At 43.3% G+C, this 143,651-nt stretch overlaps 6 protein-coding genes and 2 long non-coding RNA genes across 17 annotated transcripts in view; 7 read left to right on the top strand and 1 right to left on the bottom strand.

The window, feature by feature from the left end:
- Positions 1-9,024, top strand: part of LOC309364771 (uncharacterized protein) — a 43,313-nt gene extending 34,289 nt beyond the window's left edge. For 2 of the 4 annotated variants that reach the window (XM_081902662.1, XM_081902661.1), the window contains exons 3-4: positions 5,381-5,563; positions 7,162-9,024. In XM_081902662.1, coding sequence (XP_081758788.1) covers positions 5,381-5,563; positions 7,162-8,492 — 1,514 coding nt within the window. In that variant the 3' untranslated portion in view covers positions 8,493-9,024. Of the gene's footprint in view, positions 1-5,376; positions 5,564-7,161 lie in introns of all 4 variants that reach the window. The other 2 variants (XM_081902664.1, XM_081902663.1) reach the window with 2 other exon arrangements.
- The window catches only part of LOC309365326, a 49,455-nt gene extending 11,360 nt beyond the window's left edge, over positions 1-38,095 (top strand). The window contains exon 2 of the long non-coding RNA XR_014166010.1: positions 35,207-38,095. This is a non-coding gene — a long non-coding RNA (uncharacterized lncRNA). The remainder of the gene's footprint in view (positions 1-35,206) is intronic.
- LOC309364633 (uncharacterized protein) lies at positions 18,456-38,095 on the top strand. Of its 2 annotated transcripts, XM_081902315.1 has the most exons (4): positions 18,456-18,597; positions 23,218-23,404; positions 31,566-31,773; positions 32,334-38,095. In XM_081902315.1, exon 4 carries the CDS (start codon positions 32,516-32,518, stop codon positions 34,328-34,330), a length of 1,815 nt encoding a protein of 604 aa, XP_081758441.1. In that variant the 5' UTR covers positions 18,456-18,597; positions 23,218-23,404; positions 31,566-31,773; positions 32,334-32,515; the 3' UTR covers positions 34,331-38,095. The 2 variants fall into 2 exon arrangements, with proteins under 2 accessions (XP_081758441.1, XP_081758442.1); XM_081902316.1 differs by lacking the exon at positions 31,566-31,773.
- A 4,364-nt stretch (positions 38,096-42,459) lies between these two features.
- LOC309365449 lies at positions 42,460-47,484 on the bottom strand. The gene is made up of 2 exons (XR_014166158.1): positions 44,220-47,484; positions 42,460-43,753 (listed from the first exon to the last, which is right to left on the bottom strand). It is a non-coding gene; the product is annotated as an uncharacterized lncRNA (long non-coding RNA).
- A 7,492-nt stretch (positions 47,485-54,976) lies between these two features.
- On the top strand, positions 54,977-61,948 carry LOC309363222 (uncharacterized protein; the record flags this gene model as incomplete). Its single annotated transcript, XM_081899328.1, has 4 exons — positions 54,977-55,386; positions 56,293-56,479; positions 58,079-59,345; positions 61,930-61,948. The coding sequence occupies exons 2-4, from the start codon at positions 56,380-56,382 to the stop codon at positions 61,946-61,948; spliced, it is 1,386 nt and encodes a 461-aa protein (XP_081755454.1). The 5' UTR covers positions 54,977-55,386; positions 56,293-56,379.
- A 6,872-nt stretch (positions 61,949-68,820) lies between these two features.
- Positions 68,821-110,954, top strand: LOC309364741 (uncharacterized protein). 5 transcript variants are annotated; one of them, XR_014165874.1, is made up of 4 exons: positions 68,821-69,222; positions 73,754-73,940; positions 82,846-90,233; positions 110,643-110,954. XR_014165874.1 is itself a non-coding variant. In XM_081902566.1 (4 exons), exon 4 carries the CDS (start codon positions 83,232-83,234, stop codon positions 84,840-84,842), a length of 1,611 nt encoding a protein of 536 aa, XP_081758692.1. In that variant the 5' UTR covers positions 68,821-69,222; positions 73,754-73,940; positions 82,078-82,285; positions 82,846-83,231; the 3' UTR covers positions 84,843-88,608. The 5 variants fall into 5 exon arrangements, 3 of the variants coding, with proteins under 3 accessions (XP_081758692.1, XP_081758693.1, XP_081758694.1); XR_014165875.1 differs by lacking the exon at positions 110,643-110,954 and having other exon boundaries at positions 82,846-86,330; positions 86,366-88,608; XM_081902566.1 differs by lacking the exon at positions 110,643-110,954 and adding an exon at positions 82,078-82,285 and having other exon boundaries at positions 82,846-88,608.
- Positions 73,168-104,090, top strand: LOC309364711 (uncharacterized protein). 2 transcript variants are annotated; one of them, XM_081902505.1, is made up of 3 exons: positions 73,168-73,646; positions 100,517-100,839; positions 102,446-104,090. In XM_081902505.1, exons 2-3 carry the CDS (start codon positions 100,527-100,529, stop codon positions 103,606-103,608), a joined length of 1,476 nt encoding a protein of 491 aa, XP_081758631.1. In that variant the 5' UTR covers positions 73,168-73,646; positions 100,517-100,526; the 3' UTR covers positions 103,609-104,090. The 2 variants fall into 2 exon arrangements, with proteins under 2 accessions (XP_081758631.1, XP_081758630.1); XM_081902504.1 differs by lacking the exon at positions 73,168-73,646 and having other exon boundaries at positions 99,284-100,839.
- Positions 110,955-114,326: 3,372 nt separating the features above from the next.
- LOC309364645 (uncharacterized protein) lies at positions 114,327-130,588 on the top strand. The gene is made up of 3 exons (XM_081902347.1): positions 114,327-115,095; positions 119,864-120,050; positions 127,310-130,588. The coding sequence occupies exons 2-3, from the start codon at positions 119,951-119,953 to the stop codon at positions 128,992-128,994; spliced, it is 1,785 nt and encodes a 594-aa protein (XP_081758473.1). The 5' UTR covers positions 114,327-115,095; positions 119,864-119,950; the 3' UTR covers positions 128,995-130,588.
- Positions 130,589-143,651: the final 13,063 nt, after the last annotated feature.

Raw genomic sequence — 143,651 nt, 5'->3', positions numbered from 1 at the left:
TACTCCCTCCTAAACCTTGCTATCGGCTGAGGTTTCCTCGGGAACCTTTGGTGGAACGTTTCTGTTAAAACCTCGTCATTGACTTCCTCTGCACTTACCCAGCTGTTTTCTGACTCCGGTTCCCCTTCCCACGCCACCAAATACTCCACCTGATTTCCCTTCCACCTGGAATCGAGGATTTCCGCTACATGGTTGCGGCGTTCCCTCTCTTCCAAGGCTGGTCCCCTGACGTACTCCCCTTCACGTCCCCCCCTGTATGGTGACAGTAACGACCTGTGGAACACTGGGTGCAATTTCATGTGGTTGGGTAATCGGAGTTTGAAAGCTACCGGGTTGACCTGCTGAATGACCTCAAAGGGTCCCAATCTTCTGGGCCTCAATTTCTTACAACCCCCTTTGAACGGCAACCCTTGGGTTGACAACCACACTTGATCCCCCACCCTTATGGTTTCACCTTCCCTTCTGTTCTTGTCTGCCTGCTTCTTATATTGTGCCTTAGCCCTTTCTAAGTTGAGCTAGAGCTGATGATGGATCGCTTCCATCTCTTCTACAAAATGTTCAGCCGCTGGGACGCTCCATCTCTCCCCTCCTTCCCCTGGAAATGCCCTGGGGTGACACCCGTAATTAGCCAAAAAGGGACTCATCCCTGTGGACACATTCTCCGCATTATTGTAGGCAAATTCTGCCAACGCCAACTTTTCGACCCAATCGTTCTCTCTGTCATTGACATAACACCTCAGATATTGTTGAAGAATGCCATTTGCTCTTTCCGCCTGCCCGTTGGTTTCAGGGTGCCGGGCAGTTGAAAAATTGACTTCCACGTGCAGCAAGCTCATGAGCTTCCTCCAGAACCTGGAAGTAAATTGTTTGCCGCGATCTGAGATCACCCTCAAGGGAGCCCCGTGCAACCTAAAGATGTGTTCTACAAACAACTTCGCTGTTTCTTCCGCTGTGACTGCATGTGAGCATGCTACAAAGTGGCACATCTTAGTTAACAGGTCTACTACTACCATGATGGCTGTTTTCCCCTTGGACTTTGGCAGATCCGTCATAAAATCTATTGATACCGCTTCCCAAGGCCGTTCTGGTGTGGGTAATGGTTCTAATAACCCTGCCGGCGCCCTTCTTTCCCCTTTGGCTCGCTGACATTGGTCACACCCTCTTACATACTCCCTTACATCTTCCCTCACCTTAGGCCACCAAAATTCCCTGGTAACCAACCACATGGTCTTGTGTTGTCCAAAATGTCCCGCCGTGGGGCTATCATGCAACTGCTTGAGTACTCTCCCCCTCAATTCACCTTCGGGTATATACAGTGCCCCTTTGTAATACAATGCCCCATTTCTTTCCTCAAAACCTCCGGGGCTCTCGCCCTCCCCCCTGAGACCTCTGAGCTTATCCTGGGCATATTCATCACTTTCCGTTTCCTCTACCAGTTCTCGTTGCCCCACCAGCGCCGCCCCACACACCCAGCGGTCCTCAGGGATGACATGTCTCTCTTCGATCACCCCCTCCCCTTCCCAATACTCTGGTTTGCGTGAGAGCGCGTCCGCCCTGACGTTTTCTGGGCCTGGCACATAACAAATTTCAAAGTTGAATTTGGAGAATTCCTGTGCCCATCTCACTTGTCGTTGGTTGAGCACTCGAGCTGTTCTCCAATACTCTAAATTCTTGTGGTCGGTGCACACTTGCACCTTGTGTTGTGCCCCAATTAATAAATGTCTCCACCTCCGGAATGCTTCGTGAATGGCAAGTAGTTCCCTGTCATACACCGTGTAATTCCTCTCGGATTTATTCAGCTTCCGCGAGAAGAAGGCACACGGTCTCCACTCCGACGCACTCCTCCCCGGTTGAAGAAGTACCGCCCCTACCGCCCGGTCGGATGCATCGGTTTCCACTCTCATGGGTTTTCGTAAATCCACATGCAGAAGTTGTTCTTCCGAGGCGAAAGCCCTTTTCAGTTCTTCAAAGGCTCGATCCGCCTCTACCGTCCAAACAAATTTCTTCTTGCTGCTGAGGCAGTCGGTGATGGGCGCCGTCAAGTGGGCAAAGTTCTTGATGAACTTCCGATAAAAGTTCCCAAACCCCAAGAATCTTTGCACGTCTTTCTTGGTCTTCGGTGTCTTCCATTCCAGTACCGCTTGGACCTTACCTGGATCCATGGCCAATCCCTTGTCTGACAAGCGGTACCCCAGGAATTCCACCTCCTTGGTATGAAACTGGCACTTCTCCAGTTTCACCCACAGCTGGTTGGCTTGCAGCCTGCCCAACACTTCTCGAACGTCCCTCACATGCTGTTCCTCATCTTCCGAATACACCAACACGTCGTCTAAAAAGGCCACACAATTCTTGTAGAGCAAAGGTCCCAGAACGTGGTTTATAAAAGCTTGAAAACACGCGGAGCCCCCTTGTAGACCGAAGGGCATAACGAGGTATTCAAAGGCTCCCAAAGGGGTAAACATGGTGGTCTTCCATTCATCTCCCTTCCTTATGCGTATCAGATTGTACGCCCCCCGCAGGTCCAGCTTTGTAAAAATCTTTCCCTTCCTTACTCTGGTCAAAATGTCATCAATTCGGGGCATAGGGAAAGCCAGGGGTTCCGACACTGCATTGAGGGCCCTAAAGTCACACACAAGTCTCGGTTTATCTGTGTTCTTTTTGTCCACAAAAAACACTGGGCTGCCCCCCACCGCTCGGGACTCTCTGATGAAACCTCGCTTCAGGTTTTTGTCAATGAACTCCCTCAGCTCCTGCATCTCCCTGTCTGACATGGCGTACAGCTTGCCTACTGGGAATTGGGCCCCAGGGAGTAGGTTGATTTGACAGTCAAAGGGTCTATGCGGTGGCAGTTTGTCTGCTTCCCTTTCGCTGAATACGTTGCTCAGATCTGCGTATTGCGGGGGCACCTTCCCTTTGTCCATTACTTCCATCCCGGCTAGGGTGACTCTGTCTCCTCCCGAAACCTTCCCCTCCTTGCAGTGTTCTAGGCAATGCGCTGACCCAAAGGAGACCACCCTCTGATGCCAGCCCACTAGCGGATCGTGTAGCGCCAGCCAGCTCATCCCCAAAATGATGGGCGCTCCTCCCAGGATGGCCACATTAAACGCTATCTGTTCGGTGTGCCTTGCCACCCTCATTATCATCGGGACAGTCTGTTGGCTAACTTCTCCCCCCAACAGCTCTCTGCCGTCAATCGTAGTCACCTGCAAGGGGTTACTTAAAGGGATGGTCTGTATCTGGTGCTCAGCTGCAAACTCCTTACTCATGAAATTACAGGAGCTGCCTGAATCCAAAAGCGCCTTGATCTTTAGTGGGTGTCCGTTTGGCAGTTCTAGTAACACCTCTATCACTAAAGCGGGTCTGGGAGGTTCCGGCGTGGGCACTTTCACTGCTCTTTGGCCTGGCTGCTGTGCCCCGACGGTGGCAGCCAGGCGTTGGCTTTTACTTGCTCCTTGCCTTCCTCTTCCTTTCCCCCAACAGCTCCTGCCATCCCTTGCCATTCCTTTCTTTGTGGGCAGACTCTGGCAAAGTGCCCTGGCTGTTGGCAGAGATAACATCTCTTGGCGCTCTTTCCCTCCTTCTTCCGCCCTTCACTGGGATTTGAAACTGCGCGCGCCCGCGCTGTTCCAACTTCCATCGGCTCTGCCGGCGGGAAAGGTGGCTCTGGAATGTCTGGAATGCGGAACTCCCTCCAACGGTCTCCTTTCCCTTCCCGCTTTTCCAAAGCCCTCGCCTCCTGGCGCGCTCCTATGGACAGCGCAGATTTGGTTAGCTGATCCATAGACTCCGCCCTGGGCCCCCGGGAAAGCTCATCTTTGACGGTTGAAGAAAGCCCCTCTTCGAAAAGCATTTGGATGGGCTCCGCCGATAGGTCCCACCCCAATTTATGAATCAGCATAGTAAACTCAGTCCAGTACTCACGGACAGATCTGCTTCCTTGCTGGCAAGCCATTAACTGCCTTCGCACCACCCCCTGCTCAATATCGCTGGAAAACATCAGGTCCATGGCACGAAAAAACTTCCTCGTGTCCTTTAGGATCTCATTATTCGCTGCCATCAGGGGTCTAACCCAATCCTTCGCCCCGGATTCGAGATGGCCAATCACAAAAGCCACTCGCGATTCCTCGTCGGGGAAGTCATCAAACTGCAAGTTTAGAGCGTATTGCATCTCTGTTCTAAAGGCATGATAGTTCCTGGGATCCCCCCCGAATTTCTGCACCAATCCTGGCACCTTTCTGGCGAGCGGGGTGGTTTTCTCCTTTCCCTTTTCTGCATCCTGAGCCCTCCTCTCCTCAAGCCTCGCCGTTTGCAGCGCCAACTGGATCTCCAACGCCCTGTACCTTTCTTCCAGGCTTGGACCCCCTCCAGCTGCTCCTGCTCCTCCGGTTCCGGCTGGGTTGCTCATGATGCTTCTCCCTGCACAAGCTGGCTTTCGGTGACTTTCGGATTGCTGTGATGGGACGATGAGCTGCTTGTGCGTAAAATGCAAGTCCCTCAGAGTTTGATCAGGTTTTCAAACCTCTGCCTGTGACGGAGCCCCTCCAGCATGGCTGCGTCAATCACTAGTAGAATCCGAAAGTGGCTGCTTTCGGAATCGTTTCCAACAAAAAGCTCTTTAACGGAAACATGTCGTCTGGCCTCTCGGCGTGACAGTTTCCGGCGAGGTGTGGGTGTCCCTATAGGAGGTCCTGAGACCTCCCCACTGTTTTCGCTGGAAGCGTCTCTGAGCCATCCCTCCGACTCACTTTCCCTTGGAGTTCTTGCTCGCCCTCTACTGGTTCCCTCTTCCGCTGCTACTCCTCTCTCAACCTCAGTGAGCCTTTGCGCCCCCGGCGCTTTAGATGGCAGTTCCCTGACATATCTGAAGTGAACCACGTGCTGCAGCTCCTTCCCCTCTCACTGGGCTGCTGCAAGAAAAGGCAGCAGAGGAGGAAAGGGATGGGTTTGAAGGCTCTTCCTGCCTCTCTCCCCTGAGGAACAAGAGCAAAGGGTGTTTGCAGGGCAGGAGGGCAGAGGAGGGGGCAGCGAGGGCAGAGGGAGCAGATCCTCTGCCTCTCCCGGGGGGTCCAGATGCAAGCAAGGGGCTTCCTTCTCCATGCAAGGGCCACCCATGTATTCAGAGCAGTCCTTTGCAGATTAACTCTTAAGTTCCATGGGATCTACTTTCAGGCCACAAATGTGCATACCATGCCAGCCTTAGGAAGGGAGGCAGGACAGGCAGGTGAAAGGAATTGCCAAAGGTGTTTGAAAATGGGTGGGGGCTCTTGGGAAGGGGGTGCCCAGTTGGTGCTTCTCCAGGGGCAGCAGAATGTCTTGGGCAGGAGAATCCCTGCAGGGGCTCTCAGACTCCCTTGGCTTCTTCTTCTTCCCTCCCAGGAAGCTGCAACTTGCTCTGGATTCTGCGCTCCTCAGGAAGCTGAACCTGCAAACCTAGCTGAGACTGAACCTGCAAGCCTGGCCAGGATGGAAGGAGGAAGATGGATGGGTGACCTGGTCAGGCTGTCTCCCGCATCCCTCCCCACAACCTCTGAGCATTCCCTCCCAGGACCCTTGGAGAAATCTGGTGAGTTCCAGGGGAGAGGAGATGGGGACAGGGATAGATGGTGGAGGGAGAAAGAGGAAAAGATGGAGAGGAGACAAATGGAAGGAAGTTCGTGATATTAAGGCAGAGGGGGGTGAGGCCTTCTCCAAAGCAGCTCCTTGTTTCTTGAATCCCTTTCATAAAGTATAGTGGTACCTCGGGTTACATACGCTTCAGGTTACACACTCCGCTAACCCAGAAATAGTACCTCAGGTTAAGAACTTTGCTTCAGGATGAGAACAAAAATCGTGCTCCTGCGGTGCAGCAGCAGCAGGAGACCCTATTAGCTAAAGTGATGCTTCAGGTTAAGAACAGTTTCAGGTTAAGAACGGATCTCCGGAACAAATTAAGTACGTAACCAGAGGTATCACTGTAGTGGGGGCAGATTTTCTTCCTCCAGGATTTTAAATCTTAGGAGTTACAGTGGTACCTTGGTTCTCAAACATAATCGGTTCCGGAAGTTTTCCAAAACCAATGCATTCCAAAACCAAGGCGTGCTTTCCCATAGAAAGTAATGCAAAATGGATGAATCCGTTCCAGACTTTTAAAAACAACCCCTAAAACAGCAATTTAACATGAATTTTACTATCTAACAAGACCATTTATCCATAAAATGAAAATAGTAATCAATGTTCTGTACCATAAAATAAATAAGACAGCATTGTAGATGATAAAAATTAAAATTAAAACAAAAAACACGCCACAGTCAAAAATGAAAAGGCCACACAAACAAAAATGAAATAATGGGAAAAAACTAAAGCACCAAATGTCACCTCAGAACACTGCTACTAGTAACGGCTTTAATATTGATAAGGTGGGGGGCTTAAATTTGCTGCTCAAGGATGCAAGTGGGATGAAAAAAACCTTAATTACGATGGGGGGGGACTTAAATTTGCTGTGCAGCAATCGGAAAGGATAAAATTTAAGCAATCAGCAGCAAAAAAACTCTTATACACAAATCCTGCTTGCTGGATTCCCACAGGCATCTAGCTGGCCACTGTGAGAAGAGGATGCTGGACTAGATGGGCCTTTGCCCAATTGAGCAAGCTCTTCTTATCTTCTAATACAGGCATCCCCAAGCTTGGCCCTCCAGATGTTTTGGGACTGCAACTCCCAACGTCCGTAGCTAACAGGATCAGTGATCAGGGATGATGGGAATTGTAGTCCCAAAACATCTGGAGGGCCAAGTTTGGAGATGCCTGTTCTAATATACTGCAATATTTTTACAGTTACATGTGGCCTAGTAACACTAAAGTTTTACTTCTTAGTCATAGGAGAGACTGCTACTCAAGCCTGTGATCATTTCCTACCTGGGAAAAGAGAAATACCGAGATGTGTCTAAGAAGCCAATTCCACCGCAGATTATAAAATAATGCAGTTTATTAAGTATGAATGGAGTGATCATGTGTTTTTCTTGCCATTATCTCACCTGCATTCCTAAAAGTTTGGAACATAGAGAGGACAGTGGAGAAAGGAGACAGTGGAGAAAGGATACTGGGACTGACATGTGTTCAGTTCCTTTCTTGTTTTCCCTGAAATTCTTAACAAGATTCTCTTCCCCCTCCCCCACTCCCAAACAGGTGAGGAAGATGATGGCCAGAATTCTATGGAGCCATCTTTGAATTCATTGAAAAGAACAAAGAAACAGTTTAAATGCATGGAATGTGGGATGTTCTTTAGTCACAGTGGAAGACTGAGGACACATCAACAAATTCACATAGAGGAGAAACCATTTAAATGTAAGGACTATCAAAAGAGCTTCAGTCGAAATGGGCAACTTAGAAAACATCAACGAACTCACACGGGGGAGAAACCATTTGAATGTATTGAATGTGGAAAAAGCTTCAGTAAAAGTGGAACACTTAAAATACACCAACCAACTCACACGGGGGAGAAACCATTTAAATGTATTGAATGTGGAAGGAGCTTCAGTGAAAGTGGAACACTTAGAAGACACCAACCAACTCACACGGGGGAGAAACCATTTAAATGTATTGAATGTGGAAAGTGCTTCAGTCGATATGGAACACTTAAAATACACCAACGAACTCACACGGGGGAGAAACCATTTAAATGTATTGAATGTGGAAAGGGCTTCAGTGAAAGTGGACACCTTAGAATACACCAACGAACTCACACGGGGGAGAAACCGTTTAAATGTAGTGAATGTGAAAAGAGCTTCAGTCGATATGGAAAACTTAGAAGACACCAACGAACTCACACGGGGGAGAAACCATTTAAATGTATTGAATGTGGAAGGAGCTTCAGTGAAAGTGGAACACTTAGAATACACCAACGAATTCACACGGGGGAAAAACCGTTTGAATGTATTGAATGTGGAAATAGCTTCAGTCAAAACGGAACACTTAAAATACACCAACGAACTCACACGGGGGAGAAACCATTTAAATGTATTGAATGTGGAATGAGCTTCAGTGTAAGTGGATACCTTAGAATACATCAACGAACTCACACGGGGGAGAAACCATTTAAATGTATTGAATGTGGAAATAGCTTCAGTAGAAGTGAACACCTTAGAATACACCAACGAACTCACACGGGGGAGAAACCATTTAAATGTATTGAATGTGGAAGGAGCTTCAGTAAAAGTGGAACACTTAAAATACACCAACGAACTCACACGGGGGAGAAACCATTTAAATGTATTGAATGTGGAAAGTGCTACAGTGATAGTGGAGCACTTAGAAGACACCAACGAACTCACACGGGGGAGAAACCATTTAAATGTATTGAATATGGAAGGTGCTTCAGTGATAGTGGAGCTCTTAGAAAACATCAACGAACTCACACAGGGGAGAAACCATTTGAATGTATTAAATGTGGAAAGAGCTTCATTCAACATGAACACCTCAGAAGACACCAACAAACTCACACGGGAGAAACCATTTAAATGTACTGAATTTGGAAAAAGCTTCGGTCGATATAGACACCTTATAAGACACCAACGAACACACGGGGAAGAAACCATTTTAATGTATGGCATGTGGAAGGAGCTTCAGCAAAAGTAGAGCACTTAGAATACACCAACAAACTCATACGGGGGAGAAACTTTTGGAGCGTATTGAATGTGGGAAGAGCTTCAACAGGGAGGATAAACTTACATTACATTGGCGAAGTCCCACAGGGGAAAAGCTTAAGTCAATATGGAACCTTAGGAAACATCCGCTAACTCACATGGGAAAAACCAGATTTATGAAATGTGGAAAAAGCTTCAGAGGGAGTGGAGACCTTAATATTCAGAAGATAATTCACACAGGCGGGAAACCATATAAATGTATGAAAAATTGGCAGTGTTTTCAATAATAATAATTTTTATTTGTACCACGCCCATCTGGCTGGATTTCCCCAGCCACTCTAGGTGGCTTCCAACAAAATATTGAAATACAATAGTCCTTCAGATATTAAAAGCTTCCCCAAACAGGGCAGCCTTCAGATGCATTTTAAAGTCTGGTGGCTGTTTTTTCCTTTGACATCTGGGGGGGGGAGGTATTCCACAGGGAGGGCACCACTTCCGAGAAGGCCCTCTGCCTGGTTCCCTGTAACTTCACTTCTCACAGTGAGGGACCTGCCAGAAGGCTCTTGGTGCTGGACCTCCGTGTCCAGGCAGAACGTTGGGGGTGGAGACTCTCCTTCAGGTATACTGGATTGAGGCCGTTTAGCGCTTTAAAGGTCAGCACCAACGCTTTGATTTGTGCTCAGAAATGCAATGGGAGCCTATGTTGGTCTTTCAATACCAGTGTTATGTGGTCCCGGCGGCCACTCCCAGTCTAGCTGCCGCATTCTGGATTAATTGCAGTTTCTGGATCACCTTCAAAGGTAGCCCCACGTAGAGCGTATTGTAGTAGTCCAAGTGGCAGATAACTGGAGCCTGCACTACTCTGGCAAGACAGTCTGGACAGATAGGGTCTCAGCCTGCGTACCAGATGAAGCTGGTAAACAGAATTGACCTGCGCTTCCATTGACAGCTGCAAGTCCCAAATGACTCCCAGTCTGCATACCTGGTCCTTTAGGGGCACAGTTACCCCATACAGGACCAGGGAGTCCTCCACACCTGCCTGCCTCCTGTCTCCCAAAAACAGCACATCTGCCTTGTCGGGATTCAACTTTAATATGTTAGACGCCATCCATCCTCCAACCGCCTCCAGGAACTCACACAGGACCTTCACCATCTTCACTGGTTCTGATTTGAAAGAGAGGTAGAGCTGGGTATCCGCATACTGATGAACATCCAGCCCAAACCCCCTGATCTCTCCCAGCGGCTTCATGTAGATGTTGAAAAGCATGGGGAGAGGACGGAACCCTGAGGCACTCCCCAAGTGAGAGCTCAGGGGTCTGAACACTCATTCCCCAACACCACTTTCTGAACACAGCCCAGGAGGAAGGAGCGGAACCACTGTATAACAGTTCCTCCAGCTCCCAGCCCCTCTATATGGTCCAGTAGGTTGTTATGGCCGATGGTGTCAAAAGCCTCTGAATGATCCAGCAGAACTAGGAAACAGCTCTTACCTTTGTCCCTAGCCCGCCGGAAATCATCGTGTCCAGGTCAGTTTCAGTGCCATGATGAGGCCTGAATCCCAACTGGAAGGGATCCAAATGCTCCACATCTTCCAGGCGTCCCTGGAGTTGTTCAGCAACCACCCACTCAATCACCTTGCCAAAGAATGGAAGATTTGAGACTGGGCGATAGTTGGCCGTATTGGTTGGGTCTAAAGCAATTTTTTTTAACCCAGAAATATTACCTCGGGTTAAGAACTTTGCTTCAGGATGAGAACAGAAATCGTACAGCGGCAGCAGGAGGCCCAATTAGCTAAAACAGTGCTTCAGGTTACGAACAGATCTCCAGAACGAATTAAGTTCTTAACCAGAGGTACCACTGTAGCTGCCTCTTTCAGTGTGTCTGGGAAGGCTCCCTCACAGAGAGAAGCATTCACCACCCCACGGAGCCCATCGCCCAGCCCTTCCCGGCTAGCTTTTATGAGCCAGGATGGGCAAGGATCAAGGAGACAGGTGGTTGGTTTCGCTCGTCCAAGCATCCTCGGACGTAACAGATTGGAATTGATCCCATGCATCTTTACTAGACAGGACTCTAGCACTCGCCAGCCCCCGCCCTGCTCCCACGGGGGAGTCTACCTCTCTGAATCTGAGTGACTTTATCTGCAAAAAAACTGCAAAATCATTGCAGGAGATCATGTGGCCCGTACCAGGCTCCATTGGAGAGATGGTTCCATTAAATTGCTAACCACCTGAAAGAGTCTCCTGCTGCTGTTTTCTGCAGATGCAATATAGGGGGTGAAGAAGGTTTTCTTCACCTTCGCTATCGCTATTTGGTAGGCTTGATGTTGAGCTCTAACCCGTGTCCGGTCAGATTTAGAATGAGGTTTCTGCCACTGGCGCTCTAGCCGTCTTGTTGCCCTCAGATCCATGGAAAACCATGGGGCTGTCCGGGCTCCATGCAATCGGAGTGGGCTCTTCATTGCCAGAAAGTCAATAAAGGTAAAGGTAAAGGTACCCCTGCCCGTACGGGCCAGTCTTGACAGACTCTGGGGTTGTGCGCCCATCTCACTTAAGAGGCCAGGGGCCAGCGCTGTCCGCAGACACTTCCGGGTCACGTGGCCAGCGTGACATCGCTGCTCTGGCGAGCCAGAGCCGCACACGGAAACGCCGTTTACCTTCCCGCTGGTAAGCGGTCCCTATTTATCTACTTGCACCCGGAGGTGCTTTCGAACTGCTAGGTTGGCAGGCGCTGGGACCGAGCAGCGGGAGCGCACCCCACCGCAGGGATTCGAACCGCCGACCTTTCGATCGGCAAGTCCTAGGCGCTGAGGCTTTAACCCACAGCGCCACCTGTGTCCCCTGGTTAACTCCACATTCCAACGGGCCACCAGGGAATCAGCTGAAAGGCCATCAGCATGGGATAAAACATCCCCTGCCACTCTCTGGAAACCATTTGGATCCATTAAGTTGCAGGGGCTTTCCACCCAAATCGGTCCCACGTCCCTGCAGAGGGGAAGGGTTGTGGAGAAGTCCAGTTGCATCAGGAAGTGATCTGACCATGACACCACTTTAGATTCGCTTTTACTTAGTGTCAGATCACCAACATCCATAGAGGTGAACACCAGGTCTAAGGCATGTCCGCGGCTATGAGTTGGGCCAAACTTACTCAGGGACAGCCCCATGGAGGCCATGCTTTCCACAAAGTCCCAATCGGCCCCTTGTAAGGTTGTGTCGGCGTGAATGTTATAATTCCCCAGGACAATCAAACTAGGTGTCTCCTGGAGAACATCTGCCACAACCTGAAGCAGTTCAGGCAGGGAATTCTTGGTGCAGGGGGAGATCGGTACACCAAAAGGAATCCTGTACTGCCCCTATTGTCCAACTTCAAGAACATGCACTCAGAGAACTGGGTCTTCCCAATAGGACACCTGGTGCAAATTAATGACTTCCTACAAATCACTGCAAACCACCACCCCCTCCCTGCCCACATGACTTGAGTTGCTGTGCGTAAGAGAAACCTGGTGGACAAGCAGCGGCAAGGACAGGTCCATTACTGCATACAAAAATATTCTTTTGTTTCTTTTGGGATGTCTGTCGTTAATAGGCCCCCCAAAAAATTCTCGTTTTTTGGGGAAAGTATGTCGTAACATTTTATTTAATTCTTCATTAATGGTACCCCAAATTTATTTAAGGGCACGTCCACCACATATGGGAGAAATTCCCTTCTTTAAGTTTGCACCTCCAACACTTTCCACTGGTGTTTTGGTACATTTTAGCCAATTTCGAGGGTTTAAGATACCATCTGTACATCATTTTATTGTATAACATGCTGTAAATCTTATGTCTCTTTTCCATAAGTTTTCCCATTATTCTAAATCAATTGCATGACCGAAATCTTGTGCCCATTTGACCATGACATCTTTAACCCCTTTGTCTTTTAAGTGCCAATTTAATAATAGTTTATACATTTTGGATAAATACAATTTGGATAAATTTTTATCATCATTTATAATCAATTCTTTGTCTATTTCAAATAATTTTGTATCAAATCCATTTACTTTTTTGTCTTCCTCTAAAATTGCATTTAATTTATTGTATTGAAACCAGCCTATTCCTGTATGTCTTATTGTTTCATTTTTTTTCCATCTGTAATCTATTACACTGGTCAACAACAAATTTGTTGTCTGTATTTTTTCAGTTGATTTAGGACGAATCTGATGCGCTGAATCAAAAAATCACATTGGTTTTGCTGAACCAGGTCAAGTTTTTGAGCTATGGCCACATGTCATTTTTTTACGTTTTTGTTCACATGTACGCTTGTGTGGAGCATTTTAGAAGAAGTTGGTGGGGGTAAAATGCCATGTCGAATAATTGTTTTGATTGGAAATGATTATTTTAATGACAAGAAGTATTCAGGTCTGATAGTTCTGGGTGATTATGTCGAAAAGGGATCAGTTTGAAGTCATAAAACCTTGAAATCTTGGTGCAGCAAAGCATAAAGTTGGGGGATCAAAACTAAGGTAATCCTGATCTTCAATCAGCACGTTGTCCTGTAGCTCATTGTCATGAAATTCCAGTGCCTATCTTCGGAGAACTTCCTGACATTAGTGACAAAGATGCCTCCAGTGTTGAAGGACATGAAGAAGAAGTGGTTCTTGAAGATGATGCTCCACATCCATTTTCCCAAAAGGAGTTGAATGATCTAGTTCGTGACCTCAGCTTGTCAAAGGACTCTGCCGAACTGTTGGCATCCAGATTGAAGGAAAAAAACCTCCTCTCTGACAGTGCTCGCATCAGCTTCTTCCGCAACAGGCATCAAGAGTACCTCCGTTTTTTTCTCGGAAGAGAAGGACTTGGTGTACTGTGCAGATATTGCACAGCTTCTGCTCAAGCTTGGAGTGCCACAGTACAAACCCAAAGATTGGAGACTGTTCATTGACAGCAGCAAGTGATCACTGAAATTTGTTCTGCTACACAACAGCAACCAGTTTGCCTCTATACCCCTGGCTCACTCGAGTACACTGAAGGAGAACTATGAAGCGGTGAAGTATGTGCTGGAGAAAATTGGTTATGATCAGCATAAGTGGTTTATTTGTGTTTACCTGAAGATGGTTAACTTTTTGTTGGGACAACAGTCTGGCTTCACCAAGTACCCATGTTTTCTGTGCATGTGGGATAGTAGGGACCGTGCTCAGCATTACACGAAGAAGGACTGGCCTGTGCGGGAGGAATTGGTGCCTTGCAAAGAAAGGAATGTCATCAACGACCCTCTGGTGGACAGAGACAGAATACACTTCCCACTGCTGCACATCAAGCTCGGCTTAATCAAGCAGTTCACCAAGGCTCTGGACAAGGATGGTGACTGCTTCACTTACTTGTGCCAGGCTTTTCCAGGATTGACCATGGAGAAGTTGAAAGTTGGCATCTTTGACGGTACTCAGATCCGTCAGCTCATCAGAGATTCAGAGTTCGGAAACTCAATGAACGAAGTGGAACTGGAAGCGTGGAAGGCATTTGTTCTGGCAGTGAAGAACTTTCTTGGCAACAATAAGGCCAGAAACTATGCAGAACTTGTCAACAACATGCTGACTGCTTTCAGGAACCTGGGCTGCAACATGAGCATCAAGATGCACTACCTATTTTCACATATGGACCGGTTTCCTGAGAACCTGGGTTCAATGAGTGACGAGCAGGGGGAGAGATTCCATCAGGACATGAAAGAGATGGAAACCAGGTATCAGGGTTGCTGTGACGCAGTCATGATGGCTGAATACTTTGCTCTGTTAGTAATTTTAAGTCCTGTTTCTATTTCTAACTTTACTTTTTCTTGTATATCTAATTATTTTACCAGGTGTTTTGTTTTTTCTTTATTAATTTTGAATCGTGATAATTGTCCAAACGCCTTTCTTTTTCCTTTCCTTCCCATTTATTATAATTATTTTTATTGATTTTCTTTCTCACAACAAATATCCATCACCATCACTAAATCTTCCTATATCTCATCATAGTCTTTCAATTTTAACTTTCCTTCTTGTTCTGTTAGTAATTCTCTGTATGTTGGCCGTATTCCTTTCATTGTTGACATGTTAAGTGATAGTGCTTCAATGGGTGATAGCCACCATGAAGTTTGGGGTTCCAATAATTCTTTGTATTTCCCCCATACCTTTATTAAAAACTTATTATAGTATTGTTGAGTCCTTTGTGTACTTTTTCCCCCCCATACCACAAATATGCATGCCAACCAAATATGCTGTCATGTCCTTCCAGTTCTATTGCCTCTTCTTTCTCCAATTTAATCCAATCCCAAATCCGAGTATGACAAGCTGCTTCATAGTAAATTTTGAGATCTGGAAGGGAAAAGCCTCCCCTTTCTTTTAAGTCTGAGTTTTGTATTTTATTCTTGGCCTTGTTTTTTCCAATCTTACTACAATCCTACTAGCAGCCTTTTTCAACCTGTGGGCCCCCAGATGTTGCTGAACTACAACTAACTTCACCCCTAGCTAGCAAGGCCAGAGCTCAAGGATGATGGGAGTTGTAGTCCAACAACATCTGGGGACTCACAGGTTGAGAACCGCTGCTCTAGAGGGTTTTCTGTTGTAAATATTAGATTGTCTGAAAAGGCTCTGACCTTATAGGCCCTTTGTCCAACTTTAATTCCTTCTATTTTAGGGTCTTTTCTGGTTGCTTTCAGAATCACTTCCGGAAGTGTGATAAAGAGGAGATGAGAAAGAGGGCAGCCCTGTCTTGTTCCCTTAGAGATATTAAAAGCTTCTGATGTTTCACCATTTATAATTAGTCTGACCTTTTGGGAATTATAAATCGCTTTTATACCACTACATATTTTCTCACCCAAACTCATCATTTCCAAAGTTTTTTGCATGAATGCCCCTGAAGCATTATCCAATGCTTTCTCCGCATCCACCAAGATCAGGGCTGCCTTTTTATCTGGTCTCATTTCTAGGTATTCTATTGTATCTACTACCAACCTTACGTTGCTGTAAATTTGTCTTCTGCGTAGGAAGCCTGACTGATCTTTCTTTATTAATCTTGCCAGGATCTTTTTCAATTTATTAGCTAATTTTTTTGCAAATAATTTATAATCTGAATTTAGAAATGAGATTGGTCTATAATTTTTAATTTACTCTAAATTGGATCCATATTTCAGTATCAATGTAATTAGGGCCTCTTGCCATGATTCTGGCACTTGTCCTCCTTCTAAAATTTTGTTCATTATTTTTTCTAACATCGGTAATATGGTCTCTTCCAATTTTTTGTAATTCTTTATAGAAATACCATCTGGACCAGGGACTTTACCATTCTTAGAAGTCACAATTCCTTCTTTTATTTCATTTATATTAATAGGGGCATTTAAGCATTTCTATACTTTCTCTTATTTTTGCCAGTCTATTGTTTATTTTAAACAATCCTATTTTTTCGTCAAGTTCTTCCAGGCCACTTCCATTTCTGTTGTTGTTTTGCAGCAGATTTAGTTAATGTGAAAGCACAAAACAACCACAAAGAATCTTGAGGCAGGTTACACATTTATTCCAGTTCAGTCTTTGGTTATTGACATTTCTATCCCACAACCCTATCCACCTAGCAGACTGCCTCTGTCCCCTGGCCCTACAAGCCCATCAGTAACATTTTCTGCAGAGACACTGGGGGTTGTTCCATGACAGTTGTCACTTGCTGACAATGCAGAAGGAGGCCACCTTGGTGCACCCAGAAGATTCCAGATGTTGGTTGTAGTTACATCTATACAAAGTGCCTTTGCCCCTCCATAAAGAAAGAAATGGGGGGGGGAGACAAGAGCTGGAATAGCTGACCAGAAGGAAAGGTAACCTGGGAACTTGATGTTGATCGACCACCCCAGCTCCCTGACCCCAAGAAAAGACCAGTCCAGGGAGGCAGGTGAGCATTACAGCTACACCCCCCATTATGCTCTCCAGTAGCTATTCCTTCAGACAGGCCTATTTTCATTCAGTCTCCAGTGTGTCCATGGGTGTGTGTGTTTTACGTTTCATTTCCCCCCTTCCTTGCAGTCCTGACAAAAATCAAACCTCCATGCCAGTGCTTTCAGCCCCAGAAGAGGAGGTCCTCTTGGTGTCAAGGGAGGAGGGGGTCCAAGGGAGCATCTGGAGCCCTGCCATTCCTTCTATCCCTGGCCCCTTCCCCTCCTCTCTCTGCCATCCCAGGGCCACTCTTGACTCCTCAGCAGGAGACTGGATCTGTCTGTGATGGTGAGATGTCCTGGCTGGTAGAAGGACCACTTCCTGTTTCCTGGAGCTCGATTCTTCTTTCTCATGCAAGGTGGAGTCATGGAGCAGGTGAAGACTGAGCACACCTAAGGGCGACATGGGGGGGGTTTCTGCTTAACCTTTCCGCGTCTGCTCCTTTTCTAGATCAAACTCGCCAGCTCCTGCTGTCTAGCTCCTGCTGCTGCTGCTGCTGCATGTCACTGTTCCTGTGTCTTTGCAGTGTTTCTTTGAGAATACAGGACACTGCAAAAGACATTGTGTGTAATGAGTGTGCAATAAGGTAGACAGAGGCTGAGCCCTCCCTGTAATGCAAACAGGGAGACTTCTGTCCAGGAGATTTCTGTATAAAAAATTCTTTGCTGAGGTGAAAGTAGGGACTAAGTGTTAAGTATTGAAGTTCTCACCCTGGCCACCAGGGGGATTGTGTCTATAGTTTTCACTCAGGTCCACATCAGTCAATGTAGGCGGGAAACCCTGGGTTGTTGTTGTTAGTGTTGACAGCCGGCTGCATATAAAAGCAGGCTGGCTGAGCTGTTTGCTGTTCAGTTCAGTTCCAGCTTACTATAAAGAACCACTTGGACAAATCTCTGTGGCGTCTGCTATGTCCACCCACAATTTAATACTAAGTGAGATTGGAGTAGAACCATGTTTGCATGAACATGAGAAGGCAAAATATGCTCTCCGTTTAAATATTTATTAAAATAACTTATTCAGTTACCCAGAAGAGTTATAAGGCTTTTTTGCTATAAGCTACTTCATACATTGTAAGAAGTGGGTCCTGAGACCCATCCGCCGGCCCACATGACTTGGGTTGAGAAGAGAACCTGGTGCACAAGCAGCGGCAGGGACAGGTCCATCTGCTTCATCCTACCAAGTCTCTGTTACACATGCCAAGTCAAGTTCTCCATCCACGATGAAGGCAGGGAATTTAAAAGGTCTATATAAGGGCAGGCACACCTTTGTTCTGGGTCCTCCTCCGTTCTCCTGCGTGTGAGTGGAGCAACCTGTTGCAACAGTTCAATAAAGTTCAGGCTTACTAGCTGTTTGCTTCTCAATATTCTCTGTTTGGCCTCTGTTATTTTCTCCAACTGATGGAGAACCTGCAAAGGACTCTATAAAGGCTCTTGTGTCCCCCATAAGGGAATAAGGGCAGATTTTGTTTACAACAGGTACCTATTTATCTTCTTGCACTTTGTGCTTTCGAACTGCTAGGTTGGCAGGAGCAGAAACAGAGCAACGGGAGCTCACCCCATTGCAGGGATTCGAACTGCTAATTGAACTTGCTAATTGGCAAGCCCTAGGCTCTGTGGTTTAATCCACAGCGCCACCTGCGTCCCTTATTGAGGACAATACGTTTTTGCAAAGTGGGGCTCCAAAGCAGGCACAGTCCAGCTGGGGCAAAGAATGAGTTTATATTCCCTATGCACACGTTCCCTCCCTCGTCTCCCCATTGGTTGGGTGCTACAAGGTTTTCCTTCCCCCAATTATCAAGTAACAGACAAGAGGCTGAACGTGGGGAGAAACTTCTCCCTCCTCAGAGTTGCCTCCACTTCCGGCTTCACCAGCAGAGATAAAATTGGGGCTTGCAAAGGAGGGAGGGAGGGGAGGACGCGAGAAGCGGGGCTGCATCCTGCGGAGGCGGAGGAGGGGCTTCTTCCTAATCAAGCCTCCTAATTAAGCGCCCTCACTCCCTGCCTCCCCCGCGGGGGCTCCCATTCCCGCCCCCGCTGCCCAGGATTTCGGGTGAGTGCAAAGCCAATGGCGGGGAAGGAGGGAAGGGGCTTTGCGAGGGGGTCCAGGATGAGAAGCCCCGGGACGGGGAGAAGAGAAGGGAGGGAAGGGAGCTGTTTTCTTGAAGGGGGCCTTGAAGGGGAGGGGGGGGAGAAGCTTCCTCCTGCAGGGATCTGGTGCAAAGGGAGTTGCAGGGAAGGAGGCGGGAGAGGGGTGGGCATTGCTGGCCAGGATCGCCTTAATAGTATAAATTAAATTTAGTATCTATACCCCAGCAGAAGTCCCCTCGGAGGAGGACCTTATCTTTAGGCAACAGGGGAAAGCATTGCTCTTCTCCCAGGGGTTTGGCTCATTAAAGAATCTATGGACTGCACACCAGCATGGGGGGGGGGGCGGGAGGGTTGTCGTTTTTATTTCTTACTCTGCTATGCATCTCTGTGTTTTTCTCTTGTAAGCCGCCCTGTGATCTTTGGAAGAAGGGCAGTATAGAAATGTAAAGAATAGCTGTAAAAATAGGAAGCCCTCTTGCGGTCAAGGGGGGGGTGGGACAAAGTCATTGATCAGCATGCATAACAGGATGGGCTTAGGAGGGAATAATACTAATAAGAATAAGAATAAATAATTCATTACTTGCACCCTGCCCATCTGACTGTGTTGCCTCAGCCACTCTGGGCGGCTTCCAACAAAAACACACCAAAATTTAAAACATCGAAAACTTTCCTACATAGGGCTGCCAGCAGAAGACTTCCATTTTGTAGAAATGGCCTTTAAAGAAATGCCCTCTTTCAGGAGTCCTGTGGTGTAAACGTGTATGTTGTCCTCTAGGTCCAAACACATAGTAGGAGCAAGCAGTGCTCCAAAGTGCTTCTCTTGTGAACTTGCCATCTAAGTTGTTTACTCCTGACCAAAGCTCCTGTTTCCCAAAAGGACCGGAAGGGGGGGGGGTCTCCTCACCACTTTTAACCCCCCCACTCCCACCGCATGGAAGGCAGAGGACGTGTTCTGAAGTGAACCAGGCGCTGCAGCTCCTTCCCCTCTCACTGGGCTGCTGCAAGAAAAGGCAGCAGAGGAGGAAATGGATGGGTTTTAAGGCTCTTCCTGCCTCTCTCCCCTGAGCAACAAGAGCAAAGGGTGTTTGTAGGGCAGAACGACAGAGGAGGAGTCAGGGAGGACAGAGGGAGCAATGGGCGGATCCCCCGCCTCTCCCAGGGGGTCCAGATGCAAGCAAGGGGCTTCCTTCTTCTCCATGCAAGGGCCACCCATGTATTCAGAGCAGTCCTTTGCAGGTTAACACTTATGTTCTATGGGATCTACTCTCAGGCCACTAATGTGCATACCATGCCAGCCTTAGGAAGGGAGGTGGGACAGGCAGGTGAAAGAAATTGCCAAAGGTGTTTGAAAATGAGTGGGGGCTCCTGGGAATTGGTCTTTTTGTATGCAACAACTGCAGTAAGGATGCTGATTGGCAAGGGATAGAAAGGAGATAAAATTCCATCAGAAGAGGAGTGGCAAGTAAAAATCCTTCAATATATAGAAGTAGCATAGATGACGGAAAAGATAAGAAATCGATTGACCCAAAAGTTTAAAAGGGAATGAGAAAGCTATAGATAATATTTAAAACAACAGTGTCCTCTTATAAAAACTTTAGAATGTTTCAAATAACTCATAATTGAATAAGGTACAAAGAATTCAGACAATATTTAAGAAAGATAAAGTTTATTGAAAAATAGAGGCAAGTAATTAAGAAAATTGCCAACCTAGCAGTTTTTTTGTTTAAATGATATTTATTCAAAGTTTCAAAAATATATAAATACAATAAAGAACAGAAAAGTACAACAGAAAAAAGAAAAGAAAAAACTAAAAAATTAAAATAAAAAAGGAAGAATACACATCCCATATTACATCTTTTCATTTGCTTGTTTCTTGGACCTCCTCACACCTCCCTTTTTGTATTCTAACTTAATTCGTTGTTTCAGCAAATTCTTCCCATATTTCTCAATTTTTATTTAAATAATTTGTCTTAACAATCTATCTTATTAATTAATTCAACATATCCTTTCCATCTTTTACCATATTCTGTTATTCAATTTACCTTAATTTATTTAACCTTATCTTACCTTAAAAACCTTAAAATTCAAAGTTTAAACCATATTTATACATAACTCCTTAAATCCTTTCTACTAAAGCCAATTAGTTCCTTTCCAGCATTTCCCCTGATATTTCATTAATATTACACTAATTCCAAAAATAAAAAGAAGAAATTTTCCCCTAGTTATTGTCCAACGTCCCTTTTTCCTGGTTTCGGGTTATGTCAGTCCTTTCTATACATTCCATCCAGTCCATCAATCTGGTGTTCTTATATCCGAGGCCCTTAAGTCTCTTCTATGCCCCTTCTGCAGATTTTCTTGTTCTTGTTTGTAGTTGCACTCTTCCTTGTCTTTTGTTGGTTTCTTTCTTAATTTCTTCCCTTTCTCCTTGGGGAGTGGGTCTCCGGGGGATTCCAACCAGTAATAATCTCCATTTTCCTTCATCAAGCCAGCCCATTTCCCACAGTCCCACTCCCTGTCATCATCGTTGTATTCCAAAAAGTGATTGTCCAAAAAGTAATTGTCAACATGTTTCATAGTCCCACCAGAATTAAGAGCTTCTTTAACTCCAAACACTTCCAAGTACACTCCAAGTTCAATCTTCCAATGCAACAACTTTTGCTCCTGCAGGACTTTGGATCTCTCCATTTGTGTTGCTTGGGGTGCGATCACAACCTCTTCCATCTTCCTCTGCCCTTGCACTTGCCCAATCAAACCAGTTTCCTGAATTAGTCGCTGTATAATTTCTTTATCCTTGTTTCCTGTTAATTCATATTCACTGGCTACGGCAGTCATCAAGTCCAACTTCTCATTCATCAAATTCATCCTCTCATGCAACTGCTCCAGCAAAGCATTTGTCTTGTCAAGGGCAGACACCAAAACTTCCAACACATTTCTATTCAAGGTGAAACGACTGGTCCCACGATCTCAATCTCGCAGCTGTAACGTCTCCAAGTAAACTGCAGCAACAAACTGACAAGCTCCCTCTAGGGCAGTGTTTCCCAACCTTGGGCCTCCAGCTGTTTTTGGACTACAACTCCCATCATCCCTAGCTAGCAAGACCAGTGGTCAGGGATGATGGGAATTGTAGTTCAAAAACAGCTGGAGGCCCAAGGTTGGGAAACACTGCTCTAGGGGACACAATTTCTATTTGTATCCATCTTTAAAACGTATCCAACAAAAGAAAATTACTTTCAATTTTCAAATACTTGTTTCTTTAAAATGCAGAAATCAGCATTGAAGTTAATTTGTTTCTCTTTTTTTGACTATCTGCCAAAGTGCTCCACTTTCAATAAATGGACGTCTCCAACAGTTTCTGTCCTGACACTCCGTTCCCAGGTTTGAGACGATGGAAACTTATACTCCTTTACTCTCTCTCCTGCAGGCTTAAACAGTCAAATCCCCCCCCTTTTCTCCTGCTTTCCAAGGGGGTTTTATTGGTTGTAGATGCAGGAAAATTCAATCTTTAAAACAACTTTTCCAGGCTCTTAGATTGTAAGGTTTTTGCTTCAGTCTATTTACAAAAAGTGGAAGGCGGACTTCCTGTTTAAACCTTCCCGCTTCAGTGCCTAATTCAAGAATTTCTTGATCCAATTTTCCGTTTTTACTCACGGGTACTTGTTTAGAGTCCGAATGACAACAGGAAAAAGTCAGCGCTCTCCGGCGATGGCTATGCGGCTTCCCTCCATGAAAGTAGCAGTCGGTTCGCTGCACCGCGCTGCTCACCCCACTTCGCTCCGGAGCCCCAAAAAGGGGTTTCCCTGCGAGTAGGGGAGGCGCTCTTGGTGCTCTGCCGAACCCCACATTCCCAGGCTCCTCCACCTGGGATTTCTAGCGGGTCCCCACCTTCGCCGCGGCAGGAAGACCCAGTTTCCACAGAGCCCATTCCTCTGATCGGAGGAACTCTGCCATTCGCCGATGGCGCTAACCCGGATGTCCGCCAACCTAGCAGTTTGAAAGAATGTCAAAGTGCAAGTAGATAAATAGGTACCGCTCCGGCAGGAAGGTAAACGGCGTTTCCATTCGCTGTTTTAGTTCGCCAGAAGCGGCTTAGTCATGCTGGCCACATGACCCGGAAGCTGAGTGCGGATAAATGCCGGCTCCCTCAGCCAGTAAAGCGAAATGAGCGCTGCAACCCCAGAGTCATCTGTGACTGGACCTAACGGTCAGGGGTACCTTTACCTAATTAAGAAAATAAATAACCTATATCAAGGAAGTCGGAAGTAGATGGCTGGAATAATTTTGTGCATTCGTGATGTATGGTTCTCTTTCTTTTTGTAAGAAATGTATTGTGCTTTTTTGTTTTGTTTCTTTTCCTTTTTATAAGCCTTTGGTGTGTGTGTGTGTGTGTGTGTGTGTTGATTTTAAACCAATAAAGATTGAATAAACAAAATAAAATAAATAAAAAAGGAAGGGAGGTGATGAAAGGAATTGCCAAAGGTGATCGAAAATGGGTGGAGGCTCTTGGGAAGGGGGTGCCCAATTGGGGCTTCTCCAGGGGCAGCAGAATGACTCCCTTGGCTTCTTCTTCTTCCCTCCCTCCCAGGAAGCTGCAACTTGCTCTGGATTCTGTGCTCCTCAGGAAGCTGAACCTGCAAACCTAGCTGAGACTGAACCTGCAAGCCTGGCCAGGATGGAAGGAGGAAGATGGACGGTTGACCTGGTCAGGCTGTCTCCCGCATCCCTCCCCACAACCTCTGAGCATTCCCTCCCAGGACCCTTGCAGAAATCTGGTGAGTTCCAGGGGAGAGGAGATGGGGACAGGGATAGATGGATGGTGGAGGGAGAAAGAGGAAAAGATGGAGAGGAGACAAATGGAAGGAAGTTCCTGACAGGAAGAAGGAAGGGGTGAGGCCTTCTCCAAAGCAGCTCTTTGTTTCTTGAATCCCTTTCATAAAGTAGTGGGGGCAGATTTTCTTCCTCCAGGATTTTAAATCTTAGGAGTTACAGTGGTACCTTGGTTATCAAACATAATCGGTTCCAGCAGTCTTCCAAAACCAAAGTGTTCCAAAACCAAGGTGCGCTTTCCCATAGAAAGTAATGCAAAATGGATTAACCCGTTCCAGACTTTTAAAAACAACAGCAATTTAACATGAATTTTACTATCTAACAGGACCATTGGTCCATAAAATGAAAGCAATAATCAATGTTCTGTACCATAATATAAGACAGTATTGTAGATGATAAAAATTAAAATTAAAACAAAAAACAAGTCACAGTCAAAAATGAAAAAGCCACACAAACAAAAATGGAAAAAATAGTAAAACACTAAAGCACCAAATGTCACCTCAGAACACTCCAACCAGAAACAGCTTTAATATTCATGGGGGGAACCTTAAATTAGCTGTGCAAGGGTACAAATGGGATGAAAAAAGCCTTAATTATAATGGAGGGGACCTAAATTTGCTGCGCAACAGTAAAAATGGCAGCTCAGGAGCACGTTCGGTTTCCAAGGCAAAGTTCAAAAACAGGAACACCTACTTCTGGGTTTGCAAATGATGAATCAACAGAAGCATAGTTAATGTCCTAAGTCCCTTTCCCATTTCGTCATAACTAATTTGGCCTGTTCATCCTTTGTATACCATTCTAGGGTCAAGTTATACGTTTCAGACAGATTTTTTATGTTACTTCCTAAGAGTTCTTTTTGAAATTGTGATGTCTCATAACTAAAACCTTTCTTTTCGTCTATCTTTTTTAAAAAAAAATTAAATGAATTTTAATTCTCTCCCCGATGCTTTTTAACATCTTTATGCGCATCTTAATTCTCTCCCCGATGCTTTTTAACATCTTTATGCGCCCCCTCGCCCAGCTTGTCCGGAGTTTTGGGCTGGGCTGCCATCAGTATGCTGATGACACCCAACTCTATCTGTTGATGGATGGCCATCCTGACTCGGCCCCAGACACACTGATCAGATGCTTGGAAGCTGTGGCTGGATGGTTACGTGGGAGCCGGTTGAAGTTAAATCCTTCGAAGACAGAGGTCCTCTGGCTGGGACGGGATGATATGGGAATGAGGGGGCAACTCCCATCTCTTGCGGGGGTGCAATTAGTGCCAGCACCGTCCGTTAAGAGTTTGGGTGTAATCTTCGATACCTCCCTCTCCATGGAGGCGCAGATTGCAGCTATTACAAAGGCGGCATTTTTTCATCTCCGCCAAGCTAAGCAGTTGGCTCCTTACCTCTCTCGCCCTGACCTAGCTACTGTGATCCACGCGACGGTCACCTCCAGACTGGATTATTGTAACTCGCTCTACGTGGGGCTGCCCTTGAGACTGACCCAAAAACTCCAGCGGGTGCAGAATGCCGCAGCGAGACTCCTTACGGGGTCTTCGCTTAGAGATCACATTCATCCGGTGCTATACCAGTTGCACTGGCTCCCGGTGGAGTACAGGATCAGGTTTAAGGTGCTGGTTTTAACCTTCAAAGCCCTATACGGCCTAGGGCCCTCGTACCTACGGGACCGCCTCTCCTGGTATGCCCCACAGAGGAACTTACGGTCTTCAAACAAAAACACCTTGAAGGTCCCAGGCCACAGAGAGGTTAGGCTGGCCTCAACTAGAGCCAGGGCCTTTTCGGCTGCGGCTCCAACCTGGTGGAATGCTCTGTCACAAGAGACAAGGGCCCTGCAGGACTTGACATCTTTCCGTAGGGCCTGCAAGACAGAGTTGTTCCGCCAGGCATTTGGTTAGGGCGCAGCCTGACTCCCTCCTTTGGCAACCTTTACAAAACTTTATGGCTGCCATCAATCTTGATTTTAATTAATTTTTATAATGTTTTTATAATGTCGCACTATTTGGTGTTGTTAGCCGCCCTGAGCCCGGCTTCGGCTGGGGAGGGCGGGATATAAATAAAATTTATTTTTATTAGTATTTTATTAGTATTTTCCACACAACAACAACAACACAAAAGCTATCAAAACTAAAAATACACAACACACAGAAATCAACATTTGAAAACTAAAAAAACAAAAAAGCAAAACAAAACAAAACAACAAATCCATTTCTTACAAGTTAATATTATAAACACTAAAACAACAAGACATTGACTTCCACCAATCCCACAGCACCTCCTTTATCTCTCATTGTGTCTTCCTGTTTTCCTGTTTTCTTTATCCACTCTATCCTAACATCTAGATATAAATCCTTCTTTCATATCCTTTCACTTCACAAGGTTATTCCAGACTCAGCCAGATTTCTGCCCTTGAACCTTGACTTTTGAGGCACTCCCATTTAGGCACTCCCATTCTTTTTTTACTTCACTTTTGGGTTTTTGTCTTATTATATCTGTCAATTTGGCTAATTCTAAGTATTCTGAGAGCTTACATAGCCACTCTCCCCTAGTGGGTAACTGATTCCCTTTCCAGTACTTAGCCACCAGGATTCTTGCTGCAGACGTTGCGTATAATAATAATAATAAGAAAATAATAAGAAATAATAAGAAATAATTAGTTTTGTCTTTTGGGATATTGTCATTTAAAATTCCTAAAAGGAATGCCTCTGGTCTTTTACTATATGATATTCTTAATATTTTCTTTATTTCTTTGTGGATCATGCTCCAAAATTTCCCAATTTCGGGGCATGTCCACCACATATGGTAGAAGGTTTCTTTTTGTATCTTGCATCTCCAGCACTTATTATTGTATGTTTTATTCAGTTTTGCAAGCCTTTCTTGTGCCAGGTACCACCTGTGATACATTTTCATATAGTTCTCTCTTATTAAGTAACATGCTGTAAAATTTATATTTTTTGTCCATAGTCTTTCCCATTCATTATATTCAATTGGGTGGCCCTGATCTTGTTCCCATTTTTTAATAGCGTCTCCTTTTTTCTCCTTTTCTACATTCCCATTTTGTAACAGTTTATATATTTTTGAGAGAGTCTGTTGGTTATTATATAAAATTTCTTTTTCCCATACCAATATTTTTTTTTATCAAACCCATTAAGCTTATTATCCTTCTCAAATATTGTTTTTAATTGGAAATATTCTAACCAATTCACCCCCTCTCTTTTAATTCTTAAAATTTCTTTACTGTTGGGCAATCTTTTATCTCTTCTACGAGTTCCCTATATGTTAGCCAGCTATCTTTCATGTTGCTTCTATGCAAGGCTGAGGACTCTATAGGTGATAGCCACCAGGGAGTTTTGGCTGTTACTATTGTTTTATTTCTTTCCCAGACTTCGAATAGGGCCTTTCTCACCAAATGATTAGTGAATCCTCTATGTGCTTTTATTTTATCGTGACCCAGGTAGCCATGCCACCCGAAAACTTTGTCCCAGCCCTCCAGGTCTAAGATTTCAGTATCTGTCAGTAACATCCAATCTTTCAGCCATGTCATGCATGCAGCCTCAAAATACAGCTTGAGGTTTGGGACTGCGAACCCGCCCCTTTCTCTAGGCTCCATCAGTACTTTAAACCTTACTCTTGGCTTCTTACCTTGCCAGATAAAATTAGAAAGATCCCTTTGCCAGCCTTTAAAACATTTTGTCCCGATAATTATTGGGATCGTCTGGAAACGGAAGAGCATTTTTGGTAGAATTGACATTTTTATCAAGGATATCCTTCCCCATAAGGACAAGTTCAATTTATTCCATTTATTTAGATGTCCTTTTATTTCCTTCCACTTCTTCACATAGTTATCCTTGTACAAATTGGTATTTTTTAATTTGTGATCCAGATCCCTAAATACTTAACTTTCGTGGTAATTTAAAGGCCTGTTACTCTTTCCAATTCTTCCTGTTCGTTTACCCCCATATTTTTCGTTAATAATTTAGATTTTTCTTTATTTAACTTAAAGCCTGATACTCTTCCATATTCAGACAATTTCTTTAGTGCTTCTGGTATACTTTCTTCTGGGTTTTCTGTTTACATTACATCGTCCACAAATGCTTTAACTTTATATTGTCTATTACCTAGACTAATCCCCTTGATTTTGGGGTCCTTTCTTATCGCTATTAGGAGTGTTTCCAGCGTCATAATAAACAAAAGTGGGGATAGAGGGCATCCTTCTCTGGTGCCTCTTTCAATTTGGAATTCTTCAGTTATTTCATTGTTAATTATTAACTTAGCTTTAACTTAAAGCCTGATACTCCTCCATATTCAGACAATTTCTTTAGTGCTTCTGGTATATATTATTAACTTAGCTTTCTAGTTTTCATATATCACTTTAATACCATTCAAAATTTTGTTCCCAAGTTTCAAACTTTCCACAGTGCGGACCAGAAAATTCCAGGCCACACTGTCGAAGGCTTTCTCCGCATCTACCAATAACATTGCCACCTTCTTGCTAGGTTTCATATCAATATATTCTAGAAGATCAATCACTATTCTTGTATTATTTTTTATCTGTCTCCCCGGTAAGAAGCCATTCTGGTCCCTGCCTATTACTCTGTTCAAACATTATTTCAATCTATTTGCTAACACACCTGCAAAAATTTTGCAATCAATATTCAGTAGGGAAATTGGCCTGTAGTTCTTTATAATATTTGGGTCCATTCCTTGTTTTGGTAATAAGGTTATCCACACTTCGCGCCAAGAGTCAGGAATTTTCCCTTCTTTCATTATCTCATTCATGATCTTTTTAAGTCTAGGGATTATTACATCTTCTAGTTTCTTATAATATGTAATTGGTATTCCGTCTGGGCCTGGTGATTTCCCAGTTTCCATTTTCCTTATCACCTCTCTTATTTCTTCTGAGCTTATGCACGAATTTAAATTACTTAATTCCTTGCCATCTATTTCAGGGATTTTGTTTTCTCTTACATACTCTTTAATTTTATTCTCATCTTTGTCTTCCAACTCGTATAATTTTTTATAAAAATTCCTAAGCATCATTTTTATTTGGTCCAGGTCTGTAATTTCTTTTCCTTGTTCAATAATCTTATTTATAACCCTATCCACTTGTTTCTCCTTTGTTAGCCAGGACAACATTTTACCGGGTTTATTTGCCGATTCAAAATACCTTTGTTTTGTCCATTTAATCTTATTTTCTACCTCTTTGTTTATTAAATTGTTTAATTGGGATTGTAAAATTTTAATATTCTGGATTATGCTCTCTTGTTTTGGATTTTTCAACAGTTCTTTTTCCTTCTCCCTTATCTGTTTATTTATTTCCATAGTATCCTTTGCTTTATCCTTCCTTATTCTTGCCATTTGTTGTATTCCAATTCCTCTCATATAGGCTTTACTGGTATCCCAGATGATTTCCCTGTCTGTCCCATGTCTCTCATTAATTTTGAAAAATTCCTTCAACAATTCCCTCATTTTAATCACCTTCTGCTCATCTCTCCAAATCTCATCATTCATCCTCCACCTCCCTCTCGTATGTTTTTTAAATCTTATGTGTATAGTAACGGGATTATGGTCTGAGAGAGATTTATTCAGAATCTTTGCTTTTACCAAGCTCAATGTCAATTTTTTCGAGCCCCAAATTGTGTCTATTCTCCCTCCCGATTTTTTATTTTCGGGAAAATAGGTAATATCCTTTTCAGTGGGGTGCTTCAATCTCCAGGTATCAAATAAATTAAGATTATCAGTCAACTGGAAGAGCGATAATGGTAGTCTGCCTGAGTTTGATTCCCCCCCCCTCTCGGTTCTATCCATTTCAATAGATATAACTCCATTCATATCTCCCATCATAATTATCTTTCCATTCTCATATTCCCAAAGCTTCTCTTCCAATTTTCTGTAAAATTTGGATTTATTATTATTTGGAGCATACACTCCTACCACTATGTTCTTTTCTTGATTTATTTGTATTTCTACACCTACTATTCTACCTTCCTCGTCTTGAAATATTAGTAGTGGACTTAACGCTGGTTTTACATAAATGACCACCCCTCTTTTCTTTTCCGCCGCTGCGGCTATAAACTCCAGGCCCAAGTTCTTGTTTTTTAGTACCCGAATATGATCTTTAGATACATGGGTCTCTTGTAGACATATTATATCCCATTTTCCTTTCTTTAAGGTACATTTTACTTTGTTCCTTTTCAGTTTACTGTTCAAACCATTAATATTCCAGGAAATACACTAAAAGGCCATACAGTTTTTGTCTATCTTAAAGATAGTGTTTAGTTGATGGTACTGTAACCAGTCAGTTACAGCTTCCCTTATCTCTTCAAAATCTTTTAATTTCAGTTGGTTTTCAGCTTTAGTTAACAGCTAAGTTGGCCAATTACTTCTCATATTCAATTTTTTTCAGAGATATTGCTTCCAAGGGGGAAAGCCACCACGGTGTTTTTTACTCAAGCAAATTTTTATACTTCTCCCATACCCTAAAAATTGATTTTCTTCCTATATGATTCTGAAAAGCTCTATGCACCTTATCCTTTTCCTACCATAAATATGCATGCTATCCATAATTCGTGTACTTTCAGATCTAAAGTACAGTTTCTGTGTTTTCCAATGTAATCCATTCCAGGTTCTAGCAGATACAAGATGCTTCATAATGAAGTTTCAAACCCGGCAGGGCGAAATCTCCTCCCTCTCTTACATCTGTTAATAATTTATTTTTAATCCTTGGTTTCTTCCCTTTGCAGAAAAACCTAGATATATCTTCTTGCCATTTTTCAAAGCATCCTGCGTTGCCTATTGCCTGGACTGATTGGAATAAAAATAACATTTTTGGCAAAACATTCATTTTTATTACTGCTATTCTTCCCCAAAACGATAAATTCATTCTTCCCTATATCTCTAAAGCTCTTTTTATTTCTTTCCACACATTCTCGTAATTGTCTTTAAAAATATTAATATTCTTAGCTGTCAAAAAGGAACCCCAGCGGGTGATCCCGCTGTGCTCCGGAGGCTTTGGATTCCTTTTGCTGAAGGGTAAGTGCCCCTTCAGCTAAGGCACAGCGCCCCTTTAGCTAGGAGGGAGGAGAAATGGAAGGGGCTCCGTTTCTCCTGCCGCTTCGCTGAAGGGGCGCTGCGCAGAGTGGGGGAGAGCCAGTGTGGTGTAGTGGTTAAGAGCGGTAGTCTCGTAATCTGGGGAACCGGGTTCGCGTCTCCACTCCTCCACATACAGCTGCTGGGTGACCTTGGGCCAGTCACACTTCTTTGAAGTCTCTCAGCCCCACTCACCTCACAGAGTGTTTGTTGTGGGGGAGGAAGGGAAAGGAGAATGTTAGCCACTTTGAGACTCCTTAAAGGGAGTGAAAGGCGGGATATCAAATCCAAACTCTTCTTCTTCTTCTTCTCTTGTTCTCCCCCTCTAAAACAAGGTGCGTCCTATAGAGCAAATACGGTAATCTTATTCTTGTTTAGTTTAAAGCCTACGGCCTGCCCGAAGTCCTGTATCTTTTCTAACACCTTTGCTGGAGTATTTCTGGGATCCTTCACTGTAATTACAAGGTCACTTGTAAAAGCTTTTAATTTATATGCTTTATAACCTACTGTTATACCTCTAATAAATTTCTCCACTCTTTCTCTCTCGCCAAGGCCTCTAATACCAAAATAAATAATAATGGTGATAGGAGATATCCTTCTCTTGTCCCCTTTTACACTTTACACTTTTCTGTTATAACCTTATTAACAATCAGCATGGCCTGTTGGTCAGAATGAATTGCATCAATTCCTCTCCGAAATGCTTCCCCACAATTCATTTTTTCCTTTTATCTTTTTCATAAAGCCCATGAAACATTATCAAAAGCCGTTTCCACATCTATAAACATTAAGGCCGCTTTTTTCTCATTTCTTAGTTCCAAATATTCAATAATATCAATTATATTCCTTATATTCTCCTTCATCTGACGTCCTGGTAGAACCCAGGCCTGCTTGTGATGAATTTTTTCTGCTAAAACACCTTTCATTCTACTGCCCAAAATATGAGCAATACTCTGTGGTCCGAAAGCGTTCTTGGTTGTATTTCTGCTTTTTTAATCTATGGACCTCCATCCTACAGGAGACAGTGATGGCCAACAACTTGGATAGCTTGAAAAAGAGGATTGGACTGATGTCTGTGCTCTGCCCTCGTGGTCCTAGGCAATAATGCTTCTTAATACTAGTTCCTGGAAAGCACAGGAAGGCAGAGGGCTCTTGTACTCAAATCCTGCTTGCTGGTTTCCCACAGGCATCTAGCTGGCCACTGTGAGAGCAGGATGCTGGACTAGGTGGGCCTTTGCCCAAATGAGCAGGCTCTTCTTATGTTCTAATACAGGTATCCCCCAACTTGGCCCTCCAGATGTTTTGGGACTACAACTCCCAACGTCCCTAGCTAACAGGATCAGTGGACAGGGATGATGGGAATTGTAGTCCCAAAACATCTGGAGGGCAAAGTTTGGGGGTGCCTGTTCTAATCTAGTGCAATAATTTTACAGTTACATGTGGCATAGTAACACTAAAGTTTTACTTCTTAGACATAGGAGAGATTGCTACTCGATCCAGTGATCATTTCCTCCCTGGGAAAGGAGAAATACAGAGATATGTCTAAGACGCTAATTCCACCATAGATTATAAAATAATGCAGTTTATTAAGTGTGAATGGAGTGATCATGTGTTGTTCTTGCCATTATCTCATCTGCATTCCTAAAAGTTTGGAACATAGAGAGGACAGTGGAGAAAAGAGACAGTATTAAAATAAGAGAAGGTGCATAATGGGATTGACATGTGTTCAGTTCCTTTCTTGTCTTTCCTGAAAGTCTTAACAGGATTCTTGCCCACTTCCAAACAGGTGAGGAAGATGATGGCCAGAATTCTATGGAGCCATCTTTGAATTCATTGGGAAGAACAAAGAAACAGTTTAAATGCCTGGAATGTGGGATGTGTTTTAGTCACAGTGGAAGACTGAGGACACATCAACGAATTCACATAGAGGAGAAACCATTTAAATGTACTGACTATTGAAAGAGCTTCATGGAAAATGGAACTCTTAGAAAACATCAACGAACTCACATGGGGGAGAAACCATTTAAATGTATTGAATGTGGAAAGAGCTTCAGTCAAAGAGGTGTCCTTAAAAGACATCAGCGAAGTCACACGGAGAAACCATTTAAATGTATTGATTGTGGAAAGTGCTTCAGTAGAAGTGAACACTTTAGAATACACCAACGAACTCACATGGGGGAGAAACCATTTAAATGTATTGAATGTGGAAAGAGCTTCAGTCAAAGAGGTGTCCTTAAAAGACATCAGCGAAGTCACACGGAGAAACCATTTAAATGTATTGATTGTGGAAAGTGCTTCAGTAGAAGTGAACACTTTAGAATACACCAACGAACTCACACGGGGGAGAAACCATTTAAATGTATTGAATGTGGAAAGAGCTTCAGTGAAAGTGGAGCACTAAGAAAACACCAACAAACCCACACAGTGGAGAAACCATTTAAATGTATTGAATGTGGAAAGAGCTTCAGTGAAAGTGGGAAACTTAGAATACATCAACGAACTCACACGGGGGAGAAACCATTTAAATGTATAGAATGTGGAAAGAGCTTCAGTCAAAGAGGAGACCTTAAAAGACACCAACAAACTCACACGGGGGAGAAACCATTTGAATGTATTGAATGTGGAAAGAGTTTCAGTAGAAGTGGAGATCTTAGAAGACATCAACGAACTCACACAGGGGAGAAACCATTTGAATGTATGGAATGTGGAAAGAGCTTCAGTGGAAGGGGAGACCTTAGAAAACATCAACGAACTCACACAGGGGAGAAACCATTTAAATGTATTGAATGTGGAAAGAGCTTCTGTGGAAGGGGAGACCTTAGAAAACATCAACGAACACACACAGGGGAGAAACCATTTAAATGTATTGAATGTGGCAAGTGCTTCAGTGGAAGTGGAGCTCTTAGAATACACCAACGAACTCACACAGGGGAGAAACCATTTGAATGTATGGAATGTGGAAAGAGCTTCAGTGGAAGGGGAGACCTTAGAAAACATCAACGAACACACACAGGGGAGAAACCATTTGAATGTATTGAATGTGGAAAGAGCTTCCTTCAACATGAACACCTTAGAATACACCAACGAACTCACACAGGGGAGAAACCATTTAAATGTATTGAATGTGGAAAGAGCTTCAGTCAAAATGGAACACTTAGAATACACCATCGAACTCACACAGGGGAGAAACCATTTGAATGTATTGAATGTGGAAAGAGCTTCATTCAACATGAACACCTTAGAATACACCAACGAACTCATACAGGGGAGAAACCATTTAAATGTATTGAATGTGGAAAGAGCTTCAGTCGAAATGGAACACTTAGAATACACCAACGAACTCACACAGGGGAGAAACCATTTGAATGTATTGAATGTGGAAAGAGCTTCATTCAACATGAACACCTTAGAATACACCAACGAACTCACACAGGGGAAAAACCATTTAAATGTATTGAATGTGGAAAGAGTTTCAGTGGAAGTGGAGATCTTAGAAGGCATCAACAATCTCACACAGGGGAGAAACCATTTGAATGTATGGAATGTGGAAAGAGCTTCAGTCGAAATGGAACACTTAGAAGACACCAACGAACTCACACGGGTGAGAAACCATTTGAATGTATTGAATGTGGAAAATGCTTCAGTCGAAATGGAACACTTCGAATACACCAACGAACTCACACGGGGAAGAAACCATTTAAATGTATTGAATGTGGAAAGAGCTTCAGTCAAAATGGACACCTTATGAAACATCAACGAACTCATATGGGAGAAACCATTTAAATGTACTGAATGTGGAAAGAGCTTCAGTCCATATAGACACCTTATAAGACACCAGCTAACACACGGGGAAGAAGCCATTTTAATGTATGGCATGTGGAAGGAGCTTCAGCAAAAGTAGAGCACTTAGAATACACCATCTAACTCATACAGGGGAGAAACCATTGGAACATATTCAGTGTGGGAAGAGCTTCAACTGGGAGGATAAACTTACATTACACTGGCAAACTCCGAAAGGGAGAAGCTTAAGTCAATATGGAACCTTAGGAAACACCCGCTAACTCACATGGGGAAAACCAGATTTATGAAACGTGGAAAAGCTTCAGAGGGAGTGGAGACCTTAATATTCATAAGATAATTCACACAGGTCGGAAACCATATAAATGTATGAAAAATTGGCAGTGTTTTCAATAATAATAATATTTTTTATTTGTACCACGCCCATCTGGCTGGATTTCCCCAGCCACTCTGGGTGGCTTCCAACAAAATATTGAAATACAATAGTCCTCCAGATATTAAAAGCTTCCCTAAACAGTGCAGCCCTCAGATGTCTTTTATAGTCTAGTGGCTGTTTTTTTCCTTTGACATCTGGTGGGAAGGTATTCCACAGGGAGGGCACCACTACTGAGAAGGCCCTCTGCTTGGTTCCCTGTAACTTGGCTTCTCACAGTGAGGGAACCACCAGAAGGCTCTTGGTGCTGGACCTCCATGTCCCGGCAGAACGATGGGGGTGGAGACTCAACTTCAGGTATACTGGATCGAGGCCGTTTAGCGCTTTAAAGGTCAGCACCAACGCTTTGATTTGTGCTCAGAAATGCAATGGGAGCCTATGTTGGTCTTTCAATACCAGTGTTATGTGGTCCCGGCGGCCACTCCCAGTCACCAGTCTAGCTGCCGCATTCTGGATTAATTGCAGTTTCCGGATCACCTTCAAAGGTAGCCCCACGTAGAGCGCATTGCACTAGTCCAAGCGGAAGATAACTGGAGCATGCACTACTTTGGCAAGACAGTCTGTGGACAGATAGGGTCTCAGCTTGCGTACCAGATGGAGCTGGTAAACAGAATTGACCTGCGCTTCCATTGACAGCTGCAAGTCCCAAATGACTCCCAGTCTGCGCACCTGGTCCTTTAGGGGTACAGTTACCCCATTCAGGACCAGGGAGTCCTCCACACCTGCCTGCCTCCTGTCTCACAAAAATAGGACATCTGCCTTGTCGGGATTCAACTTTAATATGTTAGCCGCCATCCATCCTCCAACCGCCTCCAGGAACTCACACAGGACCTTCACCATCTTCACTGGTTCTGATATGAAAGAGAGGTAGAGCTGGGTATCCGCATACTGATGAACACCCAGCGCAAACCCCGTGATCTCTCCCCGCGGCTTCATGTAGATGTTGAAAAGCATGGGGAGAGGACGGAACCCTGAGGCACCCCACAAGTGAGAACTCAGGGGTCTGAACACTCATCCCCCAACACCACTTTCTGAACACGGCCCAGGAGGAAGGAGTGGAACCACTGTATAACAGTTCCTCCAGCTCCCAGCCCCTCTAGACGGTCCAAAAGGTTGTTATGGCCGATGGTGTCAAAAGCCTCTGAATGATCCAGCAGAACTAGGAAACAGCTCTCACTTTTGTCCCTAGCCCGCCGGAAATCATCGTATCCAGGTCAGTTTCAGTCCCATGATGAGGCCTGAATTCCAACTGGAAGGGATCCAAATGGTCCACATCTTCCAGGCGTCCCTGGAGTTGTTCAGCAACCACCCAGTCAATCACCTTGCCAAAGAATGGAAGATTTGAGACTGGGCAATAGTTGGCCGTATTGGCTGGGTCTAAAGATTTTTTTTTTAAGAAGCACTTTAATACAGTGGTGCCTCGGGTTACATATGCTTCAGGTTACAGACTCCGCTAACTCAGAAATAGTACCTCGGGTTAAGAACTTTGCTTCAGGATGAGAACAGAAATCATACAGTGGCAGCAGGAGGCCCAATTAGCTAAAGTGGTGCTTCAGGTTAAGAACAGACCTCCAGAACGAATTACGTTCTTAACCAGAGGTACCACTGTAACTGCCTCTTTGAGTGTGTCTGGGAAGGCTCCCTCACAGAGAGAAGCATTCACCACCCCACGGAGCCCATCGCCCAGCCCTTCCCGGCTAGATTTTATGAGTCAGGATGGGCAAGGATCAAGGAGACAGGTGGTTGGTTTCACTAGTCCAAACACCCTGTCCACATCCTCAGAGGTAACAGATTGGAATTGATCCCACGCAACTTGACTAGACAGGACTCACCAGCCCCCGCCCTGCTCCCACGGGGGAGTCTACCTCTCCGAATCTGAGCGACTTTATTTGCAAAAAACATGGCAAAATCATTGCAGGAGATCATGTGCCCGTACCAGGCCCCATTGGATCAGATGGTTCCATTAAATTGCAAACTACCTGAGAGAGTCCCCTGCTGCTGTTTTCTGCAGATGCAGTAGAGGTGGTGAAGAAGGTTTTCTTCACCTTCGCTATCGCCATTTGGTAGGCTCAACGTTGAGCTCTAACCCGTGTCCGGTCAGATTCAGAATGAGGTTTCTGCCACTGGCGCTCTAGCCGTCTCGTTGCCCTCAGATCCATGGAAAACCATGAGGCTGTCCGGGCTTCATGCAATCGGAGTGGGCTCTTCAGAGCCAGACAGTCAATAGCCCTGGTTAACTCCACATTCCAACGGGCCACCAGGGAATCAGCTGAAAGGCCATCAACATGGGATAAAACATCCTCTACCACTCTCTGGAAACCATTTGGATCCATTATGTGGCGGGGGGACTATCCAAATCGGTCCCACGTTCCTGCAAAGGGGAAGGGTTGTGGAGAAGTCCAGTTGCACCAGGAAGTGATCAGACCATGGCACTTCTTTAGTTTCACTTTTACTTAGTGTCAGATCACCAACATCCATAGAGGTGAACACCAAGTCTAAGGCATGTCCGCGACACTGAGTTGGGCCAAACTTATTCAGGGGCAGCCCATGGAGGCCATGCTTTCCACAAAGTCCCAATCAGCCCCTTGTAAGGTTGTGTCGGCGTGAATGTTAAAATCCCCCAGCATAACCAAACTAGATGTTTCCAGGAGAACATCTGCCACAACCTGAAGCAGTTCGGGCAGGGAATCCTTGGTGCAGCAGGGAGATCGGTACACCAAAAGGAATCCTGTACTGCCCCTATTGTCCAACTTCAAGAATATGCACTCAGAGAACTGGGTCTTCCCAATAGGACGCCTGGTGTAAATTACTGACTTCCTACAAATCATTGCAAACCACCCACCCCCTTGCCCACATGACTTGGGTTGCTGTGCGTAAGAGAAACCTGGTGGACAAGCAGTGGCAAGGACAGGTCCACCTGCTTCATCCCACCAAGTCTCTGTTACACATGCCAGGTCAAGTTCTGCATCCACAATCAAGTCATGGATGGCAGTGGTCTTATGAATCATTGACCTGGCATTGCATAGCAGCACCTTCGGGTCATGTGGGTCTCCCTTGCTGATTCCAGTATCCATCCAAATGACACCAGACCCGGAGGCAGGGATAGTCCTCAAACTAAAATGGGGGGCCATGCTATTTGGTGACCCTCTTTTTTTCTTTTTTAATTTATACTTCTACATCACACAAACAAGCATTGAATAAATCGAACAAACAATAGAAAACAGAAGAAAATGCAAAAACTAAATTACAAGGATCTAAACATAATATGCAATCAAAAATACAAAACATTATATTCTCTCCAAAAAAGGAAAAAGAACGGGGAAAAAACACCAAAAAAGAAGAAGAAAGGGGGGAATGACTTCTAACTAACTCCATGTGGCTCTTTATTCTTCATGTCACTAGTTGACTGTAATGATTAATTTTTTGGAGAATTATTCTAATTACCTGTGAGATTTTTATTCTAAACTAAGCCAAGTATGAATCTGGAAATCGGTTCTCTTTGTATAATTTATGAAGACTTCCCACTCTCTCCTTATTTTCTCATTAGAATAACTTCTTATTAAACCTGTAAGTCTGGCCAATTCAAGATATCCTGACAATTTAAGAACTCTTTCTTCTTTTGTTTGTGTTATGTTACTTCTCCAATTTTTAGCCATTACTATCCTGGCCGCCGTTACTGCATACAAAAATATTCTTTTGGTTTCTTTTGGGATGTCTGTTGTTAATAGGCCCCAAAAACATTTCTGGTTTTTTGGGAAAAGTATGTCTTAACATTTTATTTAATTCTTCATTAATGGTATCTCAAAATTATTTAATTTTAGGGCACGTCCACCACATATGGAAGAAATTCTCTTCTTTAAGTTTGCACCTCCAACACTTTCCACTGGTGTTTTGGTACATTTTAGCCAATTTCGAGGGTTTAAGATACCATCTGTACATCATTTTTTTAAAAATAATTATTTTATTGTATAACATGCTGTAAATCTTATGTCTCTTTTCCATAAGTTTCCCCAGTTTTCTAAATCAATTGAATGACCGATATCTTGTGCCCATTTGACCATGACATCTTTAAACTCTTTGTCTCTTAAGTGCCAGTTTAATAATAGTTTATACATTTGGATAAATTTTTATCATCATTTATAATCAATTTTTTGTCTATTTCAGATAATTTTGTATCAAATCCATTTACATTCTTGTCTTCCTCAAAAATTGCATTTAATTGATGGTATTGAAACCAGCCTATTTCTGCATGCCTTATTTTTTCATATTTTTTTCATTTGCAATCTATTATTTACTTCCTCTAAAAGATCTTTATATGTCAACCAATTTGAATCCATATTTTTTTTCTTTTTACTGCCTCCATTGGTGACAACCACCATAGGGTTTTTGGTTCTAACAATCCACCCTTGTGGATTTTTGCTTTATTATAACCCGGGTAGCCGTGCCACCCCACTATATTATCCCAGCCCTCAATATCCAATAATTTAGTATTCTTCAAGATCATCCATTCCTTGAGCTAGACCAGGCAGGCAACTTCATAGTAGATCCTAAAATCTGGCATTCCAAACCCTCCTTTGTTTTTGGTTTCTGTTAATAGTTTAAATTTAATTCTGGTTTTTTCCCCCGGCCAAATGTATTTCGCCAAATACCTGTGCCATTTTTAAAAACAATTTAAGCCATTAAGAACCGGAATTGATTGAAAAAGGAACTGCATTTTTGGTATAACTACCATATTGATTGTAGAAATTCCTCCCCACAACGTGAGTTTTAATTTACTCCAGATTTCTAAGTCTTTCCTAATTTCGTGCCATACCGTAATATAATTGTCTTTCTATAAATTAATGTTTTTCATGGTTATCCAAATTCCTAAATACTTTGCTCTGTAATTTTAAGTCTATTTCTAACTTTACTTTTTCTTGTATATCTAATTTTTTTTACCAGGAGTTTTGTTCTTTCTTTAATAATTTTGAATCATGATAATTGTCCAAACGCCTTTCTTTTTCCTTTCCTTTCCTTTTATTATAATAATTTTTATTGATTTTCTTTCTTACAACAAATATCCATCACCATCACTAAATCTTCCTATATCTCATCATAGTCTTTCAATTTTAACTTTCCTTCTTGTTCTATTAGTAATTCTCTGTATGTTGGCCGTATTCCTTTCATTGTTGACATGTTAAGTGATAGTGCTTCAATGGGTGATAGCCACCATGGAGTTTGGGGTTCCAATAATTCTTTGTATTTCCCCCATACCTTTATTAAAAATTTATTATAGTATTGTCGAGTCCTTTGTGTACTTCCCCCCCATACCACAATTCCAATAATTCTTTGTATTTTCCCCATACCTTTATTAAAAACCTATTATAGTATTGTCGAGTCCTTTGTGTACTTTTGTTTTCCCATACCACAAATATGCATGCCAACCAAATCTGCTGTCATGTCCTTCCAGTTCTATTGCCTCTTCTTTCTCCAATTTAATCCAATCCCGAATCTGAGTAAGACAAGCTGCTTCATAGTATATTTTGAGATCTGGAAGGGAAAAGCCTCCCCTTTCTTTTAAGTCTGAGTTTTGTATTTTATTCTTGGCCTTGTTTTTTCCAATATTACTACGATACTCTAGAGCAGCCTTTTTCAACCTGTGGGCCCCCAGGTGTTGCTGAACTACAACTCCCATCACCCCTAGCTAGCAAGGCCAGAGCTCAGGGATGATGGGAGTTGTAGTCCAACAACATCTGGGGACCCACAGGTTGAGAACCGCTGCTCTAGAGGGTTTTCTGTTGTAAATATTAGATTGTCTGAAAAGGCTCTGACCTTATAGGCCCTTTGTCCAACTTTAATTCCTTCTATTCTAAGGTCTTCTCTTACTGCTTTCAAATATACTTCCAGAAGCTTGATAAAGAGAACAGGAGAAAGAGGGCAGCCCTGTCTTGTTCCCTTAGAGATATTAAAAGCTTCTGATGTTTCACCATGTATAATTAGTCTGACCTTTTGGGAATTATAAATCGCTTTTATACCACTACATATTTTCTCACCCAAACTCATAATTTCCAAAGTTTTTTGCATGAATACCCTTGAAGCATTATCCAATGCTTTCTCCGCATCCACCAAGATCAGGGCTGCCTTTTTATCTGGTCTCATTTCTAGGTATTCTATTGTATCTACTACCAATCTTACGTTGCTGTAAATTTGTCTTTCAGGTAGGAAGCCTGACTGATCTTTCTTTATTAATTTTGCCAGGATCTTTTTCAATTTATTGGCTAATTTTTTTTGCAAATAATTTATAATCTGAATTTAGAAATGAGATTGGTCTATAATTTTTAATTTACTCTAAATTGGATCCATATTTCAGTATCAATGTAATTAGGGCCTCTTGCCATGATTCTGGCACTTGTCCTCCTTCTAAAATTTTGTTCATTATTTTTTCTAACACCGGTAATATGGTCTCTTCCAATTTTTTGTAATTCATTAAAGATATACCATCTGGACCAGGGACTTTACCATTCTTAGAAGTCACAATTCCTTCTTTTATTTCATTTATATTAATAGGGGCACTTAAGTATTTCTATTCTTTCTCTTATTTTTACCAGTCTATTGTTTATAAAAAAAATTCCTATTTTTTCGTCAAGTTCTTCCAGCTCATTTCCATTTCTGTTGTTGTTTTGCAGCAGATTTAGTTATTGTAAAATCACAAAACAACCACAAAGAATCTTGAGGGAGGTTACACATTTATTCCAGTTCAGTCTTTGATTATTGACATTTCTATCCCACAACCCTATCCACCTAGCAGACTGCCTCTCTCCCCTGCCCCTACAAGCCCATCAGTAAAATTTTCTGTAGATACAATGGGGATTGTTCCATGACAGTTCTCACTTGCTGACAATGCAGAAGGAGGCCACCTTGGTGCACCCAAAAGATACCAGATATTGGTTGTAGTTGTTGTTTAGTCGTTTCCGACTCTTCGTGAACCCATGTACCAGAGCACGCCAGGCACTCCTGTCTTCCACATCCTCCCGCAGTTTGGTCAAACTCATGTTTGTAGCTTCGTGAACACTATCCAACCATCTCGTCCTCTATCATCCCCTTCTCCTTGTGCCCTCCATCTTTCCCAACATCAGGGTCTTTTCCAGGGAGTCTTCTCATGAGGTGGCCAAAGTATTGGAGCCTCAGTGTGATGGCCTGGGAATCTGATTCAGAGGCTGAACCGGAGGAATCCCAGCCTGCACTGGAGTCCCCGCCTCCAGGGCCGGCTGAGCTGGGGCAGGGCCTTGAATCTGAAGCACCTGCACCTGTGCCGGATCCTCAGGAGCAGACACCAGATGAATCCACTCTGGCTCCGGAGGTGATTGAGGACACATTACCTACAGGTGCGCCTCTCCCAGCCCTGTCAGGGGAAGGTGAGCCTCCCCCTGGGTCCAGTAACCCTCCAGCCTCTCCTAAGCTGCAGAGGCTCAGGACAGAGAGGCGGAGGGAACTGGTTTCTCTCAGGAGGAGTGCTTGCCTTAAGGCCAGGAGAGGCGGGTCACCTGTGGGCTGGGACCGCCCCTGGCCTCAGAGGAGATAAATCATGGAACTTTGGAGTGTCAGGCATAGCCCTATTGGCTTTAGCCCAAACGTAGCAGAGTTTTCCTGCACAGCAAAGAAGCTAGTTGCGGCAGTAATGACTAGTCAGCTAGACTCAGAATAACTATTTACAGGATTTATTAAAAGGAGAAAATAAAACCAGCAGAGTTTCTGCATACAAATAAAGCAAAATAAATCCTCTCTTTCTCTCTCTCTCAAAACCATACACAGCACTTCTACTCCTAACACACCTCACATCACAGTGTGCTAGCAGTCCCTAGATAACAGTTGAGTGCTGGTCGTTAACCAATCAGAGTAAGCAGTTTCTAGGTCAAGCAGACCTGGGCTTTCTGCCAAGAGTAAATTGACACTGCCTTGAGTTAATTGTCTGAAGCCAGAATCTGCAAGTTTCCCATGAGAATCAATTAACAGAAACTGAACACCCCCTCACAGATTCTGCTGAACAATTAACATCAAATACACCTATGTAGGAGATCATTTTTCCAGCAAACCTAAACCTTTGCACATTCGCTTGTTCTTTACCTTTGCCAATGGTTTAGTTAATACATCTGCTACATTTTCTTCACTTGATACATAAGTACATGTGATTACATTGTCTTGCACACAGCAACGCACATTTTGGTATTTTACAGAGATATGTTTGGAACGCGATTTGAAACCCTCTGTTTTACTTAAGGTTATACAAGCTTGATTATCAATGTAAACTTGTACTGGTTCTCCACAATTTACATTTAAATCTGCTAACAAATGCTTGAAATAAATCACCTCGTTGCACAATTCACTCAATGTGGCGTACTTGGATTCCGTTGATGACACACTTACAACGTCTTGCTTGCGTGACCGCCAGCTGATTAAAGCTCCACCGACCATTATGACTAGTCCTGTGACAGATTTTCTATCCGGCAAATTTCCCCAGTCACTATCACAGAAGCAACTCAACATTTCATCCTCTGAAAAATTTAATTGTAACATATAGCCAATTGTCTGTTTGAGGTACCTCAGAACTTGTTTTACCCCTTTCCAGGCATTTAGTGTGGGTTTTGAGACCAATCTACTTAATATGCCTACTGCATAACTAATATCAGGTCTGGACCACTGTGCTAGATACAATAAACTTCCAATTACAGAGTGATATACATCAGGATGTTCAAATTCAGGACTCTCATCTACATGAAGTGTTTTTATGAAACCTGGATCCATAGGCACCACTGCCCCTTTGCAATCCTGCATCCTGTATGTAGTCAGTAGTTGTTTAACTTTGTTCTGCTGACTAATTAGGCAGCTGCCATCTTGGGCCCAGCACACTTCCAACCCTAGATATGTCCTAACCGGGCCTAAGTCTTTCACTTTGAACTTACTGGACAATTGTTTGGCAAACCTCTTAGTTTGTTTATCTGTTTTGCAGGCATACAATACATCATCTACATAAATCAGACAAAACTCTTGATCACTGCCTGTACCACGTACATAAACACAATTGTCAGCTGTACTCTGCTTGAAACCAAATGACACTAAGGCCTCATGGAAACATTTGTTTCAAGATCTTGCAGCCTGTTTGAGACCATATAGAGCTTTGTTTAATTTTAACACTCTATTGGAACCTGTCTCATAACCAGGCGGTTCGGCTAGATACAGGTCTTCTGATATTGATGCATGTAAATACGCAGTCTGAATGTCAAAATGGTTTAACAGGAGTTTTCTCTTTGCTCCAAGCGTTAAAATCAGCCTTACACTGTCTCCCTTAGCAGTAGGGGGAAAAGTCTCGTCATAATCTTTTCCAGGCCTCTGAGAATATCCTTGAGCCACTAAACGAGCTTTGTATTTGTACTCTCCTGTCACCAGAGGTTTAAGTTTGTACACCCACCTGCAGCCTACAATCTTTGCCCCCTCAGGCGCTGCTACTGGTGTAAAGACCTTGTGCTCATTCAGAGAGGACATCTCTTCCTCCATTGCCTGTTTCCAGAGCTCTGCCTCCTCTTTTGGTAACTTTAACACCTCCTGAAAACTCTTGGGCTCTGCAATTACACTAAACACATTTGCAGTATCTGGAGAAAAACGCACCGGAGGCACTCCTTTGTTTTGTCTTTTAGATCTTCTGGGAGAAAATTTTTCTTCTGACCCACTTTCCTCCTCAGGACTACGACCTCTCTTTTGTTGCTTAGCAACTGGTCTTTGGCTAACTTCACTTTCCTGAGAGCTCTTATCTGAACTTTCCTCCCTCTCAGACTCTGACTCCCTGTGTCTACCTTCAGAGTCATGAAGTTCCTGGGAAGGTTCAAACCAAACCTCAGTATTGGCATGTAGTCTCTCCCAGCCACTATGGTCACAAAAACTGGCATTCCTGGAGATCACAATGCCATTTGTCCCTTCAGCAAAGCGGAAACCTTTTCCAAGCTCCTGGTAACCCACAAACACTAACTGTTTGGTCTTAGGATCTCCCTTTTTCCTCATTTGTTTCGGAATTAATACCCAGGCCTTTGATCCAAACACATGCAAATGGTCAATTTTGGGTTTTTTCTGAAACAATTTAAAGTACGGGGTTGTACCTATTGTTTGATGAAAGAGCCTGTTTTGGAGATAACACGCGGTGAGCATGCTCTCCCCCCAATAAGACATGGGCAAATCAGCATCGTCAAGCATGGCAAACATCATATCTTGTAAAGATCTGTTTTTTCGTTCTGCCACGCCATTCTCCTCTGGGGGAAAAACGTTCGTTTTTCTATGCCCAATGCCACGCTTTTGTAACCAATCTCTAAAAGCATTTGACATAAATTCGCCACCTCTGTCCGTTTGAATCCTTCTGAGTTTAATGGACAGAAATCTTTCCACAGATGCCGCCCAGCCTTTAAACTTAGTGAACACGTCACCCTTATTCTTCATGGGAAAAACCCAAGAGTAACACGTGGCGTCATCCACAATTGTTAGTTAAAAACGCGATCCACCCCTGCTTACAGCAAATGGACCAATTACGTCCATGTGAACCAGCTGTAGCGGTGACTCACTAACTCTGTCACTTCTGGGGTAAGAGACTCTGTGGGTTTTAACCTTTTTACAAACATTACAATCGAGGTACTTGTTACAACTCTTTAAATTACCCCCATCAGCCAATTCAGACATTTTTAGTACACTTTTCCAGCAAGCATGCCCCATTTTCCTATGCAATAAGTGCACACAGTTGTCATGTATAGCTTTGTTATTCACTGCAGGCTGAGATTTACTGACTACAGCTGCAACTTGAGATCCTGCTTTAAGCCAAAACAAGCCTCCCTCTGACTTAGCAGTGCCTAAAATCTCACCAGCCTTCTTAATAATGCAACTGTCTCCTTCAAAATACACTTTAAACCCAGCTTTTAGCAAACAATCTACAGACATCAGATTGCTCCTTAATGAAGGCACACAAAGTACATTTTGCAGGCATTCACGAAGACAAGGAACAAAAACCGCACCCCCCGAAATCACTTCAGAAGTACTTCCGTTTGGTAGAGCCACCTGGCTGCGCTGTGCTGAGTTCTTGGAAACAAACAGTTCATCTGAGTTCACGATGTGGCGAGATGCTCCTGAATCGACCACCCAGACCGCTTGTTTCTCATCAGCAATCTTGAGCTCGCCGGTCACCAGCTGAGCCGACTGTTTTCGTTTGAAGAATTTCTTTTTCCGCTGCTGCTGCTGCTGATCTCGTCTCTGCTCCAGCACCGGCAACTGAGACTTGACCAACTCCGGACATTGTCGTTTTAGATGCGCTGAAGACCCACATCGGAAACAACGCCTAACAGCAAACGCTGACTCCTCACCGGTACGCTGCTTTTGCTTCACCTCTGGCACGGCATGAGAACTCCTTCCAAACCGCCCGCCTGTAGAAGCCTCTGCAGCCAACGATCTTTCTTGCCTCTTCTGCCATTCTTCAATCAAACGCCCAGTAACGTAACTGACGGATAAATCATGCTCCTGCATGCCTTCTAGAGACAAAACTAAATTATCCCAGCTTTCCGGGAGAGAACTCAAAATAATAGCCACCTTCTCCTGCTGGTCTAACGCACAGTCTCTTTCCTGTAGCGCTGCAAACTTTAACTGTAAACTGTGTAGGTGTTCCTGCATTGTAACCCCAGGCTGTAACATTGCCTTGTACAATGCCTTGCGAATGAACAGCTTGGAAACCGCTGTCTCACGCACATGGAGTTCTTTAAGTGCTTGCCACACACCTCTAGCTGTCTTGATTCCCCTCACATACGGCAACTGGGAATCTTCCAGCCCCAAGACAATTGTGGCCCTTGCTCTTTGGTCTTTATCGAGGTCTTCATCATCAGGCTTCGCAGGAAACTTACTCACCACTTGCCAGAGACGATCCCTCTGCAGCACTGCCTGCATGCGTTCCGACCACAGCAAGTAATTGGAGTCATTCAGACGCTCAAAAGCCATCTGAACTGGTTGTGAGGCCATCTTGAGAGCGATGTCCCTGGAACCCGGAACCAGCTACTCACGACCACTGAGAGAGAAAACAGGAACCACAGCACCCAGCACTCACACGCTGCAGCTGTTGTCCTTCTGTCCGCTGCGTCACCAGCTCACCACGGTCAGGAACCAGCCAGGAACAACAACCTCTGGAACTACTGGAACCAACGCCGTTGATGCTGACACCACCGCAACTCAGGCTGGCAGCACAATGCCCATAACCTCATGGAACTTTGGAGTGTCAGGCATAGCCCTATTGGCTTTAGCCCAAACGTAGCAGAGTTTTCCTGCACAGCAAAGAAGCTAGTTGCGGCAGTAATGACTAGTCAGCTAGACTCAGAATAACTATTTACAGGATTTATTAAAAGGAGAAAATAAAACCAGCAGAGTTTCTGCATACAAATAAAGCAAAATAAATCCTCTCTTTCTCTCTCTCTCAAAACCATACACAGCACTTCTACTCCTAACACACCTCACATCACAGTGTGCTAGCAGTCCCTAGATAACAGTTGAGTGCTGGTCGTTAACCAATCAGAGTAAGCAGTTTCTAGGTCAAGCAGACCTGGGCTTTCTGCCAAGAGTAAATTGACACTGCCTTGAGTTAATTGTCTGAAGCCAGAATCTGCAAGTTTCCCATGAGAATCAATTAACAGAAACTGAACAATAAAGGCCAGTCAGCCTGGTCGCAGGATACGGGAGCAACGACGTTGGAAACCTGTTTCTGCCAGCACCCAGACCTGTCTTTCCGGAGTTCCCGACCACGCCCAGCTTTTTGCTTTGAACCCAGCTTCCCCCTTGGTGGACAATCTCCAGACCCTCGGCCCTGGACCGGACTTTGACCATGGCTCACGGTAACTCCCCCCCCCCCGGGACCAGCACACTCAGCTTTACGATCTATCCTTCCAGTGAGCACTCAGGGCTGATTTCCTTCAGAATGGATAGGTTTGATCTTCTTGCAGTCCATGGGAGTCTCAAGAGTCTCCTCCAGCACCATAATTCAAAAGCATCAATTCTTTGGTGATCAGCTTTCTTTATGGTCCAGCTTTCACTTCCATACATCACTACTGGGAAAACCAAAGCTTTTACTATATGGACCTTTTTTGGCAAGGTCTCTGCTTTCTCTGCTTTTTAAGATGCTGTCTAGGCCTGTCATTGCCCTTCTCCCAAGAAGCAGGCGTCTTTTAATTTCGTTGCTGCTGTCACCATCTGCAGTGATCATGGAGCCCAAGAAAGTAAAATCTCTCACTGCCTCCATTTCTTCCCCTTCTATTTGCCAGGAGGTGATGGGACCAGTGGCCATGATCTTCGTTTTTTGATGTTGAGCTTCAGACCATATTTTGCCCTCTCCTCTTTCACCCTCAATAAAAGGTTCTTTAATTCCTCCTCACTTTCTGCCATCAAGGTTGTGTCATCTGCATATCTGAGGTTGTTGATATTTCTTCCGGCAATCTTAATTCCGGCTTGGGATTCATCCAGTCCAGCCTTTCGCCTGATGAATTCTGCATATAAGTTAAATAAGCAGGGAGACAATATACAGCCTTGCCGTACTCCTTTCCCAATTTTGAACCAATCAGTTGTTCCATATCCAGTTCTAACTGTAGCTTCTTGTCCCACATAGAGATTTCTCAGGAGACAGATGAGGTGATCAGGCACTCCCATTTCTTTAAGAACTTGCCATAGTTTTCTGTGGTCGACACAGTCATAGTGTTTGCATAGTCAATGAAGCAGAAGTAGATGTCTTTCTGGAACTCTCTAGCTTTCTCCATAATCCAGCGCATGTTTGCAATTTGGTCTCTGGTTCCTCTGTCTCTTCTAAATCCAGCTTGCACTTCTGGGAGTTCTCGGTCCACATACTGCTTGAGCCTACCTTGTAGAATTTTAAGCATAACCTTGTTAGCGTGTGAAATGAGTGCGATTGTGCGGTAGTTGGAGCAATCCTCTGGCCACTGCTGAGTTTTCCAAACTTGCTGGCATATTGAGTGTAGCACCTTAACAGCATCATCTTTTAAAATTTTAAATAGTTCAGCTGGAATACCATCACTTCCACTGGCCTTGTTATTTACAGTGCTTTCTAAGGCCCATTTGACTTCACTCTCCAGGATGTCTGGCTCAAGGTCAGCAACCACACTACCTGGGGTTTGTGAGCCATCCATATATTTCTGGTATAATTCCTCTGTGTATTCGTGCCACCTCTTCTCAATGTCTTCTGCTTCTGTTAGGTCCTTTCCACTTTTGTCCTTTATTATGGTAATCTTTAAACAAAATGTTCCTTTCATATTTCCGATTTTCTTGAACAGATCTCTGGTTCTTCCCATTCTGTTGTTTTCCTCTATTTCTTTGCATTGCTCGTTTAAGAAGGCTTTCTTGTCTCGCCTTGCTATTTTTTGGAAATCTGCATTCAATTTCCTGTATCTTTCACTATCTCCCTCGCATTTTGCTTGCCTTCTCTCCCCCACTATTTGCAAGGCTTCGTTGGACAGCCACTTTGCTTTCTTGCATTTCTTTTTCATTGGGATGGTTTTCGTTGCTGCCTCCTGTATAATGTTGCGAGCCTCCACCCATAGTTCTTCAGGCACTCTGTCCAGCAAATCTAAATCCTTAAACCTGTTCCTCACTTCCACTGTGTATTCATAAGTGATTTGAAGCTGATGATCTGAGCCACAGTCAGCTCCAGGTCTTGTTTTTGTATAGAGCTTCTCCATCTTTGGCTGCAGATAATATAATCAATCTGATTTCGATGCTTCCACCCAGTACGGCTTTCGCTACTCTTTTGTTGACTATGAGGGCCACTCCATTTCTTTTACAGGATTCTTGCCCACAGTAGTAGATATGATAGTCATCCGAACTAAATTCGCCCATTCCCGTCCATTTTAGTTCACTGATGCCCAGGATGTCAATATTTATTCTTGCCATCTCATTTTTGACCACATCCAACTTACCCAGGTTCATGGTTCTTACATTCCAGGTTCCTATGCAATATTTTTCTTTACAGCATTAAACTTTCCTTTCGCTTCCAGGCATATCCGCAACTGAGCGTCCTTTCGGCTTTGGCTCAGCCGCTTCATCAGCTCTGGATCTACTTGTACTTTTCCTCTGCTCTTCCCCAGTAGCATGTTGGACACCTTCCGACCTGAGGGGCTCATCTTCCAGTGTCATAACTTTTATATGCCTGTTGTCTTTGTCCATGGAATTTTCTTGGCAGGGATACTGGAGTGGCTTGCCGGTTTCTCCTCCAGGTGGAACACATTTGGTCAAAACTCTCCAATATGACCTGTCTATCTTGGGTGCCCTGCTCGGCATAGTTCATAGCTTCTCTGAGTTATTCAAGCCCCTTTGCCACGGCAAGGCAGTGATCCATGAAGGGGTTGTAGTTACATCTATACAAAGTGCATAGCCTTTGACCCTCCATAGAGAAATGGGGAGGAATGAGGAGCCTGAATAGCTGACTAGAAGGAAAGGTACCCTGGTAAGCTTCTGTCGATTCTTGAGGGGGCTTTGTATCATTTAACTTCAAAATGTGGAAAATGTTTGTGGGGCCTCCCCCTCCCCCTGTTGCTTCTGATGAGTGGGGCCCTGGATATCTGCCCCAAACGTTTGCCTTGATGGTAGCAGGATGGGAGAAGTCAAGTGCCCAGAATCAAAAAGGAAAAGTATTTTCTGCATCTTTTCTTGAACGAAATGGGATGTCTGAAACCTCAGACTAAGTTCATGTTGACAGTATCAAAACTGTTATTCATAACCCAGTTAATATATTTATTACTGCTGATATAAAGAGTCTATCCTTCAGAGAAATAAGGTGACTTTGCATACAATATAATGCTGTCCCAAACAAACACTTTAACCAGAAAAACTTGCCTTCTGGGAGGTGGGGCAAGATGCTGAAGGAATCTATTCTATCTGGGGGGGGGGGGAGCTCAGTGTGAAGCAGGTTCTGGAGGAATTTTACCCTTATGCTTTTCATATAACCAGTTATCCAGTTAATCAGTTATCAATATATTCACATATAACCAGAGATTTTTACAGTGATTTTATAAACCATATTTGAATCATGAAAGCTTCTGCTTAGCTTAACAGCAAATTGCCTAAATCTGCAAAGTTTAGATGAACTCTGTCCCAGTGCTTTCTTGCTCTCTACGAGAGGGGAAGCGAGAGGGGCCACTCCCCTCCTCTCTCTGCCATCCCAGGGCCACTCTTGACTCCCCAGCAGGAGACTGGATCTGTCTGTGATGGTGAGATGTCCTGGCTGGTTGAAGGATAACCTCCTGTTTCCTGGAGCTCCATTCTTCTTTCTCATGCAAGGTGGAGTCATGGAGCAGGTGAAGACTGAGCACACCTAAGGGCGACACGGGGGGGGGTCTGCATAACCTTTCCCCGTCTGCTCCTTTTCTGGATCAAAATCCCCAGCTAATCTGTCTAGCTGCTGCTGCTGCTGCTGCTGCTGCTGCTGCTGCTGCTGCTGCTGCTGCTGCTGCATGTCAGTGTTCCTGTGTCTCTGAAGTGTTTCTCTGAGGAGAATACAGGACACTGCAAAAGACCCTGTAATGCAAACAGGGAGACTTCTGTCCAGGAGATTTCTGTATAAAAAATTCTTTGCTGAGCTGGAAGTGGGGACTACCGTATTTTTCGCTCTATAAGACGCACCAGACCACAAGACGCACCTAGTTTTTGGAGGAGGAAAACAAGGAAAAAAATATTCTGAATCTCAGAAGCCAGAACAGCAAGAGGGATCGCTGCGTAGTGAAAGCAGCAATCCCTCTTGCTGTTCTGGCTTCTGGGATAGCTGCGCAGCCTGCATTCGCTCCATAAGACGCACAAACATTTCCCCTTACTTTTTAGGAGGGAAAAAGTGAGTCTTATAGAGCAAAAAATACGGTAAGTGTTATGTATTGAAGTTCTCACCCTGGCCACCAGAGGTATTGTGTATATAGTTTTCACTCAGGTCCACGTCAGTTAATTTAGGCGGGAAACTCTAGGTGGTGGTTGTTACAATGTTGGCAGCCAGCTGCCTATAAAAGCAGGCCGGCTGAGCTCTTTGCTGTTCAGTTCAGTTCCAGCTTACTATAAAGAACCACTTGGAGAAATCTCTGTGTCGTCTGCTATGTCCACCCAGATTAAAATTACTTACCAATTCCTAAGTATCTGGGTAAGGTAAAGGTGAAGAGACCCCTGACCATTATATCCAGTCGCGGACGACTGTGGTTGCGGCGCTCATCTCGCTTTATTGGCCGAGGGGGCCTGCGTACAGCTTCCGGGTCATGTGGCCAGCATGACTAAGCCGTCTCTGGCGAACCAGAGCAGTGCACGGAAACGCCATTTACCTGCCCGCTGGAGTGGTATGTAATAAAAACATTTAAAGTCATATATATATATATATATATATATATTTGCTTTCGTAGATTTTCACGGGTACAGGAATGCAGGTTTTGGTGTCCTCGGGTGTCTTCCCGTGTAAAAGTTGGGGTGTCTAGGCGACGTTTCGACGAGGTCTCACTCGTCATCTTCAGGCTGGTGCTTTCGGCTTCTTGTTACTGGAACAGAGCAGGATCTCAGTGTTTGAGTTCCTATAAATACTGTTGAGGGGGTGTGGTGTATAGCCTCCAATGTTCTGGGCAGAGAGGAAGTTCCCAGGCTAGTGTGCCTTTTCTTCTTTTGTTCCTTAATTACTTGAGGGATATCTTGAGTGATTTCTTGAGTGATATCCTGAGTACCACTTAGGTACAGAACATTGGAGGCTATACACCACACCCCCTCAACAGTATTTATAGGAACTCAAACACTGAGATCCTGCTCTGTTCCAGTAACAAGAAGCCGAAAGCACCAGCCTGAAGATGACGAGTGAGACCTCGTCGAAACGTCGCCTAGACACCCCAACTTTTACACGGGAAGACACCCGAGGACACCAAAACCTCCATATATATATATATATATATATATATATATATATATATATATATATATAATGAATGTTCATAAGTGTACAAACCAATCATGTACATAGATATGTGGACCACATGTCTGGAGCAGCACAGGAAGACCACCCTGAAACCATTTTGACTCCAAAACTGACCAAATGTTTTCTCTGCAAGGAGGGAGGGGGTGAGGGAACCTTCCCATTGTCTCAGGAATTGAGTAATCACCGTCTCAAAGGAATGGCCAGACTACCAGGAAAGGCAATCAGATAAGGCATTATCACATAACCTGGCAGCATGAAAAACAACAAAATTCAAATTTCTGTTGTAGACCGCCTTTTCTGTGATGTAGGTATGATGTTTGTGGAGGGTGGTCTTGGGTTACACCCCTTCTGTGATGTAGGTATGATGTATGGAGGGGTGGTCTTGAGCTCTAGGGCAGGGAATTTAAAAGGTCTATATAAGGGCAGGCACACCTTTGTTCAGGGTCCTCCTCCATCCTCCTGCATGTAAGGAGAGCAACCAGTTCAATAAAGATCAGTCTTATTAGCTGCTTTGCTTCTCAATATTCTCTGGTTGGCCTCTTGTTATTTTCTCCAACTGATGGAAAACCTGCAAAGGACTCTACAACGGCTCTTGTGTCCCCCATAAGGGAATAAGGGCAGATTTTGTCTACAACAGGTACCTCTTTATCTACTTGCAGTTTGATGTGCTTTCGAACTGCTAGGTTGGCAGGAGCAGAGACAGAACAACTGGACTCATCCCTTCACGGGGATTCGAACAGCCAACCTTCTGATTGGCAAGCCCTAGGCTCTGTGGTTTAACCCACAGCGCCACCAGCGTCCCTTATTGAGGACAATATGGGGCTCCAAAACAGGCACAGTCCAGCTGGGGCACAGAATGAGTTTATATTCCCCATGCACACGTTCCCTCCCTCGTCTCCCCATTGGTTGGGTGCTGCAAGGTTTTCCTTCCCCCAATTATCAAATAAAGAGGCTGAGCGTGGAGAGAAACTTCTCCTTCCACCTCCGAGTTGCCTCCACTTCCGGCTTCACCAGCAGAGATAATCTCCGGGCTTGCAAAGGAGGGAGGGGAGGAGGCGGGAAGCGGGGCTGCATCGTGCGGAGGCGGAGGAGGGGGCTGCTTCCTAATCAAGGCTCCTAATTAAGCGCCCTCACTCCCTGCCTCCCGCGCGGGGGCTCCCATTCCCGCCCCCGCTGCCCAGGATGTCGGGTGAGTGCAAAGCCAATGGCGGGGAAGGAGGGAAGGGGCTTTGCGAGGGGGTCCAGGATGAGAAGCCCCCAACGGGGAGAGGCGGCCCTGCACAAGATCCGGGCGGGAAGAAGAGAAGGGAGGAAAGGGAGCCGTTTTCTTAATGGGGGCCTTGAAGGGGAGGGGGGGAGAAGCTTCCTCCTGCAGGGATCTGGTGCAAAGGGAGGAGGCCGGCGAGGGGTGAGGGGCGGGCATTGCTGGCCAGGATCGTCTTAATACTATTAAATTTAGTATCTATACCCCATCAGAAGACCCCTCGGAGGAGGACCTTATCTTTAGGCAACAGGCGATAGCATTCCTCTTCTCCCAGGCATTTGGCATATTAAAAACAATCTATGGACTTCACACCTGCATTGGGGGGGGGGGCGGGAGGGTGTTGTTTTTATTTCTTACTCTGCTATGCATCTCTGTGTTTTTCTCTTGTATGCTCCCCTGTGATCCTTGGAGGAAGGGCAGTATAGAAATGTGAAGAATAGCTGTAAAAATAGGAAGCCCTCTTGCGTTCAAGGGGGGGGGGATTCAGACAAAGTCTCTGATCAGCATGCATAACAGGATGGTCTTAGGAGGGAATAATAATAATAATAATAATAATAATAATAATAATAATAATAATAATTCATCACTTGCACCCTTCCCATCTGACTCTGTTGCCTCAGCCACTCTGGGCGGCTTCCAACAAAAACACACAAAAAATTAAAACATTAAAAACTTCCCTGTACAGGGATGCCATCAGAATACTTCCATTTTGTAGAAATGGCCTTCAAATAGAAAGAAATGCCCTCTTTAAGGAATCCCGTGGTGTAAACGTGTATGTTGTCCTCTAGGTCCAAACACATAGTAGGAGCAAGCAGTGCTCCAAAGTGCTTCTCTTGTGAACTTGCTATCTAAGTTGTTTACTCCTGACCAAAGCTCCTGTTTCCCAAAAGGACTGGAGGGGGGAGGTCTCCTCATCACTTTTTTTTTTTATAAATATTTTTTATTAAGGTTTCAACAAATTTAACAAAACACACACACACAAGAAACACAACACAAAACATAATAAAACATAAAACATATATAAGTTCAATTCTTAATTTCTTGTAGCTTACTTTCCCGACTTCCTCTTACCTCCCCTTTCTGTATTCCAATTTCAAATTTATTTTCAGCAAATCCTTCCCGTATTTTTTAACTTACTTTTAATATTGCTTACTCTCCTTAATTTAACCATTATCGCTATTAACTCCTTCATTTCTAATCCAACATCATTTTAACAGTCATTGATTTTGCTATATTTCTTTAAATAGTCCTTAAATTTTCTCCAATCTTCTTCCACTGTTTCTCTTCCCTGGTCTCGGATTCTGCTCGTCATCTCAGCCAAACCCATATAGTCAATCACCTTCATCTGCCATTCTTCCACGGTGGGTAAATCTTGTGTCTTCCAGTATTTTGCGATGAGTATTCTTGCTGCTGTTGTAGCATACATAAAAAATGTTCTATCCTTCTTAGACACCAATTGGCCGACCATGCCCAGGAGAAAAGCCTCTGGTTTTTTAGTAAGCGTGTACTTAAGTACCTTTTTAATTTCATTATAGATCTTTTCCCAGAAAGCCTTAATCCTTGGGCACGTCCACCAAAGGTGATAAAAAGTTCCTTCAATTTCTTTACATTTCCAACATTTATTGTCAGGAAAATGATAGATTTTTGCAAGCTTGACCTCATCACTTTTAAGCCACCCCACTCCCACCGCATGGAAGGCAGAGGACGTGTTCATTCACAAACCCAGTAAACCATGTGTGTATCTGAAGTGAACCAGGCGCTGCAGCTCCTTCCCCTCTCACTGGGCTGCTGCAAGAAAAGGCAGCAGAGGAGGAAATGGATGGGTTTTAAGGCTCTTCCTGCCTCTCTCCCCTGAGCAACAAGAGCAAAGGGTGTTTGTAGGGCAGAACGACAGAGGAGGAGTCAGGGAGGACAGAGGGAGCAATGGGCGGATCCCCCGCCTCTCCCAGGGGGTCCTGATGCAAGCAAGGGGCTTCCTTCTTCTCCATGCAAGGGCCACCCATGTATTCAGAGCAGTCCTTTGCAGATTAACACTTAAATTCCAAGGGACCTACTCTCAGGCCACTAATGTGCATACCATGACAGACTTAGGAAGGGAGAAGGGACAAGCAGGTGAAAGGAATTGCCAAAGGTGTTTGAAAATGGGTGGGGGCTCTTGGGAAGGGGGTGCCCAATTGGGGCTTCTCCAGGGGCAGCAGAATGTCTCGGGCAGGAGAATCCCTGCAGGGGCTCTCAGACTCCCTTGGCTTCTTCTTCTTCCCTCCCAGGAAGCTGCAACTTGCTCTGGATTCTGCGCTCCTCAGGAAGCTGAACCTGCAAACCTAGCTGAGACTGAACCTGCAACCCTGGCCAGGATGGAAGGAGGAAGATGGACGGTTGACCTGGTCAGGCTGTCTCCCGCATCCCTCCCCACAACCTCTGAGCATTTCCTCCCAGGACCCTTGGAGAAATCTGGTGAGTTCCAAGGGAGAGGAGATGGGGACAGGGATAGATGGTGGAGGGAGAAAGAGGAAAAGATGGAGAGGAGACAAATGGAAGGAAGTTCGTGATATTAAGGAGGAGGGGGGTGAGGCCTTCTCCAAAGCAGCTCTTTGTTTCTTGAATCCCTTTCATAAAGTATAGTGGTACCTCGGGTTACATACGCTTCAGGTTACAGACTCCGCTAACCCAGAAATAGTACCTCAGGTTAAGAACTTTGCTTCAGGATGAGAACAAAAATCGTGCTCCTGCGGTGCAGCAGCAGCAGGAGACCCTATTAGCTAAAGTGATGCTTCAGGTTAAGAACAGTTTCAGGTTAAGAACGGATCTCCGGAACAAATTAAGTACGTAACCAAAGGTATCACTGTAGTGGGGGCAGATTTTCTTCCTCCAGGATTTTAAATCTTAGGAGTTACAGTGGTACCTTGGTTCTCAAACATAATCGGTTCCGGAAGTTTTCCAAAACCAATGCATTCCAAAACCAAGGCGTGCTTTCCCATAGAAAGTAATGCAAAATGGATGAATCCGTTCCAGACTTTTAAAAACAACCCCTAAAACAGCAATTTAACATGAATTTTACTATCTAACAAGACCATTTATCCATAAAATGAAAACAGTAATCAATGTTCTGTACCATAAAATAAATAAGACAGCATTGTAGATGATAAAAATTAAAATTAAAACAAAAAACACGCCACAGTCAAAAATGAAAAGGCCACACAAACAAAAATGAAATAATGGGGAAAAACTAAAGCACCAAATGTCACCTCAGAACACTGCTACTAGTAACGGCTTTAATATTGATAAGGTGGGGGGCTTAAATTTGCTGCTCAAGGATGCAAGTGGGATGAAAAAAACCTTAATTACGATGGGGGGGGGACTTAAATTTGCTGTGCAGCAATCGGAAAGGATAAAATTTAAGCAATCAGCAGCAAAAAAACTCTTATACACAAATCCTGCTTGCTGGATTCCCACAGGCATCTAGCTGGCCACTGTGAGAAGAGGATGCTGGACTAGATGGGCCTTTGCCCAATCGAGCAGACTCTTCTTATCTTCTAATACAGGCATCCCCAAGCTTGGCCCTCCAGATGTTTTGGGACTGCAACTCCCAACGTCCGTAGCTAACAGGATCAGTGATCAGGGATGATGGGAATTGTTGTCCCAAAACATCTGGAGGGCCAAGTTTGGAGATGCCTGTTCTCATATACTGCAATATTTTTACAGTTACATGTGGCCTAGTAACACTAAAGTTTTACTTCTTAGTCATAGGAGAGACTGCTACTCAAGCCTGTGATCATTTCCTACCTGGGAAAAGAGAAATACCGAGATGTGTCTAAGAAGCCAATTCCACCGCAGATTATAAAATAATGCAGTTTATTAAGTATGAATGGAGTGATCATGTGTTTTTCTTGCCATTATCTCACCTGCATTCCTAAAAGTTTGGAACATAGAGAGGACAGTGGAGAAAGGAGACAGTGGAGAAAGGATACTGGGACTGACATGTGTTCAGTTCCTTTCTTGTTTTCCCTGAAATTCTTAACAAGATTCTCTTCCCCCTCCCCCACTCCCAAACAGGTGAGGAAGATGATGGCCAGAATTCTATGGAGCCATCTTTGAATTCATTGAAAAGAACAAAGAAACAGTTTAAATGCATGGAATGTGGGATGTTCTTTAGTCACAGTGGAAGACTGAGGACACATCAACAAATTCACATAGAGGAGAAACCATTTAAATGTAAGGACTATCAAAAGAGCTTCAGTCGAAATGGGCAACTTAGAAAACATCAACGAACTCACACGGGGGAGAAACCATTTGAATGTATTGAATGTGGAAAAAGCTTCAGTGGAAGTGGAGACCTTAGAAAACATCAACGAACTCACACGGGGGAGAAACCATTTAAATGTATTGAATGTGGAAGGAGCTTCAGTGAAAGTGGAAACCTTAGAAAACATCAACGAACTCACACGGCGGAGAAACCATTTGAATGTATTGAATGTGGAAAAAGCTTCAGTAAAAGTGGAACACTTAAAATACACCAACGAACTCACACGGGGGAGAAACCATTTAAATGTATTGAATTTGGAAGGAGCTTCAGTGAAAGTGGAACACTTAGAAGACACCAACCAACTCACACGGGGGAGAAACCATTTAAATGTATTGAATGTGGAAAGTGCTTCAGTCGATATGGAACACTTAAAATACACCAACGAACTCACACGGGGGAGAAACCATTTAAATGTATTGAATGTGAAAAGAGCTTCAGTCGATATGGAAAACTTAGAAGACACCAACGAACTCACACGGGGGAGAAACCATTTAAATGTATTGAATGTGGAAGGAGCTTCAGTGAAAGTGGAACACTTAGAATACACCAACGAATTCACACGGGGGAAAAACCGTTTGAATGTATTGAATGTGGAAATAGCTTCAGTCAAAACGGAACACTTAAAATACACCAACGAACTCACACGGGGGAGAAACCATTTAAATGTATTGAATGTGGAATGAGCTTCAGTGTAAGTGGATACCTTAGAATACATCAACGAACTCACACGGGGGAGAAACCATTTAAATGTATTGAATGTGGAAATAGCTTCAGTAGAAGTGAACACCTTAGAATACACCAACGAACTCACACGGGGGAGAAACCATTTAAATGTATTGAATGTGGAAGGAGCTTCAGTAAAAGTGGAACACTTAAAATACACCAACGAACTCACACGGGGGAGAAACCATTTAAATGTATTGAATGTGGAAAGTGCTACAGTGATAGTGGAGCACTTAGAAGACACCAACGAACTCACACGGGGGAGAAACCATTTAAATGTATTGAATATGGAAGGTGCTTCAGTGATAGTGGAGCTCTTAGAAAACATCAACGAACTCAGGGGAGAAACCATTTGAATGTATTAAATGTGGAAAGAGCTTCATTCAACATGAACACCTCAGAAGACACCAACAAACTCACACGGGAGAAACCATTTAAATGTACTGAATTTGGAAAAAGCTTCGGTCGATATAGACACCTTATAAGACACCAACGAACACACGGGGAAGAAACCATTTTAATGTATGGCATGTGGAAGGAGCTTCAGCAAAAGTAGAGCACTTAGAATACACCAACAAACTCATACGGGGGAGAAACTTTTGGAGCGTATTGAATGTGGGAAGAGCTTCAACAGGGAGGATAAACTTACATTACATTGGCGAAGTCCCACAGGGGAAAAGCTTAAGTCAATATGGAACCTTAGGAAACATCCGCTAACTCACATGGGAAAAACCAGATTTATGAAATGTGGAAAAAGCTTCAGAGGGAGTGGAGACCTTAATATTCAGAAGATAATTCACACAGGCGGGAAACCATATAAATGTATGAAAAATTGGCAGTGTTTTCAATAATAATAATTTTTATTTGTACCACGCCCATCTGGCTGGATTTCCCTAGCCACTCTAGGTGGCTTCCAACAAAATATTGAAATACAATAGTCCTTCAGATATTAAAAGCTTCCCCAAACAGGGCAGCCTTCAGATGCATTTTAAAGTCTGGTGGCTGTTTTTTCCTTTGACATCTGGGGGGGGAGGTATTCCACAGGGAGGGCACCACTTCCGAGAAGGCCCTCTGCCTGGTTCCCTGTAACTTCACTTCTCACAGTGAGGGACCTGCCAGAAGGCTCTTGGTGCTGGACCTCCGTGTCCAGGCAGAACGTTGGGGGTGGAGACTCTCCTTCAGGTATACTGGATTGAGGCCGTTTAGCGCTTTAAAGGTCAGCACCAACGCTTTGATTTGTGCTCAGAAATGCAATGGGAGCCTATGTTGGTCTTTTAATACCAGTGTTATGTGGTCTCGGCGGCCACTCCCAGTCTAGCTGCCGCATTCTGGATTAATTGCAGTTTCTGGATCACCTTCAAAGGTAGCCCCACGTAGAGCGTATTGTAGTAGTCCAAGTGGCAGATAACTGGAGCCTGCACTACTCTGGCAAGACAGTCTGGACAGATAGGGTCTCAGCCTGCGTACCAGATGAAGCTGGTAAACAGAATTGACCTGCGCTTCCATTGACAGCTGCAAGTCCCAAATGACTCCCAGTCTGCATACCTGGTCCTTTAGGGGCACAGTTACCCCATTCAGGACCAGGGAGTCCTCCACACCTGCCTGCCTCCTGTCTCCCAAAAACAGCACATCTGCCTTGTTGGGATTCAACTTTAATATGTTAGACGCCATCCATCCTCCAACCGCCTCCAGGAACTCACACAGGACCTTCACCATCTTCACTGGTTCTGATTTGAAAGAGAGGTAGAGCTGGGTATCCGCATACTGATGAACATCCAGCCCAAACCCCCTGATCTCTCCCAGCGGCTTCATGTAGATGTTGAAAAGCATGGGGAGAGGACGGAACCCTGAGGCACTCCCCAAGTGAGAGCTCAGGGCTCTGAACACTCATTCCCCAACACCACTTTCTGAACACAGCCCAGGAGGAAGGAGCGGAACCACTGTATAACAGTTCCTCCAGCTCCCAGCCCCTCTAGATGGTCCAGTAGGTTGTTATGGCCGATGGTGTCAAAAGCCTCTGAATGATCCAGCACAACTAGGAAACAGCTCTTACCTTTGTCCCTAGCCCGCCGGAAATCATCGTGTCCAGGTCAGTTTCAGTGCCATGATGAGGCCTGAATCCCAACTGGAAGGGATCCAAATGCTCCACATCTTCCAGGCGTCCCTGGAGTTGTTCAGCAACCACCCACTCAATCACCTTGCCAAAGAATGGAAGATTTGAGACTGGGCGATAGTTGGCCGTATTGGTTGGGTCTAAAGAAATTTTTTTTAACCCAGAAATATTACCTCGGGTTAAGAACTTTGCTTCAGGATGAGAACAGAAATCGTACAGCGGCAGCAGGAGGCCCAATTAGCTAAAACAGTGCTTCAGGTTACGAACAGATCTCCAGAACGAATTAAGTTCTTAACCAGAGGTACCACTGTAGCTGCCTCTTTCAGTGTGTCTGGGAAGGCTCCCTCACAGAGAGAAGCATTCACCACCCCACGGAGCCCATCGCCCAGCCCTTCCCGGCTAGCTTTTATGAGCCAGGATGGGCAAGGATCAAGGAGACAGGTGGTTGGTTTCGCTCGTCCAAGCATCCTCGGACGTAACAGATTGGAATTGATCCCATGCATCTTTACTAGACAGGACTCTAGCACTCGCCAGCCCCCGCCCTGCTCCCACGGGGGAGTCTACCTCTCTGAATCTGAGTGACTTTATCTGCAAAAAAACTGCAAAATCATTGCAGGAGATCATGTGGCCCGTACCAGGCTCCATTGGAGAGATGGTTCCATTAAATTGCTAACCACCTGAAAGAGTCTCCTGCTGCTGTTTTCTGCAGATGCAATATAGGGGGTGAAGAAGGTTTTCTTCACCTTCGCTATCGCTATTTGGTAGGCTTGATGTTGAGCTCTAACCCGTGTCCGGTCAGATTTAGAATGAGGTTTCTGCCACTGGCGCTCTAGCCGTCTTGTTGCCCTCAGATCCATGGAAAACCATGGGGCTGTCAGGGCTCCATGCAATCGGAGTGGGCTCTTCATTGCCAGACAGTCAATAGCCCTGGTTAACTCCACATTCCAACGGGCCACCAGGGAATCAGCTGAAAGGCCATCAGCATGGGATAAAACATCCCCTGCCACTCTCTGGAAACCATTTGGATCCATTAAGTTGCAGGGGCTTTCCACCCAAATCGGTCCCACGTCCCTGCAGAGGGGAAGGGTTGTGGAGAAGTCCAGTTGCATCAGGAAGTGATCTGACCATGACACTTCTTTAGATTCGCTTTTACTTAGTGTCAGATCACCAACATCCATAGAGGTGAACACCAGGTCTAAGGCATGTCCGCGGCTATGAGTTGGGCCAAACTTACTCAGGGACAGCCCCATGGAGGCCATGCTTTCCACAAAGTCCCAATCGGCCCCTTGTAAGGTTGTGTCGGCGTGAATGTTATAATTCCCCAGGACAATCAAACTAGGTGTCTCCTGGAGAACATCTGCCACAACCTGAAGCAGTTCAGGCAGGGAATTCTTGGTGCAGGGGGAGATCGGTACACCAAAAGGAATCCTGTACTGCCCCTATTGTCCAACTTCAAGAACATGCACTCAGAGAACTGGGTCTTCCCAATAGGACACCTGGTGCAAATTAATGACTTCCTACAAATCACTGCAAACCACCACCCCCTCCCTGCCCACATGACTTGAGTTGCTGTTCGTAAGAGAAACCTGGTGGACAAGCAGCGGCAAGGACAGGTCCATTACTGCATACAAAAATATTCTTTTGTTTCTTTTGGGATGTCTGTCGTTAATAGGCCCCCCCAAAAAATTTCGTTTTTTGGGGAAAGTATGTCGTAACATTTTATTTAATTCTTCATTAATGGCACCTCAAATTTATTTAAGGGCACGTCCACCACATATGGGAGAAATTCTCTTCTTTAAGTTTGCACCTCCAACACTTTCCACTGGTGTTTTGGTACATTTTAGCCAATTTCGAGGGTTTAAGATACCATCTGTACATCATTTTATTGTATAACATGCTGTAAATCTTATGTCTCTTTTCCATAAGTTTTCCCATTATTCTAAATCAATTGCATGACCGAAATCTTGTGCCCATTTGACCATGACATCTTTAACCCCTTTGTCTTTTAAGTGCCAATTTAATAATAGTTTATACATTTTGGATAAATACAATTTGGATAAATTCTTATCATCATTTATAATCAATTATTTGTCTATTTCAAATAATTTTGTATCAAATCCATTTACTTTTTTTGTCTTCCTCTAAAATTGCATTTAATTGATTGTATTGAAACCAGCCTATTCCTGTATGTCTTATTGTTTCATTTTTTTTCCATCTGTAATCTATTACACTGGTCAACAACAAATTTGTTGTCTGTATTTTTTCAGTTGATTTAGGACGAATCTGATGCGCTGAATCACATTGGTTTTGCTGAACCAGGTCAAGTTTTTGAGCTATGGCCACATGTCATTTTTTTACGTTTTTGTTCACATGTACGCTTGTGTGGAGCATTTTAGAAGAAGTTGGTGGTAAAATGCCATGTTGAATAATTGTTTTGATTGGAAATGATTATTTTAATGACAAGAAGTATTCAGGTCCGATAGTTCTGGGTGATTATGTCGAAAAGGGATCAGTTTGAAGTCATAAAACCTTGAAATCTTGGTGCGGCAAAGCATAAAGTTGGGGGATCAAAACTAAGTTAATCCTGGTCTTCAATCAGCACGTCGTCCTGTAGCTCATTGTCATGAAATTCCAGTGCCTATCTTTGGAGAACTTCCTGACATTAGTGACAAAGATGCCTCCAGTGTTGAAGGACATGAAGAAGAAGTGGTTCTTGAAGATGATGCTCCACATCCATTTTCCCAAAAGGAGTTGAATGATCTAGTTCGTGACCTCAGCTTGTCAAAGGACTCTGCCGAACTGTTGGCATCCAGATTGAAGGAAAAAAACCTTCTCTCTGACAGTGCTCGCATCAGCTTCTTCCGCAACAGGCATCAAGAGTACCTCCGTTTTTTTCTCGGAAGAGAAGGACTTGGTGTACTGTGCAGATATTGCACAGCTTCTGCTCAAGCTTGGAGTGCCACAGTACAAACCCAAAGATTGGAGACTGTTCATTGACAGCAGCAAGTGATCACTGAAATTTGTTCTGCTACACAACAGCAACCAGTTTGCCTCTATACCCCTGGCTCACTCGAGTACACTGAAGGAGAACTATGAAGCGGTGAAGTATGTGCTGTAGAAAATTGGTTATGATCAGCATAAGTGGTTTATTTGTGTTGACCTGTAGATGGTTAACTTTTTGTTGGGACAACAGTCTGGCTTCACCAAGTACCCATGTTTTCTGTGCATGTGGGATAGTAGGGACCGTGCTCAGCATTATACGAAGAAGGACTGGCCTGTGCGGGAGGAATTGGTGCCTTGCAAAGAAAGGAATGTCATCAACGACCCTCTGGTGGACAGAGACAGAATACACTTCCCACTGCTGCACATCAAGCTCGGCTTAATCAAGCAGTTCACCAATGCTCTGGACAAGGATGGTGACTGCTTCACTTACTTGTGCCAGGCTTTTCCAGGATTGACCATGGAGAAGTTGAAAGTTGGCATCTTTGACGGTACTCAGATCCGTCAGCTCATCAGAGATTCAGAGTTCGGAAACTCAATGAACGAAGTGGAACTGGAAGCGTGGAAGGCATTTGTTCTGGCAGTGAAGAACTTTCTTGGCAACAATAAGGCCAGAAACTATGCAGAACTTGTCAACAACATGCTGACTGCTTTCAGGAACCTGGGCTGCAACATGAGCATCAAGATGCACTACCTATTTTCACATATGGACCGGTTTCCTGAGAACCTGGGTTCAATGAGTGACGAGCAGGGGGAGAGATTCCATCAGGACATGAAAGAGATGGAAACCAGGTATCAGGGTTGCTGTGACGCAGTCATGATGGCTGAATACTTTGCTCTGTTAGTAATTTTAAGTCCTGTTTCTATTTCTAACTTTACTTTTTCTTGTATATCTAATTATTTTACCAGGTGTTTTGTTTTTTCTTTATTAATTTTGAATCGTGATAATTGTCCAAACGCCTTTCTTTTTCCTTTCCTTCCCATTTATTATAATTATTTTTATTGATTTTCTTTCTCACAACAAATATCCATCACCATCACTAAATCTTCCTATATCTCATCATAGTCTTTCAATTTTAACTTTCCTTCTTGTTCTGTTAGTAATTCTCTGTATGTTGGCCGTATTCCTTTCATTGTTGACATGTTAAGTGATAGTGCTTCAATGGGTGATAGCCACCATGGAGTTTGGGGTTCCAATAATTCTTTGTATTTCCCCCATACCTTTATTAAAAACTTATTATAGTATTGTTGAGTCCTTTGTGTACTTTTTCCCCCCCATACCACAAATATGCATGCCAACCAAATATGCTGTCATGTCCTTCCAGTTCTATTGCCTCTTCTTTCTCCAATTTAATCCAATCCCAAATCCGAGTATGACAAGCTGCTTCATAGTAAATTTTGAGATCTGGAAGGGAAAAGCCTCCCCTTTCTTTTAAGTCTGAGTTTTGTATTTTATTCTTGGCCTTGTTTTTTCCAATCTTACTACAATCCTACTAGCAGCCTTTTTCAACCTGTGGGCCCCCAGGTGTTGCTGAACTACAACTAACTTCACCCCTAGCTAGCAAGGCCAGAGCTCAAGGATGATGGGAGTTGTAGTCCAACAACATCTGGGGACTCACAGGTTGAGAACCGCTGCTCTAGAGGGTTTTCTGTTGTAAATATTAGATTGTCTGAAAAGGCTCTGACCTTATAGGCCCTTTGTCCAACTTTAATTCCTTCTATTTTAGGGTCTTTTCTGGTTGCTTTCAGAATCACTTCCGGAAGTGTGATAAAGAGGAGAGGAGAAAGAGGGCAGCCCTGTCTTGTTCCCTTAGAGATATTAAAAGCTTCTGATGTTTCACCATTTATAATTAGTCTGACCTTTTGGGAATTATAAATCGCTTTTATACCACTACATATTTTCTCACCCAAACTCATCATTTCCAAAGTTTTTTGCATGAATGCCCCTGAAGCATTATCCAATGCTTTCTCCGCATCCACCAAGATCAGGGCTGCCTTTTTATCTGGTCTCATTTCTAGGTATTCTATTGTATCTACTACCAACCTTACGTTGCTGTAAATTTGTCTTCTGCGTAGGAAGCCTGACTGATCTTTCTTTATTAATCTTGCCAGGATCTTTTTCAATTTATTAGCTAATTTTTTTGCAAATAATTTATAATCTGAATTTAGAAATGAGATTGGTCTATAATTTTTAATTTACTCTAAATTGGATCCATATTTCAGTATCAATGTAATTAGGGCCTCTTGCCATGATTCTGGCACTTGTCCTCCTTCTAAAATTTTGTTCATTATTTTTTCTAACATCGGTAATATGGTCTCTTCCAATTTTTTGTAATTCTTTATAGAAATACCATCTGGACCAGGGACTTTACCATTCTTAGAAGTCACAATTCCTTCTTTTATTTCATTTATATTAATAGGGGCATTTAAGCATTTCTATACTTTCTCTTATTTTTGCCAGTCTATTGTTTATTTTAAACAATCCTATTTTTTCGTCAAGTTCTTCCAGGCCACTTCCATTTCTGTTGTTGTTTTGCAGCAGATTTAGTTAATGTGAAAGCACAAAACAACCACAAAGAATCTTGAGGCAGGTTACACATTTATTCCAGTTCAGTCTTTGGTTATTGACATTTCTATCCCACAACCCTATCCACCTAGCAGACTGCCTCTGTCCCCTGGCCCTACAAGCCCATCAGTAACATTTTCTGCAGAGACACTGGGGGTTGTTCCATGACAGTTGTCACTTGCTGACAATGCAGAAGGAGGCCACCTTGGTGCACCCAGAAGATTCCAGATGTTGGTTGTAGTTACATCTATACAAAGTGCCTTTGCCCCTCCATAAAGAAAGAAATGGGGGGGGGGAGACAAGAGCTGGAATAGCTGACCAGAAGGAAAGGTAACCTGGGAACTTCATGTTGATCGACCACCCCAGCTCCCTGACCCCAAGAAAAGACCAGTCCAGGGAGGCAGGTGAGCATGACAACTACACCCCACATTATGCTCTCCATTAGCTATTCCTTCAGACAGGCCTATTTTCATTCAGTCTCCAGTGTGTCCATGGGTGTGTGTGTTTTACGTTTCATTTCCCCCCTTCCTTGCAGTCCTGACAAAAATCAAACCTCCACGCCAATGCTTTCAGCCCCAGAAGAAGGGGTCCTCTTGGTGTCAAGGTAGGGGGGGTCCAAGGGAGCATCTGGAGCCCTGGCATTCCTTCTATCCCTGGCCCCTTCCCCTCCTCTCTCTGCCATCCCAGGGCCACTCTTGACTCCTCAGCAGGAGACTGGATCTGTCTGTGATGGTGAGATGTCCTGGCTGGTAGAAGGACCACTTCCTGTTTCCTGGAGCTCGATTCTTCTTTCTCATGCAAGGTGGAGTCATGGAGCAGGTGAAGACTGAGCACACCTAAGGGCGACATGGGGGGGGGGTCTGCTTAACCTTTCCCCGTCTGCTCCTTTTCTAGATCAAACTCGCCAGCTCCTGCTGTCTAGCTCCTGCTGCTGCTGCTGCATGTCACTGTTCCTGTGTCTTTGCAGTGTTTCTTTGAGAATACAGGACACTGCAAAAGACATTGTGTGTAATGAGTGTGCAATAAGGTAGACAGAGGCTGAGCCCTCCCTGTAATGCAAACAGGGAGACTTCTGTCCAGGAGATTTCTGTATAAAAAATTCTTTGCTGAGGTGAAAGTAGGGACTAAGTGTTAAGTATTGAAGTTCTCACCCTGGCCACCAGGGGGATTGTGTCTATAGTTTTCACTCGGGTCCACATCAGTCAATGTAGGCGGGAAACCCTGGGTTGTTGTTGTTAGTGTTGACAGCCGGCTGCATATAAAAGCAGGCCGGCTGAGCTGTTTGCTGTTCAGTTCAGTTCCAGCTTACTATAAAGAACCACTTGGACAAATCTCTGTGGCGTCTGCTATGTCCACCCACAATTTAATACTAAGTGAGATTGGAGTAGAACCATGTTTGCATGAACATGAGAAGGCAAAATATGCTCTCCGTTTAAATATTTATTAAAATAACTTATTCAGTTACCCAGAAGAGTTATAAGGCTTTTTTGCTATAAGCTACTTCATACATTGTAAGAAGTGGGTCCTGAGACCCATCCGCCGGCCCACATGACTTGGGTTGAGAAGAGAACCTGGTGCACAAGCAGCGGCAGGGACAGGTCCATCTGCTTCATCCTACCAAGTCTCTGTTACACATGCCAAGTCAAGTTCTCCATCCACGATGAAGGCAGGGAATTTAAAAGGTCTATATAAGGGCAGGCACACCTTTGTTCTGGGTCCTCCTCCGTTCTCCTGCGTGTGAGTGGAGCAACCTGTTGCAACAGTTCAATAAAGTTCAGGCTTACTAGCTGTTTGCTTCTCAATATTCTCTGTTTGGCCTCTGTTATTTTCTCCAACTGATGGAGAACCTGCAAAGGACTCTATAAAGGCTCTTGTGTCCCCCATAAGGGAATAAGGGCAGATTTTGTTTACAACAGGTACTTATTTATCTTCTTGCACTTTGTGCTTTCGAACTGCTAGGTTGGCAGGAGCAGAAACAGAGCAACGGGAGCTCACCCCATTGCAGGGATTCGAACTGCTAATTGAACTTGCTAATTGGCAAGCCCTAGGCTCTGTGGTTTAATCCACAGCGCCACCTGCGTCCCTTATTGAGGACAATACGTTTTTGCAAAGTGGGGCTCCAAAGCAGGCACAGTCCAGCTGGGGCAAAGAATGAGTTTATATTCCCTATGCACACGTTCCCTCCCTCGTCTCCCCATTGGTTGGGTGCTGCAAGGTTTTCCTTCCCCCCAATTATCAAGTAACAGACAAGAGGCTGAACGTGGAGAGAAACTTCTCCCTCCTCTGAGTTGCCTCCACTTCCGGCTTCACCAGCAGAGATAAAATTGGGGCTTGCAAAGGAGGGAGGGAGGGGAGGACGCGAGAAGCGGGGCTGCATCGTGCGGAGGCGGAGGAGGGGGCTTCTTCCTAATCAAGCCTCCTAATTAAGCACCCTCACTCCCTGCCTCCCACGCGGGGGCTCCCATTCCCGCCCCCGCTGCCCAGGATTTCGGGTGAGTGCAAAGCCAATGGCGGGGAAGGAGGGAAGGGGCTTTGCGAGGGGGTCCAGGATGAGAAGCCCCGGGACGGGGAGAGGCGGCCCTGCACAAGATCCGGGCGGGGAGAAGAGAAGGGAGGGAAGGGAGCTGTTTTCTTGAAGGGGGCCTTGAAGGGGAGGGGGGGAGAAGCTTCCTCCTGCAGGGATCTGGTGCAAAGGGAGTTGCAGGGAAGGAGGCGGGAGAGGGGTGGGCATTGCTGGCCAGGATCGCCTTAATAGTATAAATTAAATTTAGTATCTATACCCCAGCAGAAGTCCCCTCGGAGGAGGACCTTATCTTTAGGCAACAGGGGAAAGCATTGCTCTTCTCCCAGGGGTTTGGCTCATTAAAGAATCTATGGACTGCACACCAGCATGGGGGGGGGGGCGGGAGGGTTGTCGTTTTTATTTCTTACTCTGCTATGCATCTCTGTGTTTTTCTCTTGTAAGCCGCCCTGTGATCTTTGGAAGAAGGGCAGTATAGAAATGTAAAGAATAGCTGTAAAAATAGGAAGCCCTCTTGCGGTCAAGGGGGGGGGTGGGACAAAGTCATTGATCAGCATGCACAACAGGATGGGCTTAGGAGGGAATAATACTAATAAGAATAAGAATAAATAATTCATTACTTGCACCCTGCCCATCTGACTGTGTTGCCTCAGCCACTCTGGGCGGCTTCCAACAAAAACACCCCAAAATTTAAAACATCGAAAACTTTCCTACATAGGGCTGCCAGCAGAAGACTTCCATTTTGTAGAAATGGCCTTTAAAGAAATGCCCTCTTTCAGGAGTCCTGTGGTGTAAACGTGTATGTTGTCCTCTAGGTCCAAACACATAGTAAGAGCAAGCAGTGCTCCAAAGTGCTTCTCTTGTGAACTTGCCATCTAAGTTGTTTACTCCTGACCAAAGCTCCTGTTTCCCAAAAGGACCGGAAGGGGGGGGGTCTCCTCACCACTTTTAACCCCCCCACTCCCACCGCATGGAAGGCGGAGGACGTGTTCATTCACAATCCCAGTAAACCATGTGTGTATCTGAAGTGAACCAGGCGCTGCAGCTCCTTCCCCTCTCACTGGGCTGCTGCAAGAAAAGGCAGCAGAGGAGGAAAGGGATGGGTTTTAAGGCTCTTCCTGCCTCTCTCCCCTGAGCAACAAGAGCAAAGGGTGTTTGTAGGGCAGAACGACAGAGGAGGAGTCAGGGAGGGCAGAGGGAGCAGTGGGCGGATCCCCCGCCTCTCCCAGGGGGTCCAGATGCAAGCAAGGGGCTTCCTTCTTCTCCATGCAAGGGCCACCCATGTATTCAGAGCAGTCCTTTGCAGGTTAACACTTATGTTCTATGGGATCTACTCTCAGGCCACTAATGTGCATACCATGCCAGCCTTAGGAAGGGAGGTGGGACAGGCAGGTGAAAGAAATTGCCAAAGGTGCTTGAAAATGGGTGGGGGCTCCTGGGAAGGGGTCTTTTTGTATGCAACAACTGCAGTGGGGATGCTGATTGCCAAGGGATAGAAAGGAGATAAAATTCCATCAGAAGAGGAGTGGCAAGTAAAAATCCTTCAATATATAGAAGTAGCATAGATGACGGAAAAGATAAGAAATCGATCGACCCAAAAGTTTAAAAGGGAATGAGAAAGCTATAGATAATATTTAAAACAACAGTGTCCTCTTATAAAAACTTTAGAATGTTTCAAATAACTCATAATTGAATAAGGTACAAAGAATTCAGACAATATTTAAGAAAGATAAAGTTTATTGAAAAATAGAGGCAAGTAATTAAGAAAATTGCCAACCTAGCAGTTTTTTTGTTTAAATGATATTTATTCAAAGTTTCAAAAATATATAAATACAATAAAGAACAGAAAAGTACAACAGAAAAAAGAAAAGAAAAAACTAAAAAAAAAAATAAAAAAGGAAGAATACACATCCCATATTACATCTTTTCATTTGCTTGTTTCTTGGACCTCCTCACACCTCCCTTTTTGTATTCTAACTTAATTCGTTGTTTCAGCAAATTCTTCCCATATTTCTCAATTTTTATTTAAATAATTTGTCTTAACAATCTATCTTATTAATTAATTCAACATATCCTTTCCATCTTTTAACATATTCTGTTATTCAATTTACCTTAATTTATTTAACCTTATCTTACCTTAAAAACCTTAAAATTCAAAGTTTAAACCATATTTATACATAACTCCTTAAATCCTTTCTACTAAAGCCAATTAGTTCCTTTCCAGCATTTTCCCTGATATTTCATTAATATTACACTAATTCCAAAAATTTTCCCCTAGTTATTGTCCAACGTCCCTTTTTCCTGGTTTCGGGTTATGTCAGTCCTTTCTATACATTCCATCCAGTCCATCAATCTGGTGTTCTTATATCCGAGGCCCTTAAGTCTCTTCTATGCCCCTTCTGCAGATTTTCTTGTTCTTGTTTGTAGTTGCACTCTTCCTTGTCTTTTGTTGGTTTCTTTCTTAATTTCTTCCCTTTCTCCTTGGGGAGTGGGTCTCCGGGGGATTCCAACCAGTAATAATCTCCATTTTCCTTCATCAAGCCAGCCCATTTCCCACAGTCCCACTCCCTGTCATCATCGTTGTATTCCAAAAAGTGATTGTCCAAAAAGTAATTGTCAACATGTTTCATAGTCCCACCAGAATTAAGAGCTTCTTTAACTCCAAACACTTCCAAGTACACTCCAAGTTCAATCTTCCAATGCAACAACTTTTGCTCCTGCAGGACTTTGGATCTCTCCATTTGTGTTGCTTGGGGTGCGATCACAACCTCTTCCATCTTCCTCTGCCCTTGCACTTGCCCAATCAAACCAGTTTCCTGAATTAGTCGCTGTATAATTTCTTTATCCTTGTTTCCTGTTAATTCATATTCACTGGCTACGGCAGTCATCAAGTCCAACTTCTCATTCATCAAATTCATCCTCTCATGCAACTGCTCCAGCAAAGCATTTGTCTTGTCAAGGGCAGACACCAAAACTTCCAACACATTTCTATTCAAGGTGAAACGACTGGTCCCACGATCTCAATCTCGCAGCTGTAACGTCTCCAAGTAAACTGCAGCAACAAACTGACAAGCTCCCTCTAGGGGACACAATTTCTATTTGTATCCATCTTTAAAACGTATCCAACAAAAGAAAATTACTTTCAATTTTCAAATACTTGTTTCTTTAAAATGCAGAAATCAGCATTGAAGTTAATTTGTTTCTCTTTTTTTGACTATCTGCCAAAGTGCTCCACTTTCAATAAATGGACGTCTCCAACAGTTTCTGTCCTGACACTCCGTTCCCAGGTTTGAGACGATGGAAACTTATACTCCTTTACTCTCTCTCCTGCAGGCTTAAACAGTCAAATCCCCCCCCCCTTTCCTCCTGCTTTCCAAGGGGGTTTTATTGGTTGTAGATGCAGGAAAATTCAATCTTTAAAACAACTTTTCCAGGCTCTTAGATTGTAAGGTTTTTGCTTCAGTCTATTTACAAAAAGTGGAAGGCGGACTTCCTGTTTAAACCTTCCCGCTTCAGTACCTAATTCAAGAATTTCTTGATCCAATTTTCCGTTTTTACTCACGGGTACTTGTTTAGAGTCCGAATGACAACAGGAAAAAGTCAGCGCTCTCCGGCGATGGCTATGCGGCTTCCCTCCATGAAAGTAGCAGTCGGTTCGCTGCACCGCGCTGCTCACCCCACTTCGCTCCGGAGCCCCAAAAAGGGGTTTCCCTGCGAGTAGGGGAGGCGCTCTTGGTGCTCTGCCGAACCCCACATTCCCAGGCTCCTCCACCTGGGATTTCTAGCGGGTCCCCACCTTCGCCGCGGCGGGAAGACCCAGTTTCCACAGAGCCCATTCCTCTGATTGGAGGAACTCTGCCATTCGCCGATGGCGCTAACCCGGAAGTCCGCCAACCTAGCAGTTTGAAAGAATGTCAAAGTGCAAGTAGATAAATAGGTACCGCTCCGGCAGGAAGGTAAACGGCGTTTCCATTCGCTGTTTTAGTTCGCCAGAAGCGGCTTAGTCATGCTGGCCACATGACCCGGAAGCTGAGTGCGGATAAATGCCGGCTCCCTCAGCCAGTAAAGCGAAATGAGCGCTGCAACCCCAGAGTCATCTGTGACTGGACCTAACGGTCAGGGGTACCTTTACCTAATTAAGAAAATAAATAACCTATATCAAGGAAGTCGGAAGTAGATGGCTGGAATAATTTTGTGCATTCGTGATGTATGGTTCTCTTTCTTTTTGTAAGAAATGTATTGTGCTTTTTTGTTTTGTTTCTTTTCCTTTTTATAAGCCTTTGTGTGTGTGTGTGTGTGTGTGTGTGTGTGTGTTGATTTTAAACCAATAAAGATTGAATAAACAAAATAAAATAAATAAAAAAGGAAGGGAGGTGATGAAAGGAATTGCCAAAGGTGATCGAAAATGGGTGGAGGCTCTTGGGAAGGGGGTGCCCAATTGGGGCTTCTCCAGGGGCACCAGAATGACTCCCTTGGCTGCTTCTTCCCTCCCTCCCTCCCAGGAAGCTGCAACTTGCTCTGGATTCTGCGCTCCTCAGGAAGCTGAACCTGCAAACCTAGCTGAGACTGAACCTGCAACCCTGGCCAGGATGGAAGGAGGAAGATGGACGGTTGACCTGGTCAGGCTGTCTCCCGCATCCCTCCCCACAACCTCTGAGCATTCCTTCCCAGGACCCTTGGAGAAATCTGGTGAGTTCCAGGGGAGAGGAGATCGGGACAGGGATAGATGGTGGAGGGAGAAAGAGGAAAAGATGGAGAGGAGACAAATGGAAGGAAGTTCCTGACAGGAAGAAGGAAGGGGTGAGGCCTTCTCCAAAGCAGCTCTTTGTTTCTTGAATCCCTTTCATAAAGTAGTGGGGGCAGATTTTCTTCCTCCAGGATTTTAAATCTTAGGAGTTACAGTGGTACCTTGGTTATCAAACATAATCGGTTCCAGCAGTCTTCCAAAACCAAAGTGTTCCAAAACCAAGGTGCGCTTTCCCATAGAAAGTAATGCAAAATGGATTAATCCGTTCCAGACTTTTAAAAACAACAGCAATTTAACATGAATTTTACTATCTAACAGGACCATTGGTCCATAAAATGAAAGCAATAATCAATGTTCTGTACCATAATATAAGACAGTATTGTAGATGATAAAAATTAAAATTAAAACAAAAAACAAGTCACAGTCAAAAATGAAAAAGCCACACAAACAAAAATGGAAAAAATAGTAAAACACTAAAGCACCAAATGTCACCTCAGAACACTCCAACCAGAAACAGCTTTAATATTCATGGGGGGAACCTTAAATTAGCTGTGCAAGGGTACAAATGGGATGAAAAAAGCCTTAATTATAATGGAGGGGACCTAAATTTGCTGCGCAACAGTAAAAATGGCAGCTCAGGAGCACGTTCGGTTTCCAAGGCAAAGTTCAAAAACAGGAACACCTACTTCTGGGTTTGCAAATGATGAATCAACAGAAGCATAGTTAATGTCCTAAGTCCCTTTCCCATTTCGTCATAACTAATTTGGCCTGTTCATCCTTTGTATACCATTCTAGGGTCAAGTTATACGTTTCAGACAGATTTTTTATGTTACTTCCTAAGAGTTCTTTTTGAAATTGTGATGTCTCATAACTAAAACCTTTCTTTTCGTCTATCTTTTTTAAAAAAAAATTAAATGAATTTTAATTCTCTCCCCGATGCTTTTTAACATCTTTATGCGCATCTTAATTCTCTCCCCGATGCTTTTTAACATCTTTATGCGCCCCCTCGCCCAGCTTGTCCGGAGTTTTGGGCTGGGCTGCCATCAGTATGCTGATGACACCCAACTCTATCTGTTGATGGATGGCCATCCTGACTCGGCCCCAGACACACTGATCAGATGCTTGGAAGCTGTGGCTGGATGGTTACGTGGGAGCCGGTTGAAGTTAAATCCTTCGAAGACAGAGGTCCTCTGGCTGGGACGGGATGATATGGGAATGAGGGGGCAACTCCCATCTCTTGCGGGGGTGCAATTAGTGCCAGCACCGTCCGTTAAGAGTTTGGGTGTAATCTTCGATACCTCCCTCTCCATGGAGGCGCAGATTGCAGCTATTACAAAGGCGGCATTTTTTCATCTCCGCCAAGCTAAGCAGTTGGCTCCTTACCTCTCTCGCCCTGACCTAGCTACTGTGATCCACGCGACGGTCACCTCCAGACTGGATTATTGTAACTCGCTCTACGTGGGGCTGCCCTTGAGACTGACCCAAAAACTCCAGCGGGTGCAGAATGCCGCAGCGAGACTCCTTACGGGGTCTTCGCTTAGAGATCACATTCATCCGGTGCTATACCAGTTGCACTGGCTCCCGGTGGAGTACAGGATCAGGTTTAAGGTGCTGGTTTTAACCTTCAAAGCCCTATACGGCCTAGGGCCCTCGTACCTACGGGACCGCCTCTCCTGGTATGCCGCACAGAGGAACTTACGGTCTTCAAACAAAAACACCTTGAAGGTCCCAGGCCACAGAGAGGTTAGGCTGGCCTCAACTAGAGCCAGGGCCTTTTCGGCTGCGGCTCCAATCTGGTGCAACGCTCTGTCACAAGAGACAAGGGCCCTGCAGGACTTGACATCTTTCCGTAGGGCCTGCAAGACAGAGTTGTTCCGCCAGGCATTTGGTTAGGGCGCAGCCTGACTCCCTCCTTTGGCAACCTTTACAAAACTTTATGGCTGCCATCAATCTTAATTTTAATTAATTTTTATAATGTTTTTATAATGTCGCACTATTTGGTGTTGTTAGCCGCCCTGAGCCCGGCTTCGGCTGGGGAGGGCGGGATATAAATAAAATTTATTATTATTATTATTTTATTAGTATTTTCCACACAACAACAACAACACAAAAGCTATCAAAACTAAAAATACACAACACACAGAAATCAACATTTGAAAACTAAAAAAACAAAAAAGCAAAACAAAACAACAAATCCATTTCTTACAAGTTAATATTATAAACACTAAAACAACAAGACATTGACTTCCACCAATCCCACAGCACCTCCTTTATCTCTCATTGTGTCTTCCTGTTTTCCTGTTTTCTTTATCCACTCTATCCTAACATCTAGATATAAATCCTTCTTTCATATCCTTTCACTTCACAAGGTTATTCCAGACTCAGCCAGATTTCTGCCCTTGAACCTTGACTTTTGAGGCACTCCCATTTAGGCACTCCCATTCTTTTTTTACTTCACTTTTGGGTTTTTGTCTTATTATATCTGTCAATTTGGCTAATTCTAAGTATTCTGAGAGCTTACATAGCCACTCTCCCCTAGTGGGTAACTGATTCCCTTTCCAGTACTTAGCCACCAGGATTCTTGCTGCAGACGTTGCGTATAATAATAATAATAAGAAAATAATAAGAAATAATTAGTTTTGTCTTTTGGGATATTGTCATTTAAAATTCCTAAAAGGAATGCCTCTGGTCTTTTACTATATGATATTCTTAATATTTTCTTTATTTCTTCGTGGATCATGCTCCAAAATTTCCCAATTTCGGGGCATGTCCACCACATATGGTAGAAGGTTTCTTTTTGTATCTTGCATCTCCAGCACTTATTATTGTATGTTTATGTTTTGCAAGCCTTTCTTGTGCCAGGTACCACCTGTGATACATTTTCATATAGTTCTCTCTTATTAAGTAACATGCTGTAAAATTTATATTTTTTGTCCATAGTCTTTCCCATTCATTATATTCAATTGGGTGGCCCTGATCTTGTTCCCATTTTTTAATAGCGTCTCCTTTTTTCTCCTTTTCTACATTCCCATTTTGTAACAGTTTATATATTTTTGAGAGAGTCTGTTGGTTATTATATAAAATTTCTTTTTCCCATACCAATATTTTTTTTTATCAAACCCATTAAGCTTACTATCCTTCTCAAATATTGTTTTTAATTGGAAATATTCTAACCAATTCACCCCCTCTCTTTTAATTCTTAAAATTTCTTTACTGTTGGGCAATCTTTTATCTCTTCTACGAGTTCCCTATATGTTAGCCAGCTATCTTTCATGTTGCTTCTATGCAAGGCTGAGGACTCTATAGGTGATAGCCACCAGGGAGTTTTGGCTGTTACTATTGTTTTATTTCTTTCCCAGACTTCGAATAGGGCCTTTCTCACCAAATGATTAGTGAATCCTCTATGTGCTTTTATTTTATCGTGACCCAGGTAGCCATGCCACCCGAAAACTTTGTCCCAGCCCTCCAGGTCTAAGATTTCAGTATCTGTCAGTAACATCCAATCTTTCAGCCATGTCATGCATGCAGCCTCAAAATACAGCTTGAGGTTTGGGACTGCGAACCCGCCCCTTTCTCTAGGCTCCATCAGTACTTTAAACCTTACTCTTGGCTTCTTACCTTGCCAGATAAAATTAGAAAGATCCCTTTGCCAGCCTTTAAAACATTTTGTCCCGATAATTATTGGGATCGTCTGGAAACGGAAGAGCATTTTTGGTAGAATTGACATTTTTATCAAGGATATCCTTCCCCATAAGGACAAGTTCAATTTATTCCATTTATTTAGATGTCCTTTTATTTCCTTCCACTTCTTCACATAGTTATCCTTGTACAAATTGGTATTTTTTAATTTGTGATCCAGATCCCTAAATACTTAACTTTCGTGGTAATTTAAAGGCCTGTTACTCTTTCCAATTCTTCCTGTTCGTTTACCCCCATATTTTTCGTTAATAATTTAGATTTTTCTTTATTTAACTTAAAGCCTGATACTCTTCCATATTCAGACAATTTCTTTAGTGCTTCTGGTATACTTTCTTCTGGGTTTTCTGTTTACATTACATCGTCCACAAATGCTTTAACTTTATATTGTCTATTACCTAGACTAATCCCCTTGATTTTGGGGTCCTTTCTTATCGCTATTAGGAGTGTTTCCAGCGTCATAATAAACAAAAGTGGGGATAGAGGGCATCCTTCTCTGGTGCCTCTTTCAATTTGGAATTCTTCAGTTATTTCATTGTTAATTATTAACTTAGCTTTAACTTAAAGCCTGATACTCCTCCATATTCAGACAATTTCTTTAGTGCTTCTGGTATATATTATTAACTTAGCTTTCTAGTTTTCATATATCACTTTAATACCATTCAAAATTTTGTTCCCAAGTTTCAAACTTTCCACAGTGCGGACCAGAAAATTCCAGGCCACACTGTCGAAGGCTTTCTCCGCATCTACCAATAACATTGCCACCTTCTTGCTAGGTTTCATATCAATATATTCTAGAAGATCAATCACTATTCTTGTATTATTTTTTATCTGTCTCCCCGGTAAGAAGCCATTCTGGTCCCTGCCTATTACTCTGTTCAAACATTATTTCAATCTATTTGCTAACACACCTGCAAAAATTTTGTAATCAATATTCAGTAGGGAAATTGGCCTGTAGTTCTTTATAATATTTGGGTCCATTCCTTGTTTTGGTAATAAGGTTATCCACACTTCGCGCCAAGAGTCAGGAATTTTCCCTTCTTCCATTATCTCATTCATGATCTTTTTAAGTCTAGGGATTATTACATCTTCTAGTTTCTTATAATATGTAATTGGTATTCCGTCTGGGCCTGGTGATTTCCCAGTTTCCATTTTCCTTATCACCTCTCTTATTTCTTCTGAGCTTATGCACGAATTTAAATTACTTAATTCCTTGCCATCTATTTCAGGGGTTTTGTTTTCTCTTACATACTCTTTAATTTTATTCTCATCTTTGTCTTCCAACTCGTATAATTTTTTATAAAAATTCCTAAGCATCATTTTTATTTGGTCCAGGTCTGTAATTTCTTTTCCTTGTTCAATAATCTTATTTATAACCCTATCCACTTGTTTCTCCTTTGTTAGCCAGGACAACATTTTACCGGGTTTATTTGCCGATTCAAAATACCTTTGTTTTGTCCATTTAATCTTATTTTCTACCTCTTTGTTTATTAAATTGTTTAATTGGGATTGTAAAATTTTAATATTCTGGATTATGCTCTCTTGTTTTGGATTTTTCAACAGTTCTTTTTCCTTCTCCCTTATCTGTTTATTTATTTCCATAGTATCCTTTGCTTTATCCTTCCTTATTCTTGCCATTTGTTGTATTCCAATTCCTCTCATATAGGCTTTACTGGTATCCCAGATGATTTCCCTGTCTGTCCCATGTCTCTCATTAATTTTGAAAAATTCCTTCAACAATTCCCTCATTTTAATCACCTTCTGCTCATCTCTCCAAATCTCATCATTCATCCTCCACCTCCCTCTCGTATGTTTTTTAAATCTTATGTGTATAGTAACGGGATTATGGTCTGAGAGAGATTTATTCAGAATCTTTGCTTTTACCAAGCTCAATGTCAATTTTTTCGAGCCCCAAATTGTGTCTATTCTCCCTCCCGATTTTTTATTTTCAGGAAAATAGGTAATATCCTTTTCAGTGGGGTGCTTCAATCTCCAGGTATCAAATAAATTAAGATTATCAGTCAACTGGAAGAGCGATAATGGTAGTCTGCCTGAGTTTGATTCCCCCCCCTCTCGGTTCTATCCATTTCAATAGATATAACTCCATTCATATCTCCCATCATAATTATCTTTCCATTCTCATATTCCCAAAGCTTCTCTTCCAATTTTCTGTAAAATTTGGATTTATTATTATTTGGAGCATACACTCCTACCACTATGATCTTTTCTTGATTTATTTGTATTTCTACACCTACTATTCTACCTTCCTCGTCTTGAAATATTAGTAGTGGACTTAACGCTGGTTTTACATAAATGACCACCCCTCTTTTCTTTTCCGCCGCTGCGGCTATAAACTCCAGGCCCAAGTTCTTGTTTTTTAGTACCCGAATATGATCTTTAGATACATGGGTCTCTTGTAGACATATTATATCCCATTTTCCTTTCTTTAAGGTACATTCTACTTTGTTCCTTTTCAGTTTACTGTTCAAACCATTAATATTCCAGGAAATACACTAAAAGGCCATACAGTTTTTGTCTATCTTAAAGATAGTGTTTAGTTGATGGTACTGTAACCAGTCAGTTACAGCTTCCCTTATCTCTTCAAAATCTTTTAATTTCAGTTGGTTTTCAGCTTTAGTTAACAGCTAAGTTGGCCAATTACTTCTCATATTCAATTTTTTTCAGAGATATTGCTTCCAAGGGGGAAAGCCACCAGGGTGTTTTTTACTCAAGCAAATTTTTATACTTCTCCCATACCCTAAAAATTGATTTTCTTCCTATATGATTCTGAAAAGCTCTATGCACCTTATCCTTTTCCTACCATAAATATGCATGCTATCCATAATTCGTGTACTTTCAGATCTAAAGTACAGTTTCTGTGTTTTCCAATGTAATCCATTCCAGGTTCTAGCAGATACAAGATGCTTCATAATGAAGTTTCAAACCCGGCAGGGCGAAATCTCCTCCCTCTCTTACATCTGTTAATAATTTATTTTTAATCCTTGGTTTCTTCCCTTTGCAGAAAAACCTAGATATATCTTCTTGCCATTTTTCAAAGCATCCTGCGTTGCCTATTGCCTGGACTGATTGGAATAAAAATAACATTTTTGGCAAAACATTCATTTTTATTACTGCTATTCTTCCCCAAAACGATAAATTCATTCTTCCCTATATCTCTAAAGCTCTTTTTATTTCTTTCCACACATTCTCGTAATTGTCTTTAAAAATATTAATATTCTTAGCTGTCAAAAAGGAACCCCAGCGGGTGATCCCGCTGTGCTCCGGAGGCTTTGGATTCCTTTTGCTGAAGGGTAAGTGCCCCTTCAGCTAAGGCACAGCGCCCCTTTAGCTAAGAGGGAGGAGAAATGGAAGGGGCTCCGTTTCTCCTGCCGCTTCGCTGAAGGGGCGCTGCGCAGAGTGGGGGAGAGCCAGTGTGGTGTAGTGGTTAAGAGCGGTAGTCTCGTAATCTGGGGAACCGGGTTCGCGTCTCCACTCCTCCACATGCAGCTGCTGGGTGACCTTGGGCCAGTCACACTTCTTTGAAGTCTCTCAGCCCCACTCACCTCACAGAGTGTTTGTTGTGGGGGAGGAAGGGAAAGGAGAATGTTAGCCACTTTGAGACTCCTTAAAGGGAGTGAAAGGCGGGATATCAAATCCAAACTCTTCTTCTTCTTCTTCTCTTGTTCTCCCCCTCTAAAACAAGGTGCGTCCTATAGAGCAAATACGGTAATCTTATTCTTGTTTAGTTTAAAGCCTACGGCCTGCCCGAAGTCCTGTATCTTTTCTAACACCTTTGCTGGAGTATTTCTGGGATCCTTCACTGTAATTACAAGGTCACTTGTAAAAGCTTTTAATTTATATGCTTTATAACCTACTGTTATACCTCTAATAAATTTCTCCACTCTTTCTCTCTCGCCAAGGCCTCTAATACCAAAATAAATAATAATGGTGATAGGAGATATCCTTCTCTTGTCCCCTTTTACACTTTACACTTTTCTGTTATAACCTTATTAACAATCAGCATGGCCTGTTGGTCAGAATGAATTGCATCAATTCCTCTCCGAAATGCTTCCCCACAATTCATTTTTTCCTTTTATCTTTTTCATAAAGCCCATGAAACATTATCAAAAGCTGTTTCCACATCTATAAACATTAAGGCCGCTTTTTTCTCATTTCTTAGTTCCAAATATTCAATAATATCAATTATATTCCTTATATTCTCCTTCATCTGACGTCCTGGTAGAACGCAGGCCTGCTTGTGATGAATTTTTTCTGCTAAAACACCTTTCATTCTACTGCCCAAAATATGAGCAATACTCTGTGGTCCGAAAGCGTTCTTGGTTGTATTTCTGCTTTTTTAATCTATGGACCTCCATCCTACAGGAGACAGTGATGGCCAACAACTTGGATAGCTTGAAAAAGAGGATTGGACTGATGTCTGTGCTCTGCCCTCGTGGTCCTAGGCAATAATGCTTCTTAATACTAGTTCCTGGAAAGCACAGGAAGGCAGAGGGCTCTTGTACTCAAATCCTGCTTGCTGGTTTCCCACAGGCATCTAGCTGGCCACTGTGAGAGCAGGATGCTGGACTAGGTGGGCCTTTGCCCAAATGAGCAGGCTCTTCTTATGTTCTAATACAGGTATCCCCCAACTTGGCCCTCCAGATGTTTTGGGACTACAACTCCCAACGTCCCTAGCTAACAGGATCAGTGGACAGGGATGATGGGAATTGTAGTCCCAAAACATCTGGAGGGCAAAGTTTGGGGGTGCCTGTTCTAATCTAGTGCAATAATTTTACAGTTACATGTGGCATAGTAACACTAAAGTTTTACTTCTTAGACATAGGAGAGATTGCTACTCGATCCAGTGATCATTTCCTCCCTGGGAAAGGAGAAATACAGAGATATGTCTAAGACGCTAATTCCACCATAGATTATAAAATAATGCAGTTTATTAAGTGTGAATGGAGTGATCATGTGTTGTTCTTGCCATTATCTCATCTGCATTCCTAAAAGTTTGGAACATAGAGAGGACAGTGGAGAAAAGAGACAGTATTAAAATAAGAGAAGGTGCATAATGGGATTGACATGTGTTCAGTTCCTTTCTTGTCTTTCCTGAAAGTCTTAACAGGATTCTTGCCCACTTCCAAACAGGTGAGGAAGATGATGGCCAGAATTCTATGGAGCCATCTTTGAATTCATTGGGAAGAACAAAGAAACAGTTTAAATGCCTGGAATGTGGGATGTGTTTTAGTCACAGTGGAAGACTGAGGACACATCAACGAATTCACATAGAGGAGAAACCATTTAAATGTACTGACTATCGAAAGAGCTTCATGGAAAATGGAACTCTTAGAAAACATCAACGAACTCACATGGGGGAGAAACCATTTAAATGTATTGAATGTGGAAAGAGCTTCAGTCAAAGAGGTGTCCTTAAAAGACATCAGCGAAGTCACACGGAGAAACCATTTAAATGTATTGATTGTGGAAAGTGCTTCAGTAGAAGTGAACACTTTAGAATACACCAATGAACTCACATGGGGGAGAAACCATTTAAATGTATTGAATGTGGAAAGAGCTTCAGTCAAAGAGGTGTCCTTAAAAGACATCAGCGAAGTCACACGGAGAAACCATTTAAATGTATTGATTGTGGAAAGTGCTTCAGTAGAAGTGAACACTTTAGAATACACCAACGAACTCACACGGGGGAGAAACCATTTAAATGTATTGAATGTGGAAAGAGCTTCAGTGAAAGTGGAGCACTAAGAAAACACCAACAAACTCACACAGGGGAGAAACCATTTAAATGTATTGAATGTGGAAAGAGCTTCAGTGAAAGTGGGAAACTTAGAATACATCAACGAACTCACACGGGGGAGAAACCATTTAAATGTATAGAATGTGGAAAGAGCTTCAGTCAAAGAGGAGACCTTAAAAGACACCAACAAACTCACACGGGGGAGAAACCATTTGAATGTATTGAATGTGGAAAGAGTTTCAGTAGAAGTGGAGATCTTAGAAGACATCAACGAACTCACACAGGGGAGAAACCATTTGAATGTATGGAATGTGGAAAGAGCTTCAGTGGAAGGGGAGACCTTAGAAAACATCAACGAACTCACACAGGGGAGAAACCATTTAAATGTATTGAATGTGGAAAGAGCTTCTGTGGAAGGGGAGACCTTAGAAAACATCAACGAACACACACAGGGGAGAAACCATTTAAATGTATTGAATGTGGCAAGTGCTTCAGTGGAAGTGGAGCTCTTAGAATACACCAACGAACTCACACAGGGGAGAAACCATTTGAATGTATGGAATGTGGAAAGAGCTTCAGTGGAAGGGGAGACCTTAGAAAACATCAACGAACACACACAGGGGAGAAACCATTTGAATGTATTGAATGTGGAAAGAGCTTCCTTCAACATGAACACCTTAGAATACACCAACGAACTCACACAGGGGAGAAACCATTTAAATGTATTGAATGTGGAAAGAGCTTCAGTCAAAATGGAACACTTAGAATACACCATCGAACTCACACAGGGGAGAAACCATTTGAATGTATTGAATGTGGAAAGAGCTTCATTCAACATGAACACCTTAGAATACACCAACGAACTCATACAGGGGAGAAACCATTTAAATGTATTGAATGTGGAAAGAGCTTCAGTCGAAATGGAACACTTAGAATACACCAACGAACTCACACAGGGGAGAAACCATTTGAATGTATTGAATGTGGAAAGAGCTTCATTCAACATGAACACCTTAGAATACACCAACGAACTCACACAGGGGAAAAACCATTTAAATGTATTGAATGTGGAAAGAGTTTCAGTGGAAGTGGAGATCTTAGAAGGCATCAACAATCTCACACAGGGGAGAAACCATTTGAATGTATGGAGTGTGGAAAGAGCTTCAGTCGAAATGGAACACTTAGAAGACACCAACGAACTCACACGGGTGAGAAACCATTTGAATGTATTGAATGTGGAAAATGCTTCAGTCGAAATGGAACACTTCGAATACACCAACGAACTCACACGGGGAAGAAACCATTTAAATGTATTGAATGTGGAAAGAGCTTCAGTCAAAATGGACACCTTATGAAACATCAACGAACTCATATGGGAGAAACCATTTAAATGTACTGAATGTGGAAAGAGCTTCAGTCCATATAGACACCTTATAAGACACCAGCTAACACACGGGGAAGAAACCATTTTAATGTATGGCATGTGGAAGGAGCTTCAGCAAAAGTAGAGCACTTAGAATACACCATCTAACTCATACAGGGGAGAAACCATTGGAACATATTCAGTGTGGGAAGAGCTTCAACTGGGAGGATAAACTTACATTACACTGGCAAACTCCGAAAGGGAGAAGCTTAAGTCAATATGGAACCTTAGGAAACACCCGCTAACTCACATGGGGAAAACCAGATTTATGAAACGTGGAAAAGCTTCAGAGGGAGTGGAGACCTTAATATTCATAAGATAATTCACACAGGTCGGAAACCATATAAATGTATGAAAAATTGGCAGTGTTTTCAATAATAATAATATTTTTTATTTGTACCACGCCCATCTGGCTGGATTTCCCCAGCCACTCTGGGTGGCTTCCAACAAAATATTGAAATACAATAGTCCTCCAGATATTAAAAGCTTCCCTAAACAGGGCAGCCCTCAGATGTCTTTTATAGTCTAGTGGCTGTTTTTTTCCTTTGACATCTGGTGGGAAGGTATTCCACAGGGAGGGCACCACTACTGAGAAGGCCCTCTGCTTGGTTCCCTGTAACTTGGCTTCTCACAGTGAGGGAACCACCAGAAGGCTCTTGGTGCTGGACCTCCATGTCCCGGCAGAACGATGGGGGTGGAGACTCAACTTCAGGTATACTGGATCGAGGCCGTTTAGCGCTTTAAAGGTCAGCACCAACGCTTTGATTTGTGCTCAGAAATGCAATGGGAGCCTATGTTGGTCTTTCAATACCAGTGTTATGTGGTCCCGGCGGCCACTCCCAGTCACCAGTCTAGCTGCCGCATTCTGGATTAATTGCAGTTTCCGGATCACCTTCAAAGGTAGCCCCACGTAGAGCGCATTGCACTAGTCCAAGTGGAAGATAACTGGAGCATGCACTACTTTGGCAAGACAGTCTGTGGACAGATAGGGTCTCAGCTTGCGTACCAGATGGAGCTGGTAAACAGAATTGACCTGCGCTTCCATTGACAGCTGCAAGTCCCAAATGACTCCCAGTCTGCGCACCTGGTCCTTTAGGGGTACAGTTACCCCATTCAGGACCAGGGAGTCCTCCACACCTGCCTGCCTCCTGTCTCACAAAAATAGGACATCTGCCTTGTCGGGATTCAACTTTAATATGTTAGACGCCATCCATCCTCCAACCGCCTCCAGGAACTCACACAGGACCTTCACCATCTTCACTGGTTCTGATATGAAAGAGAGGTAGAGCTGGGTATCCGCATACTGATGAACACCCAGCACAAACCCCGTGATCTCTCCCCGCGGCTTCATGTAGATGTTGAAAAGCATGGGGAGAGGACGGAACCCTGAGGCACCCCACAAGTGAGAACTCAGGGGTCTGAACACTCATCCCCCAACACCACTTTCTGAACACGGCCCAGGAGGAAGGAGTGGAACCACTGTATAACAGTTCCTCCAGCTCCCAGCCCCTCTAGACGGTCCAAAAGGTTGTTATGGCCGATGGTGTCAAAAGCCTCTGAATGATCCAGCAGAACTAGGAAACAGCTCTCACTTTTGTCCCTAGCCCGCCGGAAATCATCGTATCCAGGTCAGTTTCAGTCCCATGATGAGGCCTGAATTCCAACTGGAAGGGATCCAAATGGTCCACATCTTCCAGGCGTCCCTGGAGTTGTTCAGCAACCACCCAGTCAATCACCTTGCCAAAGAATGGAAGATTTGAGACTGGGCAATAGTTGGCCGTATTGGCTGGGTCTAAAGATTTTTTTTTTAAGAAGCACTTTAATACAGTGGTGCCTCGGGTTACATATGCTTCAGGTTACAGACTCCGCTAACTCAGAAATAGTACCTCGGGTTAAGAACTTTGCTTCAGGATGAGAACAGAAATCATACAGTGGCAGCAGGAGGCCCAATTAGCTAAAGTGGTGCTTCAGGTTAAGAACAGACCTCCAGAACGAATTACGTTCTTAACCAGAGGTACCACTGTAACTGCCTCTTTGAGTGTGTCTGGGAAGGCTCCCTCACAGAGAGAAGCATTCACCACCCCACGGAGCCCATCGCCCAGCCCTTCCCGGCTAGATTTTATGAGTCAGGATGGGCAAGGATCAAGGAGACAGGTGGTTGGTTTCACTCATCCAAACACCCTGTCCACATCCTCAGAGGTAACAGATTGGAATTGATCCCATGCAACTTGACTAGACAGGACTCACCAGCCCCCGCCCTGCTCCCACGGGGGAGTCTACCTCTCCGAATCTGAGCGACTTTATTTGCAAAAAACATGGCAAAATCATTGCAGGAGATCATGTGCCCGTACCAGGCCCCATTGGATCAGATGGTTCCATTAAATTGCAAACCACCTGAAAGAGTCCCCTGCTGCTGTTTTCTGCAGATGCAGTAGAGGTGGTGAAGAAGGTTTTCTTCACCTTCGCTATCGCCATTTGGTAGGCTCAACGTTGAGCTCTAACCCGTGTCCGGTCAGATTCAGAATGAGGTTTCTGCCACTGGCGCTCTAGCCGTCTCGTTGCCCTCAGATCCATGGAAAACCATGAGGCTGTCCGGGCTTCATGCAATCGGAGTGGGCTCTTCAGAGCCAGACAGTCAATAGCCCTGGTTAACTCCACATTCCAACGGGCCACCAGGGAATCAGCTGAAAGGCCATCAACATGGGATAAAACATCCTCTACCACTCTCTGGAAACCATTTGGATCCATTATGTGGCGGGGGGACTATCCAAATCGGTCCCACGTTCCTGCAAAGGGGAAGGGTTGTGGAGAAGTCCAGTTGCACCAGGAAGTGATCAGACCATGGCACTTCTTTAGTTTCACTTTTACTTAGTGTCAGATCACCAACATCCATAGAGGTGAACACCAAGTCTAAGGCATGTCCGCGACACTGAGTTGGGCCAAACTTATTCAGGGGCAGCCCATGGAGGCCATGCTTTCCACAAAGTCCCAATCAGCCCCTTGTAAGGTTGTGTCGGGGTGAATGTTAAAATCCCCCAGCATAACCAAACTAGATGTTTCCAGGAGAACATCTGCCACAACCTGAAGCAGTTCGGGCAGGGAATCCTTGGTGCAGCAGGGAGATCGGTACACCAAAAGGAATCCTGTACTGCCCCTATTGTCCAACTTCAAGAATATGCACTCAGAGAACTGGGTCTTCCCAATAGGACGCCTGGTGTAAATTACTGACTTCCTACAAATCATTGCAAACCACCCACCCCCTTGCCCACATGACTTGGGTTGCTGTGCGTAAGAGAAACCTGGTGGACAAGCAGTGGCAAGGACAGGTCCACCTGCTTCATCCCACCAAGTCTCTGTTACACATGCCAGGTCAAGTTCTGCATCCACAATCAAGTCATGGATGGCAGTGGTCTTATGAATCATTGACCTGGCATTGCATAGCAGCTCCTTCGGGTCATGTGGGTCTCCCTTGCTGATTCCAGTATCCATCCAAATGACACCAGACCCGGAGGCAGGGATAGTCCTCAAACTAAAATGGGGGGCCATGCTATTTGGTGACCCTCTTTTTTTCTTTTTTAATTTATACTTCTACATCACACAAACAAGCATTGAATAAATCGAACAAACAATAGAAAACAGAAGAAAATGCAAAAACTAAATTACAAGGATCTAAACATAATATGCAATCAAAAATACAAAACATTATTTTCTCTCCAAAAAAGGAAAAAGAACGGGGAAAAAACACCAAAAAAGAAGAAGAAAGGGGGGAATGACTTCTAACTAACTCCATGTGGCTCTTTATTCTTCATGTCACTAGTTGACTGTAATGATTAATTTTTTGGAGAATTATTCTAATTACCTGTGAGATTTTTATTCTAAACTAAGCCAAGTATGAATCTGGAAATCGGTTCTCTTTGTATAATTTATGAAGACTTCCCACTCTCTCCTTATTTTCTCATTAGAATAACTTCTTATTAAACCTGTAAGTCTGGCCAATTCAAGATATCCTGACAATTTAAGAACTCTTTCTTCTTTTGTTTGTGTTATGTTACTTCTCCAATTTTTAGCCATTACTATCCTGGCCGCCGTTACTGCATACAAAAATATTCTTTTGGTTTCTTTTGGGATGTCTGTTGTTAATAGGCCCCAAAAACATTTCTGGTTTTTTGGGAAAAGTATGTCTTAACATTTTATTTAATTCTTCATTAATGGTATCTCAAAATTATTTAATTTTAGGGCACGTCCACCACATATGGAAGAAATTCTCTTCTTTAAGTTTGCACCTCCAACACTTTCCACTGGTGTTTTGGTACATTTTAGCCAATTTCGAGGGTTTAAGATACCATCTGTACATCATTTTTTAAAAAATAATTATTTTATTGTATAACATGCTGTAAATCTTATGTCTCTTTTCCATAAGTTTCCCCAGTTTTCTAAATCAATTGAATGACCGATATCTTGTGCCCATTTGACCATGACATCTTTAAACTCTTTGTCTCTTAAGTGCCAGTTTAATAATAGTTTATACATTTGGATAAATTTTTATCATCATTTATAATCAATTTTTTGTCTATTTCAGATAATTTTGTATCAAATCCATTTACATTCTTGTCTTCCTCAAAAATTGCATTTAATTGATGGTATTGAAACCAGCCTATTTCTGTATGCCTTATTTTTTCATATTTTTTTCATTTGCAATCTATTATTTACTTCCTCTAAAAGATCTTTATATGTCAACCAATTTGAATCCATATTTTTTTTCTTTTTACTGCCTCCATTGGTGACAACCACCATAGGGTTTTTGGTTCTAACAATCCACCCTTGTGGATTTTTGCTTTATTATAACCCGGGTAGCCGTGCCACCCCACTATATTATCCCAGCCCTCAATATCCAATAATTTAGTATTCTTCAAGATCATCCATTCCTTGAGCTAGACCAGGCAGGCAACTTCATAGTAGATCCTAAAATCTGGCATTCCAAACCCTCCTTTGTTTTTGGTTTCTGTTAATAGTTTAAATTTAATTCTGGTTTTTTCCCCCGGCCAAATGTATTTCGCCAAATACCTGTGCCATTTTTAAAAACAATTTAAGCCATTAAGAACCGGAATTGATTGAAAAAGGAACTGCATTTTTGGTATAACTACCATATTGATTGTAGAAATTCCTCCCCACAACGTGAGTTTTAATTTACTCCAGATTTCTAAGTCTTTCCTAATTTCGTGCCATACCGTAATATAATTGTCTTTCTATAAATTAATGTTTTTCATGGTTATCCAAATTCCTAAATACTTTGCTCTGTAATTTTAAGTCTATTTCTAACTTTACTTTTTCTTGTATATCTAATTTTTTTTACCAGGAGTTTTGTTCTTTCTTTAATAATTTTGAATCATGATAATTGTCCAAACGCCTCTCTTTTTCCTTTCCTTTCCTTTTATTATAATAATTTTTATTGATTTTCTTTCTCACAACAAATATCCATCACCATCACTAAATCTTCCTATATCTCATCATAGTCTTTCAATTTTAACTTTCCTTCTTGTTCTGTTAGTAATTCTCTGTATGTTGGCCGTATTCCTTTCATTGTTGACATGTTAAGTGATAGTGCTTCAATGGGTGATAGCCACCATGGAGTTTGGGGTTCCAATAATTCTTTGTATTTCCCCCATACCTTTATTAAAAATTTATTATAGTATTGTCGAGTCCTTTGTGTACTTCCCCCCCATACCACAATTCCAATAATTCTTTGTATTTTCCCCATACCTTTATTAAAAACCTATTATAGTATTGTCGAGTCCTTTGTGTACTTTTGTTTTCCCATACCACAAATATGCATGCCAACCAAATCTGCTGTCATGTCCTTCCAGTTCTATTGCCTCTTCTTTCTCCAATTTAATCCAATCCCGAATCTGAGTAAGACAAGCTGCTTCATAGTATATTTTGAGATCTGGAAGGGAAAAGCCTCCCCTTTCTTTTAAGTCTGAGTTTTGTATTTTATTCTTGGCCTTGTTTTTTCCAATATTACTACGATACTCTAGAGCAGCCTTTTTCAACCTGTGGGCCCCCAGGTGTTGCTGAACTACAACTCCCATCACCCCTAGCTAGCAAGGCCAGAGCTCAGGGATGATGGGAGTTGTAGTCCAACAACATCTGGGGACCCACAGGTTGAGAACCGCTGCTCTAGAGGGTTTTCTGTTGTAAATATTAGATTGTCTGAAAAGGCTCTGACCTTATAGGCCCTTTGTCCAACTTTAATTCCTTCTATTCTAAGGTCTTCTCTTACTGCTTTCAAATATACTTCCAGAAGCTTGATAAAGAGAAGAGGAGAAAGAGGGCAGCCCTGTCTTGTTCCCTTAGAGATATTAAAAGCTTCTGATGTTTCACCATGTATAATTAGTCTGACCTTTTGGGAATTATAAATCGCTTTTATACCACTACATATTTTCTCACCCAAACTCATAATTTCCAAAGTTTTTTGCATGAATACCCTTGAAGCATTATCCAATGCTTTCTCCGCATCCACCAAGATCAGGGCTGCCTTTTTATCTGGTCTCATTTCTAGGTATTCTATTGTATCTACTACCAATCTTACGTTGCTGTAAATTTGTCTTTCAGGTAGGAAGCCTGACTGATCTTTCTTTATTAATTTTGCCAGGATCTTTTTCAATTTATTGGCTAATTTTTTTTGCAAATAATTTATAATCTGAATTTAGAAATGAGATTGGTCTATAATTTTTAATTTACTCTAAATTGGATCCATATTTCAGTATCAATGTAATTAGGGCCTCTTGCCATGATTCTGGCACTTTTCCTCCTTCTAAAATTTTGTTCATTATTTTTTCTAACACCGGTAATATGGTCTCTTCCAATTTTTTGTAATTCATTAAAGATATACCATCTGGACCAGGGACTTTACCATTCTTAGAAGTCACAATTCCTTCTTTTATTTCATTAATATTAATAGGGGCACTCAAGTATTTCTATTCTTTCTCTTATTTTTACCAGTCTATTGTTTATAAAAAAAATTCCTATTTTTTCGTCAAGTTCTTCCAGCTCATTTCCATTTCTGTTGTCGTTTTGCAGCAGATTTAGTTATTGTAAAATCACAAAACAACCACAAAGAATCTTGAGGGAGGTTACACATTTATTCCAGTTCAGTCTTTGATTATTGACATTTCTATCCCACAACCCTATCCACCTAGCAGACTGCCTCTCTCCCCTGCCCCTACAAGCCCATCAGTAAAATTTTCTGTAGATACAATGGGGATTGTTCCATGACAGTTCTCACTTGCTGACAATGCAGAAGGAGGCCACCTTGGTGCACCCAAAAGATAGCTTGTAGCTTCGTGAACACTATCCAACCATCTCGTCCTCTATCATCCCCTTCTCCTTGTGCCCTCCATCTTTCCCAACATCAGGGTCTTTTCCAGGGAGTCTTCTCATGAGGTGGCCAAAGTATTGGAGCCTCAGTGTGATGGCCTGGGAATCTGATTCAGAGGCTGAACCGGAGGAATCCCAGCCTGCACAGGAGTCCCCGCCTCCAGGGCCGGCTGAGCTGGGGCAGGGCCTTGAATCTGAAGCACCTGCACCTGTGCCGGATCCTCAGGAGCAGACACCAGATGAATCCACTCTGGCTCCGGAGGTGATTGAGGACCCATTACCTACAGGTGCGCCTCTCCCAGCCCTGTCAGGGGAAGGTGAGCCTCCCCCTGGGTCCAGTAACCCTCCAGCCTCTCCTAAGCTGCAGAGGCTCAGGACAGAGAGGCGGAGGGAACTGGTTTCTCTCAGGAGGAGTGCTTGCCTTAAGGCCAGGAGAGGCGGGTCACCTGTGGGCTGGGACCGCCCCTGGCCTCAGAGGAGATAAATCATGGAACTTTGGAGTGTCAGGCATAGCCCTATTGGCTTTAGCCCAAACGTAGCAGAGTTTTCCTGCACAGCAAAGAAGCTAGTTGCGGCAGTAATGACTAGTCAGCTAGACTCAGAATAACTATTTACAGGATTTATTAAAAGGAGAAAATAAAACCAGCAGAGTTTCTGCATACAAATAAAGCAAAATAAATCCTCTCTCTCTCTCTCAAAACCATACACAGCACTTCTACTCCTAACACACCTCACATCACAGTGTGCTAGCAGTCCCTAGATAACAGTTGAGTGCTGGTCGTTAACCAATCAGAGTAAGCAGTTTCTAGGTCAAGCAGACCTGGGCTTTCTGCCAAGAGTAAATTGACACTGCCTTGAGTTAATTGTCTGAAGCCAGAATCTGCAAGTTTCCCATGAGAATCAATTAACAGAAACTGAACAATAAAGGCCAGTCAGCCTGGTCCCAGGATACGGGAGCAACGACGTTGGAAACCTGTTTCTGCCAGCACCCAGACCTGTCTTTCCGGAGTTCCCGACCACGCCCAGCTTTTTGCTTTGAACCCAGCTTCCCCCTTGGTGGACAATCTCCAGACCCTCGGCCCTGGACCGGACTTTGACCATGGCTCACGGTAACTCCCCCCCCCCCCGGGACCAGCACACTCAGCTTTACGATCTATCCTTCCAGTGAGCACTCAGGGCTGATTTCCTTCAGAATGGATAGGTTTGATCTTCTTGCAGTCCATGGGAGTCTCAAGAGTCTCCTCCAGCACCATAATTCAAAAGCATCAATTCTTTGGTGATCAGCTTTCTTTATGGTCCAGCTTTCACTTCCATACATCACTACTGGGAAAACCAAAGCTTTTACTATATGGACCTTTTTTGGCAAGGTCTCTGCTTTCTCTGCTTTTTAAGATGCTGTCTAGGCCTGTCATTGCCCTTCTCCCAAGAAGCAGGCGTCTTTTAATTTCGTTGCTGCTGTCACCATCTGCAGTGATCATGGAGCCCAAGAAAGTAAAATCTCTCACTGCCTCCATTTCTTCCCCTTCTATTTGCCAGGAGGTGATGGGACCAGTGGCCATTATCTTCGTTTTTTGATGTTGAGCTTCAGACCATATTTTGCCCTCCTCTTTCACCCTCAATAAAAGGTTCTTTAATTCCTCCTCACTTTCTGCCATCAAGGTTGTGTCATCTGCATATCTGAGGTTGTTGATATTTCTTCCGGCAATCTTAATTCCGGCTTGGGATTCATCCAGTCCAGCCTTTCGCCTGATGAATTCTGCATATAAGTTAAATAAGCAGGGAGACAATATACAGCCTTGCCGTACTCCTTTCCCAATTTTGAACCAATCAGTTGTTCCATATCCAGTTCTAACTGTAGCTTCTTGTCCCACATAGAGATTTCTCAGGAGACAGATGAGGTGATCAGGCACTCCCATTTCTTTAAGAACTTGCCATAGTTTTCTGTGGTCGACACAGTCAAAGTGTTTGCATAGTCAATGAAGCAGAAGTAGATGTCTTTCTGGAACTCTCTAGCTTTCTCCATAATCCAGCGCATGTTTGCAATTTGGTCTCTGGTTCCTCTGTCTCTTCTAAATCCAGCTTGCACTTCTGGGAGTTCTCGGTCCACATACTGCTTGAGCCTACCTTGTAGAATTTTAAGCATAACCTTGTTAGCGTGTGAAATGAGTGCGATTGTGCGGTAGTTGGAGCAATCCTCTGGCCACTGCTGAGTTTTCCAAACTTGCTGGCATATTGAGTGTAGCACCTTAACAGCATCATCTTTTAAAATTTTAAATAGTTCAGCTGGAATACCATCACTTCCACTGGCCTTGTTATTTACAGTGCTTTCTAAGGCCCATTTGACTTCACTCTCCAGGATGTCTGGCTCAAGGTCAGCAACCACACTACCTGGGGTTTGTGAGCCATCCATATATTTCTGGTATAATTCCTCTGTGTATTCTTGCCACCTCTTCTCAATGTCTTCTGCTTCTGTTAGGTCCTTTCCACTTTTGTCCTTTATTATGGTAATCTTTAAACAAAATGTTCCTTTCATATTTCCGATTTTCTTGAACAGATCTCTGGTTCTTCCCATTCTGTTGTTTTCCTCTATTTCTTTGCATTGCTCGTTTAAGAAGGCTTTCTTGTCTCGCCTTGCTATTTTTTGGAAATCTGCATTCAATTTCCTGTATCTTTCACTATCTCCCTCGCATTTTGCTTGCCTTCTCTCCCCCACTATTTGTAAGGCTTCGTTGGACAGCCACTTTGCTTTCTTGCATTTCTTTTTCATTGGGATGGTTTTCGTTGCTGCCTCCTGTATAATGTTGCGAGCCTCCACCCATAGTTCTTCAGGCACTCTGTCCAGCAAATCTAAATCCTTGAACCTGTTCCTCACTTCCACTGTGTATTCATAAGTGATTTGAAGCTGATGATCTGAGCCACAGTCAGCTCCAGGTCTTGTTTTTGTATAGAGCTTCTCCATCTTTGGCTGCAGATAATATAATCAATCTGATTTCGATGCTTCCACCCAGTACGGCTTTCGCTACTCTTTTGTTGACTATGAGGGCCACTCCATTTCTTTTACAGGATTCTTGCCCACAGTAGTAGATATGATAGTCATCCGAACTAAATTCGCCCATTCCCGTCCATTTTAGTTCACTGATGCCCAGGATGTCAATATTTATTCTTGCCATCTCATTTTTGACCACATCCAACTTACCCAGGTTCATGGTTCTTACATTCCAGGTTCCTATGCAATATTTTTCTTTACAGCATTAAACTTTCCTTTCGCTTCCAGGCATATCCGCAACTGAGCGTCCTTTCGGCTTTGGCTCAGCCGCTTCATCAGCTCTGGATCTACTTGTACTTTTCCTCTGCTCTTCCCCAGTAGCGTGTTGGACACCTTCCGACCTGAGGGGCTCATCTTCCAGTGTCATAACTTTTATATGCCTGTTGTCTTTGTCCATGGAGTTTTCTTGGCAGGGATACTGGAGTGGCTTGCCGGTTTCTCCTCCAGGTGGATCACGTTTGGTCAAAACTCTCCACTATGACCTGTCTATCTTGGGTGCCCTGCTCGGCATAGTTCATAGCTTCTCTGAGTTATTCAAGCCCCTTTACCATGGCAAGGCAGTGATCCATGAAGGGGTTGTAGTTACATCTATACAAAGTGCATAGCCTTTGACCCTCCATAGAGAAATGGGGAGGAATGAGGAGCCTGAATAGCTGACTAGAAGGAAAGGTACCCTGGTAAGCTTCTGTCGATTCTTGAGGGGGCTTTGTATCATTTAACTTCAAAATGTGGGAAATGTTTGTGGGGGCCTCCCCCTCCCCCTGTTGCTTCTGATGAGTGGGGCCCTGGATATCTGCCCCAAACATTTGCCTTGATGGTAGCAGGATGGGAGAAGTCAAGTGCCCAGAATAAAAAAGGAAAAGTATTTTCTGCATCTTTTCTTGAACGAAATGGGATGTCTGAAACCTCAGACTAAGTTCATGTTGACAGTATCAAAACTGTTATTCATAACCCAGTTAATATATTTATTACTGCTGATATAAAGAGTCTATCCTTCAGAGAAATAAGGTGACTTTGCATACAATATAATGCTGTCCCAAACAAACACTTTAACCAGAAAAACTTGCCTTCTGGGAGGTGGGGCAAGATGCTGAAGGAATCTATTCTATCTGGGGGGGGGGAGCTCAGTGTGAAGCAGGTTCTGGAGGAATTTTACCCTTATGCTTTTCATATAACCAGTTATCCAGTTAATCAGTTATCAATATATTCACATATAACCAGAGATTTTTACAGTGATTTTATAAACCATGTTTGAATCATGAAAGCTTCTGCTTAGCTTAACAGCAAATTGCCTAAATCTGCAAAGTTTAGATGAACTCTGTCCCAGTGCTTTCTTGCTCTCTACGAGAGGGGAAGCGATAAATCAGGAGATGCTGGTACATCTCTCCCCCCCCCCCGTCCAGACTAAGTCTGTACACGAAACAGGAAGGTGCTAACCGCAAATGTCCTTAAATGAACAGATGGTCGTTGGGGAGTAGCAGTCAGAGTTCCTCCTTGCCTTAAGTTTCTATTCTGCACCGATAAAATCTGGGGGAAAGGTCGGCAGACGTACAGACTGAGAAAAGCAGAAGTTGGGAGAAGAACTCTTTGTACGGTCAGGAGCAAGGCTGGGATGCATGCATTAGCTTAATTTTCGCTGTTGTCTGTAATGTATCTGATTATGTCATGATTTGTGATGTATTCACTCAGGTATATAACCCCAGAGCGACAGAGCTCGGGGCCCAGTCTTTTGGAAAGGATTCCAACTGGGTCAATTATTGCTCAGCAATAAACCTCACCTTCTTTTTCTCCAATTGCTGCGTCTGTCAATTCTTGAACTTTCTTAATTGATCACTGGTACCCTTTGCACGTTGCAACAAGTGCACCCAGAAGATACCAGATATTGGTTGTAGAAAGAAATGGGGAGGAGACAAGAGCTGGAATAGCTGACCCGAAGGAAAGGTAACCTGGGAACTTCATGTTGATCGACCACCCCAGCTCCCTGACCCCAAGAAAAGACCAGTCCAGGCAGGCAGGTGAGCATTACAGCTACACCCCACATTATGCTCTGCAGCAGCTATTCCTTCAGACAGGCCTATTTTCATTCAGTTCTTAGTGTGTCCATGGGTGTGTGCGTTTTACGTTTCCTTTCCCCCCTTCCTTGCAATCCTGACAAAAATCAAACCTCCACGCCAATGCTTTCAGCCCCAGAAGAGGAGCTCCCCTTGGTGTCAAGGGAGGGGGGGTACAAGGGAGCATCTGGAGCCCTGCCATTCCTTCTGTCCCTGGCCACTCCCCTCCTCTCTCTGCCATCCCAGGGCCACTCTTGACTCCCCAGCAGGAGACTGGATCTATATGTGATGGTGAGATGTCCCGGCTGGTTGAAGGACCTCTTTCTGTTTCCTGGAGCTCCATCCTGCCTTCTCATGCAAGGTGGAGTCATGAAGCAGGTGAAGACTGAGCACACCTAAGGGCGACACGGGGGGGGGGGGTTCTGCTTAACCTTTCCCCGTCTGCTCCTTTTCTGGATCAAAATCCCCAGCTCATCTGTCTAGCTGCTGCTGCTGCTGCTGCTACTGCTGCTGCATGTCAGTGTTCCTGTGTCTCTGAAGTGTTTCTCTGAGGAGAATACAGGACACTGCAAAATACCCTGTAATGCAAACAGGGAGACTTCTGTCCAGGAGATTTCTGTATAAAAAATTCTTTGCTGAGCTGGAAGTGGGGACTACCGTATTTTTCGCTCTATAAGACGCACCAGACCACAAGACGCACCTAGTTTTTGGAGGAGGAAAACAAGAAAAAAAATATTCTGAATCTCAGAAGCCAGAACAGCAAGAGGGATCGCTGCGTAGTGAAAGCAGCAATCCCTCTTGCTGTTCTGGCTTCTGGGATAGCTGCGCAGCCTGCATTCGCTCCATAAGACGCACAAACATTTCCCCTTACTTTTTAGGAGGGAAAAAGTGAGTCTTATAGAGCAAAAAATACGGTAAGTGTTATGTATTGAAGTTCTCACCCTTGCCACCAGAGGTATTGTGTATATAGTTTTCACTCAGGTCCACGTCAGTTAATTTAGGCGGGAAACTCTAGGTGGTTGTTGTTACAATGTTGGCAGCCAGCTGCCTATAAAAGCAGGCCGGCTGAGCTCTTTGCTGTTCAGTTCAGTTCCAGCTTACTATAAAGAACCACTTGGAGAAATCTCTGTGTTGTCTGCTAGGTCCACCCAGATTAAAATTATTTACCAATTCCTAAGTATCTGGGTAAGGTAAAGGTGAAGAGACCCCTGACCATTATATCCAGTCGCGGACGACTGTGGTTGCGGCGCTCATCTCGCTTTATTGGCCAAGGGGGCCTGCGTACAGCTTCCGGGTCATGTGGCCAGCATGACTAAGCCGTCTCTGGCGAACCAGAGCAGTGCACAGAAACGCCATTTACCTGCCCGCTGGAGTGGTATGTAATAAAAAAATTTAAAGTCATATATATATATATATATATATATATATATATATATATATATATATATAATGAATGTTCATAAGTGTACAAACCAATCATGTACATAGATATGTGGACCACGTGTCTGGATCAGCACAGGAAGACCGCCCTGAAACCATTTTGACTCCAAAACTGACCAAATGTTTTCTCTGCAAGGAGGGAGCGGTGAGGGAACCTTCCCATTGTCTCAGGAATTGAGGAATCACCGTCTCAAAGGAATGGCCAGACTACCAGGAAAGGCAATCAGATAAGGCATTATCACATAACCTGGCAGCATGAAAAACAACAAAATTCAAATTTCTGTTGTAGACCGCCTTTTCTGTGATGTAGGTATGATGTTTGTGGAGGGTGGTCTTGGGTTACACCCCTTCTGTGATGTAGGTATGATGCATGGAGGGGTGGTCTTGAGCTCTAGGGCAGGGAATTTAAAAGGTCTATATAAGGGCAGGCACACCTTTGTTTGGGGTTTGTTTGGGTTGTTTACTCCTGACCAAAGCTCCTGTTTCCCAAAAGGACTGGAGGGGGGAGGTCTCCTCATCACTTTTTTTTTTTATAAATATTTTTTATTAAGGTTTCAACAAATTTAACAAAACACACACACACAAGAAACACAACACAAAACATAATAAAACATAAAACATATATAAGTTCAATTCTTAATTTCTTGTAGCTTACTTTCCCGACTTCCTCTTACCTCCCCTTTCTGTATTCCAATTTCAAATTTATTTTCAGCAAATCCTTCCCGTATTTTTTAACTTACTTTTAATATTGCTTACTCTCCTTAATTTAACCATTATCGCTATTAACTCCTTCATTTCTAATCCAACATCATTTTAACAGTCATTGATTTTGCTATATTTCTTTAAATAGTCCTTAAATTTTCTCCAATCTTCTTCCACTGTTTCTCTTCCCTGGTCTCGGATTCTGCTCGTCATCTCAGCCAAACCCATATAGTCAATCACCTTCATCTGCCATTCTTCCACGGTGGGTAAATCTTGTGTCTTCCAGTATTTTGCGATGAGTATTCTTGCTGCTGTTGTAGCATACATAAAAAATGTTCTATCCTTCTTAGACACCAATTGGCCGACCATGCCCAGGAGAAAAGCCTCTGGTTTTTTAGTAAGCGTGTACTTAAGTACCTTTTTAATTTCATTATAGATCTTTTCCCAGAAAGCCTTAATCCTTGGGCACGTCCACCAAAGGTGATAAAAAGTTCCTTCAATTTCTTTACATTTCCAACATTTATTGTCAGGCAAATGATAGATTTTTGCAAGCTTGACCTCATCACTTTTAAGCCACCCCACTCCCACCGCATGGAAGGCAGAGGACGTGTTCATTCACAATCCCAGTAAACCATGTGTGTATCTGAAGTGAACTGCAGCTCCTTCCCCTCTCACTGGGCTGCTGCAAGAAAAGGCAGCAGAGGAGGAAAGGGATGGGTTTGAAGGCTCTTCCTGCCTCTCTCCCCTGAGCAACAAGAGCAAAGGGTGTTTGTAGGGCAGAACGACAGAGGAGGAGTCAGGGAGGACAGAGGGAGCAATGGGCGGATCCCCCGCCTCTCCCAGGGGGTCCTGATGCAAGCAAGGGGCTTCCTTCTTCTCCATGCAAGGGCCACCCATGTATTCAGAGCAGTCCTTTGCAGATTAACACTTAAATTCCAAGGGACCTACTCTCAGGCCACTAATGTGCATACCATGACAGACTTAGGAAGGGAGAAGGGACAAGCAGGTGAAAGGAATTGCCAAAGGTGTTTGAAAATGGGTGGGGGCTCTTGGGAAGGGGGTGCCCAGTTGGGGCTTCTCCAGGGGCAGCAGAATGTCTTGGGCAGGAGAATCCCTGCAGGGGCTCTCAGACTCCCTTGGCTTCTTCTTCTTCCCTCCCAGGAAGCTGCAACTTGCTCTGGATTCTGCGCTCCTCAGGAAGCTGAACCTGCAAACCTAGCTGAGACTGAACCTGCAACCCTGGCCAGGATGGAAGGAGGAAGATGGACGGGTGACCTGGTCAGGCTGTCTCCCGCATCCCTCCCCACAACCTCTGAGCATTTCCTCCCAGGACCCTTGGAGAAATCTGGTGAGTTCCAAGGGAGAGGAGATGGGGACAGGGATAGATGGTGGAGGGAGAAAGAGGAAAAGATGGAGAGGAGACAAATGGAAGGAAGTTCGTGATATTAAGGAGGAGGGGGGTGAGGCCTTCTCCAAAGCAGCTCTTTGTTTCTTGAATCCCTTTCATAAAGTATAGTGGTACCTCGGGTTACATACGCTTCAGGTTACAGACTCCGCTAACCCAGAAATAGTACCTCAGGTTAAGAACTTTGCTTCAGGATGAGAACAAAAATCGTGCTCCTGCGGTGCAGCAGCAGCAGGAGACCCTATTAGCTAAAGTGATGCTTCAGGTTAAGAACAGTTTCAGGTTAAGAACGGATCTCCGGAACAAATTAAGTACGTAACCAAAGGTATCACTGTAGTGGGGGCAGATTTTCTTCCTCCAGGATTTTAAATCTTAGGAGTTACAGTGGTACCTTGGTTCTCAAACATAATCGGTTCCGGACGTTTTCCAAAACCAATGCATTCCAAAACCAAGGCGTGCTTTCCCATAGAAAGTAATGCAAAATGGATGAATCCGTTCCAGACTTTTAAAAACAACCCCTAAAACAGCAATTTAACATGAATTTTACTATCTAACAAGACCATTTATCCATAAAATGAAAACAGTAATCAATGTTCTGTACCATAAAATAAATAAGACAGCATTGTAGATGATAAAAATTAAAATTAAAACAAAAAACACGCCACAGTCAAAAATGAAAAGGCCACACAAACAAAAATGAAATAATGGGAAAAAACTAAAGCACCAAATGTCACCTCAGAACACTGCTACTAGTAACGGCTTTAATATTGATAAGGTGGGGGGCTTAAATTTGCTGCTCAAGGATGCAAGTGGGATGAAAAAAACCTTAATTACGATGGGGGGGGGACTTAAATTTGCTGTGCAGCAATCGGAAAGGATAAAATTTAAGCAATCAGCAGCAAAAAAACTCTTATACACAAATCCTGCTTGCTGGATTCCCACAGGCATCTAGCTGGCCACTGTGAGAAGAGGATGCTGGACTAGGTGGGCCTTTGCCCAATCGAACAGGCTTTTCTTATGCTCTAATACAGACATCCCCAAACTTGGCCCTCCAGATGTTTTTGGACTGCAACTCCCAACGTCCCTAGCTAACAGGACCAGTGGTCAGGGATGATGGGAATTGTAGTCCCAAAACATCTGGAGGGCCAAATTTGGAGATGCCTGTTCTAATATACTGTAATATTTTTAGTTACATGTGGCATAGTAACACTAAAGTTTTACTTCTTAGTCATAGGAGAGACTGCTACTCAAGCCTGTGATCATTTCCTACCTGGGAAAAGAGAAATACCGAGATGTGTCTAAGAAGCCAATTCCACCACAGATTATAAAATAATGCAGTTTAGTAAGTGTGAATGGAGTGATCATGTGTTTTTCTTGCCATTATCTCACCTGCATTCCTAAAAGTTTGGAACATAGAGAGGACAGTAGAGAAAGTAGATAGTGTTAAAATAAGAGAAGGTGCATACTGGGACTGACATGTGTTCAGTTCCTTTCTTGTTTTTCCGGAAAGTCTTAACAGGATTCTTCCCTCCACCCCACACCCAAACAGGTGAGGAAGACGATGGCCAGAATTCTATGGAGCCATCTGTGAATTCATTAGGAAGAACAAAGAAACAGTTTAAATGCATGGAATGTGGGGTGTTCTTTAGTCACAGTGGAAGACTGAGGACACATCAACGAATTCACACAGGGGAGAAACCATTTAAATGTACAGACTATCGAAAGAGCTTCAGGGACAATGGAACACTTAGAAAACATCAGCGAACTCACACAGGGGATAAACCATTTGAATGTATTGAATGTGGAAAGTGCTTCAGTCGAAATGGAAAACTTAGAAGACATCAACGAACTCACACAGGGGAGAAACCATTTGAATGTATTGAATGTGGAAAGAGCTTCAATGATAGTGGAAACCTTAGACAACATCAACAAACTCACACGGGGGAGAAACCATTTAAATGTATTGAATGTGGAAAGTGCTTCAGTCAAAATGGAAAACTTAGAAGACATCAACGAACTCACACGGGGGAGAAACCATTTAAATGTATTGAATGTGGAAAGAGCTTCAGTGAAAATGGAACACTTAGAATACACCAACGAACTCACATAGGGGGGACACCATTTGAATGTACTGAATGTGGAAAGAGCTTCAGGGACAATGGAACACTTAGAAGACATCAACGAACTCACACAGGGGAGAAACCATTTGAATGTATTGAATGTGGAAAGAGCTTCAATGATAGTGGAAACCTTAGACAACATCAACAAACTCACACGGGGGAGAAACCATTTAAATGTATTGAATGTGGAAAGTGCTTCAGTCGATATGGACACCTTAGAAGACACCAACGAACTCACATGGGGGTGAAACCATTTGAATGTATTGAATGTGGAAAGAGCTTCAGTGAAAATGGAACACTTAGAACACATCAACGAACTCACACGGGGGAGAAACCATTTAAATGTATTGAATGTGGAAAGTGCTTCAGTGATAGTAGAGCACTTAGAAGACACCAACGAACTCACACGGGGGAGAAACCATTTAAATGTATTGAATGTGGAAAGAGCTTCAGCCAATATGGACACCTTAGAAGACACCAACGAACTCACACGGGGGAGAAACCATTTAAATGTATTGAATGTGGAAAGTGCTTCAGTGATAGTGGAACTCTTAGAAAACATCAAAGAACTCACACGGGAGAAACCATTTGAATGTATTAAATGTGGAAAGAGCTTCAGTTGATATGCATACCTTAGAAGACACCAACAAACTCACACGGGAGCAACCATTTAAATGTACTGAATGTGGAAAAAGCTTCGGTCGATATAGACATCTTATAAGACACCAACGAACACACGGGGAAGAAACCATTTTAATGTATGGCATGTGGAAGGAGCTTCAGCAAAAGTAGAGCACTTAGAATACACCAACAAACTCATACGGGGGAGAAACCTTTGGAGCGTATTGAATGTGGGAAGAGCTTCAACAGGGAGGATAAACTTACATTACATTGGCGAAGTCCCACAGGGGAAAAGCTTAAGTCAATATGGAACCTTAGGAAACATCCGCTAACTCACATGGGGAAAACCAGATTTATGAAATTTGGAAAAAGCTTCAGAGGGAGTGGAGACCTTAATATTCAGAAGATAATTCACACAGGCGGGAAACCATATAAATGTATGAAAAATTGGCAGTGTTTTCAATAATAATAATTTTTATTTGTACCACGCCCATCTGGCTGGATTTCCCCAGCCACTCTAGGTGGCTTCCAACAAAGTATTGAAATACAATAGTCCTTCAGATATTAAAAGCTTCCCCAAACAGGGCATCCTTCAGATGCATTTTAAAGTCTGGTGGCTGTTTTTTCCTTTGACATCTGGTGGGAAGGTATTCCACAGGGAGGGCACCACTTCCGAGAAGGCCCTCTGCCTGGTTCCCTGTAACTTCGCTTCTCACAGTGAGGGACCTGCCAGAAGGCCCTTGGTGCTGGACCTCCGTGTCCAGGCAGAACGTTGGGGGTGGAGACTCTCCTTCAGGTATACTGGATCGAGGCCGTTTAGCGCTTTAAAGGTCAGCACCAACGCTTTGATTTGTGCTCAGAAATGCAATGGGAGCCTATGTTGGTCTTTCAATACCAGTGTTATGTGGTCCCAGCGGCCACTCCCAGTCACCAGTCTAACTGCCACATTCTGGATTAATTGCAGTTTCTGGATCACCTTCAAAGGTAGCCCCACGTAGAGCGTATTGTAGTAGTCCAAGCAGGAGATAACTGGAGCCTGCACTACTCTGGCAAGACAGTCTGCGAGCAGATAGGGTCTCAGCCTGCGTACCAGATGAAGCTGGTAAACAGAATTGACCTGCACTTCCATTGACAGCTGCAAGTCCCAAATGACTCCCAGTCTGCGCACCTGGTCCTTTAAGGGCACAGTTACCCCATTCAGGACACCTTAGAAGCCATCAACTAACTCACACAGGGGAGAAACCATTTAAATGTACTGAATGTGGAAAGTGCTTCAGTCAAAATAGAACACTTAGAATGCACCAACGAACTCACATGCGGGAGAAACCATTTAAATGTATTGAATGTGGAAATAGCTTTAGTCGATATGGAAACCTTAGAATACACCAACAAACTCACACAGGGGAGAAACCATTTAAATGTATTCACTGTGGAAAGAGCTTCAGTCGATACGGAAACCTTAGAAGCCATGAACTAACTCACACGGGGGAGAAACCATTTGAATGTATTGAATGTGGAAAGTGCTTCAGTCAAAATGGACACCTTAGAAGCCATCAACTAACTCACATGGGGGAGAAACCATTTAAGTGTACTGAATGTGGAAAGTGCTTCAGTCTATATGGAACACTTAGAATGCACCAACGAACTCACACAGGGGAGAAACCATTTAAATGTATTGAATGTGGAAAGAGCTTCAGTGAAAGTGGACACCTTAGAAAACACCAAAAAATTCACACGGTGAGAAACCATTTAAATGTATTGAATGTGGAAAGTGCTTCAGTCAAAATGGAACACTTAGAATACACCAACGAACTCACACGGGGGAGAAACCATTTAAATGTATTGAATGTGGAAAGAGCTTCAGTGAAAATGGAACACTTAGAATACACCAACGAACTCACCCAGGGGAGACATCATTTAAATGTATTGAATGTGGAAAGAGCTTCAGTGAAAGTGGACACCTTAGAAGACACCAAAAAAATCACACGGTGAGAAACCATTTAAATGTATTGAAACCATTTTAATGTATGGCATATGGAAGGAGCTGCAGCAAAAGTAGAGCACATAGAATACACCAACTAACTCATACAGGGGAGAAACCATTGGAACGTATTGAATGTGGGAAGAGCTTCAACAGGGAGGATAAACTTACATTACACTGGCGAACTCCCAAAGGGGAGTAGCTTAAGTCAATATGGAACCTTAGGAAACATCCCCTAACTCACATAGGGAAAACTAGATTTATGGAACGTGGGAAAAGCTTCAGAGGGAGTGGAGAACTTAATATTCATAAGATAATTCACATAGGCGAGTAACCATTTTTTTAAAAAAGAGAGAAACCATAAAAATGTATGGAGTTTTCCACTCAGGTTTCCCAGATTTCCTGGAAAGTGAAGATGATTGTCAAGTCTCTGGATGTACGGAAAAGAATTTCAATAATAAAAAAGAATTTCAATAATAATAATAATATTTTGTATTTGTACCACGCCCATCTGGCTGGATTTCCCCCGCCAATCTGGGTGGCTTTCAACAAAATATTGAAATACAATAGTCCTTCAGATATTAAAAGCTTCCCTAAACAGGACAGCCTTCAGATGTCTTTTAAAGTCTGGTGGCATATCTGGTGGGAAGGTATTCCACAGGGAGGGCACCACTACCGAGAAGGCCCTCTGCCTGGTTCCCTGTAACTTCGCTTCTCACAGTGAGGGAACCGCCAGAAGGCTTTTGGTACTGGACCTCCATGTCCAGGCAGATCGATGGGGGTGGAGACTCTCCTCCCGTCACCAGTCTAGCTGCCGCATTCTGGATTAGTTGTTGTTTCCGGACCACTTACAAAGGTCGCCCCACGTAGAGTGCATTGCAGTACTCCAAGTGGGAGATAACTGGAGCATGCACTACTTTGGCAAGACAGTCTGCGTGCAGATAGGGTCTCAGCCTGCGTACCAGATGGAGCTGGTAAACAGCTGCCCTGGACACAGAATTGACCTGTGCCTCCATGGACAGCTATGAGTCCAAAATGACTCCCAGTCTGCGCACCTGGTCCTTTAGGGGCACAGTTACCCCATTCAGGACCAGGGAGTCCTCCACACCTGCCTGCCTCCTGTCTCCCAAAAACAGGACATCTGCCTTGTCGGGATTCAACTTTAATATGTTAGCCGCCATCCATCCTCCAACCGCCTCCAGGAACTCACAAAGGACCTCCACCATCTTCACTGGTTCTGATTTGAAAGAGAAGTAGAGCTGGGTATCCGCATACTGATGAACATCCAGCCCAAACCCCCTGATCTCTCCCAGCGGCTTCATGTAGATGTTGAAAAGCATGGGGAGAGGACGGAACCCTGAGGCACTCCCCAAGTGAGAGCTCAGGGGTCTGAACACTCATTCCCCAACACCACTTTCTGAACACGGCCCAGGAGGAAGGAGCGGAACCACTGTGTAACAGTTCCTCCAGCTCCCAGCCTCTCTAGATGGTACAGTAGGTTGTTATGGCCGATGGTGTCAAAAGCCTCTGAATGATCCAGCACAACTAGGAAACAGCTCTTACCTTTGTCCCTAGCCAGCCGGAAATCATCGTGTCCAGGTCAGTTTCAGTGCCATGATGAGGCCTGAATCCCAACTGGAAGGGATCCAAATGCTCCACATATTCCAGGCGTCCCTGGAGTTGTTCAGCAACCACCCACTCAATCACCTTGCCAAAGAATGGAAGATTTGAGACTGGGCGATAGTTGGCCGTATTGGCTGGGTCTAAAGATATTTTTTTTTAACCCAGAAATATTACCTCGGGTTAAGAACTTTGCTTCAGGATGAGAACAGATACCGTACAGCGGCAGCAGGAGGCCCGATTAGCTAAAGCAGTGCTTCAGGTTACGAACAGATCTCCAGAATGAATTAAGTTCTTAACCTGAGGTACCACTGTAACTGCCTCTTTCAGTGTGTCTGGGAAGGCTCCCTCACAGAGAGAAGCATTCACCACCCCACGGAGCCCATCGCCCAGCCCTTCCCGGCTAGCTTTTATGAGCCAGGATGGGCAAGGATCAAGGAGACAGGTGGTTGGTTTCACTAGTCCAAGCAGCCTGTCCACATCCTCAGACGTAACAGATTGGAATTGATCCCACGCAACTTTACTAGACAGGACTCTAGCACTCCCCAGCCCCCGCCCTGCTCCCACGGGGGAGTCTACCTCTCTGAATCTGAGCGACTTTATCTGCAAAAAAAACTTTGCAAAATCATTGCAGGAGATCATGTGGCCTGTACCGGGCGCCATTGGAGAGATGGTTCCATTAAATTGCTAACCACCTGAAAGAGTCTCCTGCTGCTGTTTTCTGCAGATGCAATAGAGGGGGTGAAGAAGGATTTATTCACCTTCGCTGTCACCATTTGGTAGGCTTGATGTTGAGCTCTAACCCGTGTCTGGTCAGATTCAGAATGAGGTTTCTGCCACTGGTGCTCTAGCCGTCTCGTTGCCCTCAGATCCATGGAAAACCATGGGGCTGTCCGGGCTCCATGCAATCGGAGTGGGCTCTTCATTGCCAGACAGTCAATAGCCCTGGTTAACTCCACATTCCAACGGGCCACCAGGGAATCAGCTGAAAGGCCATCAGCATGGGATAAAACATTCCCTACCACTCTCTGGAAACCATTCGGATCCATTAAGTTGTAGGGGCTTTCCACCAAATGACACCAGACCCAGAGGCAGGGATAGTCCTCAAACTGAAATGGGGGGCCATGCTATTTGGTGACCCTTTTTTTCTTTTTTTCTTAATTTATACTTCTACATCACACAAACAAGCATTGAAGAAAACGGACAAACAATAGAAAACAGAAGAAAATGCAAAAACAAAATTACAAGGATCTAAACATAATATGCAAGGGACGCGGGTGGCGCTGTGGGTAAAAGCCTCAGCACCTAGGACTTGCCAATCGAAAGGTCGGCGGTTAGAATCCCCGCTGCGGGGTGCGCTCCCGTCACTCGGTCCCAGCGCCTGCCAACCTAGCAGTTTGAAAGCACCCCCGGGTGCAAGTAGATAAATAGGGACCGCTTACTAGCGGGAAGGTAAACGGCGTTCCGTGTGCTGCGCTGGCTCGCCAGATGCAGCTTGTCACGCTGGCCACGTGACCCGGAAGTGTCTGCAGACAGCGCTGGCTCCCGGCCTCTAGAGTGAGATGAGCGCACAACCCTAGAGTCTGTCAAGACTGGCCCGTACGGGCAGGGGTACCTTTACCTTTACCTAAACATAATATGCACTCAAAAATACATAACTAACTCCATATGCCTCTTTATTCTTCATATCACTGGTTGTCTGTAATGATTAATTTTTTGGAGAATTATTCTAATTAACCTGTGAGATTTTTATTCTAAACTAAGCCAAGTATGAATCTGGAAATCTCTTCCCTTCATATAATTTATGAAGACTTCCCACTCTCTCCTCATTTTCTCATTAGAATAATTTCTTATTAAAACTGTAAGTTTGGCCAATTCATGTTATCCTGACAATTTAAGAAGTCTTTCTTCTTTTGTTGGTGTTATGTTACTTTTCCAATTTTTAGCAATTACTATCCTGGCCATCATTACTGCATACAAAAATATTCTTTTGGTTTCTTTTGGGATGTCTGTTGTTAATAGGCCCAAAAAAACATTTCTGTTTTTGGGGGAAAGTACCGGAATGTCTTAACAGTTTATTTAATTCTTCATTAATGGTATCCCAAAATTATTTAATTTTAGGGCACGTCCACCACATATGGAAGAAATTCTCTTCTTTAAGTTTGCACCTCCAACACTTTCCACTGGTGTTTTGGTACATTTTAGCCAATTTCGAGGGTTTAATATACCATCTGTACATCATTTTTTAAAAAAAATTATTTTATTGTATAACATGCTATAAATCTTATGTCTCTTTTCCATAAGTTTTCCCATTTTTCTAAATCAATTGTATGACTGAAATCTTGTGCCCATTTACCCATGACATCTTTAACCTCTTTGTCTCTTAAGTGCCAATTTAATAATAGTTTATACATTTTGAATAATTTTTTATCATCATTTATAATCAATTTGTCTATTTCAAATCATTTTGTATCAAATCCAATTACTTTCTTGTCTTCCTCAAAAATTGCATTTAATCGATGGTATTGAAACCAGCCTATTCCTGTATGTCTTATTGTTTCATATATTTTTTCATTTGTAATCTATTATTTACTTCCTCTAAAGCATTCGCTCCATAAGACGCACAGAAATTTCCCCTTACTTTTTAGGGGGGGGGAGTGTGTCCTATAGAGCGAATAATACGGGACTTCCTCTAAAAGATCTTTATACGTCAACCAATTTGAATCCATATTTTTTCTTTTTACTGCCTCTGCCTCCATTGGTGACAACCACCATGGGGTTTTTGGTTCTAATATTTTTTTGTTCCTTTCCCAGACTTCATATAAGGCTTTCCTAATAATGGGATTTAGGAATCCCTTGTTGATTTTTGTTTTATTATAACCCAGGTAGCCATGCCACCCCACTATATTATCCCAGCCCTCAATATCCAATAAATTAGTATTCTTCAAGATCATCCATTCCTTGAGCCAGACCAGGCAGGCAGCTTCGTAGTAGATCCTAAAATCTGGCATTCCAAACCCTCCTTTGTTTTTGGTTTCTGTTAATAATTTAAATTTAATTCTGGTTTTTTTGCCCTGCCAAATGTATTTTCCCAAATACCTGTGCCATTCCTTAAAACAATTTAAGCCATTAAGAACCGGAATTGATTGAAAAAGGAACAGCATTTTTGGTAAAACTACCATCCTGATTGTAGAAATTCTTCCCCACAATGTGAGTTTTATTTTACTCCAGATTTCTAAGTCTTTCCTAATTTTGGTCCATACCTTAATATAATTGTCTTTCTATAAATTAATGTTTTCCATGGTTATCCAAATTCCTAAATACTTTGCCCTGTTAGTAATTTTAAGTCCTGTTTCTATTTCTAACTTTACTTTTTCTTGTATATCTAATTTTTTTACCAGGAGTTTTGTTTTTTCTTTATTAATTTTGTATCGTGATAATTGCCCCAACACCTTTTTTTTTTTAAATAATAATTTTTATTGATTCTTACAACAAATATCCATCACCATCACTAAAAATTCCTTTATCTCATCCTAGTCTTTCAATTTTAACTTTCCTTCTTGTTCTGTTAGTAATTCTCTGTATGTTGGCCGTATTCCTTTCATTGTTGACATGTTAAGTGATAGTGCTTCAATGGGTGATAGCCACCATGGAGTTTGGGGTTCCAATAATTCTTTGTATTTTCTCCATACCTTTATTAAAAACTTATTATAATATTGTCGAGTCCTTTGTGTACTTTCCCCCCCCCCATACCACAAATATGCATGCCAACCAAATATGCTGTCATGTCCTTCCAGTTCTATTGCCTCTTCTTTCTCCAATTTAATCCAATCCCGAATCTGATTAAGACATGCTGCTTCATAGTAAATTTTGAGATCTGGAAGGGAAAAGCCTCCCCTTTCTTTTAAGTCTGTAAGTAATTTGTTTTTTATACTTGGTCTTGTTTTTTCCAAGATTACTACAGTGGTACCTCGGGTTAAGTATTTAATTTGTTCCAGAGGTCTGTTCTTAACCTGAAGCAACCCCTTTAGCTAATGGGGGCTCTTCTTGCTGCCGTGCCGCCGGAGCACGATTTCTGTTCTCATCCCGAAGCAAAGTTCTTAACCCGAGGTACTATTTCTGGGTTAGAGGAGTCTGTAACCTGAAGCATATGTAACCTGAAGCGTATGTAACCCGAGGTACCACTATATAGTACTCTCTAGAGCTGCTGTTCTCAACCTGTGGGTCCCCAGATGTTGCTGAACTACAACTCCCATCACCCCTAGTCCAACAACCTCTGGGGACCCACAGGTTGAGAACCGCTGCTCTAGAGGGTTTTCTGTTGGAATTATTAGATTGTCTGCGAAGGCTCTGACCTTATAGGCCCTTTGTCCAACTTTAATTCCTTCTATTCTAGGGTCTTCTCTTACTGCTCTCAAAAACACTTCTGGAAGTGTGGTAAAGAGGAGAGGAGAAAGAGGGCAGCCCTGTCTTGTTCCCTTAGAGATATTAAAAGCTTCTGATATTTCACCATTTATAATTGGTCTGATCTTTTGGGAATTATAAATCACTTTTATACCACTACATATTTTCTCACCGAAACTCATCATTTCCAAAGTTTTTTGCATGAATGTCCCTGAAACATGATCCAATGCTTTCTTTGCATCCACCAAGATCAGGGCTGCCCTTTTATCTGGTCTCATTTCTAGGTATTCTGTTGTATCTACTACCAATCTTACGGTGCTGTAAATTTGTCTTCCGCGTAGGAAACCTAAATGATCTTTCTTTAGTAATCTTGCCAGGATCTTTTTCAATTTATTGGATAATTTTTTTGCAAATAATTTATAATCTGAATTTAGAAGTGAGATTGGTCTATAATTTTTAATTTACTCTAAATTGGATCCATATTTCAGTATCAATGTAATTAGAGCCTCTTGCCATTATTCTGGCACTTGTCCTTCTTCTAAAATTTTGTTCATTATTTTTTCTAACACCAGTAATATTGTCTTTTCCAATATTTTGTAATTCATTATAGAAATACCATCTGTACCAGGAACTTTTATTCCAGTTCAGTCTTTTGTTATTGATATTTCTATTCCACAACCCTATCCACCTAGCAGACTGCCTCTCTCCCCTGCCCCTACAAGCCCATCAGTAACATTTTCTGCAGAGACACTGGGGATTGTTCCATGACAGTTGTCACTTGCTGACAATGCAGAAGGAGGCCACCTTGGTGCACCCAGAAGATACCAGATGTTGGTTGTAGTTACGTCTATACAAAGTGCATAGCCTTTGCCCCTCCATAAAGAAGGAAATGGGGGGGAGACAAGAGCTGGAATAGCTGACCAGAAGGAAAGGTAACCTGGGAACTTCATGTTGATCGACCACCCCAGCTCCCTGACCCCAAGAAAAGACCAGTCCAGGGAGGCAGGTGAGCATGACAACTACACCCCACATTATGCTCTCCATTAGCTATTCCTTCAGACAGGCCTATTTTCATTCAGTCTCCAGTGTGTCCATGGGTGTGTGTGTTTTACGTTTCCTTTCCCCCCTTCCTTGCAGTCCTGACAAAAATCAAACCTCCATGCCAGTGCTTTCAGCCCCAGAAGAGGAGGTCCTCTTGGTGTCAAGGGAGGAGGGGGGTCCAAGGGAGCATCTGGAGCCCTGCCATTCCTTCTGTCCCTGGCCCCTTCCCTTCTCTCTCTGCCATCCCAGGGCCACTCTTGACTCCCCAGTAGGAGACTGGATCTGTCTGTGATGGTGAGATGTCCTGGCTGGTTGAAGGACCACTTCCTGTTTCCTGGAGCTCCTTCCTTCTTTCTCATGCAAGGTGGAGTCATGAAGCAGGTGAAGACTGAGCACACCTAAGGGCAACATGGGGGGGGATTCTGCTTAACCTTTCCCCATCTGCTCCTTTTCTGGATCAAAATTCCCAGCTAATCTGTCTAGCTCCTGCTGCTGCTGCCTGTCACTGTTCCTGTGTCTCTGGAGTGTTTCTTTGAGGAGAATACAGGACACTGCAAAAGACATCATGTGTAATGAGTGTGCAATAAAGTAGACAGAGGCTGAGCCCTCCCTGTAATGTAAACAGGGAGACTTCTGTCCAGGAGATTTCTGTATAAAAAATTACTTGCTAAGGTGAAAGTAGGGACTAAGTGTTATGTATTGAAGTTCTCACCCTGGCCATCAGGGGTATTGTGTATATAGTTTTCACTCAGGTCCACGTCAGTTAATTTAGGCAGGAAGCCCTGGGTTGTTGTTGTTACAGTGTTGACAGCCAGCTGCCTATAAAAGCAGGCCGGCTGAGCTGTTTGCTGTTCAGTTCAGTTCCAGCTTACTATAAAGAACCACTTGGAGAAATCTCTGTGTCCACCCACAATTTAATACTAAGGTTGGAGTGGAACCATGTTTGCATGAACATGAAAAGGCAAAATATGCTCTCCATTTAAATATTTATTAAAATAATTTATTCAGTTACCCAGAAGAGTTATTAGGCTTTTTGCCATAAGCTACTTCATACATTGTAAGAAGTGGGTCCTGAGACCCTTGATCCCCTTTCTTAAAACCCCATCTGAACAAAATTGTTGAAGCAGTAAAGAGTTTATTGAGGACAATAGGTAAAGGTAAAGGGACCCCTGACCATTAGGTCCAGTTGTGCACGACTGTGGGGTTGCGGCACTCATCTCGCTTTACTGGCCAAGGGAGCCGTCGTACAGCTTCTGGGTCATGTGGCCAGCATGACTAAGCCGCTTCTGGGGAACCAGAGCAGCACACGGAAACGCCATTTACCTTCCCGCTGGAGCGGTATGTAATAAAAAATGTTAACGTCTTATATATATATATATATATAATAAATCTTCATAAATGTACCAACCAAGCACATACATAGATATGTGGACCACGTGTCTGGAGCAGCACAGGAAAAGCAACAACATTCAAATTTCTGTTGTAGACCGCCTTTTCTGTGATGTAGGTATGATGTTTGTGAGGATGGTCTTGGGTGACCCCCATTCTGTGATGTATGTATGATGTATGGAGGGGTGGTCTTGAGCTCCAGGGAAAAGAATTTAAAAGGTCTATATAAGGGCAGGCACATCTTTGTTCTGGGTCCTCCTCCTCCCTCCTGCGTGTGGTGAGTGAGGACCCTGTTGCAACAGTTCAATAAAGATCAGGCTTACTAGCTGCTTTGCTTCTCAATATTCTCTGGTTGGCCTCTGTTATTTTCTCCTACTGATGGAGAACCTGCAAAGGACTCTACAACGGCTCTTGTGTCCCCCATAAGGGAATAAGGGCAGATTTTGTTTACAACAGGTACCCATTTATCTACTTGCAGTTTGATGTGCTTTCGAATTGCTAGGTTGGCAGGAGCAGAGACAGAGCAACGGGAGCTCACCCCATTGCAGGGATTCAAACTGCCAACCTTCTGATCGGAAAGCCCTAGGCTCTGTGGTTTAACCCACAGCGCCACCAGCGTCCCTTATTGAGGACAATACGTAATTGCAAAAGCGGGGCTCCAAAGCAGGCGCAGTCCAGCTGGGGCAAGGAATGAGCTTCTATTCCCTCTGCACACGTTCCCGCCCTCGTGTCCCCATTGGTTGGGTGCTGCAAGGTTTTCCTTCCCCCAATTATCAAATAACAGGCAAGAGGCTGAACGTGGGGAGAAATTTCTCCTTCCTCCTCCGAGTTGCCTCCACTTCCGGCTTCACCAGCAGAGATAAAATCGGAGCTTGCAAAGGAGGGAGGGGAGGAGGCGGGAAGCGGGGCTGCGTCTTGCAGAGGAGGGGGCTTCTTCCTAATTAAGGTTCCTAATTAAGCGCCCTCACTCCCTGCCTCCCGCGCGGGGGCTCCCATTCCCGCCCCCGCTGCCCGGGATGTCGGGTGAGTGCAAAGCCAATGGCGGGGAAGGAGGGAAGGGGCTTTGCGAGGGGGTCCAGGATGAGAAGCCCCCGGATGGGGGGGAGGGAAGGGAGCTGTTTTCTTAAAGGGGGCCTTGAACGGGGGGGGGGGAGAAGCTTCCTCCTGCAAAGGGATCTGGTGCAAAGGGAGTTGCAGGGAAGGAGGCGGGAAAGGGGAGAGGGGTGGGCATTGCTGGCCAGGATCGCCTTAATAGTATAAATTAAATTTAATATTTATACCCCAGCAGAAGACCCCTCGGAGGAGGGCCTTATCTTTAGGCAACAGGCGAAAGCATTGCTCTTCTCCCAGGCGTTTGGCTCATTAAACAATCTATGGACTGCACACCTGCATGGGGGGCGGGAGGGTTGTCGTTTTTATTTGTTGCTCTGCTATGCATCTCTGTGTTTTTCTCTTGTAAGCTACCCTGTGATCTATAAATAAAATTTATTATTATTATTATTATTATTATTATTATTATTATTATTATTATTTGGAGGAAGGGCAGTATAGAAATGTGAAGAATAGCTGTAAAAATAGGAAGCCCTCTTGCGGTCAAGGGGGGGGGGTGGGACAGAGTCTCTGATCAGCATGCATAACAGGATGGGCTTAGGAGGGAATAATACTAATAAGAATAAGAATAAATAATTCATTACTTGCCCCCTGCCCATCTGACTGTGTTGCCTCAGCCACTCTGGGCGGCTTCCAACAAAAAAACCAAAAATTTAAAACATTAAAAACTTTCCTATATAGGGCTTCCAGCAGAATACTTCCATTTTGTAGAAATGGCCTTTAAAGAAATGCCCTCTTTAAGGATCCACGTGGTGTAAACGTGTATATTGTCCTCCAGGTCCAAACACATAGTAAGACCAAGCAGTGCTCCAAAGTGCTTCTCTTGTGAACTTGCCATCTAAGTTGTTCACTCCTGACCAAAACTCCTGTTTCCCAAAAGGACTGGAGGGGGGTGGGTCTCTCTTCTTTTTTTTTAAAAAAACAATATTTATTAAAGTTTTAAAGGTTACAGAAAGAAAAAGTAAAAACACCATATTAAACAAAAACAATACAACACATCACAATAAGGGGGGGGAGGATATGAAAAAGGAAAAAAAAGAACAGAAAAATAAAATCCATTGAAAAAAACAAAAAAAAGATACAGCGAATCTTCCCATAACTTATCTTTCATTAGCTTATTTCCTTGACCTCCTCACACCTCCCTTTTTTGTATTCTAGTTCGATTATCTGTTTCAGCAAATCCTTTCCATCTTTTCAAATTTTTGTCCTGTAATTTATCTTAATATAATGTAACTTTACTTTCCCTCCTTTCACCAATTAACAGTCAGTTTTTTCCTAATCCTTTATAACATTTCTGCTAAAATCACATATCATCATTTCAACATCCTTCTAACATTCATTAATTTTACAATGTTTCTGTAAATAGTCTTTAAATTTCTTCCAATCTTCCTCCACCGACTCTTCTCCCTGGTCTTGGATTCTGCCAGTCATTTCCGCCAGTTCCATGTAGTCCATCACCTTCATCTGCCATTCTTCCCGGGTGGGTAGATCTTGTGTCTTCCAGTACTTTGCAATAAGTATTCTTGCTGCTGTTGTAGCATACATAAAGTTCTATCCTTCTTTGGCACCAATTGGCCGACCATGCCCAGGAGAAAGGCCTCTGGTTTCTTCAGAAAAGTATATTTAAATACCTTTTTCATTTCATTATAGATCATCTCCCAGAAAGTCTTAATCCTTGGGCATGTCCACCAAAGGTGAAAGAATGTACCTTCAATCTCTTTGCATTTCCAACATTTATTATCGGGCAAATGGTAGATTTTTGCAAGCTTGACTGGGGTTAGGTACCACCTGTAAATCATTTTCATTATATTCTCTCTTAAGGCATTGCATGCCGTGAACTTCATACGTGTGGTCCATAACTGTTCCCAGTCAGCCATCATAATATTATGTCCAACATCTTGTGCCCATTTAATCATAGCAGATTTCACCGTTTCATCCTGAGTATTCCATTTCAACAGCAAGTTATACATTCTTGACAAGTTCTTAATGTTAGGATCTAGCAGCTCTGTTTCCAATTTTGATTTTTCCACCTGGAAGCTAATTTTTTTGTCCAAGTTATATGCCTCCATCATCTGGTAATAATGAAGCCAATCTCGCACTCTGTTTTTTAATTTTTCAAAACTGCAGTTTTAATCTGTCTCCCTTTTGTTCCAAAATTTCCCAATATTTCGGCCATTTGGCCTCCATATTGAACTTTTTCTGAGCCTTCGCTTCCATTGGTGACAACCACCTTGGGGTTTTATTTTCAAGCAAGTCCTTATATCTTATCCAAACATTGAACAGTGCTTTTCTGACAATATGGTTTTTTAACGCTTTATGTGCTTTGACCTTGTCGTACCACAGATATGCATGCCACCCAAATACATTGTTAAAACCTTCTAAATCCAGCACGTCAGTGTTTTCAAGAAGCATCCATTCTCTCAGCCAGCAAAAAGCGGCTGATTCATAATACAGTTTTAAGTCTGGCAGGGCAAATCCACCTCTTTCTTTAGCATCAGTTAGTATCTTAAATTTTATTCAAGGCTTCTTGCCCTGCCAGACAAATCTAGAGATATCACTCTGCCACTTCTTGAAACACTCCATTTTATCCAAAATTTGCAATGTTTGAAACAAAAACAGCATCCTTGGCAATACATTCATTTTTATTACAGCAATTCGGCCTAACAATGATAGCTTCAGGTTTGACCATATTTCTAAATCCTTTTTCACTTCCATCCAACATTTTTCATAGTTATCCTTAAATAAATTCACATTCTTAGCGGTCATGTTAACCCCTAGGTATTTCACTTTCTTAGCCAGTGTTAATCCTGTCTCCTTCTGAAACCTCTCTCTCTCAGTCACTGTTAGATTTTTCTCTAAAACCTTAGTTTTCATCTTATTCAACTTAAATCCCGCTACTTGTCCAAATTCTTGGATCAGTTCCAGTACTCTTTTAGTACTAGATTCTGGCTCCTGTAATGTCAATGCCAAATCATCGGCAAATGCTTTCAATTTGTACTGTTTAGCTCCGACTTGTATACCTTTAACCATTTGGTCCCTTCTAATCATGTTTAAAAGAACCTCCAGGACCGATATAAAAAGCAATGGAGAGATTGGGCAACCTTGTCATGTTCCTTTCTCTATCTTAAATTCTTCCGTCACTACATTATTCACAATTAATTTAGCCTTTTGTTCTGAGTAAATTGCACCTATACCATTGCCAAAACCTTGACCGACCCCCATCCCCTGTAAATTCTTCTTCATAAAACTCCAAGAAATATTGTCAAAGGCTTTCTCTGCATCCACAAATATCAAGACTGCTTTAGTATTAATATTCACTTGTAATTTTTCTAGAATATTAATTATGTTTCTCGTATTGTCAGACAAGTTTCTGCCCGGGAGAAAGCCAGCTTGATCTTTATGAATTTCTTCTACTAGTACCTTTTTTAATCTTTTAGCCAAAATGTCTGCAAAAATTTTATAATCCACATTAAGCAAAGATATGGGGCGGTAGTTCTTAAGCTGTGTCTTCTCAGACTCTGTTTTCTGTAAAAGTGTAATAGAAGCTTCCTTCCACGACTCTGGTGCCCTTTTCCCTTCCAATATTTCATTACAAATTTCCTTTAATGGCTGTACTAACCATTCTTTCATGGATCTATAATATCTTGAAGTCAAACCATCCGGTCCTGGAGATTTGCCTAATTGCATATTCTGGATGGCCCCTTCTACCTCCTGCTCCGTTATTTTGCAGTTCAACATTAGCTTATTTTCTTGAGAGATTTTTTGTAGTCCATTTGTTTTCAAAAATCGGTCAATGTCCATTTCTTTCTGCGTCTCCTGTGTATATAGTTGTTTAAAGTACCTCTGGAAACACTTTCTGATCTCCACTGCATTCTGTATATTTTTTCCTTCCACTTCCAAGTTTGTAATGGTATTAAGTTTTTGTCTGTTTTTCATTTGCCAAGCCAGCAATTTTCCGCATTTATTTGCCGATGCGGAAATGTGGGGGGGGTGTCTCTCAACCACTTTTAACCCACCCCACTCCCACCGCATGGAAGGCAGAGGACATGTTCATTCACAATCCCAGTAAACCATGTGTGTATCTGCAGTGAACCAGGCGCTGCAGCTCCTTCCCCTCTCACTGGGCTGCTGCAAGAAAAGACAGCAGAGGAGGAAAGGGATGGGTTTGAAGGCTCTTTCTGCCTCTCTCCCCTGAGGAACAAGAGCAAAGGGTGTTTGCAGGCCAGGGGAGGAGGATGCAGCGAGGGCAGAGGGAGCAGATCCCCCGCCTCTCCCAAGGGGGTCCAGATGCAGGAGGGCAGAGGAGGCGGCAGCGAGGGCAGAGGGAGCAGTGGGCGGATCCCCCGCCTCTCCCAGGGGGTCCTGATGCAAGCAAGGGGCTTCCTTCTTCTCCATGCAAGGGCCACCCATGTATTCAGAGCAGTCCTTTAAAGATTAACTCTTATGCTCCATGGGATCTACTCTCAGGCCACGAATGTGCATACCAAGCCAGCCTTAGGAAGGGAGGCGGGACAGGCAGGTGAAAGAAATTGCCAAAGGTGTTTGAAAATGGGTGGGGGCTCTTGGGAAGGGGGTGCCCAGTTGGGGCTTCTCCAGGGGCAGCAGGATGTCTTGGGCAGGAGAATCCCTGCAGGGGCTCTCAGACTCCCTTGGCTTCTTCTTCTTCTTCCCTCCCTCCCAGGAAGCTGCAACTTGCTCTGGATTCTGCACTCCTCAGGAAGCTGAACCTGCAAACCTAGCTGAGACTGAACCTGCAACCCTGGCCAGGATGGAGGGAGGAAGATGGACGGGTGACCTGGTCAGGCTCTCTCCCGCATCCCTCCCCACAACCTCTGAGCATTCCCTCCCAGGACCCTTGGAGAAATCTGGTGAGTTCCAGGGGAGAGGAGATGGGGACAGGGATAGATGGATGGTGGAGGGAGAAAGAGGAAAAGATGGAGAGGAGACAAATGGAAGGAAGTTCCTGACAGGAAGAAGGAAGGGGTGACGCCTTCTCCGAAGCATCTCTTTGTTTCTTGAATCCCTTTCATAAAGTACAGTGGTACCTTGGGTGTTATGTAGTGAAGTTTTACCCTGGGCCAGCAGAGGGGATACTGTAGATAGTTTTCACTCAGGTCCACGTCAGTTATTTTAGGCGGGAAACTCTGGGTTGTTGTTGCTACAATGTTGACAGCCGGCTGCCTATAAAAGCAGGCCGGCTGAGCTGTTTGCTGTTCAGTTCTGTCCAGCTTGCAAGTAAAGAGCTGCTCTGGAGAAATCGCTGTGTCGTCTGCTATGTTCGCCCACAATTTAACATTGGGTTACATACACTTCAGGTTACAGACTCCGCTAACCCAAAAATAGTACCTCTGGTTAAGAACTTTGCTTCAGGATGAGAACACAAAACACGTGGCAACAGCGGGAGGCCCCATTAGCTAAAGTGGTGCTTCAGGTTAAGAACAGTTTCAGGTTAAGAACGGACCTCCGGAACGAATTGAGTATGTAACCAGAGGTGGTACTGTAGTGGGGGCAGATTTTCTTCCTCCAGGATTTTAAATCTTAGGAGTTACAGTGGTACCTTGGTTCTCAAACATAATCGGTTCCAGAAGTCTTCCAAAACTAAAGCGTTCCAAAACCAAGGAGCATAAAATGAAAGCAATAAACAATGTTCTGTACCATAAAATAAATAAGACAGTATTTTAGATGATAGAAATTAAAATTAAAACAAAAAAACAAGCCACAGTCAAGAATGAAAAAGGCACACAAACAAAAACGCAAAAAAATAGGAAAAAACTAAAGCACCAAATGTCACCTCAGAACACTGCAACCAGAAACAGCTTTAATATTGATGGGGGGGGGAGGAGCATAAATTAGCTGTGCAAGGGAACAAATGGGATGAAAAAGCCTTGATTACGATGGAGACGACTTAAATTAGCTGCTCAAGGGTAAAACAGAATGAAAAAAAGCCTCAATTAGGATGGGGGGGGCACTTAAATTTGCTGCGCAACAGTAAAAATGGAAGCTCAGGAGCACGTTCGGTTTCCGGGGCAAACTTCAAAAACAGGAACACCTATTTTGGGGTTTGCAAATGATGAATCAACAGAAGCATAAGTCAATCTATGGACTTCCCTTTTTTGAAATATTTTTATTGGTTTTTACAAATTCAAGTTTATATTAAAGACATTTATATAAAGCCAGTGTGGTGTAGTGGTTAAGAGCGGTAGATTCGTAATCTGGGGAACCGGGTTCGCTTCCCCGCTCCTCCACCTGCAGCTGCTGGGTGACCTTGGGCGGGCCAGTCACACTTCTCTGAAGTCTCTCAGCCCCACTCACCTCACAGAGTGTTTGTTGTGGGGGAGGAAGGGAAAGGAGAATGTTAGCCGCTTTGAGACTCCTGAAGGGGAGTGATAAAGCGGGATATCAAATCCAAACTGTTGTTGTTGTTGTTGTTGTTGTTCTTCTTCTTCTTCTTCTTCTTCTTATTCTCTGAATCACATGACTTCACTCCATTCCTTTCATTTACCGTATTTTTCGCTCCATAAGGCACACCGGACCTTAAGACGCACCTAGTTTTCAGAGGGGGAAAACGGGAAAAATATTCTGAATCAAATGTACTAAACTATTTAATAAACTTCTGGTATATCAGAGTGAGACTACGAGGTACAGGAGCTGTGTGTTTGTTTAGTGTGCAGGCTCAAGGAGCCAGCGGATCAGCTGAGACGCGGCGGATTTGCGTAATTTTTCCCTCTCCCTCAGCCTCTGCCCTCCAGTCCCCAGCAGCCTTCCTTTTTTACCTCCAGATTTTCACTGCGCTTGTGGCTCAGAGCTCGAGTTTGGGGTGTTTTTTGCTGCTGGTTGCTTAAATTTTATCCTTCCCGATCCAACCCCTCCTGTGTCCTGCCGTCCCTCTGCAGCCTCATTGCTCCGTTTAGGGAGCGGGCGAACCTTCTGCTGGCTACGCACCACTTTTAAAAGTGCCTTCTGGCTTTGAAGCACCTGCCCCCCTTTGCCATTTTACTTAAGGTATTTGCCCTGTGCCTGGGTTTTTTTTTCCATTTAACAGTTTGCAGCCTCTTCCTTCCGTTGCTTGTTTTGAGGCAGGATAGATTTGAACAATTGGATTGGATTGATCTTTATTACGACCATTGGCCCGTTACACGACAGTTTCCCATACCAACATATTATACTTAAACCTCCAAATTTAAAATCGCCTAAACTTACAAGTGGGGCACAGGTGGCGCTGTGGGTTAAAGCCTCAGCGCCTAGGACTTGCCGATCTAAAGGTCGGCGGTTCGAATCCCTGCTGCGGGGTGCGCTCCTGCTGCTCGGTCCCAGCGCCTGCCAACCTAGCAGTTCGAAAGCACCTCCGGGTGCAAGTAGATAAATAGGGACCGCTTACCAGCGGGAAGGTAAACGGCGTTTCCGTGTGCAGCTCTGGCTCGCCAGAGCAGCGATGTCACGCTGGCCATGTGACCCGGAAGTGTCTGCGGACAGCGCTGGCCCCTGGCCTCTTAAGTGAGATGGGGGCACAACCCCAGAGTCTGTCAAGACTGGCCCGTACGGGCAGGGGTACCTTTACCTTTACCTTTAAACTTACAAAAGACAAACAGGAACCGAAGCAAAACAAAAACAAGGACGACCATCATACATTACAATAAATTTGTAACCTATACATCGCCCTCTGCTCATAAATTAATCAAGGATATCAATGGTGATATCGCCTAAAACATAGATCATGGTTTAAAACAATGGTGATATCACCTAAAACATAGATCATGGTTTAAAGGGGTTAACCGAGCCACACAGGAGACCGTTTCTCTTCTTTAGGGATAGGACGCTGATCAAGAATCTGGCAACCATGAGTGATCTTAGGGGGTCATCGTCAATTAGTAGATATCTCAGTTTGGCTTCAATCGTATCATCGGCAATTCCCTTAAGATATTGAGCAAGAAACTTGCTCCTGGCCGGCAAGTGAAAAGCACAGTCAAAAATTATGTGATGTAATGATTCCGGTGCCCCACAATTACAATCACATAAGAGCGATATCTGTCCATTGGAGAATCTATTTCTCAGCACGTTCGATGGGAAGGTGTTGAATCTTGCCTTTACAAAGGCATATCTATGAGCTGAGGAAGTTAAGGAATTCAAATAGTTTGGGAGCCTTAAGAGGGGTAATAAACCAAGATTTAGAGGTGAGCAGGTACCATTGCCCAAGACCATTTTCTGCTGCAAGTCCATCTCCTCTAGTTTACAGGTTACTGTTCTTTTAGCTGGGACTATGTCCTGCTCTAGTAATTTGGATGGGGAGATTCCCATTGCCATGATTTTCAGCTGTAAATTTTTTACCCATGGGCTCTGGAAATCATCTCTCCACATACATTGTATCAAGTACAAGTTTGGGAGATTGTGCCATAGAGATAACCAGTGACAAAGTATGTGCTTCCACAGAGCATTTTCCAGGGATACAATATTAAGTTCCATGTGTAACGCTGTATTACTTACACAGTTGGGCAGTTTCAGTATCCCTCTTAAAAACTGATTTTGAATGACCTCCAGGTGAGATAGGTTGACAAAAGTCCCCCAAATAGAGATGGCATAAGCAATTGTCGGGATCACCTTGGCCTTGAAGACTTTCAGCGCCAATGGGATATGAAGGGCCCCATCGGTGAAGAAGAATCGCAAGATCGCCAAGGAGATAGCTTTGGCTCTATTTGTAACATAGGCTACATGGGCCTTCCATCTGAGGTTATGTTGTAACCAAACTCCCAAATATTGGAATCTGTAGACTTGTTCAATGACTCTCCCATCAATTCTCCAATTATGGAGTTTCCGGCTCTTTGAGAAAATCAGGATCTTAGATTTTCCATAATTAATTGTACGGGAATTTGCGTTACAGTATGATCCAAAAAATTTTAAGGCCCTCCTGAGACCTACTCTAGAAAAAGAAAGAATGACTGCGTCATCCGCATATAGTAACAAGGGGCAGCGATAAAGTGCTAGGCGGGGTGCATGAATCCTTTCTTGGGCCTCTATTAGGGGAGTCCTCATGTCACTTATGAACAAATTGAACAGGAGTGGAGCCAATATACAACCCTGTCGACACCTCTGTTAATGGGAATTGAATTGAGCAAGTGATCAAGACTTGGATTGCAGGGTATTTGCCATTAGCTGTGTAAAAGCGCTCCTCCTTGCAGCCTTCTACGTTGTTTGTACACATGGCTACTGGTTTCAGGTTCAGTTTGAGTAATAAGCAGCCCCTGGCAGCAGTAGAATGGAGCATAAAAAAGGAGTAGGGGCACTGGGACCCAGACAATGCTCAAATCTCTCCTGCCTCAAAACAAGCTGCAGAAGGAAAAAACCTGCTCCCGCTCCCGCTCCCCTGCCCCTCATCCCATGCCCTCCCCAGCCTTTTTTTAAACTTCCTGGTTTTCACTGCGCTCGTTGGCAAGGTGGTGTCTCTACTTTTTCATTATATACCATTTCCCAAAATGATACTGTTATCTTACATGACCACCACATATAGCAGAAGGTACCCACTTCTTCTTTACACTTCCAGCAGATTTTTGAACTTTCTCTATACGTTTTAGATAACTTACTAGGAGTCAAATACCACCAGTACATCATTTTCATGTAGTTTTCTTTCAATGTACAGCAAGCTGTGAATTTCAGATCTGTTTTCCAAAGCCTCTCCCAATCTGCCATTTGTATGTTATGTCCTAAGTCCCTTTCCCATTTCGTCATAACTGATTTGACCTGTTCATTCTTTGTGTACCATTCTAGGAGCAAGTTACACATTTTAGACAGAACTTTTTATGTTACTTCCTAAGAGTTCTTTTTGAAATATTGATGTCTCATAACTAAAACCATTCTTTTTGTCTATCTTAAAGATATCGTTTAGCTGATGGTACTGTAAGCAGTCAGTTACAGCTTCCTTTTATCTCTTCAAAATCTTTTAATTTCAGTTGGTTTTCAAGTTCAGTTAACAGCTCTGTATAAGTTGGCCAATTACTTCTCATATTCAATTTTTTTTCAGAGATATTGCTTCCAAGGGAGAAAGCCACCAGGGTGTTTTTTTACTCAAACAAATTTTTATACTTCTCCCATACCCTACAAATTGGTTTTCTTACTATATGATTCTGAAAAGCTCTAAACACCTTGGCCTTTCCCTACCATAAATATGCATGCTATCCATTATTTGTGTCCTTCCAGATCTAAAATACAGTATCTGTGTTTTCCAGTGTAATCCATTCCCGGTTCTAGCAGATACAGGACGCTTCATAATAAAGTTTCAAACCCAGCATGGCAAAACCTTCTCTCTCTCTTAATAATTTATTTTTTATACTTGGTTTCGCCCCTTGTCAGATAAACCTAGATGTATCTTCTTGCCATTTTTCAAAGCATCCTGCGTTGCCTATTGCCTGGACTGATTGGAATAAAAATAACATTTTTGGCAATACATTCATTTTTATTACTGATATTCTTCCTCAAAATGAGAAATTCATTCTTCCCCATATCTCTAAACCTCTTTTTATTTCTTTCCACTAATTCTTGTAATTGTCTTTAAAAATATTAATATTCTTAGCTGTCAAACAAATCTCTCAGTATTTGACTTTGTTATGTATAACTAACTCTGTTTCTGTTGAAATTCCTTTTGGTCTTGCTCCATTGTGTTTTTTACCAAAACCCTAGTATTATTCTTGTTTAGTTTAAAGCCTCCGGCCTGACCGAAGTCCTGTATCTTTTCTACCACCTTCAGTGGAGTATTTATGGGATCCTTCACTGTTATTACAAGGTGAACTGTAAAAGCTTTTAATTTATATACTTTATTTTCTACTATTATTCCTGTAGTTAATTTCTCCACTTTTTCTCTCTCGCCAGGGCCTCTAATACCAAAATAAATAATAATGGTGATAGGGGATATCCTTGTCTTGTCCCCTTCATTATTTTACACTTTTCTGTTATAACCTTATTAACAATCAGCATAGACTGTTGGTAAAAATAAATTGCATCAATTCCTCTCCCAAATGCTTCCCCAAAATTCATTTTTTCTTTTATCTTTTTCATAAAAGTCCATGAAACATTATCAAAAGCCTTTTCAGCATCTATAAACATTAAGGCCGCTTTTTTCTCATTTCTTACTTTCAAATATTCAATAATATCAGTTATATTCCTTATATTCTCCTTCATCTGACGTCCTGGTAGAAAGCAGGCCTGATAGTGATGATTTTTTTCTGCTAAAACACCTTTCATTCTATTGTCCAAAATATGATCAATACTCTAAATGGAGTATTTTTCTCGCCTTTTAGTTCAAGAATTATTGAGTTGTGGTCCGAAAGTGTTTTTGGTTGTATTTCTGCTTTTTTAATCTATGGACTTCCATCCTACAGGAGACAGTGATGGCCAACAACTTGGATAGTTTGAAAAAGAGGATTAGACTGATGTCTGTGCGCTGCCCTTGTGGTCCTAGGCAATAATGCTTCTTAATACTAGTTCCTGGAAAGCACAGGAAGGCAGAGGGCTCTTGTACTCAAATCCTGCTTGCTGGTTTCCCATAGGCATCTAGCTGGCCACTGTGAGAACAGGATGCTGGACTAGGTGGGCCTTTGCCCAATCGAGCAGACTCTTCTTATGTTCTAATACAGGCATCCCCAAACTTGGCCCTCCAGATGTTTTGGGACTACAACTCCCAATGTCCCTAGCTAACAGGACCAGTGGTCAGGGATGATGGGAATTGTAGTCCCAAAACATCTGGAGGGCCAAGTTTGGGGATTCAAATGTATTGCAATATTTTTATAGTTACATGTGGCATAATAACACTAAAGTTTTACTTCTTAGACATAGGAGAGACTGATACTCGATCCAGTGATCATTTCCTCTCTGGGAAAAGAGAAATACAGAGATGTGTCGTAAGAAACCAATTCCACCATCGATTATAAAATAATGCAGTTTATTAAGTGTGAATGGAGTGATCATGTGTTGCTGCCATTATCTCATCTGCATTCCTAAAACTTTGGAACATAGAGAGGACAATAGAGAAATGGGACAGTGTTAAAATAGGAGACGGTGCATATTTGGATTGACGTGTGTTCAGTTTCTTTATTGTAAGTCTTAACAGGATTCTCTTCCCCTTCCTCCCACTCCCAAACAGGTGAGGAAGATAATGGCCAGAATTCTATGGAGCCATTTGTGAATTCATTGGGAAGAACAAAGAAACAGTTTAAATGCATGGAATGTGGGATGTGCTTTAGTCATAGTGGAAGACTGAGGACACATCAAAGAATTCACATAGAGGAGAAACCATTTAAATGTACTGACTATCGAAAGAGCTTCAAGGAAAATGGAACTCTTAGAAAACATCAAGGAACTCACACAGGGGGAAAACCATTTGAATGTACTGAATGTGGAAAGTGCTTCAGTCGAAATGGAACACTTAGAACACATCAACAAACTCACACAAGGGATAAACCATTTGAATGTATAGAATGTGGAAAGAGCTTCAGTAGAAGTGGACACCTTAGAATACATCAACAAACTCACACAGAGGAGAAACCATTTAAATGTATTGAATGTGGAAAGTGCTTCAGTCAAAATGGAAATCTTAGAATACACCAACAAACTCACACAGGGGAAAAACCATTTGAATGTACTGAATGTGGAAAGTGCTTTGGTCGATATGGAACACTTAGAATACACCAACGAACTCATACGGGGGAGAAACCATTTGCATGTATTGAATGTGGAAAGAGCTTCAGTCAATATGGAACACTTAGAATACACCAACGAACTCACACAGGGGAGAAACCATTTAAATGTATTGAATGTGGAAAGGGCTTCAGTGAAAGTGGAGCACTTAGAAGACATCTACAATCTCACATAGAGGAGAAACCATTTAAATGTATTGCATGTGGAAAGGGCTTCAGTAAAAGTGAAGACCTTAGAATACACCAAGGAACTCACATGGGGGAGAAACCATTTAAATGTATTGAATGTGGAAAGAGCTTCTGTAGAAGTGGAACACTTAGAAGACATCAACGAACTCACACAGAGGAGAAACAATTTAAATGTATTGAATGTGGAAAGAGCTTCAGTAGAAGTGAATACCTTAGAAGACATCAACTAACTCACACGGGGGAGAAACCATTTAAATGTATTGAATGTGGAAACAGCTTCAGTCAAAGTGGAGCACTTACAATACATCAACGAACTCACACACAGGAGAAACCATTTGCATGTATTGAATGTGGAAAGAGCTTCAGTAGAAGTGGACACCTTAGAATACACCAACGAACTCACACGGGGGAGAAACCATTTGCATGTATTGAATGTGGAAACAGCTTCAGTCAAAATAGATACCTTAGAACACATCAAAGAACTCACACAGGGGAGAAACCATTTGCATGTATTGAATGTGGAAAAAGCTTCAGTTTTAGTGGAAACCTTAGAAGACACCAACGAACTCACAGGGGGGAGAAACCATTTGCATGTATTGAATGTGGAAACAGCTTCAGTCAATATGGATACCTTAGAATACATCAGCGAACTCACACAGGGGAGAAACCATTTAAATGTATTGAATGTGGAAAGAGCTTCAGTAGAAGTGGACACCTTAGAATACACCAACGAACTCACACGGGGGAGAAACCATTTGAATGTATTGAATGTGGAAAGAGCTTCAGTCAAAATGTAATACTTAGAAGACATCTACAAACTCACATAGAGGAGAAACCATTTAAATGTATTGAATGTGGAAAGAGCTTCAGTAAAAGTGGACACCTTAGAATACACCAGCGAACTCACACGGGGGAGAAACCAATTAAATGTATTGAAAGGTGAAAAAGCTTCAACAGGAATTATAAACTTACATTACATTTGCAAACTCACACGGGAGAAGCTTTAGTCAATATGGAACCTTAGGAAACATCCACTAATTTAGATGGGGAGGTCTTAATACAGTGGTACCTCGGGTTAAGTACTTAATTCATTCTGGAGGTCTATTCTTAACCTGAAACTGTTCTTAACCTGAAGCACCACTTTAGCTATTCGGGCCTCCTGCTGCTTTCACGCTGCCACCACACGATTTCCATTCTCATCTTGAAACAAAGTTCTTAACCCGAGGTACTATTTCTGGGTTAGTTAGCACAGTCGGTAAACTGAAGCTTATGTAACCTGAAGCGTATGTAACCTGAGGTACCACTGTATAGTACTTTCTACAGCAGCCTTTCTCAACCTGCAGGCCCCCAGATGTTGCTGAACTACAACTCCCATCGCCCCTAGCTAGCAAGGCCAGAGCTCAGGGATGATGGGAGTTGTAGTCCAACAACATCTGAGGACCCATAGGTTGAGAATCGCTCCTCTAGAGGGTTTTCTGTTGTAAATATTAGATTGTCTGCGAAGGCTCTGACCTTATAGGCCTTTTGTCCAACTTTAATTCCTTCTATTCTAGGGTCTTCTCTTACTGCTTTCAAAAACACTTCCAGAAGTGTGATAAAGGAGAGGAGAAAGAGGGCAGCCCTGTCTTGTTCCCTTAGAGATATTAAAAGCTTCTGATGTTTCACCATTTATAATTAGTCTGACCTTTTGGGAAATATAAATCGCTTTTATACTACTACATATTTTCTCACCCAAGCTCATCATTTCCAAAGTGTTTTGCATGAAAGCCCCTGAAGCATTATCCAATGCTTTCTCCGCATCCACCAAGATCAGGGCTGCCTTTTTCTCTGGACTCATTTCTAGGTATTCTATTGTATCTACTACCAACCTTGCGTTGCTGTAAATTTGCCTTCTCCATAGTAAGCCTGACTTTATTAATCTTTATTCATCTTTCTTTATGAATCTTGCTAGGATCTTTTTCAATTTACTGGCTAAAATGTTTGCAAATAATTTATAATCTGAATTTAGAAGTGAGATTGGTCTATAATTTTTAATTTACTCTAAATTGGATCCATATTTCAGTATCAATGTAATTAGGGCCTCTTGCCATTATTCTGGCACATGTCCTCCTTCTAAAATTTTGTTCATTATTTTTTCTAATACTGGTAATATTGTCTCTTCCAAATTTTTGTAATTCATTATAGAAATACCATGTGTACCAGGGACTTTACCATTCTGAGAAGTCACAATTCCTTCTTTTATTTCATTAATATCAATAGGGGCATTTAAGTATTTCTATTCTTTCTCTTATTTTTGGCAATCTATTGTTTATAAAAAAATCCTATTTCTTTGTCAAGTTCTTCCAGCTCATTTCCATTTCTGTTGTTGTTTTGCAGCAGATTTAGTTAATGTGAAAGCACAAAACAACCACAAAGAATCTTGAGGCAGGTTACACATTTATTCCAGTTCAGTCTTTGGTTACTGACATTTCTATCCCACAACCCTATCCACCTAGCAGACTGCCTCTGTCCCCTGGCCCTACAAGCCCATCAGTAACATTTTCTGCAGAACAAAAAAATTCCTTCCAGTAGCACCTTAAAGACCAACTAAGTGGTCTTAGTTGGCCTTTAAGGTGCTACTGGAAGGAATTTTTTTTGTTTTGACTATGGCAGACCAACACGGCTACCTATCTGTAACATTTTCTGCAGAGACACTGGGGATTGTTCCATGACAGTTGTCACTTGCTGACAATGCAGAAGGAGGCCACCTTGGTGCACCCAGAAGATACCAGATGTTGGTTGTAGTTACGTCTATACAAAGTGCATAGCCTTTGCCCCTCCATAAAGAAAGAAATGGCGGGGAGACAAGAGCTGGAATAGCTGACCAGAAGGAAAGGTAACCTGGGAACTTCATGTAGATTGACCACTTCCAGCTCCCTGAGCCCAAGAAAAGACCAGTCCAGGGAGGCAGGTGAGCATTACAGCTAAACCCCACATTATGCTCTCCAGTACCTATTCCTTCAGACAGGCCTATTTTCATTCAGTCTCCAGTGTGTCCATGGGTGGGTGTGTTTTACGTTTCATTTCCCCCCTTCCTTGCAGTCCTGACAAAAATCAAACCTCCATGCCAATGCTTTCAGCCCCAGAAGAGGAGGTCCTCTTGGTGTCAAGGGAGGGGGGGTCCAAGGGAGCATCTGGAGCCCTGCCATTCCTTCTGTCCCTGGCCCCTTCCCCTCTCTCTCTGCCATCCCAGGGCCACTCTTGACTCAGCAGGAGACTGGATCTGTCTGTGATGGTGAGATGTCCTGGCTGGTTGAAGGACCACTTCCTGTTTCCTGGAGCTCCATCCTTCTTTCTCATGCAAGGTGGAGTCATGAAGCAGGTGAAGACTGAGCACACCTAAGGGCAACATGGGGGGGGGATTCTGCTTAACCTTTCCCCATCTGCTCCTTTTCTGGATCAAAATCCCCAGCTCATCTGTCTAGCTCCTGCTGCTGCTGCCTGTCACTGTTCCCGTGTCTCTGGAGTGTTTCTTTGAGGAGAATACAGGACACTGCAAAAGACATTGTGTGTATTGAGTGTGCAATAAGGTAGACAGAGGCTGAGCCCTCCCTGTAATGCAAACAGGAAGACTTCTGTCCAGGAGATTTCTGTATAAAAAATTCTTTGCTGAGGAACTTCCGGTGAAGCGCGAGCCCCTCACAAAGCGAGGGATTTCTCTGGGAGAGGAGCCCTGGCTATTTCGGACAGAAAATGGGGATTTTGGGGCAAAAAAATCCCCTCTTAAACCTCTGGGGGGTGTCCAGAGGGTCAGGTTCCCGGCAGTGCCTAAAAGCTGCCTGTCAGGCTGCCAGGTAACCTCGGAAAGGGGTGAAGAGCGTGGCAGAACAGGATAGCAGGCTATCGGGAAGCCATTGCTACGGCCGAATAGCGAAGCCCCAGGCTTTAAGGAAGTGCACTTCGCTCTTAAATTTAATAAATTCGGACTTAAAATAATTACGATTGGATTGAAGAGACATTAAGGGAAGTTCCGAAATAAAAAGGAGATTTCAAGTTCAGCTGTCATCTGGAATCAGCGCAGACGCAGCATTGCAAGCAGAGCCAGAGAGCGAAAGTGAGTTGCCGCTAGCGGCTTTTGTTTCCGTTTCTCCCTAACTTTCAGAAACTTTTAGAAACTAAGTTTAAAGTTTAAAAGTAACCTTTATTGAGAATTTAAAGAGGTGGAAAAGCAAAGGGGGAACAGAAGGTTACTATTGTGGCAAGCAGAAGTCTTAGATGCAACGGAGGATATATGAGGACTGAATTGTTTTCCCACTTCTACTTTCACAATAAACTTGTTACGCCAGGAGAAGAGCTTCCGACTCCATTTTAACTTAGCAGAAAGGCTACAGCGGCAGAGAAGAAAGAAATAATATATTTTTCCACTTTCCTTTTTTGGGTGATTTTGGTTTTTCCCCCCTTTAATTTTTTTTAAAAATTCAAAATTAAATCTGGCAAAATTGAATTGGAAAATTTAACTTAAGTTAATTGACAATTATTTAAATTACTTAACTGTGGAGTGGATGGAATGAGATACTACAACTTGTTTTTCAGGATTTTTCTTTGTTAATGGAGTATTACTGAGGTGGAAGGAATACTTGGTTTCCTGTTTGGTTTCCTGCTCCCCATATTTTTGTGGAATGCCCTTCTTGGAATTATAAAAAACCTACCCTCTCAAATATTTATATTTCCTTTGAAATACTCTCTGGACTATTAAACAGTAAATGATTTGGACCTGGCTTTGGAACTTTAAACAGATAATATAGAACCAATTTTTTGATTTGAAATCAGAAGATATAAAATAAATTAAAACTATTTGGATTATAGTTATATTTTTGTTTTTATTTCAGAAGAAATTCCCCTCCCCTCTTTTTTGGGAAACAACCATAATTGGATATCTTATTTGAATACAATTATTCGGATTACAATCTGGACTACAATTTTATTATCTCAACTCAATTTATTTTTGGATTATAGTTTTATTCAGTTCATGAAATATCCAAGAGGACATCCAAAGAATTTAACTGAGGATTAGCCCAAGTGGGGGCAAGAAGACTGGCCCACATCTTAATTCTGGTTCAGGTTTTGACTGCCTCTTCATGTTTAGAAGTGGTTAAAGGGGGAAGCATTCCCTCTTATAAAAGTTATGATCCGCTCCTTCCCTTCCTATATTATTTTTTAAAATTACAGAGTAAAACTAAGTAATTGTATTCTGTATTTTTATGTTTTGGAAAGGATATTAAAATTGTAACGGTGAAAACAATTTGAACAATTGGGAAACTTTAAGTTACATTGACTAAATTTAAGGTAAATAATTAATTTGAGAAACTTGTTTTTGTATTGGTTATATTTTGGTATTTTTGTGAAGGGAAATGTCACATCAACCAAAAAAAGGGGTAGAGAGAGGGGCGCCGACTGACAGGAGAGTATCAAAGCAAGAAACAGAGTTTAGAACAGAAATATTGAGAATGTTTGCAGAGATAAAACAAAGTGGAAAAAATCTGGAAACAAAATTGGAACAAGTGGATAATAAAATTGGGAAAATGGATAAAAAAATTGATGAGACAGTCAATGAACTGAAAGGGCAAATAAAAGAGGTATCCAAAAGAACTCGATCATTGGAGGAGGGGATGAAGAGGACAAAATTAGAAATGAGAGAGGTAAAACAAGTGGAAGAGGATGAAGACTGAGATGATGGAAATAAATCACAGGAAGAAATTAAAGATGTGATTGCTATGAATGAGCTGAGACAGGGAAGTGAATTTGAGGCTGAGATCAGTGCCGGAGATACAGAACGAAAATATAAAAGAGAGATTGATAACGGAAATTGCGCAGTGGCTGGAGATGCCAGCAGAAGAAGTTGCAAAAACAGTTCAAAATGCATTTAGAATGAAAGTAAGGACAAGTAAAGCAAGGAAATTCCCTGGTGACTGCTTAATTACATTCAAGGATAGAGAGATGAGAAATTTGATTTTACAGAAGAACAGAAATAAAATACTATACATAAACAGGAATTACATAATTATCTTTATAGATATACCAATAAAGCTGTTGAAACGAAGAGACCCATATAAGCCACTGGTGCAGATCCTTAAGAAAAACAAGTTTGACTTCAGATGGGAATTTCCTGAGGGAGTCTCGTTCTTTTACAAAGGTAAGAAACACAGATTGATAAGCCCAGAAGAAATAGGGAAATTTATGAGAAGGTATAAGGAATTACAAGTGGAAGAAGATGAGGTCAAAGGTGCAGAAGGAGGAGCAGGAACCAGGGAAGAATGTGAATCAGAAGAAGAAGAAGAAGAAGAAGAAGAAGAATAGAACAGAAAGAAATCGGAAGAAGAAAAGGAAGAAGAGGTCGATAGGTTATAAGGAAACTAACCCAAATTTATTTAACTGGAAGACATTATGGCGTTAAAATTATGAAATTGGAACATTAATGGGATGAATGATAAGAAGAAACAAAACAAAATTGAACAATTTTTAAAAAAGAAAAATTTGGACATATGTTTACAAGAAACACATGTGGCAAAGAGACACAGGAAAATTCTGATTAACAAAAGACTCGGGAATGAATTTATTTCTTCGGACAAAGAGAAAAAGGGAGTTGTGTTATACATTAAAAACAAAATTGAATCTCACCAAATATTTAAAGATGAAGAAGGAAGAATTATAGCAGTTCAGATCAAATGGCAAGGCGAAAAATTGATAATTGTCAGGATCTACGCACCAAATGGAAATAAGACTGATTTTTACAAAGCTCTGGAGGAAAAATTATTTGAATACATGGATCAGAAAATTATAATAATGGGAGACATGGAGTGGTTTCATTGGAAATGGATAGACTCAGAGAAGGAATGAATAAAGAAGGGAAATTGCCTAAGACCTTCTTTATGATGACTAAGAACTGTAACTTGATTGACATCTGGAGACTTAGACAAGCATTGGAGAAGCAATTTACCTATTTCTCAGAACCGAACCAGTCAATGTCAAGAATAGATCAAATATGGGTATCGAATGAATTGACTCCAAGAATTCAACAAATTGAAATACAACCCAAAGTAATTTCAGATCACAACCCAATAAAAATGGAACTAAAAGGTTTTGAAGAAAGAACTTTCAGATGGAGAATTAATGACTACTTGCTGGATGACCAGAAGATTGTAGAAAAAGCACAAAAGAAATTATCTGAATATTTTATGGACAATATCAATAAAGGTACAAAGATGAATATAGTTTGGGACACAAGCAAAGCTGTTATGAGAGGATTTTTCATTCAGCAGAACTCATTGAAGAATAAAAACAGGGGGAAAGGGAAAAAAAGAAATTTTAAAGCAGATTATGGATAATGAGCAAAAATTAATCAAAAAACCAAACAACTTAAAAATTAAGCAAGAAATTAAGACCCTTCAAACACAATTTGCAATGATAATAAACAAAGAAGTGGAATGGAATATTAAAAGGTTAAGACATGAGTTCACTAATAAATCAGGAAAATGGCTTGCGTGGCAACTTAAAAAGAGAAAGGAGCAGAGCACAATCAATAAAATTATGGTAAATGGCGAGGAGACAGTTAATCTGAAAGAAATCAGAAAAGGATTCTTGGATTTCTACAGGCAACTGTACAGAAATAAAGAAAGGAATAATATGAAGAAAATAGAAAGATATTTAAGGGATAAAAAGGTGCAGAAGATCCCAACAAAACAAAAAGACCAGCTGAACGCCCCAATAGAAACAGAGGAAGTAAAAGAGGTCGTAAAAGAGTTGAAGAGAGGGAAAGCCCCGGGACCAGACGGATTTACATCAAGTTATTATAAAGAAATGAAAGATGTCTTGATGACCCCATTGAAAGAAGTTATGAACAATATCTTAAAAGAAAGAGACATCCCAGAAACGTGGAAAGAAGCATATATTACTTTGATTCCAAAACAAGAATCGGACTTAACCCAAGTTAAAAATTATAGGCCTATTTCATTATTGAACACGGACTACAAGATATTTGCAGTGATTTTAGCGAAGAGAATGAAAAAGATACTGATAAGAATTATCCATAAAGATCAAGCAGGTTTCCTACCAGGCAGACAAATGAAAGATAATATAAGGAATATAATTAATGTTCTAGAATATCTGACTGCTAGGAACGAGAAACAAGCAATTTTAATGTTTGTGGATGCAGAAAAGGCCTTTGATAATATTGTATGGGAGTTTATGTTGAAAAATTTAGAGCATATGGATGTGGGGAAAGAGTTTCTAAATGGTATTAAGGCAATCTATACAGAACAGAGAGCAAAATTGATAGTTAATAGCGTAATTACAGAAGATATAAAAATATCTAAAGGAACAAGACAAGGTTGCCCGCTCTCGCCATTGTTATTTATAACGGTTCTGGAGGTCTTTTTAAATGCGATTAGACAAAATAAACAAATAAAAGGGGTGACAGTAGGTCAGAATGAGTATAAAGTTAAAGCCTTTACCGATGATTTGGTAATAACGATCAAAGAACCAATAGAAACTGTAAATGAGGTATTGGATGAGATTGAACAATTTGGGAGGGTAGCCGGATTTAGACTGAGTAAGAAAAAGACTAAAATGATTGCAAAAAATATGGAACAAAGTAAGATTGAAACAATGCAGCAACAGACGGAGATAGAGGTGGCGAAAAAGGCAAAATATCTGGGAATTGGGTTATCTCCCAAAAATATTGATTTCTATCAAAATAATATTCTGGTTTGGAAGGGAGTAAGGAATGATCTGGAGGTGTGGGGTAGAATGAAACTATCTTTTTGGGGTAGAATTTCTATGATAAATATGAGTGTACTGCCAAATATGTTATTCTTATTTCAGAGTATCCCCATTATAAAGGGGATAGGAATTTTTAAAGAATGGCAAAGAGTGATTTCAAGGTATATCTGGCAGGGGAAGAAGCCAAGAATAAAATATAAGTTATTGACAGATGTAAAAGAAAGAGGAGGCTTCGCCCTACCAGATATGAAATTATATTATGAAGCAGCATGCCTATGTTGGCTAAAGGAATGGATAAAATTAGAAAATAAGGAGTTACTAGATCTTGAAGGTTTTGATAACAGATTTGGTTGGCATGCATATCTATGGTGTGATAAGAAGAAAGTCCATAAAGGTTTTGGAAACCACATTTTCAGGAGTTCGCTAATAGAAATATGGGAAAGATATAAAAATTTACTGGAACCAAAAGTTCCACATTGGCTATCTCCGTTGGCGGTTATGAGTGTAAAAAAAATTAATATGAGAGGTAAATGGATCACATATGGAGAATTGGTAATTAAAGAAGAAGGAAAATGGAAATTAAAACCATATGAACAAGTTAAAGATCATGTATATGATTGGTTGCATTATTTCCAGGTAAACGAAATGTTTAAAAAAGATCTAAAAGAAAGTGGTTATATAGAAAAAGATTCTAAATTCCAAACAGATATAATAAACAATGAATGTAAAACTTTGTCAAAAATGTATAAGCTATTGTTGGAATGGCATACGAAAGATGAAGAGGTTAAATCGGTAATGATACAATGGGCCAAAGATTTTGGATATAACATAAAATTTGATGATTGGGAAAAACTGTGGAAAGAGAATGTAAAATTTACTGCATGTATGGCGTTGAAAGAAAATGTTATGAAAATGTTTTATAGATGGTACATTACACCAGTAAAACTAGCAAAGATGTATAAGATGTGTGTCAGGGAACTGCCATCGGAGAGTCAGGTGGTGGAAGGGCTCAAGGAGGTTAGGAGACCCTCGGATGCTGAGGAAGGAACCAGCAGGGGGAGAGAGAGTTCCCGCAGAAACTCAGTCGGAGGGATGGCTCCAAGATACTTCCAGTGAGAACAGCGGAGAGGTTTCTGGACCTCCGCTGGGGACGCCCACTCCGCACAGGAAACTGTCACGCAGAGATTCCAAAAGGAGGGTTTCCGTTAAGGAACTCCTATGTTGGCGTAAATTCCGGAAGCGCCCACTGATGGATACTGCCAGCGATTGAGGCAGCCATGCACCCATGGCTCCGTGGACAGGGAGAGTTTAGAAACTGATTGCAGGAGTTAAGAACTCAGCCATTTACGCACAAGCAGCCCCTTAACCCATCACAGCAATCCGTCAGTCTTCAACGCTGCGTGTGCGAAAGAGAGGCATCATGAGCAACCCAACTGGAGACGGAGCAGCGGGAGGAGCTGGGGCGGGACCAACTCTGGAGGAGAGAAACAGAGCGTTGGAACACCAGCTGGCACTGCTAATGGCGCGTCTCGAGGAGAGGAGAGCTCAGGATGCACAGGGGAAGCCCACCCCCATCGCAAGGAAGGTACCGGGGTTGGTACAGAAATTCGGGGGTGACCCAAGAAACTACCAAGCCTTTAAGACAGAAATGCAATACGCACTCAACCTGCAGTTTGATGACTTTGCCGATGAGGAATCGAAAGTGGCGTTTGTGATTGGGCACCTCGAGGAGGGAGCTAGAGAATGGGTGAGGCCCCTGTTGGCATCGAATAATGATGCCCTAAAGGACTTGAGGAAATTCTTTATCGCGATGGATTTGATGTTTTCCAGCCAGATTGAACAGGGCGTGGTATGCAGACAGTTAATGGCATGCAAACAGGGGAATCAGTCCGTCCGAGAGTATTGGACGCAGTTTACCATGCTCATACATAAATTGGGGTGGGACCTGTGTTCGGACCCGATTCAAATGCTGTTTGAAGAAGGGCTATCCCCGGCGGTGAAAGATGAACTTTCCCGCGTGCCCCGGCCGGAGTCTATGGATCAGCTGACTAAATCGGCTCTTGCGATTGGATCACGCCAAGAGGCAAGGTCTCTGGAGAAGCGGGAAGGGAGAGGAGAGCGTTGGAGTGATTTCCACATTCCTGAGATGCCAGGGCAACCTTCCCCGCCAGCGGAACCAATGGAGATTGGTACTGCGCGCGCACGGCATTTCAAACGTCCACGAACGGCGGAAGAAGGAGGGGAAGAGCGCCAAAAAATGCTACCTCTGTCAACAGCCGGGACATTTTGCCAGAGTGTGCCCACAAAGGAAGGGATGGCAAGGAATGGTGGGAGCTGTTGGGAGTGAGGAGGAGGGGGTTAAGGAGCAGGTAAAGGCCAACGCCTGGCTGCCAGCGACAGGGCACAGCAGCCAGGCCAAGGATCAGTGAACGTGCCCAAGCCTGAACCCCCCCCCGAGCATCCCTTGCCATAGAGGTGCTGCTAGAGCTGCCCAACGGACATCCACTCATGATAAAAGCCCTGCTAGACTCAGGCAGCTCCTGCAATTTCATGAGTAAGGAGTTTGCATCAGAGCACCAGATACAGACGCTGCCCTTAGGTAATTCCTTGCAGGTGACCACGATTGATGGGAGGGAACTTCTGGGAGGGGAAGTGAGCCAACAGATGGTCCCCATGACAATGAGGGTGGCAAGGCACATGGAAGTCATTGCCTTTCACGTAGCCACTCTGGCGGGGCCGCCCATCATATTAGGGATGAGCTGGCTGGCGTTACATGACCCGCTAGTGGGATGGCACCAGCGGACAGTCTCTTTTGGGTCAGCTCATTGCCTAGAACACTGCAAGGGCAGAGAAACTCAGGGGTTGGCTAGAGCAAGTCTGGCAGGGATGGTGGTGGGAGAAAAGGGTGAAATACCACCACAATATGCAGACCTGAGTGATGTTTTCAGCGAGAAGGAAGCAGATAGACTGCCCCGCATAGACTCTTTGACTGTCAAATTAATCTACTCCCGGGAGCCCAGTTACCAGTGGGCAAACTGTACGCTATGTCGGACAGGGAGATGCAGGAGTTAAGGGAGTTTATAGACAAGAACCTGAAACAAGGGTTCATCAGGGAGTCAAGAGTGGTGGGGGCAGCCCAGTGTTTTTTGTGGACAAAAAGGACTCGAAAAAACCCAGGTTGGTCGTGGACTTCCAGGCCGTCAATTCGGTGTCAGAACCAGTGGCCTTTCCCATGCCCAGGATTGACGACATTCTGACCAGGGTGAGGAAGGGAAAGATTTTTACCAAGCTGGACCTGAGGGGGGCGTTTAACCTGATACGGATGAGGAAGGGGGATGACTGGAAGACCACCATGTTCACCCCCCTGGGGGCCTTTGAGTATCTCGTTATGCCCTTCGGATTACAGGTGGGCTCAGCCTGCTTTCAGTCCTTCATGCATCACGTCCTGGGACCTCTGCTCTATAAGAACTGTGTGGCCTTCTTAGACAATGTGTTAGTCTACTCAGAGGACGAGGAGCAGCATGTCAGAGATGTCTGGGAGGTCCTAAGCAGGCTGCAAGCAAAGCAGCTGTGGGTAAAATTGGAGAAGTGCCAGTTCCATACCAGAGAGGTGGAGTTCCTGGGGTACCGTTTGTCAGACAAGGGGTTGGCCATGGATCCCAGTAAAGTCCAAGCGGTACTGGAATGGAAGACACCCAAAACCAGGAAGGACCTGCAGAGATTCCTGGGGTTTGGAAACTTTTATCGGAAGTTCATCAAAAACTTTGCCCACTTAATGGCACTCATCACCGATTGTCTCAGTAGTAAGAAGAAATTCGTCTGGACGGAAGAGGCGCAGCGAGCGTTTGAACAGCTAAAGAAAGTGTTTGCGTCGGAGGAGCAGCTCTTGCACGTAGATCTACAGAAGCCAATGAGGGTAGAGACGGATGCATCTGATCGCGCGGTAGGGGCGGTGCTTCTCCAGCCGGGAAAAGACGAGTCGGACTGGAGACCGTGTGCCTTTTTCTTGTGGAAGTTGAATAAATCCGAAAGGAACTACACAGTGTACGACCGGGAACTGCTCGCCATTCATGAAGCTTTTCGACGGTGGCGACACCTGCTGCAGGTGTGCACGGACCACAAAAATCTGGAATATTGGAGAACGGCCCGAGTACTGAACCAGAGACAAGTGAGATGGGCACAGGAGTTCTCCAAATTCCATTTTGAGATTCGCTATGTACCGGGACCAGAGAACGCCAGGGCGGACGCTTTCTCTCGAAAGCCCGAGTATATGGAGGGGGAGGGAGCGCCCGAAGAAAGACATATCATCCCAGAGGACCACTGGGTTTGTGGAGCAGCATTGGTGGGGCAAAGGGAACTGGTAGAAGGGACAGAGAATGATGAATACGCCCAAGATAAGCTCAGAGGGCTCAGGAGAGCCGGGGAGAACACAGGGGGGTTTGAAGAAAGGAATGGGGCGTTGTATTACAAAGGGGCATTGTACATACCGGAAGGGGAATTGAGGGGTAGAGTACTCAAACAACTACACGACAGCCCCACCGCAGGGCACTTTGGGCAGCACAAAACCATGTGGTTAGTTACCAGGCAGTTCTGGTGGCCCAAGGTGAGGGAAGATGTAAGAGAGTATGTAAGGGGGTGCGACCGCTGCCAGCGAGCAAAGGGGGAGAGGGCGGCACTGGCGGGTTTGCTGGAACCATTACCCACACCCGAACGGCCATGGGAGGCAGTTTCCATAGATTTTATGACGGATTTGCCCAAATCCAAGGGGAAAACGGCTGTCATGGTGGTAATAGACCAGTTAACCAAGATGTGCCACTTTATAGCCTGCTCACATGCGGTAACAGCGGAAGAAACCGCCAGGTTGTTTATAGAACACATTTTTAGGTTGCATGGCGCCCCCTTGAGGGTGGTCTCAGACAGAGGGAAACAATTTACGTCCAGGTTCTGGAGGAAGCTCATGAGCTTACTGCACGTAGAGGTCAATTTCTCGACCGCCAGACACCCGGAAATGAACGGGCAGGCGGAAAGGGCAAACGGTATTCTGCAACAATATCTGAGGTGTTATGTAAATGACAGAGAGAATGATTGGGTAGAGAAATTGGCCATGGCCGAATTCGCCTACAATAACGCGGAAAATGTGTCCACAGGCATGAGTCCATTTATGGCCAATTACGGGTGTCACCCCAGGGCCTTTCCAGGGGAAGGAGGGGAAAGATGGAGTGTACCGGCCACGGAACATTTTGTGGAAGAAATGGAAGCTATACATCAACAGCTCAAGATGAATTTGGATAGGGCCAAGAAATAATACAAGAAGCAGGCAGATAGGAGCAGAAGGGAAGGCGAGACCATAAGGGTGGGGGACCAGGTGTGGTTGTCAACAAAAGGGTTGCCCTTCAAGGGCGGGTGCAAGAAATTGAGACCGAAACGACTGGGACCCTTTGAAGTCATACAACAGGTCAATCCGGTGGCCTTCAAACTCAGGTTGCCAGACAACATGAAACTGCATCCAGTATTCCATAGGTCATTACTGTCACCGTACCAGGAGGGGCGGGAATCTTTGGGACATGAAGGTGAGGTTCCCGCGGCACCGGAAGTAGAAGAGAGGGAAAGCAGTAGTCATGTAGCAGAAATACTCGACTCTCGGTGGAAAGGTAAACAGGTGGAGTACTTAGTGGCATGGGAAGGGGAACCAGAGTCCAAAAATACCTGGGTACCGGCAGAAATGGTTGATGATGAGATTTTAGTAGGAACGTTTCATCTCTGGTACCCAAGGAAGCCTCAGCCCTTGGCTAGGTTCTGGGAGGAATACTTCGGCACCACTGACGAAGAAGGGGAGTTCGAGGGGTTCCCAGAATCAGGACAAGAAGAGGAAGAAGAATCAGAAGGGGAAGAGTATTCGGGAAGAAGGGACAGTAGTAGGTGGAGGGCGGTTTTCGAGTCATCTGAAGATGAGGAGGAGTCTTTCGGGGTTCCCAGCCTCACCACCCAGAGAAGAGGGGGAAACGGGGGGTGAGGGGGGTCCTGGAGGGGAGGTGGATGTCAGGGAACTGCCATCGGAGAGTCAGGTGGTGGAAGGGCTCAAGGAGGTAAGGAGACCCTCGGATGCTGAGGAAGGAACCAGCGGGGGGGGGGGAGGAGAGAGTTCCCGCAGAAACTCAGTCGGAGGGATGGCTCCAAGATACTTCCAGTGAGAACAGCGGAGAGGTTTCTGGACCTCCGCTGGGGACGCCCACTCCGCGCAGGAAACTGTCACGCAGAGATTCCAAAAGGAGGGTTTCCGTTAAGGAACTCCTATGTTGGCGTAAATTCCGGAAGTGCCCACTGACGGATACTGCCAGCGATTGAGGCAGCCATGCACCCATGGCTCCGCGGACGGGGAGAGTTTAGAAACTGATTGCAGGAGTTAAGAACTCAGCCATTTACGCACAAGCAGCCCCTTAACCCATCACAACGTGTAACAAATGTTGGAAATGTAAAGGAAAAGAAGGAACATTCTTCCATATGTGGTGGGAATGTAAGAAAGTGAAAAGTTTTTGGGAAATGATTTAAAATGAAAAAGATGTCAAGATATACTTTTGTAAAAAAAAAACAGAGGCTTTTCTTTTAGGGATCACAGGAAAGGAAATAAGAATAAAAGACTGTAAACTCTTTCAATATGCAGTTCTGGCAGCTAGAATCTTGTTGGCCCAGAAATGGAAACAAGAGGAAATACCGACGATAGAAGAATGGAGAATGAAACTGACAGACTATGCGGAATTGGACAAACTGACTGGGAAAATTAGATACATCAGAGACCAAAAGTTCATCGAAGACTGGGGAAAGTTTGTAGATTATCTGAAAAAT

This window comes from Podarcis melisellensis (assembly GCF_964234715.1).
Source record: "Podarcis melisellensis genome assembly, chromosome: 2".
NCBI classification, from domain to species: Eukaryota; Metazoa; Chordata; class Lepidosauria; order Squamata; family Lacertidae; genus Podarcis; species Podarcis melisellensis.
Note: the sequence above shows the minus strand (reverse complement) of the source record. Positions and strands in the feature narration are given on the sequence as shown.

What these genes read in the sequence shown, in the direction of transcription:
- LOC309364645 (XM_081902347.1), top strand. Translation starts at nt 119,951, where the DNA reads ATGGAGGGAGGAAGATGGACGGGTGACCTGGTCAGGCTCTCTCCCGCA. An exon ending in AGGACCCTTGGAGAAATCTG is followed by an intron (nt 120,051 to 127,309) that starts GTGAGTTCCAGG and finishes ACTCCCAAACAG; the next exon opens with GTGAGGAAGATAATGGCCAG.
- LOC309364741 (XM_081902567.1), top strand. Translation starts at nt 83,232, where the DNA reads ATGGGGGAGAAACCATTTAAATGTATTGAATGTGGAAAGAGCTTCAGT.
- LOC309364633 (XM_081902316.1), top strand. Translation starts at nt 32,516, where the DNA reads ATGGAAAATGGAACTCTTAGAAAACATCAACGAACTCACATGGGGGAG.
- LOC309364711 (XM_081902504.1), top strand. Translation starts at nt 100,344, where the DNA reads ATGCAAGCAAGGGGCTTCCTTCTTCTCCATGCAAGGGCCACCCATGTA. An exon ending in AGGACCCTTGGAGAAATCTG is followed by an intron (nt 100,840 to 102,445) that starts GTGAGTTCCAAG and finishes ACACCCAAACAG; the next exon opens with GTGAGGAAGACGATGGCCAG.